Source organism: Garra rufa, chromosome 4 (assembly GCF_049309525.1).
Source record: "Garra rufa chromosome 4, GarRuf1.0, whole genome shotgun sequence".
In the NCBI taxonomy this organism is placed as follows: Eukaryota; Metazoa; Chordata; class Actinopteri; order Cypriniformes; family Cyprinidae; genus Garra; species Garra rufa.
In genome coordinates this window covers 15,376,038-15,492,396 of record NC_133364.1, presented here as the reverse complement: position 1 = coordinate 15,492,396, position 116,359 = coordinate 15,376,038, and the positions used below count along the sequence as shown (strand labels likewise).

Genomic DNA, 116,359 nt, shown 5'->3' with positions numbered 1-116,359 from the left:
TTCTTTCTACAATGCAAAGAAATAAAATAATGGAAATTTCAAAGTTGTAAATCAAATTAAATAAAATACATTTTAAAGTTGTAAATTAAATAAATTATTGGAGTACATTCTACAAGAAAGTAGAAAAATAATTCAATTAAAAATAAAATAATAAAATTATATATATTTCATTCATTCATTGATTCAATAAAAAATGTAAAATATATATATAATAAAATAATACCTAATTTACACCCCTGTTGACTGCTTCACAAATGACTTTTTGTCTCTCAACTGCATTCCACTAGCATTGACTCTCGCACAGACTAATTTCTGTCGTTACAGCCCTGTGCGAATGCTAATTAAAAATTGCAATGAAAAGCTAAATGGGAAACTATTCTCATCTCACTGAGGGACTTGTGGCTCTGCAGCACACAAAGTAACAGCTGTTATCCACACATGCATAATAATATCCCATTGCATGGGACATGAAAGCAAATGTCCCATATTTTCTCATTCATTAATCATCATTCAGCTGTACTGTAGTCGATAGATCACCTGCAGCTCACCTATATGAAGCCATCAGAGTATTTAAAATCCATGAGAAATAACAATGAATTAGTGCAAAGGACAAACTATCCATACAATAAATACTCCTACTAAACTGCAGTGTGTGAATGTCCAAATGAAATAGCATTAGTGCAGTAAATATTTTGCCAATTAGACAATGTCCTGAAGAGTTGTTTAAAAATAACTCTAAATAGCAACACCAATTGACATACAACAGCCTGTAAGCTCATAAACAGACCGCATCCCGACTTAATGTAGCATGTAGTACAGTAAATTACACCTGAGGCCCATTGAAAACACTGACCAATGCAATTGGCCTGTGGTTTCATCAGAGAAAAACATAATTGTTTGCTTTCTGTTTGTGGGTTTACAATATTTCAGTCTTCGTGCCTAATATTTTCGACACGACTACCAACAGAACATTTTTAGAGGAATTTATTCATTTTTGGAGTGTTTTTTAAAGCATGAAGTAAATATTCTCATTTAATTTTTTCAAAATCATTATTGGGCGCATGTGTCGACTCAAGCTCAACCATTTGATTCAATGCTGTGACCCATGTTATTGTAAGAAAAAATAAAAATAAATACACTACTAGTCAAAAGTTTTTGAACTGTAAGATTTTTGATGTTTTTAAAATAGTCTCTTCTGCTCACCAAGCCTGCATTTATTTGATCCAAATTACAGCAAAAACAATACAATTTTGAAATATTTTTCCTATTTATAATAACTGATTAAAATGTCATTTATTTCTGTGATTTCAAAGCTGATTTTTAAGCATTACTACTCCAGTCACATGATCCTTCAGAAATCATTCTAATATTCTGATTTGCTGCTCAACCAAACATATATTAATTATTATGTTGAAAACAGCTTAGTAGAATTATTCAATTAATCACTTTTGATCAATTTAAAGCATCCTTACTAACTAAAAGTATTAATTTCTATCATTTCTTTTAAAACAAAAACAGCTTTTGTATGGTATAGTGTATAATGTTACAAAAGCTTTTTATTTCAGATGAATACTTATCTTTGGATTTTTCAATTCATCAAAGAATCCTGAAAAAAAATTACTCAACTGTTTTAAATATTGATAATAATATTTTTTTTTCTTGAACAGCAAATCGGCATATTAGAATGATTTCTGAAGGATCGTGGATTTATTTAAATAGAAAGCAGTCTTTTTAAATAGTAAAAAATGTTTCACAATACTACTGCTTTTGCTGAATCAAATAAATGCAGGCTTGGTGAGCAGAAGAGACTTCTTAAAACAAAAACAAACAAAAAAAACATTACAAATTTTACTGTTCAAACACTTTTGACTTGTAGTGTATATATTTAATAACAAGTATTAATTTCCTATAAATATCCTAACAAGTTGATCATCCAACATATGGCTTGTGCTCTGTATAACAATTTATTTTAGGCTACATTTGCCTCTTTGTTACTGGCAAAGTTTGTTTGTTTATTCGTTTATTATAAAAAAAAATTTAGTTGTTTTTTTAAACCACTTAAAAAAACACAAAACAGGGTTTAATCTGTATTTAGACAAGTCGCAGATTTTGCTAACATGGTTGCAAAAGTTATAAACACCAAAGAAAAACAGAAAACAGAACACCTTAAATAATGGTCATTTAACAAGCTGACAATTGTCCTTTCACAATTTGTTAAATAAAAAGAAAAGCGTAAAAAAAAATAACGGCTTAACATCATTTTCCAAAAGAAACAAAAAAAGGAAAGAAAGATGATGAAATGAAAAGAGCCTGGTTCCCGTTGTCTTTTGTGGGGTAGGCTATCATATGACTGTAAACGGCTTTTCTTTTTTTCTTTTTTTTGTCTTCATGCCATGACAGCAGGTCCATTTAGTCTCAAATGAAAATGAATAAACACCCAAATCAAATATTTACATTTCAAAAATGCGCCATAATGAACAAATATTGAAGGATGATGCCTGAGAATGACGGGAACACCTGCCGGTGACCGAGCAAGATTTCAATTAAACATAGACATTCATAAACATAGATGGGCCGTTCATGAAAGCTGCATTTTAAACGGCGTTCATATTAACACGGAACTCTTGCGTGATATTTCAATGAAACGCATCCTTTGTGATCCCCATATCGCCGTGAAAATCCGCATCATCATTGGTTGCCATGGGAGAATCACGACTGGATGCTCCTCATCGACTCAAATACTGCACCTACTGCGCATTCTCGTTTTTAAACGCGTCTCCCCACAAACAAGGAGAGAATAACGCTGCGTTCAAGATAAAAACCGCAAAACTCACCGATTCCAGTGATGAATCCTCGAGCCGTCCGGTTTCATGTGACTACAGTACGTTTGGTTTGATGTGTTGTGTTGTATAGTCGGCACGCACCGCAGCTTCTCTTTCTCCTCGAGCGCTCCTGCTGCTGCTGTCAAACGCGCAGCGCCGTCACGCGCACACTCAGTGCACGCGCAGCTGCAGCGACACGAGACTAATCAGCGACTGAGGAGCTTCAGGCAGACAGAAGGAAGACACAAGCAAACAGCACTAGGTCTACTGAACTCTTAACATACAGGGAACACTTTTGGTATACTCCTAACGTCAAAAGAATTTTGGTTCAAAAGCTGTATTTGTTCAATTATGTTTGTTTTTGAAAGAAAGGAATGTTCCGACGATCAAAATTGATCATAAAGGCTTCTCAAACATAAAGGGATAGTTTTGTTTACCCTAAAATTAAGAATGTTGTCATTATTTGGTCATGTTTTTTTCCAAACACGTAAGAGTTTCTTTCTTCTGTTGAACACAAAAGAATATATTTTGAAGAATGGGTGACACTTACTGTTCATTAGCTGCACTTGAGTCACAGTTTGGTCAGTTATCAGGATCCGTGGCCATAATGGAGATACTCAGATGTAAACAACAGTATGGATTGCACAAGTAATGTACTACTGAATACGTTGTTTTGCTAATTTATGCCTAAACCATGGAAAAATGTGTAGAAGCTGCTAAATTATATAGAAAAGGACTTAGTAAGCAGGAAAGGGTGGAATATTTTGACAAACTAAAGTTAATAGGTGGTAAAGCAGTATTAATTAAGATATTAGCCTAATATTTCACCTACCTGACCGGAAATGACAAGAACAAACACAAATGTTGTCAAGATTTTTGCTCTGGAAATCCTGGTTCAGTTTGGCCAACCACAAATGCCTTTTGTTCCTCAGACAGTTTTTGCACTCTTTTTTTGTTGATTTGTTATAACGTTAGGCAGTCAATAGAACTCCAAATGTTTTTCCCAGTCCGACCGATTAGTACAGGCCAAAACATGATAATAATTTACCATTTTCACCAGAAATAATCAGCTAAATATGCAAGGTTTGTTCGGTTCAATGGCACTGTTTTTTGTTCAGTGCCGCCGATATGACCAACTGACGACAAAAATAGCAATGTGCACTAAATGGTTTAAAATCATATGGTAAGACACACCAAGCAGCAAAACAAGCTTTTTTTTACAGCTAAAAATATCTGGACGTGGATGAAACCGGAAGCCGGACCCATAAAATTTCCAAATGGCCACATCAGCTCTTACGGGAGAAATAAGGTGGATATCATTTCTATTTTTGGGTGATTTATCCCTTTAAATCCATCCATTCGTAATTTATTTTCACTAATCATTTATCAATGTTTTTAAACAGTTTTTAATATGAAAATCCTAATAAATATATAATAATTAAATTCTAAAAAGCTGCATAATTTCCATTAGGTTTAATTAGATAATACAATTTAAAATAAATATAATATATGACCATAGACCACAAAACCGGTCATAAGGGGCACATTTTTGAAACTGAGATTTATACATCATCTGAAAGCTAAGAATAAATAACTAAATAAGATTTCCATTGATGTATGGTTTGTAAGGATAGGACAATATTTGGCCAAGATACAACTATTTGAAAGAGGGTGCAAAAAAAATCGCCTTTAAAGTTGTCCAAATAAGGGTTTTATGCATATTACTAATCAAAAATTTTATTTTGATATATTTACGGCAGGACATTTACAAAGCATCTTCATGGAACATGATCTTTATTTAATATCCTAATGATTTTTGCCATAAAAGAAAAATCAATAATTTTGACCCATACAATGTATTTTTGGCTATTGCTACAAATCCGTTCTACTTACGACTGGTTTTGTGGTCCAGGGTCACATATATCAAAGAGTCATGTACCGTTCTCATTGTATATTTTGATCATTTAAATGTTTAAAAAACCTCTTAGTAAACATTTGAACGGCACACGAGAAAATGATTACAAATTTTATCATAAGCGTGTCATTAAACATACAGTCATGGAAGAAAACCAGTCCAACTCAGATCTACAATTTCCAGTCTACACAATTATCTAAATGACTTTGTCAAAGCCATATTTAGGCATGTGTTTGTGCAGATGGGTAGAGCTGCTTTGTGATATTTTTTTTCCTCTCTGCAGGACATCTGATTTATGGTGGTGGTTTTGGCAGCGCAAGTGAAAATGAGCATGTTAGTCCTCCCTCTGTATCACCGTCATGTCTGATGCCCAGCCACGCCATCTCAAAATGTGAACAGAAGCACCACTTAATCTGCATGAAACCATGATTGTTCTCTAGAGTCCTGAACGTCATGGGACATAAGGACTCCAAGACACAACAGATGAATAACAGACAAACAGTGACAATATAATAAAGGTAGGGAAGTAGTATAGAGAAGCATCTTGGAAACTGAAATCTAACCAGTTTCAAAAGTTTCAAGAGTGTTTTTAAGTAAGAAAGTCTGCACTTAAAGTGCACTCTCAATGCAATTGTAGCTCACGTCTCTCTGAGCTAACGCAGACTGGCTTTGTTTATACACCCCACTTCCTAAATTGGTTTGCAGATGGATTTGAAGACATATATCATCTAGAAATAATCCATACAGCATGTACCAGAGCCATCCGGTAGGCTAGTTGTTTGCTTATAGTATATGTTCTTTTTTTCCAGCAGGGGAATTTTTGGAGGTGTTGGTATGTAGATAAACAGCAACTGAACTAGTAAAAAATGAAGCAGGTTTCATTTTTAAATATTACTGATAATTATTCTCAAATACACAGTTGATACCCAACCCTTATATATATATATTCTCATATATAGTCATTTTGTAATTAAAAATGATGGTAATTGATGAATTAATAATAGATAATTTCCGTAACACAGCTGTAAATGTGCTATATATCATAAACCTAATAGTAGAGAAAAGAAACAAGTGCTTGAAGCCCAGCATTTACAAGTCTGGATCTTCTGAGGTGAAGAAATGGTTGCTAGGGAACTGGTCTAAATTACATAGGGTACTGACATATCACACTTTATATATGAATTCACAATGAGTGACAACAATTTAGATGCACGGATAAGAAAAAAAACAATACTGAAATTATCTTAAGTTACATTTGATGCTGAATGTGTCAGAAGGCTCTAGTCTGGTCTTTCTTTGCCTGCCTGAGGGGATTCTTGAAGGGTGGATGATGCAAGAGTCGAGTCAGACGTGGTCCTATCTGCTCTCACTCGATTGATGAAAGGATCTATCAGCCAGTGACCTTCTCAGCTGAAAACACACACGCTTTACACATCAGCATCTGTGGATGGATGAAAAAAACTGCAGTGACTGCATGATTGTAACAAAGCTGGAGCAGATACACTCCAGATTAGAAACGGCAGGTTTGTTAGAGGAATAGCCCGCCGTCTGGCATGTACATGGCATCCCCCAGTAACACAGTAATGCAGATTTGAGCATATTTCTATCAAATATAGCCTCTTCTCGCACTCACCTGAGGGATTTGACACATCGCTGAACGTTTCCATGGACGAGACACATTCCTCTCTTCAGGCTAGGCTATGTAGCTGAGAAAATAAGCAACTCGCTGACCTTTTTTGTAATGGTGGTCTACTATGTGACTGATCTGACCTCAAAATTTCATGTTTGATTCAATTTGATTCAATGTGTTCAAAATTGTTTCTACACCATTTTTTTTTCAGTGTATAAATGCTGTGTGCCTTTTATAGCTCTCATTAGGCTACAAATTTAAATTGAAATGTGTTTGACTGCATAGTCGATAGGCTGCGAAAATACTAGCTAATAACCCTTCGCAAAGAGTTGTCCCCCTTCATTACAGTTGTTATATCCGACAAGCCATGACACCTTCATGCCACACATCATGTTCTCACACACTAAAAATACATTGCGGAGCAAAGAGGAAACTGACAAAGCATCGACAGACAAGTCAGAACAGGTTAATTAAGGTATCAAAGCAAGTCTCAGCTTTAAAATGTAGTCTTTTTTTTAATAGAAATTCAAACAATTAGCATTTTGTGGCACTTGAATGTGTCTTGTCATACGGTTGCCAGGTATTCAGATTTTCTGAAGCTTATTTATTCAGCTTTAAGTTGATGTATAAATCTCAATTTCAAAAAAATTGACCCTTTTGACTAGTTTTGTTAGTTTAGTCCAGGGTCACAATTGGGCTAATTTTTAAATTGGCTGGGTTTTGCTATGAAAACCTGGCAACCCTGCTTGTCTGGTTTGTTTGTGGGACAAAAATGGCAGATTCAGCGTTAAGATTGGTCAAATCGCCTGTCAAATCAAACTTTCTGCGAAGGATCAATTGGAAAAGGCTATTAAACACTCCCAGATTAATTACAAATCAAATAAAGTGCTACTCAAAACTAGCCCCATCACATTTGTAGGGGGTTCTCTGTTAAAAAAGGCATCCTTGAGATAGAATTCATGTTTTTGGCGGGGTTCCCCTGGTTAAATTCACATTGCAGGTAATAAATATCACGTTATCTTGGTCACTTTAACCTACGGACATGAAAAACAACCCACGGCAACAGTATTAAAGTAGCCCAATTCTGTGGGAAAACAGTGGACTTGGCAACACTGGATCGTTGAAGCGTCTCAGTTCAAGCGGTACGTTAAGCAAATCTCTTCCTCTCTAATAGTTACAGCATGAAATAAACAGGAATAAACATCAGAAGGTGTTAAGTTTCAACGCGGTCGATACAGTGTCAATACACAATTTTTCAAGTTTAAGTCCACCGATAGATATCTACTACTAACACTCCTGTGCAGTGTTGCCAAGTTGGGGTACTTTAACACTGTTGCCACTGTTTTTTTTTACATTGGCGGGTTAAAGCAACCCCATTAACATGATATTTAGCCCCGTATTTTTAACAGGGGCATGATAAACAACTTGTGGCAACGGTGTTAGACCAATTCTACTGGAAAACAGTGGACTTGGCAACACTGGATCGCTTTAGCGCCTCAGTTCAAGCGGCATGTGAAGCAATCATTTCTTCCTCTTTACTAGTTATAGCATGAAATATACATGAATGAACATCAGAAGGTATCTTGTTTCAACGCGGAAAGACAAAAGGCGTCAATACACAACATTTTTCAAATCCAAATCCACTGATGTTAATCTACTACTCTTTGCACAGTGTTGCCAAGTTGGGCTACTTATACACCGTTGCCACGGGTTGTTTTTCATGTCCGCGGTTTGAAGTGACACCAATAACGTGATATTTAGCCCCCAGAATGCATACCATGGAATTTTATCAAGTGAAAATACATTGCGGAGCAAAGAGGAAAGCAATAAATAGCATTTCGTGGCACTTCAATGTGTCTCAAGACAGATTACTGCAGGGTTGCCAGGTTTGCACAACAAAACCTGCCCAACTGCTACTCAAACCTAGCCTAATCATGTTTCGGAGGGGTCCCCGGTAAAAATCACAACCCAGGGATAAAATTCACATTTTTTGGCAAGGTTCCCCTGGTTAAATTCACATTTCAGGGGCTAAATATCACATTATCAAATACACTAAGGGTTGCCAAGTCTACGGTTTTCCTGCGGAATCATTCTACTTTAACATTGTTGCAGCAAGTTGTTTTTCATCTCCGACCCCAATAACGTAATATTTAGCCCCCAGAATGTGCATTTTACCAAGGGAACCCCACTAAAAAAACTTGTATTTTACCACTTGGCATGTAATCATTAATAGGGGACCCCCAGAAACATGATTGGGCTAGTTGTGAGTAGCAATTGTAATTATTGTTGCTATTAAATACTACCAGATTAATTACAAATCAAACAAATAATAAAGTGTAGATATACAGTACAGACCAAAAGTTTGGACACACCTTCTCATTCAGGTGTGTCCAAACTTTTGGTCTGTACTGTAGATATGAATTCAACTGAAAAAACTTGTGAAAAAATATCTTTCAGGTGGTCAAATAGCAAATAGCAAATAGTGGAGCTCTGCAGCCACCTACTGGTAAAAGTTATTTGTAGTTGTTTTTTTTACTTTTAAAACTGGATTTTCCAAAAGATGGGCAAAAATCTTACGCTAAACCATGTGAAATTATCCATGTTATCCCCATGAATTAAAGTTAGAAATGTGGGTCTTTTATAAAGTGAATTTTACATAAAAAAGCAGTTTTTGTATAAAAACCCATTTAAAAAAATATTTATTTATTAATTTATATATATTTAAAATATATCACTAACCCACTGAAAACTGCACAAATGTAGAGTAAAAACTTTAATAAACAGAAAAATAAACAGTACAGACCAAAAGTTTTGACATACCTTCTCATTCATTTGAAGCAAAATTAACTAATTAATAAGATGTAAATTTAGATTTTTTTTTTTTAATTCTTTTTATCAATATTAGGAGGAAACAAAATAGCTTATTAAAGGGCCACAAAAAGTATTCTTATAGCTTCATAAAGTTACAATTAAACCACTGATGTCACATGACTGTTTTAGCGATGTTCTTACTACCTTTCTGGACACTGAATGTAGGATTTCATCAAAAATACATTAATTTGTGTTCCGAAGATGAACAAAGGTCTTATTGGAATTTTACGGAATTTTCATTTTTGGATGAACTATCCCTTTAAGACAATCTAACAGATTTATATACTTAAACAAAACTTGTGTGACAGCTTTAGAGAGAAAAGCTATTAACCATGACATAAATTGAAGTTTAAAATTATTTATTTTTCTTCATAATCATCAATCAATACAGTGTTGAGGTGTTAGGAAAATGGCATTTCAAGCTGTTAAAATTAAATCTACAACACTGTTATAATTTTACTGATTTTTTACACACTAGTTTTACGCATTCAAAGGATTAATGATATTTTACAATATTATACACTTGATTTAAACAGAATCAATAAATTATGTAAAATATTTTCCAGCCAAGTGCATGCAGAAGCAAATAAAATTGAATACTGAAAAGCGGCTGAGGCAATCCAACGTAATACACAAAATCAATGATCTTTTTCATTAGCATTTCCAAAATAATCAATGCAAGCCATCTTCAGCAATAGCACAACTGCAATTTCAAAACACTGGGTGCAAAATGTTTAAAACATCAGTACTGTTGGATCCCTTTGCGGTCTGGCATAAAATTACAAGGTTAGTAATTAGAGTTTAAATAAAAAATTAAAAAGTTTTGATTGAAAATTATTTCCACACACTTTAGTCTGTGCATTTAGCAGTTCACCTCATGCTATCTACAGTACTGTCAGTTCAGTCGACTATTACTAAAGGTTTTCTTGAGGAGAGACGTTACACAACAGCAACTTTATCCTACTGCAAATTAATGGATCAAAATGACATTAGCATATCCCAACAATTCAAAAGCAGCAACTGCAAATGGTAGCTTTCAAGCTCTTTGTTTCATTGAAGACTAGGTAAACAATAACTGTCCTTACAACCAACAAAGCCTTCAAATCAAACCTTCTTATGTGCTCGTCAATATGAGGCAATAGCCTTGATTCCCTGTTATACAGCAACATATGTAACACCTAATTCCACTGCAGTGCACAGTTTACCTTGATATATGTTAAACAGGCAATGGAGAAGGTCAGTGGTTGTGCTAGTTTGGTTTATAGTGTAAGATTCAGAGTTTGGAGCGAAAAGGAAGGCCATCGTACATGTCAGCTTTAAGTTGGGCCCATTCGGCTAGCTTCTGAACGACGCCCTTTTCTTGAGTGAGAACACTTGCCACTTTCTTTAACTTATTCTCGTTACGCTCCAGGTAGCTGCGACCCTCAGCCTGCAGGAAGTCCAGCCTCTCCTGTCTGTTCTCGTCCAATGGGATGTCTTCACTCATGTAAGGGTTAAAACGGAAATAAGTGTTTGGAGGGAGGAGGGCATCCAGCATTGTGTGAACCTCTATAATATAAGAAGAGATTAATTAATACAGGGTTTATGTAGTGATTGACAAACAATAGATTCCACCACAAGTTTATATCATGCGATTCTGAGAAAAAAAGTCAGAATTGTGAGGAAAAAAGTCTAAATTCTCACAGAAAACTTGCAATTTTGACTTTATTTCCTGTAATTGGAAGTATATATCCCACTGTTTTAAATTTAAAACTCACAATTGTGAGTTTATATATCCCCCAATTCTGAATTTATAACTTGCAACTGTGAGTTTATATCTCACAATTCTAAGAAAAATGGTCAGAATTGCAAAAAAAAAGGTCTGATTTCTTGGAAAACCTCGCAATTCTGACTATTTCCCACAATTGTGAGTTTATATCATGTGATACTGAGAAAAAAAAAGTCAGAATGGTGAGAAAAAGTCTAAGTTCTCAAAGAAAACTTGGAATTCTGACTATATTTCCTGCAACTGCAAGTTTATATACCACTGTTCTGACTTTATAACGCAATTGCAAGTTCATATCTCACAATTCTGAGAAAAAACTACTTCTAGTTCTGACTACTTCTCGCGATTGTGAGTTTATATCATGCGAAACTTAGAATAAAATTCAGAATTGTGAGAAAAGGTCAGAATTCTCTGAAGAAAATTGCAATTCTGATTTTATTTTTTGCAACTGCAAGTTTATATTCCACTGTACTGACTTTATTACTCACAATTGTGAGTTTATATCTTGCAATTCTGACTTTTTAGCTTGCAATTGTGAGTTTATATCTCACAATTCTAAGACAAAAAAATAAAATTGCAAGAAAAAAATCTAAATTGTGAGAAGTTAGAATTCTAAGAAAAAACTCGCTATTCTGTCTGTATTTCTCGCAATATTGAGTTTATATCATGGGATTCTGAAAAAAAAAAATCAGAATTGTGAGAAAAAGTCAGAATTCTCAGAAAAAAAACAAATGTGACTCTGGTCCACAAAACCAGTCATAAGGTTAAATTTTACAAAACTGAGATGTATACTTCATATGAAAGCTCAATAAATAAGCTTTCTATTGATGTATGGTTTGTGAGGATAAGACAATATTTGGCCGAGATACATCTATTTGAAAATCTGGAATCTGAGGGTGCAAAAAAATCTTTAAAATCACCTTTAAAGTTCTCCAAATTAAGTTCTTAACAATGCATATTACTAATCAAAAATTACATTTTGATATGTTTACAGTAGGAATTTTACAAAAAATCTTCATGGAACATATTCTTTACTTAATTTCCTAATGATTTTTGGCATAAAAGAAAAATCAATAATTTTGACCCATACTATGTATTTTTGGCTATTGCTACAAATATACCCCAGCGACTTAAGACTGGTTTTGTGGTCCAGGGTCACAAATAACTCGCAGTTGCAAGTTAATATCTCACAATTCTGTGACAAAAAGTCAACTGCAAGAAAAAACGTCTTGGAAGTCTCAGAAATCTTGGAAAAACTTGCAATTGTGAGTTTATATCATACGATTCTGAGATTTCTCACAATTGTGAGTTCATATGCAATTCTGAGAAAAAAAGTCAGAATTGTGAGAAAAAGTCTAAAAAAAAAAAATGCAATTTTGACTTGATTTCTCCTAATTGCAAGTTTATAACCCACTTTCTGACCTTATAACTCGCAATTGTGAGTTAATATCTCCCAATTATTCAATTGCAAGGAAAAGTCAATTCTCAGGAAAAAAAAACTCACAACTCAAATGTTTCTCACAATTGTGAGTTCATATCACGCGATTCAGAGAAAATAAGTCAATTTGCAATTTTAGATCCCACTGTTCTGACTTTATAACTCACAATTGTGAGTTTATATTTCACAATTCTGAGAAAAAAGTCAGAATTGTGATATAAAGACACAATTACCTTACTACCAGTGGAAAGATATGATCATGTGACCCCATCATCTCACCTTCAGTGTCAGTGGCGCTGCTGATGACATTGGTAATTTTGGTCTTCAAGCTAGTATAAGTGCTCGAACTGGTCTTGCCAACGGTTTCGTAGCGTCCTGTGCCCAGAGATACCACACACTGCACAGGTGTGTTGGGCCACAAACACTTGCTCTCATGGATGGCCAGAGCAGTAGGATTGTTGATCAAGAGACCACCATCCTGGATAAAAACACGAATCAATTCAATTTTAACAACATCTCAGCCAGGTAACTATATACGAGTGGGAAAGCAATTGGTTCATTTGTGCTAAAATATGCTATATATACAGTTGAAGTCAAAAGTTTACATAAACCAGAATCTGCAAAATGTTCATTATTTTACCAAAATAAGAGGGATCATATAAAATGATTTTTTTTTCAGTACTGACCTGAGTAAGATATTTCACATAAAGATGTTTACATATAGTCCACAAGAGAAAATAATAGTTGAGTTACACTTAATTCTTAATACTGTGTTGTTACCTGAATGATCCACAGCTGTGTTTTTTATTTTTGTTCAGTTTAAAATCCTTCATCCCACAATTCTTTTTCAGCATTTTTGTGTATTTGAACCCTTTCCAACAATGAGTGTATGATTTTGAGATCCATATTTTCACACTGAGGACAACTGAGGGACTCATATACAACTATTACAGAAGGTTCAAATGCTTACTGATGCCCCAGAAGGGAAAAAAAACAATGCTTTAAGAGCCGGGGGTGAAAACTTTTGCATTTTAAGATCAGGATAAATGTAACTTATTTTGTCTAGTATCTTCTGTGGCTTATGAAGGGCAATACTAAATGAAAAATAAAAGATATTTAGGCAAAATAAGAAAAATGTACACATTCTCATTCCGTTCAAAAGTTTACACCCCCCATTTCCGCCAAAATAACCGTTCTATTTTGGTTTCTTTGTGAAAATCTGGGTTATTCTTTGAAATACTAGAGGTACAACATAAAAGAGGTGAATTTGCATTTCTAGCTGATATGATTATGGGAATCATCACTGTAGACTATAATGGACGCAGGATCTCTCCTCCATAGGAGACGTGGGTAGATGTGTTCATTTCACCTGAGGCATGTGAAATCTATTTACTTGGCATCATCCTTCTCCGTTTCCCTGCCTCCCTTAAGGAGCACATCAGAGAAAACAAGATGAAATTGTCCACTAGACAGCATCCCTCATTCCTCTAATATGCCCTACATTTTAGTGACACAGATACCGATGCGTATTATTGAACTGTACATTGATTTCTGAGTCCAAAGCTAATGAATTAGATGGATATTTCACCAAGAACTAACACCTTTTTCATTATCAAGACTTTCAAACTTGTCTTCTGTGGAAGACAAAAGGAGATGTTTAGCAGAATGTCCAGGCTGCTCGTTTCCATGTAATGAAAATGAATGGTGACCATGCTTGTCAAGCTTAAGTAAAAAGTAAATTTCGACAGATTTTTGGGTGAACTATTCTTTTACTAAAGGAATCAATGAATCAATCAGTGAAGAAGAAAAACAAACAAACAGTAGAGGACTGACTCCTTGTTTGATGGTTGAGAGTCCTTGAGGAGAGTATGCGTAACAGATTAGAGCCCAGGCATGTGGAGAAGCAACTGAAGAGCTATTCAGAGCAAGAAAGAGAGAGAGAACAAGCGAAAGATAGAGAGAGGTTCTGCCATTGGTGGCATTCGGAGTCCCGGGCATCGAGTGCTCTGTTGGCAACAGGTTTTAGAGCCAAGAGCCTCTACTACATTTGCATTTTAATGAGGACACATTCATCCCACACAGTAAAAACATACATCAAAACATCGCACAGCAGCGTTGAATGTGGAACTATGAGAAGATTAACCTATTGAATGTGCATTAAGTGGGTTTGCTCGGCCCTTAGGCCAAAAAAATTGAATCAGCTACATGGACTATTAGATGAAAAATGAATAGCATCTAAAAATGGTTCATTCTCATCTTGTACGCCAATAAATTAGGCCTTCCCTGAGGACAATGTCACTCTAAATTTCCCATCTAGTGTTCTCCAAAGAACATTTGACCGCAAAATGAGGATTATATCTGATAGACGCATCAAAGCATCATGTGGGTCAATGGTGCATGGGAGTGTCCATTATAAAGAAAGGGAAGAATCTTTTTAAAGGTAGGAAAAGGAAAAGGAAAAGTTTTTCAACTATTAATAAAAAATGAACAATTATTTATTTATTTTTTGTAAATATCTACAAATAATAACAGAAGAACAGAAGAATAAGGCTTTCTTCTTCATTACCATATCCATATTATGACATTTTTCATGTTAAGGCCACTCCAAATAAAATATTAAAATAATAAAATATTTAGTTTATGCTCTCAAAAATGTATTTTAATTCAGGAATGGGCTATATTTTTTATACATTATGCATAATTTAGTATAAAAAAAGAAAAGAAAAAAATCTCGTCATTTACCTCATGTGATAGGCCTATATCTCATTTTTTTATTTTATTTCCCATAATAATATCAAAATTAATTTTAATTCAAAATGTAACTATATTTTTATGCATTTAAATCAATTTATAGATTAAAAATATTATTAAATTAACTGAAAAAAAAAAACATGCAGTCTCCAAAAAATATCAGAATGAATACTCAATTTAATTCAAGAATTGGCTGTATTTTAATGTATTATGAATAAAACTAAAAATATTATATAAAATATAAAAATCTAGGTTAAAAAGTAATAGATTAAAAGATATTTATTTAAAAAATAATTCAAGAATGGGTTGTATTTTTGATGTATTATTAATAAAATAATATGCAAATATTAAATAAAATCAAAAATATATTTATGTATTTTAATTAAATTAGAAGATTATAAATGATTTATGAATAAAAAAAAAATACATGTCATTTACTTGTGACATCTATTTTTTTTTTAGTGTATGCCTCCAAAAAACATCAAAATTATTTTTGTTAATTCAAGAACGGGACATATTATTAATGCATTATTAATAAAACAATATAAAAATGTTATATAAAATATAACATATTTTTTATGTATTTTTAATAAATGAATATATTTTTTAATAAATAACCAAAAAACATGTAATTTACTTCTAGCATCTATTAATAATAAAACAATATAAAAAAATAACAAAATATTCAGATATATTTGTAGGTATTTTTTATAAATTAATATTATTTTTTTGACATCTACTTATTGCTTTTGACATCTGTATTATTTAGTTTATGCCTAAAAAAAATATCAAAATGAGTTTTAATTTAAGAATGGGCTGTATTGTTAATTTATTATGAATAAAGATAAAAATTTGACCTAAAATATAGAAACATATTTGTATGTATTTTGAATAAATTAACAAATTAAAAAAAACATTTACTTGTGACATCTATAATTTTTTAGTTTATGCCTCCAAAAAGTATCAAAAAAGATTTTTAATTCAAAAATAGGCTGTATTTTAAATGTACTATGAATAAAAGCAAATAAAAAATTATATAAACAATCCTTAATTTTTAAATGAACGTAAAAAAATGTAACATCAGGTCTTTTTTTTATTTTATGCAATACATTTTTTTTAATAAATTGTATTTTGAATGCATTCTGAATAGATTAATATACTAATTATTTTGAAAAAATATTAATATTATTTAATCAATTAAAAAATAATTAATATAGTCATTTCAATCTATCACATGCTGTTTTCTACCACCATTCCTATACAATAACAGACCCATCTTTCTATTGACCTCGGCTCTCATCAGACTCTGAATGAATCTGGGCATTCATTTAGCTCAGTGACCAACAGCTTTATTGGCCTTTTTGGGGACAACAGGGACATTGTGAAAAGCTGTATGCGAACTTAGTGGGTGTCAATAGGCAGACGGACAGAATGACGCCTTCCTGATGGCTCAACAGGCACCGCTCAGGGCTACGATTCAACATTAACGTCTGCCGTTTGGCTGATGAAATCTCAGGCTGTGAGGGTACGTTCAGTGTGGCAGCGGTGGGACCGTGCCAGTTTGAACTGGATGAAGACAGGCAGACAGGCAAAAAGACCTGACAGCTACTCCAGGGCACTGCAGACACATATTCAGAAATATAAACTATTCCAAATAATACACTTTCCCTTACAAACCTGGTTTATGCAACCCTTCAATATTACAAATCTAGATGCATACTGCAAGTACGCAGCCACACTTCATGGCTAATATGATTCAGAAAGAGGTGAATCGGAAAATCCAATCTCTCTGACAGGAATCTCTTCAAAAGCAATCTGAGAGGCACTTTAAGACAGACGAGCTGAAGTGCCCTAAGTGACGGCACTCAAGAACAACACTAATGAGTCTGAATGTGCGGCCCTGATGAGACAGCGCAGGCAATAGCCTGAGTGCATGTATGTGCACAGTTTGCTTTTCCTCCCTCTTCGTCTCACAAGAACCTAAAAGGGTTTGTAATGATTCTCAATACTCCAAAGATGTCTGAGCGAGGATGACGTCACACGTTCAAAAGTAATAGTTAGCCTTAAAAAATGTAAGAATGAGTTGAGAGCTAATAGAAATGTAATGGAGATAATGTAGACCGGGCTTTGCGTGCTTTACCTGGTGGAGGTCATTTCCTAGTACGAATTCCTGGAAGTATCCTGGAGCAGCGGAGGATGCTCGAATGGCCTGCCACATTTTGTGCTGGCAGCCGCCCAAGTAGTGTGAGCGAACCCCTGGCAGGAAGTTATAATTCCTGAAGACATACGCCTTCAGCGGCAGGCCTCTGTTCACTATGGTGCTCACTGCTGACACCTAGAGGAAGCATTGAGTGATTTATCTTAACTGTTAAAAGATGAGAATTGCTTTTTTTAATAACAAATATATATTGAAACCCACCTTGGGGCATTTAGGGTTTTTGGACGTCTCGATCATTAGTGCAGGTCCCATTCGTTCTCTGGTGAGAATAAACAAAACATTAAAATAAAACAAAATGAAAACAGTAAATGAGCAATACACTGTTCTACAATCACTTTAAAATTGTTTAAAATTCTTTACCTGTTATTTTATTATTATGGTACTCTATTTTTTAATACGATTTAATTTTCCTTTAATTTCAGTGCGGTTGTATACATCTCTTTACCTTTTTACCATTACCATTGTACCATACCTTTACCATTTTAGCTCCAAACTGTTGCAATTTACAATGGCAATAAAGTAAATAAAACAAAATAAGTAATACAATTCTGTTTCATATGAGCTTATTCAAGTCACTTTTAAAATAACTTAAAAAAGTAATTAACTTAAATAAAAAATTAAATAAAATGCTGTATGATATGGGCTTGTTCAAGTCACTTTTACAATAAAATAAAAAATAATAAAATAAATACATAAATGTTTCATATGAGCTTGTTCAAATCACTTTTAAAATAACTTTTTTTAAATTAAATTATATAAGTAAAAAAAGTAATAATACAATTCTGCTTCATGTGGGCTTGATCAAGTCATTTTTAAAATAATTAAAAATATATTAATAAAATACAATAAAAATAAAATTAAGTTTCATATGGGCTTGTTCAAGTCACTTTTAAAATAACTAAAAAAAATATGGGCTTGTTCATGTCACTTAAAATAACTTAAAAACAATAAATAAAATTAAAAAATAAATAAAATAAAATTTAAATTCTGTTTCATATGGGCTTTGTTCAAATCACTTTTAAAATAACTTTAAACAAATTAAATTAATTTAAATTAAATTTTAAAAATAAAGAAAATAAATAATCCAATTCTGTTTCATATGGGCTTGTTCAAGTCACTTTTAAAATAACTTTAAAAATAATAATAAAATAAAATAAAATAATAAAATTCAGTTTCATATGGGCTTGTTCAAGTCACTTTTAAAATAACTTTAAAATACAATAAAATAAATAAATAAATAATACAATTCTGTTTAAGTCACTTTAAAATAATTTTAGAAACGAAATGAAATAAAATAATAAAATAAAATAGGCTTATTGACTTCATTGTCTTACTTCAAGATCTCTTCCCAGGTCTGGCTGTCATAGTACGCATGACTCCATCCCATTTTAACTGTACCCACAATTAAGTTCTGTTTAAAGACATCAGTTCCTAACTTCCGATACAGTTCCTCACACTCATCCAGAGGGAACTGGAACACACCCAGCATTAAGGCCAGGATGGCCCCTACGGAAAAAAAAAACTCAGATTTAAAGGATGTTTGTTCATTCCTATATCTAACAGATTTTTTCCAAGTAGTAATTATAATATACCTGTACTAACTCCACATATGTAGTCAAACAGTTGGTAGATGGGCTTCCCTGTCAGATTCTCCAGCCTGTGCAAAGCCTGTAATGCAACCAAACCCCTGCAAAACAAATACATCCCTTAACAGACCTGTCCTGCACACATTACATTTCACTGCACATACAGTATACATCTTATAACATAAAATGTAAGGATAAATTCTCTGAAACAAAATAATAGTTGGCATGGACAATATCATTTTTTTTTTGTTATTTGTTTTAAATTTTATTAGTGTTTTTTACTACTTTTAATTACATTTTAGCTTATTGATGCTTACTTAAATTCAAATTTAAATATACCATATGGTTTTTAATTGATAATTATATCTATAGATTTATAAATATCGACAATTGCACATTATTTATTACAGCGATTATATATATTTTACTTTAAGTATATCATATCTTAAGAATATCATATTCCACTGCTGTGATTTTATTTTATTTTTTTATTCCTGGTAAAATCATGACAAAAGTATGAAAATTGGCCTACAATGACTGACAACACCTAATGGGATTGCAAAATTGTGTCAGTTCTATTTTTGGATGACCTACTTTTAGGTAAATTTGGGCTGACCTACATTTATCCTAAAAGTACTTTCACAATCTGTTAACTTTAGGTTAATCATTTTCCCCAGCTGTCAGCTGTGTGTCACCTGGTCCCTCCTCCATCGATGGAGAGGACACGTATCCCTCTGCCTTTGACCGGGTCAGTGTACCCCACCAGGGCCAGAGCTTGTCTCACTGCAGCCTGCAGGTTGGCATCTCTTGCCTGCCTCAAACGCAGAAGACACGGGATGACCTTCTCCTACAGACAGTGAGAGAAAGGAAGCAATGAAACACAGAAAGTTATTGATGGAAATTACAATGCACAAAAATAAATCTGAACACAAACTTACAATTACTGCCACTCCTCTGGTCTCAGGAAACTCCAACAGGTGGAAGCTCAGTTCTTCCACCCTGCTGATGTTGATCTTCACATCCGTGACTCGTTGAAGACTCTTGACCAGTGCTCTGGTTCGGTTATCCACACTAACACGTGCTATAATCTATATACACACACAGAACAATTACGTTTAATTCTTAAACATTCTTATTTAATTCCACACTAAAATATCAAAGTTTAATACAACAGCATTTTAGTGCGATGTTAAAAAATAATACAAATCTAAAATTACGAGATTAAAGTCATAATATTTAGAGATTAAAGTTGAAATATTATGAGAATTAAGACAAAATTATGAGAATAAAGTCGAAATGTTTAGAGAATAAAGTCAGAAGGTTTCGAGAATAAAGTCAAAATGTTTTAAGAATAAAGCTGAAATGATTCAAGAATAAAGCGGAAATGTTGAGTATAAAGTGGAAAGTTGAGAATGTTAATGTTTCGAGAATAAAGTCGAAATGTTTCGAAATTAACATCTAAATGTTTTGAGAATAAAGAAGAAATTTCGAAAATGAAGTCTAAATGTTTTGTGAATAAAGTCGAAATGTTTCGAAAATATAGACAAAACGTTACAAGAATAAAGTCGAAATGTTTCGAGAATAAAGTCGAAATGTTTTAAGAATGAGGTCGAAATGTTTTGAGAATAAAGTCTAAATGTTTCCAGAATAAAGTTAAAATGTTTTGAGAATAAAGTCGAAATGTTTTGAGAATAAAGTCGAACTTGTTTTGAGAATAAAGTCGAAATGTTTTGAGAATAAAGTCGAACTTGTTTTGAGAATAAAGTCGAAATGTTTTGAGAATAAAGTCGAAATGTTTTGAGAATAAAGTCGAAATGTTTTGAGAATAAAGTCGAAATGTTTTGAGAATAAAGTCGAAATGTTTTAAGAATGAGGTCGAAATGTTTTGAGAATAAAGTCGAAATGTTTCGAGAATAAAGTCGAAATGTTTTAAGAATGAGGTCGAAATGTTTTGAGAATAAAGTCTAAATGTTTCCAGAATAAAGTTAAAATGTTTTGAGAATAAAGTCGAAATGTTTCCAGAATAAAGTTAAAATGTTTTGAGAATAAAGTCGAACTTGTTTTGAGAATAAAGTCGAAATGTTTTGAGAATAAAGTCGAAATGTTTTGAGAATAAAGTCGAAATGTTTTGAGAATAAAGTCGAAATGTTTCCAGAATAAAGTCGAACTTGTTTTGAGAATAAAGTCGAACTTGTTTTGAGAATAAAGTCGAAATGTTTTAAGAATGAGGTCGAAATGTTTTGAGAATAAAGTCGAAATGTTTTAAGAATGAGGTCGAAATGTTTTGAGAATAAAGTCGAAATGTTTCGAGAATAAAGTCGAAATGTTTTAAGAATGAGGTCGAAATGTTTTGAGAATAAAGTCTAAATGTTTCCAGAATAAAGTTAAAATGTTTTGAGAATAAAGTCGAAATGTTTCCAGAATAAAGTTAAAATGTTTTGAGAATAAAGTCGAACTTGTTTTGAGAATAAAGTCGAAATGTTTTGAGAATAAAGTCGAAATGTTTTGAGAATAAAGTCGAAATGTTTTGAGAATAAAGTCGAAATGTTTCCAGAATAAAGTCGAACTTGTTTTGAGAATAAAGTCGAAATGTTTTGAGAATAAAGTCGAAATGTTTTGAGAATAAAGTCGAACTTGTTTTGAGAATAAAGTCGAAATGTTTCGAGAATAAAGTCGAAATATTTTGAGAATAAAGTCGAAATGTTTCCAGAATAAAGTTAAAATGTTTTGAGAATAAAGTCTAAATGTTTCCAGAATAAAGTTAAAATGTTTTGAGAATAAAGTCGAAATGTTTCCAGAATAAAGTTAAAATGTTTTGAGAATAAAGTCGAACTTGTTTTGAGAATAAAGTCGAAATGTTTTGAGAATAAAGTCGAAATGTTTTGAGAATAAAGTCGAAATGTTTTGAGAATAAAGTCGAAATGTTTTGAGAATAAAGTCTAAATGTTTCCAGAATAAAGTTAAAATGTTTTGAGAATAAAGTCGAACTTGTTTTGAGAATAAAGTCGAAATGTTTTGAGAATAAAGTCGAAATGTTTTGAGAATAAAGTCGAAATGTTTTGAGAATAAAGTCGAAATGTTTCGAGAATAAAGTCGAAATATTTTGAGAATAAAGTCGAAATGTTTCCAGAATAAAGTTAAAATGTTTTGAGAATAAAGTCGAACTTGTTTTGAGAATAAAGATAAAATGTTTTGAGAATAAAGTCAAAATGTTTCGAGAATGAAGTCGAAATATTTTAAGAATAAAGTCGAAATGTTTTGAGAATAAAGTCGAACTTGCTTTGAGAATAAAGTCGAAATGTTTTGAGAATAAAGTCGAACTTGTTTTGAGAATAAAGTCGAAATGTTTTGAGAATAAAGTCGAAATGTTTTGAGAATAAAGTCGAAATGTTTTGAGAATAAAGTCGAAATGTTTTGAGAATAAAGTCGAAATGTTTTGAGAATAAAGTCGAAATGTTTTGAGAATAAAGTCGAAATGTTTTGAGAATAAAGTCGAAATGTTTTGAGAATAAAGTCGAAATGTTTTGAGAATAAAGTCGAACTTGTTTTGAGAATAAAGTCGAAATGTTTTGAGAATAAAGTCGAAATGTTTTGAGAATAAAGTCGAAATGTTTTGAGAATAAAGTCGAAATGTTTTGAGAATAAAGTCAAAATTACGAGAATGAAACCATAGCAAGTAAAGTTAAAATATTTTGACGGTATAGCCTGCGCATGCAAATGGCCCAAATTGCGAGCACCAGGAGAAATTGCCAGGCCACCGGAATTTATTTGGATATATGCGGGATTATTAGCAGAAATAATAATCATGTGTTATACTCGCAGGAACAGTATGCTTGGAAACCGATTGTTTCGCTAGATAACACCATTATTCCTCAAAATAATATTCTACCTTCTCCCTCTGAGACAGCAGTCTCTGTGCTTTCTCTTCTGCCTCTTTTTGCTCCTTGCTTTCTGCACTCTTTGCATCCTGGGCCGCGGCTACTTCAGATCCAGAGGTTTTGTCCTTCGCTGGTGTGGCACTCTTTGAATCCGCTCTGAACTTTGGGACTAGAGGGGCGATGTAGTTTCCTACAAAGGCCTGGACACTGGGCCGGGGGTAGGACAGGTAATGACTGATGCCCTTTCTTGGCGATATGGGGATGGTTGAAACACCCTCATCCTGAGCTGGAGCTGGAGCTGAAGGGGCTTGTGGACTTGGGACGGAGCCTTCCTTGTCAATAGCAGGGGGTGTTTCTGGTGTGGATCTATGGGACACAGGTGCTGCCATTAGGATATGATCCTTGGTACTTTTTTGGATCTGAGATGTCGTGGACGTAGTTTCTCCTTTAACCAGTTGTGATCTTTTGTCATCTCGTGGGTCGCTTCCAAAGTAGGTATTGACATGTTCAGCCAGGTGATTGTACGTTTCATCCATGTTGGTTGTGAACGCTGCGGGCTGGAAACGTTGCAGCGTTTGCTTCGCAACCGCACTGGTGGCGTTTCCCGCACTGCTCGACAGACTACTAACAGATTTTGGGGGTTCTTTATGAGGTTCTATGTCTTTTTTCACCTCTTTCTCTCTGGGTGGCTCAGGTGCCGCCATGGTCATGACAGCTCCAGCCTCTGCGTTGGGACATTCTACTTTAACCTCTTTAGTTTTGCTCTGGGTGGCATCGGGTTTGAGGCGTGTAAACTTGGCAAGGAGGTCGGTGTTCACCGTTCCGCTCACGGCTTTGGTAACGGTGTCCAGTGTGCTCCTGATGCGTGACATGCGGCGAGGTTACTCGAGGGATATTCCTTGAGAAAACACACGTGTGTGGATTGGGCATCAGAGCTGGCGATCCCTGCAGAGCTCAGTCAAAGCTTTAGCCATTTCACATCCACCTGATACGAACTACGTCATAATACACGAGGAGGAGGATTTTCTCATTTTAAAGTTGACCTGTAATGAGAAAGATTGTTATTTGTTATCATTAAATGAATAATGTTTAATATTAAGGAACCATAAGAAAAAAAAACTGCATAGCATTGTGCTAAAAGCAGTCAGAACCTTTGAGCAACTGCATAGCAACACCCTGGAATAATAATATTTAATATTCAAAGTGAATACGATGTTATAAAAAGAAGGAATTTCTTCATGAAGACAATGGGCCTCATTTATGAAACATGAGCATGAGCATTCATTATGCTTTTCCAACATTTTGTTAATTTAATTATTAAATCAAATGAAAATATATATTATTTTTTCATTTTGTATTTTATAATATTATAATTTGTATTTAATAATATTTTATTAATAACATTTGCATAAATTAAAATGACTCGGATTAGCTTACAGACAACCTATAGATAGATAAACTGGTATTTGGTATTAGTAAATGAATTATATATTACTAAGAATAATAAATAATCCAGGACATCCTACCACAATATTTTTTAATTTAACAATATTTCATTTTTAAATAAATAACCTATACAATATTTTCATTTTTAACTAAATAGTCACAAAGTAATATTTAAATAATAATAATAACAATATTTCTTAAAACACATTTTCATTCATGTAATACAGTCACAAACATTGTCCTGTCTAAAAAAAAGAAACTAAAATATTTTAAAATTACATTTTTCTAAATTAAACAATATTTCATTTTCAACTAAATATACTTTAAATATTATAAGAATATATACAAAATAATAATAATAATAATAAAAAGAAATTATATTTTGCATAAAGACAATGGGCCTTACAAATGAAGCAAGAGCAGATGCAGTGCTTAATTCTCATTATAATAATTTGTAAACATTTTTAATACAGTAACAAACATACTGTCAAAAAAAAGAAAATATATTTTAAAATTACATTTTAAAAAACAATGCCAAAATAATATTAATTTACGCATTTATATTAATGTTGTATTTTATGTATGCAATATATATATATATATATATATATATATATATATATGTGTGTGTGTGTGTGTGTGTGTGTGTGTGTATAACATACATAAAATACTAATGTGACTATTACATTAATGAAAATGTGTTTTAAGAAATATTTGTATTATTATTATTTAAATATTACTATAATATTATTTATAGTATATTTATTTAAAAATGTAATATTGTTAAATTTAAAAATATTGTGGTAGGACATCCTGGATGATTTATTATTCTTAGTAATATATAATTCATTTACTAATACCAGATACCAGTTTATCTATCTATAGGTTGTCTGTAAAATAATCCGAGTCATTTTAATTTATGCAAATGTTATTAATAAAGTATTATTAAATAAAAATGATTATACTATAAAATATAAAATGATAAAATAATATATATTTTCTTTTGATTTAATAATTAAATAGTTTAATAATTAAAATAATTATATAATTTTCCCATTTGAATTAAAAGTCATCGGAACAAATGAAAGAAGTAAGATGTCAAGTTTGTGAACGAATTGTTTTGAGTCAAATCATTTTAATAAATTATTTGATTTAGTGCATTCACAACACAGGTATGAATGATTCATTAAAGGAGTAGTTCACTTTCAGAACAAAAATTTACAGATAATGTACTCACCCCCTTGTCATCCAAGATGTTCATGTCTGTCTTTCTTCAGGCGTAAGGAAATTATGTGTTTTGAGTAAAACATTTCAGGATTTCTCTCCATATTATGGACTTCTATGGTGCCCCCGAGTTTGAACTTCCAAAATGCAGCTTCAAAGGGCTCTAAACGATCACAGCCAAGGAAAGAAGGGTCTTATCTAGCAAAACAATGGGCTATTTTCTAAAACAAAATTACAATTTATATACTTTTTAACCTCAAATGCTCGTCTTTTCTCGGCAAGACAAGCATTTGACATTAAAAAGTATATAAGTTGTAAATGTTTTTAGAAAATAACCAATCATTTCGCTAGATTAGACCCTTCTTCCTCAGCTGGGATCATTTAGAGCCCTTTGAAGCTGCATTTTGGAAGTTCAAACTCCAAAACTCCACCATAGAAGTCTATTATATGGAGAGAAATCCTGAAATGTTTTCCTCAAAAAACAAACAAACAAACAAACAAACAAAAAACATTTCTTTAAGACTAAAGAAAGAAAGACATGAACATCTTGGATGACAAGGGGGTGAGTACAATATCTGTACATTTTTGTTCTAAAAGTGAACTACTCCTTTAATGAGTCAGTTAAACTCACCAACTCCTAGTAGTTAAAGGCTTACTGAAGGCGGAAATTTTCAACTTATTGAAAATGTGTTGAATGTTGTGACTGAATTAGTTTGAAGTCTCCATTCATTCAACTAAACAAAGTAACTTCTTCGAAATTTTCTTTAAATAAAAATGTCGAATTTTTATGAATGAAACAATGAATAAAAAAGGTGAGAAAATCCAAAAACACTGAGTGGAATATAAAAATACTTCTGAAATATTATATATTATTTATTGCGTGTACGAGCTGATACAACACCCGTCCCCTGTCAGTCATCGCCATGGAAACCGATGTCAACACTTCAGAAACGCTGACAGCTATGGAAATGGACAGCACAAATATCGCACAAAGTGAGCATAAAATCAAAAACATCGACTGGATCTCTTGCAAAGACTTTACAATCGACATCGGAGAGCAACAGATCAGAAAATACATGGACACATGGGAGATCCAGCAGCCTGGATGGCTCTACAGTCTGAGGTTTCTCCAAGAGACAGAGCTGGAGTTCAAAACGCAGTACCCGTATGAAGCCAAATGGAGCATCCCGACCCCAACCGCCTCGATCCCGAGAGCCACAGCCAGCGTCTATTTCACCATAGAAATCTCCAAAATCAAACCTAACACTCTGCCTGTGGACGTTCACTTCCTCGTCGAAACCAACAGGTCCAAACATATTCCAGGACAAACGAGGTTCAGAGAAAAGTGGCTGATGGATGTCATTGAGAACAAGACTCTGCTGATGGACACTGTTGACTTTTAATACTTCGAAATATGGCAATTTACGATCACTTCCAGTGGAAATAAAGTAAAATGATTTCACCGCTGCTTCATAAATAAATACTGTAACGTTACTTTCACTATATTTACCAAAAAATGTCCTGATTTTGCTTGTGTGGATCGACTTATCTAAACGCTAAATGACTTTTACCTCAACAATACATTGTTATCTAACGTTATATATAAATTGAATTTTCTTATAGAGATCGAAGATTGTTGTTCATATGTATATTGTTGCTGCTCATTGGATCACTGGTGTTGTTTTGATCAGCCAAGACTGCATGAAACGAATCATTCTGCTCTTTTAAGTCGGAGATTGACATATTAAGCATAAAAGTAAAATGACATACCCGCTGCTTCCTTAGTATTCGCTGTCATTGTGTGAAGAAATATTTAGAATACAGAAAGGTGTATGGATTCCCAAATGGAAAAATTGACAGGAAACGTTAAGAGAAAATATGACGTGATGTGAACACAGCCAATCAGAGCGCTGCGAATCTTCTCTTCTCTTCTGTGGATTAGAAACATACAAACAAACGGGAGAGAGCTCACTGCCAACTACTGGGAGTAAGTGAAACAGCATAACAAAAAAATCAATAATCAAATAAATAATATATATACACGTACACACACGTATGTGTATATTTATTTATATATTAATTTATATATAAAAAATATATATGATATATAACTTTATAAACAAAGAATGATTAGTTACGTAAAAAAATAATTGTTACATATTAAATAGCACAGTACAGTAATAATGTTGTGAAGAGGACTTTAAACATTATCTGTTACTATTTTGAAATGTGTTGTAAGATAAAGGATAATTTCTGTGTCTAATACATGTACAATATTGAACAGATTTGCTGGTTAATAATAAAATAACAATGTAAAATTACTATTTATCATTTGTAATTTCTACACTACATATCATTTTATATGTATGTACAGTGTAGCAGGGAAATAATTTTTAACTAAAATTAAAACAACTAAACAACTAAAGATTTAAAAATATTTTAATATATACACTACAAGAATTGTAATGTTTTTTAAAGAAGTCTCTTCTGCTCACCAAGCCTGCATTTGATCCAAAGTACAGCAAAAACAGTCAAATATTTAAAATAACTGTTTTCCATTGAAATATATTTTAAAATGTAATTTATTCTTGTGATCAAACTCAATTTTCAGCATCATTACTCCAGTCTTCAGTGTCACATGATACTTCAGAAATCATTCTAATATGCTGATTTGCTGTTCAAGAAACATTTATTTATCTATTATTATCAATATTTTAAACTGTTGAGTTTTTTTTAGGATTCTTTGATGAATAGAAAGATCCAAATGGTGCTTTAAATTGATCAAAAGTGATGATAAAGACATTTATAATGTTACAAAATATTTCTATTTCAGATAAATGCTGTTCTTCTGAACTTTCTAGTCATCCAAAAAATCAGAAAAATTCTACTCAGCTGTTTTTAGCATAATATTTATAATAAATGTTTTGTTGAGCAGCAAATCAAAATATTAGAATGATTTCTGAAGGATCATGTGACTGGAGTAAAGCTAAGAATTCAGCATTAAAATAACAGGAATAAACTACATTATAAAATATATTCAAATAGATGACAGTTATTTTAAAGAGTAAAGATGTTTCAGAATTGTACTGTTTTTGCTGTACTTTGGTTCAAATAAATGCAGGCTTGGTGAGCAGAAGAGACTTCTTTAAAAAACATTAAAAATGTTACTGTTCAAAAACTTTTGACTGCTAGTGTATTTAGTATTTAAAATAAGATAAACATTTAGTGACATAAACTGTAAAAAACAAAACTAAATTATTTTATTTTAGCTAGTTTAAAAGAATAAAAATAACAAAACCAAAAAAAAAAAATTATATATATATATATATAATAAAATCTAGGAATATTTCAATGATCCTAAAATAACACTGGTGTGTAATACCAGTAATATGGTGATGTATTTATTTTACTTTACGCTGATATTCTTAGTTCTACTTAGCATGCAATGTGTGTAATAGAGACTAAAACAAAAGCTAATTTTTACATAAAATTGCTATGTGAAAAAATAAATGTATTTTCCCCCCACATTTCATATCAATATAATTTCTAAGCTTAAGATTTTATTTCTAAGCTACCAAAAAAGGTATATACACCTTATTCTTTAACGCAGAACTGCATATCTGTGAGACTTTCGGTTTAATTATCCGCTATAGGGAAATAGCAAGAACAACAACATGCTGTAATCATTAAATCTGTTTGCACTATAAACCAGTGTGTTTATAATTAAGATAATACATTAAAAGAATATGGTAAGACACAACAATTTGCAATATCAAGCAGCAAAACAAGTTGTTTTGTTCAGCTAAAAATAGCTGGACGCGGATGAGATCAGAAGCCAAACCCATAAAATATACAAATGGCCGCGCCCACTCTTACTGGAAGAAAAAGGTGGATAAAAATATAAAATGAATAATTAAAAACAAAAAATTGGAAGTCTTAAGTTCTTCAGCAACTAGTAAGAATATACTAAACTAGTAATCAACATGAAACAGGTCTGTAAAAAACTGATAGGTCTTGCTTTATTTGCTAGTATTTGGACTACACTGGTATTTTTGTTTAAAGCTTGCAGTGTTGCAATAATTGGCCACTTCCCTCACAGCGTGACAGGCGTTGTTTTTGGAGGATTTGATGGTTGTCTGAGCAAAGCTCTTGGTTTTGGCTCAGAGGAGGAAGCCTTACAGGCAGAGCCATCCGTCCATCTACAAACATCTCCAGAGACTGAACCCGCCTCTCTTGCTGCAGCCAGTATAGCATCTCAGTACGGTCCCATCGCATCTTTTCCCTGTACGGCCGACCCTGTGACAACCAAAACAACAGTGAAGAGTTTCAAATGCAAATCACCAGTGGCGTATAACCAAGCATTGATGCACTCACCTTATAGCTGATGTTGTCATTGAAGCGGGTTGTGATGTGGTCCACAGCCTTGGACAATTCTTGGTCTACGACTGAAATTTGAGAGTTGAGCTTCTCTCTTTGACTTGCCTCTTCCATTCTAGCGATGGATGAGCCATGATAACCTAAGTATTTGCAATGAATCTGTATTATTATCTTGTATTTTAATTCATTCATAAGAATTTTCAAGGTTCTTTGCATCTGATGTACCTCGCTGGAAAAATCTGTTGGGGTCAGATGCCTCTCTCTCAAAGTCCTCCAGCCCGGAGAGCAAGAGCTCCCTCTTCTGGATCAACCGAGCCGCCTGCTCCCACGCAGCAATTGCCTGAGGGCACACAATACATCCACGTGACAACATAAATCCTAGATGATCATGATGAAAAGCCAGGAGAGTTCATTATCATTATCTCTACCTCCTGCAGATGGTCCCTGTGCTCTTGGGAGCTGTATTTGATGGCCATGTCTAGTCGTTGTCCTTCTGGGACAAGCAGGGTCTTCCAGACCCTCTCTAGCCTGATCTGCAACTGTTCTCCATGCAGAAGTCCAACAGCTGGATCTTCACATTCGTCCTTTTCAGACTGAAGAACATTAATCAGTCAAACAATCTGTTTACATATATAGTACACAAGAGAAAATAATAGTTGAAGATAATGGTTGAATTTATAAAAATGACCCTGTTCAAAAGTTTACATACACTTAATTGTTAATACTACGTTGTTACCTGAATGATCCACAGCTCTATTGTTTGTTTGTTTTTTGGTGATAGTTGTTAAAGTGTCCCTTGTTTGTCTTGAACAGTTAAACTGCCTGCTGTTCTTCAGAAAAATCCTCCGGGTCCCACAAATTCTTTGGTTTTTCAGCATTTTTGTATATTTAAACCCTTTCCAACAATGACTGTATGATTTTGAGATCCATCTTTTCGCAAAGGACAATTGAGGGACTCTTATGCAACCATTACAGAAGGTTCAAACACTCACTGATGCTCCAGAAACGAAACACAATGCAGCATTTTGCAGATTCTGCAAGGTGTATGTAAGCTTTTGACTTCAACTGTACAAAAAAGTAACTATAAAGTGACTTTGTGAGCTAGACTGTTTCAAACGTCCTTCTGCTAAACAGAAGCCTGCACTAAAAATAACAGCGACATAACATGATAGACGTAGGAGCAATCGGTGGAAAACAGAAGTGCTGTGTTTTATAATGGGAAGGAAAGGAACTTGAACTCACTGCATCTCGTATTTCCTCTTCTAGATTTTTCTCTGAAACACAGATATTTCTGCATTCATTCATACACTTTTGGACACTTAATGCATTTTTATAAATGTACCAGTATTTCCTTTTTCGTTTAAGAAATATATAACATGCCATCGAGTTCTGGTTCCCTTCCCAATCCTCCCATCTCTATGGTGTTGATGTTCCAGAATCCAGGAACAAATTCTTGTTTCTGTCTCCTAAGTGAACTGATCCTTTCCTGCTGCCTTCTGGAAGAGAATGATCAAATAAAATACAATAATTAAAATGTTAATTAAAATTAATTCGTGTTCTGAAGATGAACAAAGGTCTTACGGGTTTGGAATCACATGAGGGTGAGTAATTAATGACAGAATATTCATTTTTGGGTGAACTATCTCTTTAAAGGTTGAAGGGATGTCTTATGGGTGCAAGCCATCATGCATCATTTCCAGAGTAAATGTGAAAGGATAAACAAAAAAAAACCCATCCCAGCTGTTAACATCAGACCTTCTCTTCTCATCTCTCTGCAGCTGAGCCAGCTTGTGTCTCTCTGCCTCTTCATCATCACTGTCATACAGGTGAAACAGCACTGACAGATAATCGGAGTCCTTCAAAACCAGAGCACAAATAACACAAACACAATCCATTCAAGTCCACAAATTCCAAATGTATTCAGCATTTATTACCCATAAACACACACTCTATTATTGATTCACCTGACTGGAAATGTAGTCAAGATAATCATCCATTGATAGTTGATATCTCCACCACTGAAACCAGGCTCTGTACGCTCGAGCGGTTGCATTCACAGGCCTTTTCCTGTTCGCAGCCCTCTGTGTTCGCTCTCTGCATTTATGAAAATCAATTAAAGATTATATCTAATTCTGTGGTGTGAAAGAACCACAAATACACATAAGAAATGTAAGAAAGAAAAGAGCACCTGTGGGATATGCTGTATGGATTGGGCCTCCTGAGTGACGGGTTCATTAGTTTGTCATTAATCACTGTTTTTGGGCAGAATGTGGCGTTTTTCAGGGCAGGCTCAAGTCTGGGGTCCTTCAAAAGATCAAAAGCAGCTTTACATTATGATGTTATTATACTTAAACCAAAAGAAATGCACATTTGAAAATACTACAGCTAGTCCCCAATGTCTAAATCAACTTACCTCATCCAAGTTGAAATACTTTGTTGAAATACTTTTGGATAACTCTTCAAAGACTTTACTTATTTCCATCCGTTCTTCAACCAAGTTCTGATCCATCAGAGCAAGCGATGCTGAATCAATCTAGAGTTTTAGAATTAATATATAGGTAAGTCCAATATAAGACAACTTATATGTGACCCTGGACCACAAAAACAGTCTTAAGTTGCACGGGTATATTTGTAGCAATAGCTAACAATACATTGTATGGGTCAAAAATGATAGATTTTTCTTTTATGTCAAGAATCATTAAGATATTAAGTAAAGATCATGTTCCATGAAGATATTTTGTAAATTTCCTACTGCAAATATATCAAAATTAATTTTTTGATTAGTAATATGCATTGCTTAGTACTTAATTTGGACAACTTTAAAGGCGATTTTCTCAATTTTCTCAGTTTTGATTTTTTTGCACCCTCATATTCCTGATTTTCAAATAATAGTGATTTCCAAATACTGTCCCATCCTAAAAGTGAACCTTATGACTGGTTTTGTGGTCCAGGGTCCCATATTTCAGTTTTAATTTATAAATGAGGTATATAAAAATATACAATAACAGAATATTAATAATATTAATAGTAATCATGTATAAAGAACAGTATATATAAATTTTGTTATATTTAGATTTGGATAAAGTTTAGTAAAAATAAACTGAAATAAAATATAAAAATTTAATTTAAAACTAAACAAAATAACTGAAAAAAATAAGCTGAATTACTAAAATTATTAAAACTAAAATGTTAATTTACAAAAATAGAATTAATAAAAAACTAATAAAAACAAAACAACCAAATTACTAAAACTTAAATAAAAAAACAAATACTACAAAATTAAAATGAACAAATATATATATATATATATATATATATATATATATATATAAAATTCAAAGTGTTTAAAAATACTATAATAGCTATAAATAATATTAAAATAACCCTGTTGATCTCACCTCTTTAGTGAGGTCATTGTAGACTGGTGGGTACATGCTAAGTTTGATAGTCTCTGGGAGAATCCTAGCGGACACACGGGCCACTGCTGTGCGCATGATGGTTTGAGGACAAAACGCCACACTGACCACATCTCCTTGTGGGTGTGTAGGCTTCTCCACAAGAACTTTGTGCTTCTTCATTTCCTCCTCTTCCTCCATAATTTTCTAAAAAGAAATGCCTGTTGTTACAGTGATTTGCAAATGACATAGTCACTATACACTGAGTTTAATTCTGTATGTACTGTACCTGTAGTTTTTGTTGGAGCCTTTGAAGTCTGCTGGATCTATAGCAGGTCAGAGATTCTATAAGCGAGCACAGATCTGTCTCACAGTTATCGCCATCCTCATAAACACTCTCTTGTAATAATCTATAAACACATACACACAAATGAGTTTCAGTTCCCCTTACTCTTGCACACAGACACCGTAAATAGTATGCGGTGCGAGTGCTTTGTAACAACAGCCCAACCTCTTCAGATCCTCCCTAGGACTGATGCATTTCTCTAGGCTGGAGGTAGGATGTGTGGACAGTGGGGCTAATGGGGTTGGAGGCCGATTGAGTAGCGTTATCTCCAGCTCCTCCAGCAGTGTCTCCTTCTGTAGGTCAGGCATGGAGTGACATCCCTAAGAGGACAGAAAGAGAAATCTTTAAAGGGATAGTTCACCCAAAAATGAAAGTTCTGTCATTAATTACTCATCCCTAATGTCATTCCAAACATTTAAGACCTCCGTTCATCTTAGAAACACAAATTAAGATATTGACCGTGGAAGTATCCTTGCTGTTTTCATCAAATTTCATCGAAAATATCCTAATTTGTGTTCAAAGGTGAACGAAGGTCTTACGGGTTTGGAACGACATGAGGGTGAGTAATTAATGACAGAATTTTCATTTTTAGGTGAACTATCCCTTTAAGGATTATATAAATCTACATGCAAATGTTTGAAAACTTGTGTGCAATGGAATAGATTATAAAAGTCCCTGGTCACCTTTATCCTGACCAACCGGTTTTGACGGGGACTCTGATCTTGCTCTTCTTTCAGTGTATAAGACATACTGGCTGTAGAACCTAGACACATGCATACATTCAGTGTCCAGATGTCACATCTTGTATTATAATCCATCATTTTAAAGAGACAGTTCACAAAAAATGAATATTCTGTCATCATGTTTTACGCAGCTCTGTGTAGTAGCTAATATTAGCACTTGTTTTTGGTATAACAAATGTCATAGCCTTCCGAAATCAAGGCACCCTCTTGGCTTTCACTGTAAGGTAAAAAATAAATTATGTTTTTACATCTTCTTTTTGTGTTCCATAAAAGTGGGTGAGTATATGACGACAGAATTTTCATTGAGTAAACTATCACTTGTATCTGTGTATCTTGCCGCACATTGTGTGTCTGTCTTATAGATGATTGGCTTCATATTACAGGGCTGGAGGTCATACACACATTGAAGATCCAGCTCTCCGATTTTCTCCTGAATCTGTAGACACAGAAATTAATTAATTAAATAAACTTGCATACATTACCAGTCAAAAGTTTTTGAACAGGAAGATTTTTAATGTTTTTAAAGAAGTCTCTTCTGCTTACCAAGCCTGCATTTATTTGATCCAAAGTGCAGCAAAAACTGTCAAATTTTGAAATATGTTAACTACATAAAATAATTGCTTTCTATTTGAATATTTTTTAAAATGTAATTTATTCCTGTGATTTCAAAGCTGAATTTTCAGCATAATTACTCCAGTCACATGATCCTTCAGAAATATTCTAATATTCTAAATCGCTGCTCAAAAAACATGTATTATTATTATTTTGAAAACAGCTGAGTAGATTTTTTTTCAGGTTTCTTTGATGAATAGAAAGTTCAGAAGAACAGCATTTATCTGAAATAGAAATCTTTAGCAACATTATACACTTCTTTATCATCACTATTGATCAATTAAAAGCATCCTTGCTAAATAAAAGTATTTATTTGTATAAATTATACTATCAATTATACTGACTCCAAGCTTTTGAATGGTATAGTGTGTAATGTCACAAAAGCTTTTTATTTCAGATGAATGCTTTGGATTTTTTTATTCATCAGAGAATCCTGAAAAAAGTACTCAACTGTTTTAAATATTGATAATAATAAAAAAAATGTTTCTTGAACAGCAAATCAGCATATTGGAATGATTTCTGAAGGATCATGTGACACTTAAGACTGCAGTAATGATGCTGAAAATTTAGCTTTGATCACAGGAATAAATTACATTTTAAAATATATTCAAATAGAAAACAGTTATTTTAAATAGTAAAAATATTTCAAAATTGTATTGTTTTTGCTGTACTTTGTGAACAGAAGAAACTTCTTTAAAAAAATATTAAAAATCTTACTGTTCAAAAACTTTTGACTGATAGTGTACACACAAACGCACCTCTTTGAGGTCCTCCTCCACAGCTTTTTCCTGTAATGTCGCTGTCGTGGACCTCTCACTGTTATGTAGTGTGTGTGTAACAGCACTTTGTCTGCATCTAAGTGCATCCTTGATTCCTGTGACAATCCTGCATCTTATGGAGCGAACATTTAAGCTGTAATCAGAAATAGTGACAATCTGATGTGAATACGTAACGTCATGTTACTGTATTTGTTACTATATTGTGTAATCAAAGGCTGTTCAGCTCAATGCAATATAGGTAAAAAGAGTCACATTTACAGACTGGTGCAGTCAGTAGCAAGCTGTGCTGCCACCCTGCTACGGTTGACACGGTCGCTGAAGACGCCTCGTTGCTGTAGAGTCTCCATCAGATGCAAGGATTGCAGAAACAGCTGTTCGCAAATGTGCAGAACCTCACTGAAGGTCTGGCGGTGGAGCTGAACTTTCTCTTCCTGGGTCAGTGTGGTGTCCACAGGCGGAGTTTTCAGGTCTTGCCAGATCAGACCCAGCTCAGAGGTCAACGCTGCAGTCTGAATGTCAAAAGCAAATGGTCAAAAGGGATATGTGACCCTAGACTACAAAACCTGTCATAAGCAGCACAGGTATATTTGTAGCAATAGCCAACAATACATTGTATGGGTCAAAATGATCGATATTATGCCAATAATCATTAAGATATTTAGTTCATGTTCCGTGAAGATATTTTGTAAATTTCCTACTGTAAATATATCAAAACGTAATTTTTGATTAGTAATATGCATGGCTAAGAACTTCATTTAGACAACTTGTTAATATTTAGATTTTTTAGCATCCTTAGATTCCAGATTTTCAAAAAGTCGTATCTCGGACAAATATAAGTTTTAAGTAAATGTACCCTTATGACTGGTTTTGTGGTCCAGGGCCACATATATCATGTAGACTCATTAAAAAGAGTATTTTAAGTTTGCTTTTGAATGTTTTGAACTTTTGAACATGTTTGAGACTGACCAAAGACTGTCTGTCCTCATGGTGGATGGAGTAAAGCTGTGATTTCTGGGCGATTCTCTCCTCTAGCTGTTTGCACAACTGTGCCAAAGAGGTCGGAGTGCTTTTATCCTTCTTATAAGCTAAAGACTCGGATCCCACCTCCTTAGACCTGTCTGAAGATGAATGTACAAATGAACAATAATGTAATATTGATGTCAAAACTTCAAAAGTGAACTAACTAGCTTGTAAAGAAAGCACTAACCTGTCATCCTGTCAAAATTGACATCCATGAGTTGTGAAAGAGGTCTCAGAAAACTCTGAACCTCGACTGTAGACCATCATTTGGAGGTCCTCAAGAACCCGTGTGTGCTTGTTATTTCGCCAGTCATTCTCAAAACATTAAAGCATAGAGGAATGTCCTGCAGTTTTATGTACTAAGCTATTTAATTAGTTTGACATTATACGTTTAAGCTTTAAAAGCTTACTCAAGCCAAATAATAATTAAAAATAACTTCGGGCTTTACAAAAACAAACTTTTCAGAATTCATTTAACATTTAAGGTTTTAAAAATTTAGTTGCAAGTTACGTTTGAACCTGGCGTTAACCAACATAACACGAGTGAATGAGACTGATTTATGTCACAACTATACGAGTAAACTTTAAAATTACAGTGCACAGGATTTAAAAACACAGTGCTACTCATCAGAAGATTAACAGCAAGATAGTTACAAAAAAATATTTATCAAATGTAATAAATCGACTGAATAGGTCCGACTGAACGCCGTAGTCCTAAAACAAGTCATGTTGCCCTGGAAACCCCAACAGGTCACGGTCACGCACGACGTCATTGCGCAACTTTGGAATTGACGCCGTCATTATGTAATGACTTTATTAATGACTTTTTAACTTTTGTGTTCATTTTAAATAAACAAATAAATAAAATAAAAAGGCTTTTAAGTAACACGACGTCATATAACTGCATGCACAATAATAATAATAGCAAAGCTGTTCAGTCTTGATAACAAAATAAAAAACCAAGTATACGGTGTATAAACGTGACAGAACCCACCTAGTGAATAAATAAACGTACTGCAGTTTAAAGTCTAAGTAACTCTGTGAATAGTAAATATAACCCTTAAACAATTTTATTAAATGAGCTGCCTTCTGTATTTATGTCAAATACGGTTCTGAGATTAATCTCTCTAAATCTGATTTAGACTATCAAAAATTACAATCTGAACATTAAAAACAGTCATGTGGTATAAATGCACTGATATTTTCTTCATGTGTTAAGACTACACACTAAAAACACAGAGCGTAGATGGGTCACAGTCATAGTGCATGTGTATGAAGTATGAAAAATGAAACACACACCACTTCCGTTTACATTAGCCCCTGTCATCCGGAAGGGTGGTACCTGTTCAACTTCTGCAAATAAGTTTTCTGTTGCCTCATGCTTGTTAAGAAAACAACATGGATATGAGAGAGTCCTGCTGGAGAGCTGCGATCATTCAGTCCTCGGCTATTTGATCTGCTGGAGCTAAAAGGACGCACAGACGCGGATCTAAACCTCACCTGAGCTATATGCGTCCGTCAGGTAAACGCTGAACCGAGACTATTCACCGTTTGGATACTTTTCATTGCAGGTAAGTGATTTTAAGTTCGGTAAACCATTTGCAAAAGTTACGAAACATAAAACCTTGAGGTTTTTGTCGTATTAACTTGACTTCTGAAGCTTTAGACGCGTATTATTTACGGACAGGTGAGAATTGAATGGGCGTTTTGGCTACATTGCGGCTTCTTGAGTAGCCTAATAGGCAATGTTTATTTGTATCTTTTGTGTGTTTTGGGGTGTTACTAAATTGAAAACCAAAATGTTTGTTAATATCTAACAATACATACTTGTTTTGCTTGTATTTTGAAAGTAATGTTTTTAAAAAGTTAATTTTTGGATACATTTGACCTCATTACTAACTCTACTAAACCTAAACATAAGTAAATGAAATAAAATCTAAATATTTTCTCTTTTTTTACTACGTAACAGTGGAGGAAAAAACGTAAATAATAATAAGTAAAATGCGTTGTTTTTTATTGAAGTATCTGAAGAAAAAATGGGTGATTAAACGATGTCAGAATTCTAAAAAAAAATAACAAACTGCCCACATTATGTAAGTATTTCTATTTGTTTAACTTCCCACATTATATAATAGAATTATCTGTATCTGTAATTTAAATGTTGCGTAAATACTAAAAAAGGTAGATACTAATAATGTGTAAGATAAATAAAATAACATAAAAAGTTTCAAAAAGTTGTCAAAACATAATTTATATGACTCGGCGTGGCTTTTCTAAAATCATGCCATTCCTTCATTATTAACAATATCATATCCATATGCTCAGAAAGCGATGAACTTTCCTTTTGTTACCTAAAGGTACCACAGTACAAGGTTAAAGGAACTAAATAAGGGAACACCGAACGCAATTTTTATTTAGGTACCTCGCCCACTTCTCCATCCTAAACCAAATCAGAATATCTCTTTAGCATTTAGTAGTATTCAGAACTTCCTTTATGGGAGAGCAATATCAAGATGCCATTTACAACTCATTGAAAAATTTCACGCAAAGTGTCTTGACTCACGTCAGAGCGTTTAAGCAGAAAAAGTGGCTTTGAAAGTTTCACAGCCTCTTTTTCATTTCTGCAGAAGTCACAGCCGTTGTGTAAACAACTTAAAATGTCTTTTTAGTGCAGACTGCACTAAAAAATGGTGGCGTTCGCGCTTGGCTGTCATTGTGCTCAGTCATGTTGTCGTTTATTTACAGAGGTAACATGACCTCGCTGCTACTGAGCTTTTTAAACTGAATACCCACATGCTTTCTATTTTCCCACGAGCACCTGCTTTGATACCAGCGGTTTGTGGACTTGGCAGAGGCCTGAAGGCTCACATCTTGTCACATTTGTCATTGTGCTGCTTTTGTGCTTAAGCTTTTGCCCTCAAATTGTGTGGAGTGATACTTTTATTGATTTTTTTTGTCAGCTTATCCTTCTCAACACCTCTCTTTGGGTAGATTTGGCAGATTCAGCCTATAATTAATTACTATGTTCCTCTCTGATATTTGCCAACCTCCAGACTAAATCATCTGTCAACGATGTAACTATACCGCTTTTCTTGCCCCATTAGAACAACAGCTGACCAGAAGAACAGTGTTCACCATTACTACTTCCTCCGAACCCCTCGTTTTCCAGCACCATGAGTGGTCAACCACGGAGGATCCGTCTGAAGCCATGGCTGCTGGCACAGGTGAATTGTGATTTACTATGCATATTGTAGTTTTCAAAGAACATTTGTGTAGATAAGCCAAAAAACATTGACATTCAAAAACGAAAGTCTACTTGGCCTCAGGAGGTTTCAAGTAAAAGTGAACAATGACCATTTACCGTCAAGCTCTATCAATGACCAAAAAGCACCATAAAAGTAATTTTATGATCTTGATTATGCCACAGGCATCGATTTTCACATCAGCTGAGGAATCATGACACAGCACTTCTAAAATATGTGCAGACACAAATGAGTGGAAAAGTTTCAGACTTTTCCTCAGATGACCATCAGAAAACTTGGTATATAGCATATATAGGTTGGAAAGACTACTTTTACGATGCTTTTAAGTTACCTTAAAGGGATAGTTCACCCAAAAATTCTGTCATTAATTACCCCTAATGCCGTTCCAAGCACAAATTAAAATATTTTTAATGAAATCCAAGAGCTTTCTGACCCTGCATAGACAGCAACGCAACTGGCACGTTCAAGGCCCAGAAAGGTAGAAAGGACATTGTTAAAATAGTCCATGCGCCATTAGTGGTTCAACCTTAATTTCATGAAGCTACGAGAATACTTTTTGTGTGCAAAGAAAACAAAAATGACGTCTTTGTTCAATGATTACTTCTCTTCTGTGTCAGTCTTCGACGCACGTTCACGAGAGCACCTCGGCGTATACAGTAGCTTCGTAAAATTAAGGTTGAACCACTCACTATTTGATCTCAGTTATCTCACAAATTTAAAAATTGTCATTTTTTGCTATTTTTGTCATTTTTGGAGCTTGAATAGCCTCTGGTTACTTTTGTTTTCAATGTTTTCAATGCAACAGAAGAAAGCGAGTTTGTATAAACAGTCTCGAAACTGACTATACAGTAGTTTTAATCTTATTTTCATTAGTATAACCCTGTCAAATTGATTTCTGAACTTACCAAGAACTGCATAAAAGCACACTGGAGATGTGTCAAACCCTGTTTTAAACACTTGATATGATCTTCAAACTGAAAAATATCAGTATCCAGCTGCCATCTTGCCTTCATCCATATAGCACTTCCAAATATCAGCATTTAAAATGGAAGCAAAACTAGTGGAGGAATATTATTTGTAGTCTTGGCATCCTGAACTGGTTCTACATTAGTAAAGTCAACATTTCTCACCCTGCCAGATTAACAGTGGGAAATACCCAGGACTGCATTGGCTCAATCAAGAGCGCAGACTGTTCCGGATCCCTTGGAGACATGCCACCCGCCATATGCCTACCCTGGAGGAGGAGAACACTATATTTAAGGTGAATAATGTGGTTTTTAGATGTATTTCCCCATATAAGATCTTAGAATCGTCTATTTTTCACTCCTGTATCTGTTCTGTTTTAAAGTTAGCACTAGGGGGATTTTTTGGGGGTGTTTTAGAGTTTTAAGGTACTGAAATATCTAGTAGTTTCACTTTTCTGTATTGAATTATTCAAATAACAGAAAATGATTTAAAAAGCAAACCACTGTCCTCATACATTCTTTTAAAAAGTGTTTTTGCAGAACATAGAGCCATTAAATGTCCTGTTTTCACAAGTTCTAGTGATGTTTTTAAGGATTGTCTTTTTAGTACTTTTGCAACCAACTTTGGAGAACTAAAATGGAGTTTCGATTCCACTTGACTTCACTGTGGCAAGATTTTAAGAGGAAGTCAAGAAAACCTTAGAACCGTGAGGTTTAAGACCTTTCAAAATTAGTTTTGTGACTGTTAGAACTCTTTGAAGGCATTTTTAAGCAAGTGTACATTAACAGACTTCACATTTAGCAGATGTACGCTTTCATTTTCGGAAAAACGCATCAAAAATATTGAGGACTCATGCTGCACTATGTTGATTTTGATTGTCAAATCAAATACCCAACGAATGTCATGTGTCTAGTTTTTTCGCACAGACATTCCTCAAGTCTGTTTCATTAATTTTGCTCTGCAGGCTTGGGCTCTGGAAACAGGCAAGTACCAGGAAGGAGTAGATGAGCCAGATCCAGCCAAATGGAAGGCCAATCTCCGCTGTGCCCTAAACAAAAGCCGAGAGTTCGGACTCCACTACGATGGCACAAAGGATACCCCCGTCCAGCCCTATAAGATCTACGAGGTGTGCGACCAGACAGTCAATGGAGGTAAGGACCTGGCCTACAAGCCAGTAACATGGGATACTTGCTGAAACAATGCCTAACCCTAACCCTATGCTCAGATCATTCAATATTTCCCACCACAACTTGTTGTTTAAGTGTTAAGTAGGAATTAGAATTAAGTAGGAAATGTGACGTCATCCAAGATGTTCATATCTTTCTTTCTTCAGTCGAACAGAAATGAAGGTTTTTCAGAAAAACATTCCATGATTTTTCTCTATATTGTGTGCTTCAATGGAGATCAATCCAAATTGCAGTTTCATTTCAGCTTCAAAGGGCTCTAGACGATCCCAGCCAAAGATATCTAGTGAAACGATTGGTCATTTAAAAAAATAAAATAAAATTATATACTTTTTAATCAAATGCTCGTCTACGAGTTAACGCATTACGTTATCATGTTTGAAAGGTCAGGCGTGGTTAGTTCTTAGTCTGTGTGCTACAGTTCAAATTGGTAGCATAGGCAAAAAACTCTTGACTTTAGTTGCTTTCCAACTTTGTTTTTACGTATTGCGTGAAGTTCTAGACTTATTCCTCGGCTGGGATCGTGTTATAGCCCTGTGAAGCTCCATTGAAACAATTTGCACCTTCAACCCATTGATCACCATTGAAGTCCACTATATGAAGTACAATCCTTGAATGTTTTCCTCAAAAACCTTAATTTCTTTTCAGCTAAAGAAAGAAAGACATGAACATCTAGGATGACACTGGATGAATAAATTATCAGGAAGTTTTGTAATTCTGGAGTAAACCAATCCTTTAAGGGATAAAAGATGAACAAACCAATAAATCATCAATTCTTTGTTTATTTTAGATGCTGGAGACGATGATGAAGAGGAGGTAAGTTCTGAAGAGCATGGAATGTAGAAGAATAGCTTAAATAACTGCAATTTGGAAAAAAAATTAATTTTCACCACTGTCTTTTTTTTTCTTCTTGAAATTCAGCTGCAAAACTTCGTCAAACTCTCTATTGGTAAGATTTCGAAGTGGATGTTTTTTTGGAATAAGTTACTATTGATAATATATACATAAAGTAATATATATATTTTTTTCCATGGGGCTTGACAGACCCTTCCAGCTACCCGGCATATCCTCCCCGAGTAGATGTTCCGTTCACCTCTCCTATTGCCGACGGCTATAATCCCGCCCATCATAACCCTCGAATGAACCTCTTAGGAGAAGTCGTCTCCAGCGGAGGAGCTCCTATGTCCTCTCACCTCGCCCAGTCCAGCACTGGACCTTCGGCTGGTCCTTTACCCAAATTTCCCAGTCACAGTGCTATCAAAGTCGAGCAGACACCTTATCCCGTTCATGCCGGGGGACTTCCGAACGGTCTGGGAATGGGGACTGGAGTCATACCGCCTCCTGTTCTTCAAGATGTAGTCACTCATTCTGTAGGCCCTCCAGCCATAGTGGACAGCCCAATGCAAGAGGTGCCATCTCAAGTGGAGAACCAGGTTCATCCCTGCATCTCAGAGCTGCTGAGCAGTCCGCACATGTTACCCTGTAAGCCTCTAATGCCTTGTTCTTCAGGATTATTGTTGCGGTTTATGATGAAGACATACCTAAATTGCAGAAAAAACCTAGTCCCACCCGTTCACTTTGAGTAATGCTGATGGTAAATGACTTGGCAAGAGGTGTGTATAGAGGCACAGCTTGCACACCTTGGCTGTATTATGAAATTATGAAAATTTCAGTTGTTAGTCTGGTCATCTGTTATTAAAGAAAAAGTTCATCCTAAAAGGTCTGTCATCATTCATTCTCATGTACACTATATTGCCAAAAGTATTGGGACACCCACTTCTAATGAACAGTGTCAAAAATGACTGCACCCATAGTTATAAGTCATTGGTGTTTGGTGAAGAGTTTTTGGCTCAAAGTCTGCATTTAAAGTCACTCCAGAGATGTTCAGCTGGGATTAGGACTTAGCCTTTGCAGGCCAGTCAAGTTCTTCCACACTGACTGAATCAATCTTTTTTTTAACCTTGCCTTATACACAGAGCTGTTGCTACTAAATGAGAAGAACACAATCCCCTACAATATCATTATATGCTTAAATATTTGGATGGAATTTACTACAGTAGTCAAACCTGTTCATTAGAACAGGGTGTCCCAATACTTTTGGCAATATAGTGTATTTCCATACAATGAAAGTGAAATTTACAAAAGTACCATAAAATTATATGACGAGGGTTGTCCAAATGACTTGTACACCAAATGTTCCACCAAAAGAAATAAAACCAAGAAACAACGCTGAGTAAACAAGGATAAAATGTTCATTCTTGTTTTCTCTTTTCTAGTAACTGATCTAGATGTCAAGTTCCAGTACAGGGGTCGGACGGCTGGTTCTTTGACTGTCAGTAACCCACAAGGTTGTAGACTTTACTATGGTAACCTGGCGCCCACACCAGAACAAGTAGAGCTGTTCGGTCCGGTAACGCTGCAGCAGGTGCTGTTTCCAGGAACCGCTGAGATCCAAAACGAGAAGCAGAGGTTCTACACCGATCATCTGCTGGATGTGATGGACCGAGGGCTGATTTTGGAGATCAGGGGACAAGATATCTATGCCATCAGGCTGTGCCAGTGTAAAGTGTTCTGGTCTGGGCCAGGCGTGCTCGAGCAGGGGCCACCGAATCCAATGGAAAGAGAGATGAAGATCAGGGTCTTCAGTCTGAACAACTTCCTTCATGGTAAGAGGAACCAGTCCTTTTTTTTTGAGTTTGGAAGAATAATTTATCCATGTTTATGCATTTTATATGCTGTTAATGAAGAACAGTTTTCAAACATCCTTTGCTCTTCATTCTATTGTGCTAAATCTACAGAAGCTTCCTGAATTTTGTGGGAAGTGAACAAGACAAAGTACAAAATTGCCCAACACATCCATTTTATTCTGTATTATATATAAAAAAACAAAAACGTTTTAACTCGCATGCAGGAATTTTCTCGGGGGACACCAAATTGCAAATGCATATGACTGGCTGGGATCATTTTTGAAATTTGGTATGTAATACATTTTCTCTTCAGGTCTCATTTTGTATCAGAAAGGAGAGGCGCCGACTCCTCCACCCTTTGAGATCTACTTCTGCTTCGGTGAGGACTGGCCAGACAGAAAGCCCAAGGAGAAAAAGCTCATCATTGTCCAGGTTTGGAAATTAAATCCATGTTCATTGGTTTAATTTAGAGTGCAAAGACTGTTTAGTTGTTTATGGTGTACAAGGCTGAGCTACATCGCTAAATTGAGTTGTTAGCAATGACTCTGCATTATATTCACAATATAGTACAGCTACAACTTGGTGAACTGGTGTTTGAAATGTGAGATATGTTACTATATAGTGTATTTTTAGCAAATCAGCATTCAGAACCAGAGCTATTTTACAATTTAACATTCTTCAAAACTAGCAAACTATGCTATATTGCTAAATTGCATTGTTAGCAACAATGCACAGTTAAAACGAGGCAAACAAGTGTTTCATGTCAAATGTTACTATATAGTACCCTGGAAATCCAGAGGTCTCGTGAGAGCACAATTTGAATTGCCTCTGCAAGACACTCTGGCATCGAGCAATGATGCATGTTACTGCATTACGTAAGCAGTTCTGGGAACCAATCAAATCGGTGTATCTGATGTAGGCGGGCCAGAGGCGAGCTAAACTGATGACGACAGCGCTGCGACGTCCGGAATCATCAGTAAACAGATGAACACCAGTTGTTTGAAATGGCTTTGGCAGCTACAATGAACGAGTTAGACTTGGCTTTTCATATAAAAGAGAAACAGAAAACCGCGCTCGAATCGTTCCTTTGTAAGAAGGACTTTTTTTGCTGTTTTGCCGACTGGATACGGCAAGAGTTTAATCTATCAGTTAGCTCCGCTGGTAGCTAAGCGTATGGGGCTTAGTGAAAACTTAGTGATTGGTCGTGGCGTTATCCAATTGCGTGCATTGAGAGTTTCAAATGCATGCTTGGTGCCGCCCCTCCAGTTAGACACTTTTCATTGCTCGATGCCAGACGCTTAATATTAATAGATTAGGGTCTGGATTTTTCCAGGCTAACTATATAGTGTATTTAAGCCAATCAGCATCCAGAAGCTGTTTCATAATGTTCTTCAAAGCTAGCAAAACCATGCTATATTGTTAAATTGCATTGTTAGCAACAGTGCACAGTTATAACTTGGCAAACAGGTATTTCTTGTCAAATATGTTACTAAATAGTGTATTTTAGCCAATCAGCATCCATGAACAACTGTTTTATAATGTTCAACAAAGCTAACAAAACCATGTTATATTGCTAAACTGCGTTGTTAGCACTAATGCGGTTATAACTAGGTAAAAAGGGTGTTTCATGTCAAATATATGCTATTATATAGTGTATTTTAGCCAATCAGTATCCAGAAACAGCTGTTTCATAATGCAATGCATGTCAAAGCGGAAAAAAATAGCATTGATAAAACTGATACAGTTATAACCTAGGTGAACGGGTGTTTCTAGTCAAATATATGCTATTATATAGTGTATTTTAGCCAATCAGCATCCATAAACGGTTGTTTCATAATGTAATGTTTGTCAAAGCTAACAAAACTGCTATATTGCTAAATTGTGTTGTTAGCACCGATGCACAGTTATAACCAGGTGAATGTCAAATGTTACTATATATTGTATTTAAGCCAATCAGCATCCAGAAACAGCCCTTTCATAATATGTTCATTAACGCTAACGAAACATGTTATATTGATAAATTGCATTGTTGGCTCCATTGCACAATTATAACATTTCATATCAAATACGTTACTATATAGTATATTTTAGCCATTTAGCATCCAGAAACAGAGCCATTTTATAATGTAATGTCGTCAAAGCTAACAAAATCATGCTATATTGCCAAATTGTGTTTTCGCAACAATGCCATCATAACTAGGCAAACAGGTATTTCATGTCAGATATGTTGCTATATAGTGTATTTTAGCCAATCAGCTTCCAGAAACAGAGCTGTTTCATGGTGTAATGTTAACCGCTAACAAAAACATGCTATATTGCTAAACTGCGTTGTTAGCACTGATGCAGTTATAACCAGGTGAACAAATGTCAAATATGTTACTATATATTGTATTTTAGCCAATCAGCATCAAGAAACAGAGCTGTTTCATAGTGTAATGTTCGTCAACGTTAACAAAACCATGGTTTAATGCTAAATTGTGAAATTGTGTTATAACCAGGTGTCTCATATTACTAAATCATGTATTTTAACCAATCAGCATCAAGAACCAAAGCTACATTTTATATATAGCAAACAATGTGGTTTTACTACCTTAGTTATAACTAAGTGAGCAAACTGTTTTATTTCATAACTGTGCTAAACTGTATTCACAATATAGCACAACTATAACCAGATGTTCTATTTTAACCAATCAGCATCAAGAAACAGCTAGATTTTATATATATAGCAATGACCTGCCGCATTGTATTCGCAATAAAACACAGCATTTTTCAGACTTAGCAAAGTTAACAATATAGCACAACTAGATGAACAGATTGTATTTTAGCCAATCAGCATCCAGAACCAGAGCTATATTTTATGTAAGCAAACCATGTGGTGTTAGCAATGACCTGCAGCATTGTATTCGCAATATAGCACAGCTATTAAACAGCCTTTTAAGTCAAAACTGTCGTTTGTAGCATTCTTCAGACTTAGCAAACCATGCTATAGTGCTAAACTGTGCTAGCAAGAACAAGCAGCATTGTTCACAATATAGCACAACTATAACTAGGTGAACAGATGTTTGATGTTATAGCTGATACTATATATATTGTATTATGTAGTAATATCAGCATCCAGAACCAATGTTGTTTTATAATTAGCTATTTTCTAACTTAGCAGATTGCTATAGCAAAATAAACACGTCTGCTCTTACTTTTCTTCATCCAGGTTGTTCCAGTCGTTGCAAGAATCCTTACAGAGATGTTTTCAGGCGAGCTTTCGTGGTCCACAGACAGCATTCGGTTGCAGATCTCCAACCCTGACCTGAAAGACCAGACGGTGGAGCAGTTCAAAGAGCTCCACAGACTTTTGCAGAGTCAAAACGCGCACCCGACCTGGGCACAAAACATCCACTAACTGAAAAAGGAACCATCTTGTTTATTTCCTGCTCAGAATTGGAGGTCCTTCTGAACATTGGAATATATATAGGTGCCGCCTCTGATGCCATACTGAAAACATTTCCACTGGAGACCAAACTTGACATTTCTTTTCCCACATTTATTGTTGTCTACATGTAAACTTGTCTTTTAAATTGTTATATTTCAATAAATACCATTGCAGTATTTTAAATGGTTGCTGGCATGATCAAGTTGCCACAGTATGGTTTCTTTGCAAACATGACGAGAGCAGCTGGATTATCTGCTGATCTCATCCTATAGGGTCCATGCCAGTAACCCGAACCTGCTGAACTTGAACGAAGGATACGACTACGTACTTAACTACATAACGTTCATTCAGCAAATTGGACGCGGGAGGGGTGACCTGAGGGTTTACACGTGCAATTGTGAGAGCTTTGGAAAATCTCAGACAATAGACGAGGGTTCGATTTACTCTATGACTCAGAAAACGAGACCTGAAGGACCAATGCTGGTTTCTTAAAATGAAACCTGGTCAAACAGGTTCTGAGAGCTGCGGAAAGAGAACGTAAATGGCTTCTCAAACACCACGAGCGCGTCTGAAATGATAGTCGAGACAAAGATTAGTTTGTTCCTCACAATGTTGGTTTTATTTGTTCACACAATCGGCCGAGGACGATCTCTGCATCTCGAGATGTGCCAATACGGTGAAAGAACAAAAAAAAAAAAGAAAAAAAAAAAAAGCCCCTGCCAGTCAGTCCACTCCATAATTTACAGCATAACCTGTACGGATAAAATCCCAGCCAACTTTTTAAAAAGATCAAGGGTGATGCCGACTCTCCCAAGATTCTCCCTTTGCAAATGTCCCACGGGCGCAGGCTGCTGCTGTGACAATCTTTAGTTTGGTTTTTATGGCACTGGCAGCAAAGCCATATCTTGATCTCTAAACACACGTCCATGAAAATAAATCTCCATTTTGTTTTTAAAAACGTACAAGTCTCTCTTTTTTTAACGATGCATTATGATTTGCAACCAGGCACATCCTTATTTGTCGTTGGTTTTTTGATGGACCCCTAGAAATCCGGCCGATGCAGATGTTCGTCCATGTTTTGAAATGGGTGTATGTGTTTTAGTGTCCATTCGATGGCCCCCCTCCCACAGGACGACGGTGTCCCTTTCGAAATATATCTCTCCCCCCCACCCTTCTCTCGCTGCGGCGGCTGGCATCGGTGTGCTCGTAGGGGTAAAAGGGAGGGATGGGGCTGCGGCCTTTTGACACCCACGAGGCAATTTGCTTTTCCTGAAACCCTGCCACTCCAAAGCTCCAATCCAATTGGTCGGCTTTCCCACGTTGCCAAGTCCCACAAATCCTTCATGCAAGAGTTCCCTTTAGTTTCTCAACAGTGGTCATCATGGCACCCTTTGCCACTTCCTCCAAATGTTAGCAAAACAAAAAATCTGACCCTGCAGAGGGAAAGAGAGACAATGCTTTATAATGCTGAATTTATTGAGAAATATTTATATTCCAACATGCATTTTAGACTTGATTTTGCACAGGTAGACTGGAAAACAAACACACAAAAGAACAATTTCAAAATTTCATGTAAAGTTTTTTGATATATGTGACCCTGGACCACAAAACCAGTCATAAGCAGCATGGGTATATTTGTAGCAATAGCCAAATTATTATTTTTATGCCAAAAATCATTAGGATATTAAGTAAAGATCATGTTTTATGAATATATTTTGTACATTTCCTACTGTCAATATATCAAAACTTGATATATTTTATAAATTTTATAAATATTTTATAATTTTTGATTAGTAACATGCATTGCTAGGAATTTCATTTGGATAACTTTAACAGCGATTTTTTTTTTTGTACTCTCAGATTCCAGATTTTCAAATCGTTGTATCCCAGCCAAATTTTAACTAAACTTATTTTTTCAGCTTTCAGATAATGTATAAATCTCAATTTCAAAAATTTGACCCTTATGACTGGTTTTGTGGTCTAGGGTCATACGTTTTTTCTTGTTATCAGCATTCTGTAAAAACACTAATCGTTTATAGAAATTTCACCAATATTCAAAGTTCGGGAATCAAAAAAACAATAATAATAAATAATATATTACTACAGTTATATAATATATTTCAATTTAAAATCATTTAGGAACAAAAAAAGATTTATAAATGGTTCAAAATAAGAGGAAGCAAAAAGGGGAAAAAAAAGTAATTGATTTGAATTATATTAAAAAAGTAACATTAAACTTAATTCACAGAAATTAAAAAAATATATATATAATATTGATTTTAAGATTAATGTTTTTAAAAAAGTTTAAGTTTAAAAAAAGTCTCTTCTGCTCATTAAGGCTGCATTTATATGATCAACAATACAGAAAAAAATAATATTGTAAATATTATTATTATAATTAAAAATAACAGTTTTCTATTTTAATACACTTTAAAATATAATTTCTTCCTGTGATGCAAAGCCACATTTTTTAGCATCATTACTCCAGTCTTCAATGTCACATGATCCTTCAGAAATCATTCTAATAATTAAAAATAATTTATTATCAATGTTGAAAACGGTTATACTACCGAATATTTTTTTTTGTTGGAACCAGAGATACTTTCGTTGAGGATTCTTAGATGAATTTTGATGGGGGAAAAAAAAGTATTTATTTAAAATATGAATCTTTTCTAATTATATACACACTACTGTTCAAAGGTTTGGGGTCTTTTTTTTTTTTTTTTAAGAAATATATACTTCTATTCACTTAGGATGTGTTAAATGTATAAAAAGTGATAGTGAAGAATTAAATTCATAGAAAATAAGAATTTCATTTTAACTTATTCATAAAAGAATCCTGAATGAAAAAGTATCATAAGCTCCAAAAATAAGCAGCACAACCGTTTCCAACACTGATTTCTGAAGGATCATATGACAGTGAAGACTAGAACAATGATGTTGAATTTTAAGCTTTAATCGCAGAAATAAATTATATTTAAGTATATTAAAATAGTAAACTGTTATTTTAAATTGTAATATTTCACTTTTTTTTTCTGTATCTTTGATCAAATAAATGAAGCCTTGATGGGCATACGAAATTCTTTATAAACAAACTCTTATTGATCCAGAAATCTTAAACAGCAGTCTATATGATATAAAGTTGAAAAAAACAAAAACAAGACATAAACATGAACAGTTTCATTTAAAAATCAATTAAAAGAGAAGGCAAAGAATACACTAAATAATTGATCTTATCTGAATTAAAATCATTTCATTATTAAACAAACTGCTTGTGTCACCTGGTCTTGCAGCATCAGCAGGTAAAAGCCAGCTATCGGTACAGCCTGGTAAACTCTCGTATCGCCCAACAAACCTGTTTACATTCCTCGGCACTGGAGTGACAGTTTGACAGACAGATGGAGAAAGAGAAAAAGCAATATTATAATCACTTTTTACTAAACGAATAAACAACAATCTGGTCTATTACTAATCACAGGTCAATTTCCAAACATGCCGAAAGCATGGGCGAGGAAAAAAACAACAACGCTGCATCAATCAGTCTGGCGTGGTTTGGACTTTCCATGCAAGCCTGTGACTCATTCTGCATTGTCAGAATATGTATTTGGCATTTGTGCACAACACCACGCTGGGAGGCTCCTTGTTCCTCAGGTCAAGACTTGCCGAAGTATGAGATACTTCACCCTCTCCCTCTTGGATGACTAGTTATGGGAACTTGTTTATGCATGCCGTGCTGAGCTAACCACAAGGAGAAGTGAACGTGCACTAGCTTGCAATACCTCAAAAGCCAAATGTGACACGGATAAGCACTATATGACTTTTTATTGCAGGCAAAAGCACTTTTAATTAAGGAACAGACTAATTTCTTCAGGGGTGTAATGAAATTAATTAAATTATCTGCCTTTCACGGCCTTCTTTGAAGGCTCGGATGACGGCGGGCACAAACTCACCTCGTGACCTGCTTATGGAAGTCGGTGAGCTGCTTGTGTGTGACGGTTACAGCGCCTCCTGCTGTTTCTTTCGGAAGACCCTTCAGTGCGGTTTCCAGCCAACGGCAAAACGTCTGCAGACACAGACAGCCACAACATGTGACAATTTGGACACCACAGCCTCATTAAAAAAATAAATAAAAATACTATTATACTGTCTTTAAGATTCTCTTTGTTCGGACAGAATAATATTTGACAGAGACTACTTGAAAATGTGGAATCTTAGGGTGCAAAAAAAAATTTAAATATTGAGAAAATCATCTTTAAAGTTGTCCAAATTCTTAGCAATGCATATTACTAATCAAATTACTATTTGATAAATTTACAGTAGGAAATTTTCAAAATATCTTCATGGAACATGATCTTTACTTAATATCATATTGATTTTTGGCATAAAAGGTTGTTGGCTATTGCTACAAATATACATGTGCTACTTATGAGTAATTTTGTGATCCAGAGTTACTTAACAAAATGAGAAAAAAAGATGAATTAATAAAACAAAATAAAATGCATTCAGAATTTTTGGGGGGTGTTGTAAGAAAAAAATGTGGATACATTTTAAATCAAAAGGCAATAATATAAAAAAGGTTATTTTAATAAAAAAAATATTTAAAAAACTCATGTCTGTAAAATGTGTGTATACTTCAAATCAATGCAATTCAATCAAATGCAACCCTAAAATGTGAGTAAATCACTTGTATATGTCTAAATTCAAATACTAGGTGACTAAATAATGTCTGCTGTTAGCTAATGGTTAATAAATTGATATATTTCTAGGGCCCTATGAAATCAGTTTTATTTTTTCCCCAAATTCAATTTAGCTTTTTACCAGTTTTTCTGAATTTAGTTTTACCCCCATTCTACACTCTATTTTAATGGTTAACTTAAAATATTAATCAAAAAGCATGTCTAGTTAATCGAAATCATAAAACTGACGCAATTTAACAGAAATTTATTAGAAGTTTAACAAAAAGTACATTTTTAAGGCCCTATGAAATATATATATTTTTTTCTCAAATTCACTTATTTTTTCCACATTCAGTTTTTTCCATTAATTTTCAGGATTCCATTTTAATGTTTTCATTAAATTTTGTTAATCCAAAGTATGTCTAATTAATTTTATAAAGAATTTAATTATTATTTTATTTAATTTGTTTTTTTTTTTTTCCAGAAATACTGTGTTGTGCATTTATATTTTTCTGGTAAATCAATTCTGGTAAATAACTGTTTTGGTAAATATTCCTTTAAAAAAAATAATGGTTTAATAGTAATTAGTAATAGATTTCGGCCAGATTCTTCAAGTTAAACCGAACTTTTATTTCAACGGCTTTCCGTGAAGACCTTTTCTGTTTGTATACGTGACCCTGGACCACAAAACCAGTCATAAGTGTAAATTTGTCAAAATTGAGATTCTTATAAATAAGCTTTCCATTGATATATTGTTTGTTGAGATACAACTATTTGAAAACCTGGAATCTGAGGGTGCAAAAAAATCTAAATATTGAGAAAATGCCTTAAAAGTTGTCCAAATGAAGCTCTTAGCAATGTATATTACTAATCCAAAAAATCAAGTTTTTTATATATTTATGGTAGAAAATTTACAAAATATCTTCATGGAACATGATCTTTACTTAATATGCTAATGATTTTTGGCATAAAAGAAAAATCGATAATTTTGACCCATACAATGTATTTTTGGCTATTGCTACAAATATACCCATGCTACTTAAGACTGGTTTTGAGGTCCAGGGTCACATATGACAATTGTTCTTTCTCGAAAAAAATTGTAAAATGCTCATGGAGTGACTCAAGAGCAGTTCTAGAGACTGTTTGTGTTCATGTGCTCATATAGTGAGACACTGAGGCTGAAAACACTGCGAGCGCTTCAGTATGTATGTAGTAAACGAAAACCACATGTTTGTGCCATTTATTCACACAAAGACATGCAGAACATGCAGGATTCATATTTAAATAGTATTTTTGCAGCTTAATATTCATAGACACCATTCTGTATCGCATTTTGATTGAAGTCTCCTGACCTAATTTTGATTTATTAATCCAAAAGACATTCTATGTTATACAAAAAAATAATAATAATTTTATGACCGGCTTCTGCCCTAGATTATATAGGGCCCTACGTTTCAATGGACCAGTGTTTGGGTAGGAGGCTAAGAATAAGTTTAGCACATGCTTTAATTCTAATTACTGACGTTCTATCATAAAAAAGCAATAGCAATAGCCAAAAATACACTGTATGGAGTTTTGCATATTACTAATTTGTTGTTAGTAATATGCATTGCTAAGAACTTCAATTCGATGACTTTAAAGGCAATTTTTAAACTATAAAGATTTTTTTTGCACCCTCAGATTCCAGATTTACAAATTGTTGTATCTCTGCCAAATATTGTCCTATCCTAACAAACAAATACAAAAATGGAAAGCATATTCGTGCACAAAACCAGTCATAAGTGTAAATTTGTCAAAATTGAGATTCTTATAAATAAGCTTTCCATTGATATATTGTTTGTTGAGATACAACTATTTGAAAACCTGGAATCTGAGGGTGCAAAAAAATCTAAATATTGAGAAAATGCCTTAAAAGTTGTCCAAATGAAGCTCTTAGCAATGTATATTACTAATCCAAAAAATCAAGTTTTTTATATATTTATGGTAGAAAATTTACAAAATATCTTCATGGAACATGATCTTTACTTAATATGCTAATGATTTTTGGCATAAAAGAAAAATCGATAATTTTGACCCATACAATGTATTTTTGGCTATTGCTACAAATATACCCATGCTACTTAAGACTGGTTTTGAGGTCCAGGGTCACATATGACAATTGTTCTTTCTCGAAAAAAATTGTAAAATGCTCATGGAGTGACTCAAGAGCAGTTCTAGAGACTGTTTGTGTTCATGTGCTCATATAGTGAGACACTGAGGCTGAAAACACTGCGAGCGCTTCAGTATGTATGTAGTAAACGAAAACCACATGTTTGTGCCATTTATTCACACAAAGACATGCAGAACATGCAGGATTCATATTTAAATAGTATTTTTGCAGCTTAATATTCATAGACACCATTCTGTATCGCATTTTGATTGAAGTCTCCTGACCTAATTTTGATTTATTAATCCAAAAGACATTCTATGTTATACAAAAAAAAAATAATAATTTTATGACCGGCTTCTGCCCTAGATTATATAGGGCCCTACGTTTCAATGGACCAGTGTTTGGGTAGGAGGCTAAGAATAAGTTTAGCACATGCTTTAATTCTAATTACTGACGTTCTATCATAAAAAAGCAATAGCAATAGCCAAAAATACACTGTATGGAGTTTTGCATATTACTAATTTGTTGTTAGTAATATGCATTGCTAAGAACTTCAATTCGATGACTTTAAAGGCAATTTTTAAACTATAAAGATTTTTTTTGCACCCTCAGATTCCAGATTTACAAATTGTTGTATCTCTGCCAAATATTGTCCTATCCTAACAAACAAATACAAAAATGGAAAGCATATTCAGTTTTTTAAAAAAAAAGACCCTTATGACTATGTATCTTAGTAAAAAGCTGTATGAAGAGAAAATAAATTACTAGCCAAGGGCATTTCAATTGCCAAGGTGTGCGTAGAGGGTTGAAATGTATAAATCGGTATTTAAGGGAACATTCAAAAAGTAGTGTGTGCTCAAAAAGAGTAAAAACCCACCGGCCGATCAAAGACCATGATCTCCCAGAGTACCTCGGCCACGTCTGGCAGAGTGTAAGGCGGCAGGCAGAAACAGCAGGTGTTGATTAGCTGAGTCACTAGCTGCAGCCCATGCTGCTCCATCACCTGACCAATCAGACGCTTTCGCATCTCAAAGTCATCCTCATGCTGAAAGACAAGAAAATCAGTTATACATAAAAGTATACACAAGGTCTTTCGATTGGTTTCTTTAGTTTGAACAGCTGTGCTGCTTACATCATTGGTGACCCCAGTGTGAATAAGGTCTCTGATGAACTTCATGACGCTGCAGTTGGCATCTCGATGATCCAGGGTGGTGGCAGCGATGGCACACTGGATGATGTGGACGATAATACTGCTGTTCAGCAATGTGACCGGACTGCGCTGGACAAACCTAAAAAAAAAAATGAGACAAATAGTTTAATCTAATTTTCCTGTGGCAAGTCACTTATTTTTAAGCTTGTTTTTTTTTTTTAAAGCACAGAACTGGCACCTTGTGGCAAGTCTAAAAAGATCGTCCACTGTGTCGGGGTGATTACGCAGTCCGTTAGGCTGCTCTAACAGCTGGAAGGTCGGCATACAGAGAGCCTGCAAAAGTGAAAGACACAGCTACTGATCAGTAACTCTTAGTTCATCAATCATAATCAATTAAACCTAGCACAAGATTAGAATAAAATCATGCAATGCGTATTTGTGGCAAAAAAAAAAAAAAAAGTTAAGAAAAATGCCAATTTAGCTAGATAAGACAATCATAGGCTGAGATCATGTAGAGCCCTTTGAAGCTGCATTGAAACCACAATTTGAACCCCATTAAAATCCACTACATGGAGAAAAATCCTGGAATGTTTTCCTCAAAAACCTTCATTTCTTTTCGACTGAAGACAGACATGAACATCTTGGATGACATAGGGGTGAGTAAATTATAAAGAAACTGGAATTCTGGAGTGAACCAATCTTTTATCAATGTGGTTGAAGTACCTACGTTAGACACCGGGATAGACTGAAGTATGTTGAAGTGTATTAGGTTACCTGTAGCATGTCTAACAGGCCTTGTCTGCATCCTTCCTCCATGCCATACTCGTCCACCAGAATGCTGCCCAGGTACAGGAAACAGGAGTGAGGGTACACTTGGTACACACTCACCATCTGAAACCCAAATACATCTTTTTGAGCTCTAGACTGGCTTTTCTGTTTAAAAAACAGACTCACATCAACAGACATGTATTTTTTAAGGCACAAACCTGAGTTACAAGTGGCTGTAATAGGGAAGCAGAGCCTTTGCCTACGCAACGCACTGCAAATCTCAGGCAGCGGCAGCAGCGCTCTACTATCCGGTTATCATTCTGGTGGGCATTTAACGTTTCCGACATCACGGGCCAGATCTAAAACAAAGATCAGAGATTATCAAAAAAAAAAACTATTAGAGATAAAGTATGGTGTTATTCAACACTAGGGATGTAACAATATTATCAATATCGTGATATCACGATAGCAAATCTGTTTCGATATGGTCGTGGTCACGATGATATGAAATGAAAGATCTTCCAGGCAAAACTTCTTATTCTAACATAAAACGTCTGTAAAGTTGTATTTTGGGCCATTATGCCTATTATCTGTCAAAGTAAAACCGAAAGCGCAATATGACTTAATCTCTTCATCAATTCTGTTTTTGCTGCTTTCAAAGCAAAGCGCACATTGCTGAGGCAATCAGCTCATGATCTGGCGTTTTCCACACCTCAGAACATCTCACAGTGAATCCAGTGAATTTGTTTATTGCATGTGTTGTGAGTTTAGTGTGCATTTAGGAACGTAACGGCCACCAGTTATGCTTCATTTTCATGGCAGATGATTACAGCATTTCACTAGATTTGTAGTGAGATGCTTTTTTGTAAGCCTGTTTTCACTGAAGCTGGAGTTTTCCTTCAATATAAAAGCTCTACTGCCATTTCCGTCAAAATAAAAGCTTAAAAATGCAGTATGAATTGCTGACAGCTAGCGGTTTAAATGGGTAACGTTAATGCAGTCCAAATTCAAAACATCTTTCAAGTGTAGAAATTAGGAAAGTAGTATTGTAATTCCCCTACTGTAAAGTATTTTTCTTTATTTTGCAGCCCGATTGTTTCACAATATATGGCTATTACTGTTGTTGTTATTCTATTCTGATTTATTTTCCATCCTAAAACACCAGTGGGAAAGTAATTTAGACTGAGACAGCAAATCACAAATAAAAAGAGGGTTGAGTTCCCTTTAAAGTTCAGGTAAAAGTCAATTCACTGACTTTTTCTGACTTAAGTTTGCTTAGTCAAGGACATGGGTTGGAGCTCTTAACTTTGCATTTTTTGTTTTTTCCCAACATCGCAATAAATATTGTATCGTGGGCTTCATATCGCGATATTATCGTATTGTGAGATTTTTGTATCGTTACATCCCAATTCGGCACACAGATAAACATACCTCTTGAATAACTTTCTGGCAGGGATGCGTCTGTCCATTCTCCACTATAGGGTTTGTGTGTCTAATAAAGAAAAAGAGTGTCAGTTGAAAATAATATGTTTCACAATATTGCACTTGCAGTGCAATAGTGTTGAGTTTGAAGGTCTAACCTGAAGATAACAGCAAGTCTGTCCAGCCACACAGTGGGATCTGATGACTTCCCAGTACTGGAGTCCTGAGCCAGCAACTGGACACAAAGACAAAAAATGTGTTTATTAGTGAAGTTAACCACAGACAGTTTAAAATAAAGACCACAGTCACAAGTGTCTAACCTTTCTCAGTGCCATGACTTGAACCGCACACAGATCGTTCAGACACTCCGCGATCTTCTCCAGGGGCAGGCGGGCCAACACCAACGCTGTGCCTGAGATAAACCAATCACACCACTTAAAACGAAACCAGCCATACAACAAAAGCATGACTAAGATAAACAGAAAAGAGTCGATCTTTAGAGGAGAAGTGCGGAAATCAACAAAACCAAAGATTGATAAAAGAAACCATAATTGTGAGCCAGGACAACAAAACCAGTCAAGAGGGTCAACACTGAAATCTGAAAAAAAAAAGCTTCCCATTGATGTATGGTTTGTTAGGATTGGACAATATTTGGCTGAGATACAACTATTTGAAAATCTGAAATCAGAGGGTGCAAAATATTGAGAAAATCACCTTTAAATCTGTCCAAATTAATTCTAAGCAATGCATTTTACTAAGCAAAATTTAAGTTTTTATATATATATACAGTAGGAAATCCAAAAAAAAAAAAAAAAAAAAATCTAAATGGAACATGATCTTCACTTAATATCCTAACGATTTTTGGCATTTAACAAAAATCAATAATTTTGACCCATACAATGTATTTTTATCTATTGCTACAAATATACTCGTGGTCCAAGATCAAATTTAACATAGATGTCCTCCACACCTTTCAGCAAGCCAACCGCAGCATCTGTTGACAGGGCGAATGAGTCGAGAGAGCGGGCGATGTCCAGCAGGCCCTGGAAGTGCTGCGCCATGTGATCTCGACACACCGAGCAGATGTTGTGAATGGCTTTAGCTGCCACAGAGGCCAACGGCTTCTCTCGCAAACCCTTCATCAGGAAGTTTAATACAGGATCTGCCAAACAAACACAGACATCATGATTACACAAAGAGAAAGTAAACATTATGCAAGTGAAGATGACGTAATAAAGCAGATTGTGACAGTCACCTAACATGCAAGGGTTCCGGTCGATTACTTCACTCATCTCACCAACCAGCTCAATGCTGGTGTAGCGAACAGCAAGGTGGACCGTCTCGGGAAGCAACACTATCTGTTCTAGCACCTCCGTTAGCGTGGGATTATTCTCACTAGGAACCAGCAGAGAGAGAGAGAGGGAGACATTTTAGACGTACAACCAAACAGCTATAACCAATATCGGTAAAAAAAAAAAAAACTACAGATTTTTGCAGTCTTCATTTGAACAATCCTGCAAAATAATGGCTTTTATGGCTGCAGACCTGATTCATGAGCAAATAACTTTTTAGTGAACCAAAAATATTGAGTGTATACAATAGTAGTCAAATTGAAACAAACAACGCTGTATTAGCAGAAAAAGAAACTAAAATAGACTTAACAACACCCAAAAGAATCAGAACCAAATCAAGCATCAAATTGAGAGCTTGTGAAAACTGTAAAATTAAGGTTGAACCACTGATGTCACATGGACTATTTTTACAATGTCCTTACTACCATTCTGGGCCTTGAATCTGATAGTTGTGTTGCTGTCTATGGGTCAGAAAGCACTCGGATTTAATCAAAAATATCTTAATTTGTGTTCCGAAGATGAACGAAGGAGACTACATGAGGGTGAGTAACTGACAGAATTTCATTTTTGGATGAGCTATCCCTTTAAGCCTCAAAACACAGGACAATAAGATAATGAAATGTCCATAATCTGCAAGTTTGCAATGTGCAGGTGTGAACAAGCTGCAGGTGTGAAAGCAAGAGTCTCAAACATGAAGCTGTTGAGTCATGAATTGAAAGTGATACTTACGGATCGATACTCTTAGCAATGGAAGCCATGATGAACAAAACAGCCTCAGTTACTTCCCATGGGGGGTTTCCCTCCTTCAGAGTCGAATACAGCTAATGAGAAGATAAAGCATTTATAAAAAGAACTTTCCCTTTCGTTTCTTAGTCAACCGTCCTATATTAGAAAATAATTTGGGGACTTTTCCTCATATCATTTTCACTTCATGTTTCTATCAGTAGAAATTCTACCTGTGAAAAACACTCCATGGAGCCTACTAGGAAAATGACATCTTTCACAAGATCAGACACTCTCATCCTGAACTCGCCGAAATCATCTGTGTCCTCCGGGACTCCTTCCTGTACAGGAAGCACAAAATAACAGATGAAGGCAAAACAAATGGAAATCAAGAAGCTTATTCAATTTTATTGCACAAAAGCAAAAAGCAAAAGAAAGAAGTGGCTTGTATTTGAACAATTCGAGTCTTTCCCATAAAGAAATACATGAGAAGGATGCTTACGTGATCTGGGTCGAGCTGGCAGTGGCGGGCAAGACTGTGCAGTAGTCTCTGTATGTACGGCTTAAACACTCTGTGGAGGGCTGGATCGTTCATTTTATAAAGATGTTCTCCCAGACGGTACCAGAAGTTGAACGAGATCTCAACCACCTGGAGGAGGACAAAGATTTCCAACAGTCAAGAGGATGCTTTTTAACCAACACCAGGAAAAAAAGTACAGATTTTATTATTTAACTCCAATCTTCATTCGAACGATCCTGCAACATAATAGCTTTCTATGGCTGCAGATAAAAACAGACCTGATTCATGAGCAAATGACTATTTGTCTTGAACTAAAAATATACAGTGCAAACTATTGAAACAAATGACGCTGTATTAGCAGAAAAAGAAACTAAAATGGACTTAACAACACCAAAAAGCATCAGAACCAAATCAAGTAAGTATCAAATTGAGAGCTGAAAATTGTAAAATTAAGGTTGAACCACTGATGTCACATGGACTATTTTTTTTTTTTTTTTACAATGTCCTTACTACCTTTCTGGGCCTTGAATGTGATAGTTGTGTTGCTGTCTATGGATCAGAAAGCACCTGGATTTAATCAAAAATATCTTAATTTGTGTTCCGAAGATGAACAAAGGAGACTACATGAGGGTGAGTAACTGACAGAATTTCATTTTTGGGTGAGCTATCCCTTTAAGCCTCAAAACACAGGACATGCTAAAAGTGATAGTTCACCCTAAAACGAAAATTCTGTCGTTAATTACTTACCCTCATGTTTTTTCAAACCTGTAAGATCTTCGTTCATCTTCTGAACCTGCATAGACAGCAGCGACATGGAGTATTTTAATCAATGTCCTTACTGCCTTTCTGGGCCTTGAAGGTGTCAGTTGTGTTGCCGTTTATGCAGAGTCAGAAAACTCTCAGATTTAATTAAAAATAACTTTATTTGTGTTCTGAAGAGGAATGAAGGTCTTACGGGTTTGGAACGACATTGGGTGAACTAACCCTGAATCTCAAACTTACTTTCACTTGTTATGTGTGAATATGTTTCACACTCACCTCATACTGGGGATGTCCAGCACAAATAAGCAGTAACTCTAAGGTGCGTAGATCTCCCATGCCCTGCCCAGGAGTCCTTACGGTCATCTCCAAAAATGTCTCACACAATTCCGTAAAGATCCGGCAATAATTTAGCACCCTGTGGGGGAAAAGAAAGCAAGAAAAGAGGGGTAAAAAGATGTAGTTTACAACAGGTTTCAACATGGGTCACTTGCTCTTTTCCAAAAACCTAAAAAGTTTGATAAAGAGTATGAATATGCTGCCTTCTTTTGGCTAAATTATAAAGCTTAATAATGTTTCTTTCAATATGAAACAGTCTGTTTGATTTCTAATGCTGTCTTCTGGTACCTTACTGGGTATCAGAACAATGCTATTTTGTCTGAGACTTGCATGAACTGCATATGTGACCCTGGAAACACAAAACCAGTCATAAGAGTCGGTTTTTTTTTTTTTTTTTTTTTTTGAACAAATAAGCTTACCATTGATGTAAGGTTTGTTAGAATAGGACAATATGTGACCCTGGACCACAAAACCAGTCTTAAGTCGCTGGGGTATATTTGTAGCAATAGCCAAAAATATGTGGTATGGGTCAAAATTATAGATTTTTCTTTTATGCCAAAAATCATTAGGAAATTAAGTAAAGATCATGTTCCATGAAGAGTTTTTGTAAAATTCCTACTATAAATATATCAAAATGTAATTTTTGATTAGTAATATGCATTGTTAAGAACTTAATTTGGACAACTTTAAAGGTGATTTTCTCTGTATTTGGATTTTTTTGCACCCTCAGATTCCAGATTTTCAAATAGATGTATCTCGGCCAAATAGTGTCCTTTCCTAACAAACCATATATCAATAGAAAGCTTATTTATTGAGCTTTCAATTGATGTATACATCTCAGTTTTGTAAAATTTAACCTTATGACTGGTTTTGTGGTCCAGGGTCACATATTTGACTGAGACACAACTATTTGAAAATCTGGAATCTGAGAGTGCAAAAAATCTAAATATTGGGGAAAATCACCTTTAAAGTTGTCCATTTTGATGTATTTATGGTAGGAAATTTACAAAATATTTTCATGGATTATGATCTTTACTTAATATGATTTTTTGCATAAGAAACATTGATAATTTTGACCCATACAGTGTATTTTTGGCTATTGCTACAAATATACCCGTGCTACTTAAGACTGGTTTTGTAGTCCAGGGTCACATATGTTGATCATAAACGATGCCATACGTACTTATCAAGGTCCTCTCGTGCTACAGCCATGTGGTAGGCTGTTTCTAAAGAAAGGACTCCCTGGAAGAGCTGCATGGCCAGAGGCAAGTGTATGGCTACGTTCTCTATCGCATACAGTGCTGAGCACACACAGTCTGATGCCGCCTCATGCAGGTTTGTAGACGTCTCATCCCTCTGCTTCAAAGAAGAGAAGAAAAAAAAAAGATATTTTTAGGTAAAAATAGGGAAATAGGGAGCTATGTGAATGTAAGACCGCATTTGCGGATCTCACCAGCACTTGGAAGAGAATCATCAGCAGTTGATTGCTGGCCATGAAGTTGTTGTCCAGCACTCCTAAATTAAACCAGCTCCCCAAACACCGGAACACCTTGATTAGCATCTTCTCGTCATGTCCGGACTTCTCCGCACACGTCACCTGATCACGGAAATACAACAAAAGCCAAGCTCAGAATCATAAAACTTGCATTTAAATGTTTATGCAGACTCTAAACCACTAAAATGATTTGCATGGATCGAATAATAGCACAAAACAAAGGGTGACAGAGTTAGCAAAGTAAGAGAGAAATATGGTTTTACTGAGCAAAAGTAATTTTGTGAATTATGCTGATTTTAATACGGCAAATCTAGCTGGCTAATAAAGTCCAATTTACAAAAAGCACTCACCTTAATGAATTAATTACAAATTCATTACTGCCGCTCAAAAGTTTGGGATCTTTAAGACTTTAAATGCTTTTTAAAGGAGACTTCTCTTCTCTTCGAGGCGTTAATTTGATTAAAAATACAGAACAAAAACTGTAGTATTGTGAACTGTTAATGCAACTTAAAATAGTGTTTTTCTATTTTAATATACTTTAAAATATAATTTATTTATGTGATGCCGTATTCAGTGTCACATGATCCTTTAGAAATCATTCTAATATGCTGATTTATTATTAGCGTTGCTTAATTTTCTTTTGGAACCTGTAATACTTTAAGATTCTTTGATAAAAAAAAAAAAAAAAAACCATTAAAAAGAACAGCGTTTATTTAAAAAATAGAAAACTTTTGTAACAAATACATTGTTCAAAGTTTGGGGTCAGAAATTTTTCTCTTTCTCTTTTAAAGAAATTAATACTTTTATTCACCAAGGAAGTGCTAAATTGATAAAAAGTGATAGCAATGACTTACAGTGTTAGAAAAGATTTCTATTTTGAATAAATGCTGTTCTTTTTATTCTTTTAACTTGTAGAATCCTGAAAAAAGTATCACAGGTTCCAAAAAAATATTAAGCAGGACAACTGTTTCCAACATTAATAATAAAAGTAACAAATCAGTATATTAGAATGATTTCTGAAGAATCATGTGACAGTAAAGACTGGAGTAATGGCTGATGAAAATTCAGCTTTGCATTACAGAAATAAATTATATTTTGAAATATATATATATAAAAAACTGATATTTTGAATTCCAGTATTATTTCATTTTTTTTAAATCTTACTGATCTAGAACTTTTGAGCAAATGGTAATATATAAAATGATTTCTAAAAAAATGTATTTGGAACAAAATTAATTTAAAAAAAAGGGAATATGTTCAAGCACTAAAAACACATCCAAATTGGAAAAAATAATACTATTAATTGACAATACCCTTTGAGCTCTGCATGGGTATTCATGTCTTGTGCATGCTTTAAGTGACAGGAATGTCTATGATAACCACTTAACCTTTGGACAGAAAGGCTAGGCATCTTATTTTAGATTGCAAAGTGCAAAACAAATGGCAGAAATTGTTTTGCAGGTATAAATGTGTCCACACCAGAAGAGTGACCACTGTGGTCGAGTAGTAGGCCAGATCCTCGATGATCTCCGTCCGTCGATTAGCTCCAATCCTTAAAGAGCGGCTATGCACCTCCTCTGGCAGTACGGTCAGTATCTCAATCAGGAAAGGCATGGAGGACACATCGTTACTGTATCTGGAAAAGCCAAAACAGAGCTTTGGGTAAATAAATGACATTTGAAGTGCACATTAACTTCAGGTGGTGGTATTTAAGTATTTTTACTATATGAAAAAATATCCATTTTAGAATAAACTATGCTTTCAAAATACAACTAAAGGCAAGTCTTAGAATAGATTCTTACTTTTCTATGAGGGTGTGAACACAGCCTTTCCACGAGGCCATCTGAAGAGCCAGATCTGCGATTGCCAATGCAAGCTAGAAGAGAGAACGATATTAGAACACTAATATGCTTTCCTAACAGCTCTCGATATTTAGCGCTGCTGTGCCATCGAATGGACAGTGCCTGTGAACACTTCATATCATGAACACCAGATGTTTGAGGTCATCTGCATTTTGATTCAGGGCACAAATCATGTTTAGGACGACGGGAGGTTACCTGTGTGACGATGATGGGAGACAGGTCTTTGAGGTTCTGGATGTGAGACAGGAGCGAATCTCTCAGTGAGGTGTGGGTTTCTGGGGGAAGCTCGTAGAACGACGTCTGGATCTTCACCTTCATTGTCTGGGCTGCGAAATAACACGATTCTACGTCCTGCTTCAGCTGCAGGAGCTGATCTGAAATCTCCCACGCGTACATCTGGAAAGGAAAACAATTGGAAATTCCATGAGGAGTTGCCACTAAGCTCGAATTATAACTTATATTTTCTGATATTTGTATGTCAATCTCTCCGCATAGGCATGTTTTGTATAAACAAGGAAGGACCTGTTGCATTTTGCATAAAGGAGGAAAAGCAAAAAATAAACACTTCGACATCACGCCAAGATAAATATTGCTAATGCAAATAAATAGAAGCATCAGGAACCAGGAACTCATTGTGTGTAACTCATGATACACAACCTGAAAACACAGTCTCAGTAGATCAACTTAAGCGTCTTAAGGTGAAGCCATGCGATTCATATTATTGACGTCATAAGGTTGCGCCGCATTTTGAGGGAGAAAAAGGCAATTCTTATCGAATTCACTGCATTTAGCAGCCTGTTGTCAAATCGCAGGGACATTTCAGATTCAAACAGAACTAAAATCAGACTTACATTAGACTGAGAGCGCATAAATGCGATCCAATTAATTGGTTCCCAAGTATATTTAATAAAAATCTTAAACATATCTTGGTAGATTAGCATTTGGTTTGAAACAGGACAGTTAACTTAAATTAATTCGGTCATCATTTACTCATCCTCAAGTTGCTGGCACCCATAGACTTCGATAGTATTCCTTTCTAATCTATGGAAGCCAATGGCTACCGTCAACTGTTCGCTTACCAAGACTCTTCAAAACATCTCTTTTTGTGTTCAGCGTAAGAAAACAACTTACGCAGGTTTGAAACAGGATGAGAGTAAGCAAATGGTGGCAGAATTGTCATTTTTGGATGAACTATTGCTTTAAATGTCAAATGTGAAGCCACACTATTAACGCCATAATATTGAGCCACTTAGTTCTGCAAAAAGCAACATATGCATTGCAAAATTACTCCTAGTGGTCTATAATATTAACACCTTCCTTATCACTAATCTTGCAGTTTGCTGAAACGGAACTAAATGAAGCAGTAACTTGTTAACTCAAAGAGCAAAAAGCAAACTTATGGTGTTACCAAAGCAAGCATAAATGCATTTACAATTGCAGTGTGAATATTATATTAATATTTAAAATATGTCTAAGGATGCTAAAGAAAGCTGTCTAGATAGCTAGATATAACTAGTTATTATAAGTGGTTTCTCAGCTGGTTACACATCTTAAATGAGTAAAAACAGCTATTGGTTGATCATTCCGGTGTATACGGTGGACAAGCTGGTTTTTTGAACATGGTAAACCAGCTAATGCCCAACAAGGAACTAGCTACCAAGTTAAAAACACAGTCACTAGCTTTCTAACAAACCAGTCTACATGATAAACCCGCTTTAGGTCTCCAAGCGCAAAAGCACTATTTATGCTAAACTTGCTAGTTAAATATATCCAAAACTCGATCTAAAGGCGTTAAAACACATGCAAGCTGAATGGATTTAGCAATGGATACAAATAAGCCCCCACAACAGTCCAAACACATGTGACCACCTTCACTTCTCAACACGGCTGCTGTTTATGGTTTACCAAGCTTCACTGCGGCCTTAGCGGACACTATTATAATGCAATGCGTATTATAAATGTTTATTAATGAGTGAGGGTGCTGTGGCGCAGTAGGCCCGCTAATGAACGCACCGATCTCTGCAGCTCTCCCAGCCAGACCGAGGCGCGCTCCTTGCCGGCAGGGTCCGGGTCGTGATACAGCGCCTGCACGGCCTGGTAAACCAGCGGCAGGGATGGTTTCCCGCCTTCCATGGCGTTCTTCAGTTTCTAGCGGGTGTAGATATGGGGTAAATGACACGGCTTGCGCTTCTCGGGAGGTTGTAGACGCGCAGGTTGACTGTTTATTCGGCCCTCGCGTTCTCCGATCTGGCCGCCATCTCAAGCAGACACAGGGCGCTCCTGTCAAACAAGTCCGTGTGGAAACCGCGGCACAGGAACTATAATGAGTCCGGACTCGAGCGATTTTAGAATAATAACGCGCTCTACTGCAATTCTTAGAAATATACCCACTTCTAAAGAAGAACTTCTCAGGCTGGAGTGTGTTTTAACGTTCGTGATTTGAATATATGACGAGGTATACTTATTACGAAAATAATTTCGTTGGAGACACACCCACTGCTACGCACTATTTAAGGGTCATTCTCATGAATAGGTGACGGAGCCATTTGTGTTCCATATGGGAATCGCAAGGAATCGATTCCGGTTCCAATTCCAATTCCATTCCGACACTTCTTTGCTATTCGGAATCATCAGTGCGTACTTCATCGATTCTTTTCACCTTAGAAATATTTGAGAGGAAAAGGCACTTATTGAATATACTGCATACAGCAGAATGGACTAAAAATATAATTAGAAGTTAATTTAATTAAATACAATGTTTTCAAAAGCTATCTTTACGTTTTTTAAGAGTCGGGATAAATGCAATCCTGTTAACTAGTCACATAAAACCCTCTAAACCGAAAAGTATTTATTTATTAAAAGCCTATTACAATAAAATACATAAACTGCATTTTCTTTAAACAAACATTCGGTCAAGCCTCTGATTTATGTCTGATAAGTCTTTTGCCACACATAGCACATGTAAACATGTGGCACAGAAGTAGTTCTGGCTTATTTTAAGTCAGATATGATCGAATATCTTTTACTTGTTGGAATTCAACTGAGTACCTGCCCCGATTGAAGTGGTTTGATTCACTGTTCAAAAGAGTCATTTGTCCGGGAATCAACACTGTTCGTCCTGACTGATGATTCACCAAAAAAAAAAAAAAAAAAAAAAACTGGATGATGAGTCATTCTTTCGTGTATTTCAGTAATTATCTGTGTTATACAGTAATTTACACTTTATTTATTAAATATGCTGTTTGGCAAACAATGATTTAATAGTTTAGTATGTTATTAAGCCTACAATTACAATGATTAATAGGATTCTTTTAGATTTATTTACCTTATGATCTACATATCTGTACAAGTTGCACGTAAGAATCAGTCACTGAACAAATCACTTTGGCTGATGATATCTGGGAGAAAAGTGTTGGTGATTTAGCTAATGTGTCTTAAATATAATATAAATAATATGAAAAAAATCTTTCGTTTTGCAGACAAGCTTCAACCACTTAAGTGTCTTTTTCACAGTCTCCCTCTTTCATCTCTATTTTTTTCTCTCACACTGGCATAACGGACTAAAATAAAATAAAATAATCATCCACACAGCAGAATTCCATATAGATGCTTTAATCCACATACACGTATATTTCAGTTTTTAACAACAAAAATAATTTTATTTAAACATTCAGTGATTTTAAACATATTTGTGACCCTGGACCACAAAAACAGTCATAAGAATACAAATAAAATGAATAAATACACTTTCCATTGATGTATGCTTTGTTAGGATAGGGCAATATTTGGCTGAGATACAACTATTTGAAATTGAGGAATCTGAGGGTGCAAAAAATAATGAGAAAATCACCGTAAAAAAATGGTTTAAATTAAGTTCTTAGCGATGCATATTACTATGTTTTGCTATACTTATGATATAAAATTTACTAAATATATTCAGAGAACATGATCTTTGCTGATTTTTGGCATAACATTTTTTTTATTATTATTTTGACCCATACAATGCATTTTTGGCTATTGCTACAAAGATACTGTGCTACTTAAGACTGGTTTTGTGGTCCAGAGGCACATTGCATTTAATTATCATTTTCTGATATTAAGTTGATAAAGCTGCATTTTGTAGTTCATTTCTGTAATTCCCAAGATGTCCATGACCTTCCTGTAACCCAGGTCGTATCATACCCATGCAACTCAGATTCATAGCTTGGTTACAATACAACCCCGGGTCAATGGATGGCTTCTGACTTTCATGAATTAGAATTCATGAATTAGACCATTCCACATTTATCTTTGGACAAGTCTAAAAAAAATCAAAACACACTGTACACAATTTCTGACACAAACATAAGCACATTCATATTTCAAATTTTACAAGTAGCGCATTTGAATTTATCAAGAAGTTGGAATGAAAAAATACAATATACACTGAATATAAATGAACTGTCAAATATCAGTTAGTATTACTGTTAAATTTGTGTATGAATAGAACAGAAAACATATTTCTCTAAAAGAGTTCAAATTAAATACCTGCACACAATCAGATTAATCATGAAAAACAGACTTGCAAAATTCATTTTGATCATATCTATGTCTATGCAAATAAAGAACAAAAAATAAACAAGCCGAACTTACAAAACCGAAAGAGGCATTACTTATCATTAGCAATGAATAAACAAGTTATGATTCATTTTTACATTTTATAAGTTTAAATGAATCATTAGTATCCAAATTCACACTGTAATATGTTTCTAGCCTTACCTGCCGAAACCCAAAAAAAAAAAGAAATGAGAGAGAAGGGAAGAGACGATTCTCCAAGTAGAAATGAAGCAACTGAAATGAGGTGTATAAAAAGAGGCCGGATGTATAGGATTTACAGTTTAACACTCTTTATCTCTCTCCAGATTATCAAAATTGACCCACAATCTAAGTCTTAGCTAACAAGATAAACTGCCAGTTTGCACGTAATCCCTTTGTGACATCAATATGTTTTGTGGGGATTTTTGGCGATTGGTTTAGGCAAATCTTGTTTCCAGATTACGGCTCATCCTTGTGCTTGGGGACCTTAAGAGTTTGCTTTGCCTTTCGCCTGCTTACACTGCTGCTCATGAAACGAAAGCCAAGAATTAACAAACTGGTTTGGCCCAAAAAACTAGGTTAATACTTCAAGTTAGGATACCTGTTATTTTACCTTCAATGTAATTTAGGAAAGTGTTTTTTATTCCGTGTTAGACTTTTTTCAAAACATTTCAAGCAAAGTTTCTTAAAAGTATTATCCAATTAAGAAATATACAGTACCGATATGATTTACACATTTCTTATGAGACCACAAAACTGCAGGATCACTGAAGCTAAATCCTAAAGCTAATAAATTAAAGAATTGTAAAATGCTCAGAAAAACAACTTGACAGTTTGTTGTTGAGTTGCCAGATATACTTAAATCAATCCAGGAAAATTGATTTCAGAAATCAGGATTCGACTATCCACCTTATTCTTCAACGAGGAAGTAAGCCACGGACGAGTACTCCGGTTCATTAGCCGCTATGGGGAAATCGCGAGAAGAATATCAGTGTGCAGTAAATGGTAAAACAGTTTGCACTACAAACCAATGTGTTCATAATTAAGATAACACATTAAAATAATGTGGTAAGACACACCAATGTGCAATATCAAGCAGCAAAACAAGCTGTTTTGTACAATGGCTATACAGGTCCTTCTCAAAAAATTAGCATATTGTGATAAAGTTCATTATTTTCTGTAATGTACTGATAAACATTAGACTTTCATATATTTTAGATTCATTACACACAACTGAAGTAGTTCAAGCCTTTTATTGTTTTAATATTGATGATTTTGGCATACAGCTCATGAAAACCCAAAATTCCTATCTCAAAAAATTGGCATATTTCATCCGACCAATAAAAGAAAAGTGTTTTTAATACAAAAAAAGTCAACCTTCAAATAATTATGTTCAGTTATGCACTCAATACTTGGTCGGGAATCCTTTTGCAGAAATGACTGCTTCAATGCGGCGTGGCATGGAGGCAATCAGCCTGTGGCACTGCTGAGGTGTTGTGGAGGCCCAGGATGCTTCGATAGCGGCCTTAAGATCATCCAGAGTGTTGGGTCTTGCGTCTCTCACCTTTTGTCTTCACAATATCCCACAGATTCTCTATGGGGTTCAGGTCAGGAGAGTTGGCAGGCCAATTGAGCACAGTAATACCATGGTCAGTAAACCATTTACCAGTGGTTTTGGCACTGTGAGCAGGTGCCAGGTCGTGCTGAAAAATGAAATCTTCATCTCCATAAAGCTTTTCAGCAGATGGAAGCATGAAGTGCTCCAAAATCTCCTGATAGCTAGCTGCATTGACCCTGCCCTTGATAAAACACAGTGGACCAACACCAGCAGCTGACATGGCACCCCAGACCATCACTGACTGTGGGTACTTGACACTGGACTTCAGGCATTTTGGCATTTCCCTCTCCCCAGTCTTCCTCCAGACTCTGGCACCTTGATTTCAGAATGACATGCAAAATTTGCTTTCATCCGAAAAAAGTACTTTGGACCACTGAGCAACAGTCCAGTGCTGCTTCTCTGTAGCCCAGGTCAGGCGATTCTGCCACTGTTTCTGGTTCAAAAGTGGCTTGACCTGGGGAATGCGGCTCCAGACTCAGTCCACTGCTTCCGCAGGTCCCCCAAGGTCTGGAATCGGTCCTTCTCCACAATCTTCCTCAGAGTCCGGTCACCTCTTCTCGTTGTGCAGTGTTTTCTGCCACACTTTTTCCTTCCCACAGACTTCCCACTGAGGTGCCTTGATACAGCACTCTGGGAACAGCCTATTCGTTCAGAAATTTCTTTCTGTGTCTTACCCTCTTGCTTGAGGGTGTCAATGATGGCCTTCTGGACAGCAGTCAGGTCGGCAGTCTTACCCATGATTGCGGTTTTGAGTAATGAACCAGGCTGGGAGTTTTTAAAAGCCTCAGGAATCTTTTGCAGGTGTTTAGAGTTAATTAGTTGATTCAGATGATTAGGTTAATAGCTCGTTTAGAGAACCTTTTCATGATATGCTAATTTTTTGAGATAGGAATTTTGGGTTTTCATGAGCTGTATGCCAAAATCATCAATATTAAAACAATAAAAGGCTTGAACTACTTCAGTTGTGTGTAATGAATCTAAAATATATGAAAGTCTAATGTTTATCAGTACATTACAGAAAATAATGAACTTTATCACAATATGCTAATTTTTGGAGAAGGACCTGTAGTAGACCTGGAAGCCCCATAAAATGTAAAAACAGCTGCACCCATTCTTAAAGGAAAAATAAGGATTCATAACACCAAATATGGCTAGGCTAATCTATGTGCTAAAGTTTAATAAGTGTTGTGAAATAACTCAGAACTTACCGAGCTGATTGGGAATACATTGAATTCCAAAAACATGAACTGAAGATCCAACATGGTTTAACTCCATTGATTCATTATAAACCTGAAACCTTCATCTAAATTGGAAAGGAAAATGCAGGTTAAATGTGAACCAATAAGTGGGTTGCTGAGTATGTTAAATGGTAATAACCACTGACAGCAAATACCTGAAATACAATAGTTTTGCACTTATGTCACGGTTTGGTCAGTTACCCAGATGTGTGGCCATATTGGAGATACTTGGATGTAAACAACAGCATTAATTGCACGGTTAATGTGTGGGAAGTGGGAAATAGTGCAATAGTTTAACAAACTAGAGTTAACAGGTGGTAAAAATACGTACGAGCAGTATTAATTAATGTATTATCCTTTAACTTTACCTACCTGACTGTAAATGATAAGAACAAACACGAATGTTGTCAAGATTCTTGCCCTGTAAATCCTGGTTCAGTTTGGCCAACCACAAACACCTTTTGTTCCTCAGACAGTTTTGGCTCTCTTCTTCTTGACTTGCTGCTATAACTTTTGGCAGTCTATAGGACTCCAACCAATTAGTACAGCCCAAAACATGATAGTAATCAGCTAAATTTTTGAGTTCCGTTCGGTTCAGTGGCATTGATTACCTTCAGTGCCACCAATATAGCCAAACTTGGCATCCTGAAAACAATGTATAATGCCATTATTGAACTCACATCAGTTCAAAATTTTTAATCCTGTTCAACATTGACAAGTTCATCAATTATGAAACAAATCTGACTTCTCTTCAATTCAGTTCAAGTTTAACACTGAAGTGTCTTTCTAGGTTGAATATGCTGCATCACTGTTGTTTATGCCCTAATACAACCAAAAACATATATTAACCTGCAATTGTAGAGCAACACGTGTTGCCTAATCATGTGCTTAGAGATTCCAGAGGGGTTTTGAGAATAATTTGCATGGACAGGACGGATAATCCCGACAACAAGTCCGGAAGATCACCTGGAGGATGATCTTCCTTTTCATCCTCATCTGCCCCCCACTTTTCACACCAGGCAAGACTTTGAGGATTTTATAAAAGGCCATCCAGTCCGTGTTTGGCCAGTCAGGCTGCTCGTTGACTCCACCAGGACACAGTGCAAGAACAAGTCCACCGACAGCACAACTATGGACGCGTGGGCCGTACAATTTGGGAACCTCTCCAAAGTCAGCCCTTTCGAGGGCCCACAGTACCACCTAGCCCCCAAGTGGGCTTTCTACCTGCAGGCAGCTTTCATGGGCTTTGTATTTTTTGTGGGCACACCTATGAATGCCATTGTCCTTTTTGTTACAATGAAGTACAAGAAACTCCGACAGCCTCTTAACTACATTCTGGTGAACATCTCTCTAGCAGGCTTCATTTTTGACACTTTCTCCGTTAGCCAAGTATTCGTGTCTGCTCTTAGAGGTTATTACTTTCTTGGTTATACGTTGTGTGCGATGGAAGCGGCAATGGGATCAATTGCAGGTAAAATGGAGAGTTTATGAAAAAATTTTAATTTAATTGCATGATTCTTCCACGGCTTTCCTGTGAAAAATATCTTTTTCACGCAGGTCTTGTGACGGGATGGTCTCTGGCTGTCCTGGCTTTCGAGAGATACGTGGTTATCTGCAAACCCTTCGGAAGCTTCAAGTTTGGACAAAGCCAGGCTGCTGGAGCTGTGGCGTTCACCTGGATCATAGGTGCCAGTTGTGCAACTCCTCCATTCTGGGGATGGAGCAGGTGAAACTAAATTTCTTCACGAAATATTTGCAAACATGCATTTGTAATTTTAAGGATTTTTAACTTTCTTAAGATCTGAATTTACAGATACATTCCCGAGGGTCTCGGCACCGCCTGCGGACCTGACTGGTACACAAAAAGTGAGGAGTTCAATTCAGAGAGCTACACTTACTTCCTCATCGTCACCTGCTTCATGATGCCAATGAGCATCATTATCTTTTCCTACTCACAGCTCTTGGGAGCCCTACGCGCTGTAAGTATTCCAAATATCCCAACTTTTTGCTTTCACACACCCTTGTGGACAAATGGAGATAAATGTGTAGATTTAAAAAAAAAACTCATATGCAACTATTACAAAAGTTTCAAACACTCACTGATGCTTCAGAAGAAAACCCCATTCATTAAAAGCCAGGGGTGTAAACTTTTGAACAGAATGAAGATGTGTACATTTTTCCTAAATAGTACTGCCCTTCAGACGCTACAGAAGATACTTACATGTTCCCCAGAAGACAAAATAAGTTAAATGTACCCTGATGTTCAGATTCCAAAAGTTTTCTAATGCAAAATTGAATGCATGTTTTTTTCCTTCTGGGGCATCAGTGAGCATTTGAACCTTCTGTAATAGATGCATATGAGTCTCTCAGTTGTCCTCAGTGTGAAAAGCTCTTGGATGTGCCCAAAACAAAGCGCAAACACAGAGGGGATCGCGCCTTTGCTGTAGCAGCACCTAAACTGTGGAATGCTTTACCTCTGTTTATTAGACAGGCCTCTTCATTGTCTGTTTTTAAATCATATCTTAAAACCCATTTTTTTTCATTGGCCTTTGACACCTGTTGAATTTGTTCTTATTTGTTATGTCTGTTATGTCTTAGTGAGTTTTTAGTTTGCTGTACAGCACTTTGGTTCACTTTATGTGTTGTAAAGTGCTTTACTGGGGCAGCTGTGGCCTAATGGTTAGAGATTCGGACTTGTAACCCAAAGGTTGCAGGTTCGAGTCTCAGGTCCGGCAGGGATTGTAGGTGGGGGGAGTGAATGTACAGCACTCTCTCCACCCTCAATACCACGACTGAGGTGAGTCCCTTGAGCAAGGCACCGATCCCCCAACTGCTCCCCGGGCGCCGCAGCAATGGCTGCCCACTGCTCCGGGTGTGTGTTCACGGTGTGTGTGTGTTCACTACTGTGTGTGTGCACTTGGATGGGTTAAATGCAGAGCACAAATTCCTTGTATGGGTCACCATACTTGGCCTCACTCACCCCCTTTCCTTTCCTTTCCTTTCCTTTCCTTTATAAATAAAGTTGAGTTGAGTTGAGTTGAGTGAAAAGATGGATCTTAAAATCATACAGACATTGTTGGAAAGGGTTCAAATACACAAAATGCTGAAAAACCAAAGAATTTGTGGGACTTGAAGGATTTTTCTGAGGAACAGCGGCCTTATGAACAACTATCACTAAACAAAGCAAAGCACAGCTGTGGATATTCAGGTAACAACAGTATTAATCAAGTGTATGTAAACTTTTGAAAGGGGTCATTTGTATAAATTCAGCTATTATTTTCTCTTGTGGACTGTACAAGTACATCTTTTATGTAAAATATCATATTTAGGTCAGCACAATAAATAAATAACCTTCATTTTTTTTGTACAGTCCCTTATTTTGCTAAAATAATTAACGTTTTGCAGATTCTGCAGTGTATGTAAATTTTTGATTCAACTGTATATTTCACAAGATTGAAATGTTTCAACATTTACCTGTAGGTTGCAGCCCAGCAGGCCGAGTCAGCCTCCACTCAAAAAGCAGAGAAGGAAGTGTCCAGGATGGTTATTGTGATGGTTGGCTCTTTTGTAATTTGCTATGCCCCGTATGCCGTCACTGCCATGTGGTTTGCCAATGCTGATGATTCAAACAAAGATTACCGTCTGGTGGCCATCCCTGCATTTTTCTCAAAGAGCTCCTGTGTGTACAACCCTCTAATCTATGCCTTCATGAACAAACAGGTGAGATAAACAACACACGTGCGTTGAATAATAACACTAGACATGGAGTCAAACTCTAATACTCTGGCATTTTGTGTTCTAGTTTAATGCCTGCATCATGGAGACTGTATTCGGCAAGAAGATTGATGAGGGATCAGAGGTTTCCAGCAAGACCGAAACCTCTGTGGCTGCATAAATTATTCCACAACCCATTTACAACTTGTCAGGACCTGTTTCCTGTTATCCTATTATCCTCCCTCTGATTGTTCAAATCCTGCACCTTTATACTTTGTCAAGGGCTGAGGGACTCCCTCAGCACTGAATGGCCAAACCGGAGGGTGACATCCTACTATTCTTTCTGTGCAGAACTGGTACACCTTCAGATGCTACGATTTTATTTTTTTGTAATGAAAAACATTGCTATTTCATGTTAAAGCAATGCAAAATGCATTGACAATTAAGTAGAATATTTAATTTTTAACTTGCAAAGGAAAATCTAAAAAAAATATATAATAAAAAATAAATAAAAATGAGACATCCTCTGATGTGAATGGACTTGTGCAAACTGAAAATGGAAATTCCTGATTTTCAACAAAATCACAATGAGATCTTCAGTAAACTAAGTAACCTTAAAGCCCATACCAATCAAAAGTGCTTGTTTGGACAAAAGAGCACAGCGTAACTAAGTGGTTTACTCTTGTCTTCTCTAAAGAACCTACTAAAGACCAGCTTTCTGGCTGGATTAGCCAAGATATATAAGATCACAAGGGAATTATCCAAGTCCATCCGCTTGTTTGCAGCTGAGGAACCGTTCACTGGAAGTCTGCTTGTAACAAATCACTGAGTGACAGCTGATCTTGGATCTCAAATATCTGTATCTATATTACTTCTGTACATGTTTTGTAGAGATAAAGTGTGCATGAATTTTAGAATTAATAAAGATTTATATTGTTTATTGCATATTTGCTCTACCTTTCGGCTTCTATTAATGAGCCTAAACAGCCTGTAACCCATCTGTGGGATATTGTTACATCATTAAACGGTATTTAGTATTTAGTCAGTAAATGAAAAGTTGGGTAATAAATGCTTATCATTTACTAGATTATTATCATAATTAACTTTGATACTTGAAATAAACGTTAAATGAAATAATTCAAAAATGTAATTAATTAAAATACTTTAAAAGTATATTTTTATTTCAACTTTTTGCTAACATAATTTACTCCGTATATCTAAAGCTGAAACTGAAAGGGGGCATAACACACACAGTTCACCCAATCTTATGTTAATCTTGAGTACCTATAGAGTAGTACTGCATCCTTCATATCTCCAAAAAGTATTTAGTTTTATCATATTTACAAATGAAAGATATCGCTTTACGATTCTCTTCGAAAACAGCCGAGCTCTCGGAGGCGCGCCGTGGGCGGAGCTAAAGATTGACGAGAACTCACGTGCCAACAAAACAGACATTTGATGAGTTTCACTTACCATCTGCAATTCTGAATCATGATCTGGATCTTTTATAGCTAGGACCGCTCCATCTTTCAGTATTAAACGATTTGCAAATCCAGCATCGAACTGGGTCTTGTTTGTAAAATGTTCGTCTCAAACACACTTACAAAACTCCGTTTCTGCCACAGAAAAAACAAACTGCATCCACTGTTTACGTAACGCTGGGTTCTTCAGGAAGCTGAGCAAGGTTATCTTTGCCTTAAAACCAAAACCACACTTCTTTGGAGAGACATTCTTTCCGAGTGAGTCCCGTGCAGAAGTGTAGCCAAATGAAGCGCGTTGAGGCGCGTTCTTGCTCTCTCTCTGGTCGATGTGTGCGCGGACGCGCTCTTTCTGGAGAAATGTCCATAAAATGAGTTCCACCCTTCAGGACGTCATGAAGAGCCATGATCGAAAAAAAAAAAACTTAAACTATTTACTTTATTAAAGGGGCTATATGCAATTTTCTGAAATTTAAAATTTGCGACTGACACCTGTGGCCAAAAAACGGAACTGCTCTTCCTTTCTGCTTGCTCTGCTCTCGCAGCGCGCGGTAGTACGTGCAAACTTCACAAGTCATCCGCTGCAAAGAAGTCAACATTATGTTTACAGAGGTAAGAACAGTCAAATACATATATTGTTTGAGAAACTAAATTTGTAGCGATGGTGGCAGAGTAATCTGAAACGTTTAACATGAACGCGCTTGACGTCACATCCGCAGACAGCGCGCGAAAAATCCGACCCGACAGAAAATAGGAAAAATAGGATACAGGCTTATAGGTGCACCCACTGTGAGCTGACAAGGTGTCAGTGTGCTCATCAGGAGATGTTTGAGTCATAAATGGTCAAATAAAAAGGCTATTGTTACGTTTATTTTGGGGAAAAAGTTGCATATTGCCCCTTAAACTTACAATAGGTAAGTAAAACTGTAAAAAGTTAAATAAGGTTAAAACTGTTAAACACGGCAAAAATGTGCATCTAGGATGAACAAAACCAAACAAATTGTTATTGTAAAATACATAAAAACATTTAAGTAATTTGAAACAATATTGTCTATTTCTTGTATTTTTAAAATCTCAAAAAGACAGGCAGAGTAAATGCTGAAAAAGACAACTGACAAGAAAAAAAAGGTAAAATTTAGTCATAATTTTGTTTTATTGACAATTTATTGTTTTCAAGATACAATCTTTAGGTGCCAAAACGGCACCACTTGAAGGAAGTCACCTGAAACCACTGAGTGCTAAAACATTCTATATAGAAAAAAAAAGGCATTCAAGGGACAACTAATGGACCACAAAGTGTTTGTAACATAGCAGACTTCATATAATTGACAGTGTATTTCAAATAATGAAGCTGAAAGCAACAAACTATTCAGTAACATGTTCGATTGGACCCAACAAACCAAAACGATTTGAGGTTCAGGACAAATAACCCTAACTAAAGATCCAAATAAAATAAAAAATCAGTGAAAGGCACAATGAGAGTGTGTCTATTAAAGTTCAAAATCAGGGAGTCTTTAAGAAAACAAACATCTTAATAATAATAGAAATTCTGGGATGCAGGAATGAATAATACATGTTTTTTTCTAATAAACAAAAAAAAAAATAGACATTGCCTTTAGAGGATATGACCCATCACTCTAAAAATTGATGTTTGTGCCAAGATGATTAAACACAGGAGAGAAACATGATTTTATATGTATAAAAACTATATACATATTCACATTTACATGTGTGAATATATACATGTATTTTATACCTATTTGTACTTACAGTATCCTAATGAACAGTTCTGTGAACAGCAGGGGGAGCTGATCATAGATCAGAAGCAACTGCCTTATATCTAGCTCTGAATAAACCACTTCACATTAAAAAACAAATATAAAGTTATTGAAATGATCATAATGCTGTACATGGACCACGATTTCAAAGATGGATCAAACAAACACTACTAACACACTTTAAAGTAAAAAAACTTAATATGCAGAGTCATAAATGCATTTCCATGTGCAAAAAGGGGAAAAAAATCTTAGTGAACATAATCTGAGGAATTAGTGTTGTGTTATGATGAAGCAATATAAAATAAATTATATTCTTTTACCAAAACAAGTTAAAAAGTAATTATCTATTACACTAAAAAAAACCTAAAACTCATCATGTCGAACTAAAGCTTCTCCAAAGTCAGTCGCTTGACTTCCCACAAATAAGTCGTACTTGTTGAGTATTTCCTCTTTGGTGAGTTTGCCATCCTGAAAGACAGTGTGACAGACTCAGTTCAAATTTCAATTATAACTTACGAAAAGCTGACAAAATTAGTTTTTTAAGCTTGGCTTACCTTGTTTGTGTCAGATTCGTAGACCAGATGCTTCGCTTCGGCTTCTGCGTGGTCATAGTCGGATGGCAGGATCCAGTCCATGGTTTCCTCTTTGTCCATCTTCCCATCTTTGTTCTTGTCTCTAAACTCGGAAAACTGCTCTCGCTCTGTTGCCACCCATTCTGGCTCGTTCATTTCATCCTCGTGGTTGTACATGTCACCTGATATTCAAAAACATTCAATTTGTTAAAGGGATAGTTCATCCAAAAGTGAAAATTACCCCCTGATTACCCCAACCTCAAGCCATCCTAGATGACGTTTTTCTTTCAGACGAATACGATCAGAGTTATATTAAAAAAAATCCTGGCTCTTCCAAGCTTTATAATTGCAGTGAATGGCTGTTGAGATTTTCAAGTCCAATAAAATGCATCCATCCATCATAAAAAGTACTCCATACGGCTTCCGTGTGCGTCACTGCATGATTACGGTTTATAAAGTTTTAAATATGGATATTTCTCTTACAAAAATGCATCGATTCGCTTCAGAAGGCCTTTTTTAACTTGCAGGAGCCATGTGGAGTACATTTTATGATTGATGGATGCACTTTATTGGACTTCAAAATCTCAACAGCCATTCACAGCTTTTATAAAGCTTGGAAGAGCCAGGACCTTTTTTATATAACGGCAAAAAGATGAAAGATGAAAGAAATATACACCTAGGAATTACATTTTTGGGTCAACTATCCCTTTAAGATACTGAATTTACATTGTTATGCAATGCACATTTACAAAATAAAAGTTTTTGTAAATTTAAAATATGCCTAGTACTACATTTCACTTACCAATATACTCCTCCAGATCGATTAAACCATCTCCATTCTTATCAATATCTTCCATAGTTTCCTAAAGATAAAATTAAAAGATTAATGAAAGAGGTCACAGAAATGCTGGACAAAGCCTACTAACAATATAGAAATCAAAATGATCCAGTTATTGCGCTTCATACATGTTTCTAGTCTTATTGTGCATCTCATTTTATCAGTGCACATGATAAAGGAAAAGAAAGTTTGTCATTTTACTTTAACTTTCATTTGATGTCACCAATTCCCAATGGATATGCTTCATAAAACTTTACCACCATTATTTTTTTTGCAAAGAATTGATGCTTTTTTCAGCAAGGATGCATTTATTTGATTAAAAGTGAGAGTAAAGACATTTGTATTTTTATAAAAGATTTCTGTTTCAAATAAACGCTGTTTGTTCTTAACTTTCTATTTATTAAAGTGGCCTGAAAAACTAGTACGATTTTGAAATATTACGGAACTGTTTTTAATACTGATAATAAGAAATGTTTGTTGAGCTATGTTTTTCTAAAGGGTCATGTGACACTGGAGACTTGAATAATGATACTGAAAATTCAGCTTTACCATCACAGGAATAAATTATATTATAAAATATATAGAAACAGCTATTTTAAATTGTAATAATATTTCAGAAGATTACTGTTTTACTGTGTTTTTAATCAAAAAAGTGCAGACCAGGTGAGCTAAAAAAACGTCACTTTTCAGAAGTAAAACAGGATACAGACAGGTTTCACGTCCACTTTAACCTACTATCGAACTGATATGCCAGTAATAACAGACCCACCAACACAACAATGTCCTTCATATGTTCATACTCCTCAGGATGGAGGAAGGCAGTGAACTCCTCTTTGTCAGCAATGTGGTCTCTATTTCCATCAGCCATTTTGAAGCGCCGTTCATCTCTAGCCATCATCTGCTTGTAGTTGTAGCCGTCATCAGAATCAGGATCATCTAGCAAAACACAGACAGTGCATAAGATTCAATTATAAGAACAAATGATTATTAAAACACTTGCAAATGGTGAAAAACTATTCCTTACAAAAAGAACAATCCTGTCATCATTTACTCACCCTCATATTGTTCCATATCTGTATGACTTTATTTCTTCAGTGGAACATAAAAGAAGATATTTTGAAGAATGTTTCAACTGTTTTTGTTCAGAAAATGAAAGTCAGTGGGGTCCAAAACAAACACTGGACCCATTGACTTTCATTATATGGACCACAGAAAAAACTCATACAGGTTTGGAACAACATGAGTATGTGTGAATTAACAAATGTTTTAACCTTCTTTATTAAAAAAAAATTTAAAAATCAGTTTTACCAAGGTAGGTGCCATATGTGACATTTTTGTATTCGTCCCAGGAGATCATGCCATCATTATCCATGTCGAAATCCTTCCACTGTCTTTCCACATTTTCATAGATGTACTTCTTCTGAGCCTTTTTAATCCATGCTTTCAGCTCGGACTCTGTGACAAAGCCATCCTCATCTGCATCAATCTTCTCCACAATTTTACTGAAAGGCAGCACAAAATAGAGTTTCATATTGAAACCAATATTTCAAAATAATGACTTCTGATCATCTCTTGCTTCAAATTACTACTAACACTCAACACAATCCTTACCCAAGCCTATTCTTGCTTTCCTCTGGGGTCAGGTCATCGAACGTCTTGGCTTCTTCCTCCCCAAGGAAGGCGTCGTGGTCGTAGTCAAAGTTCGTGCCGTCCTCGTGCTCCTTGCTGCTCAGTGGTGCATCATGGTGGACACGTTCCTTCTTCTCTGTGGGTTTGCTGGTGGCGTAGACCACGCACAGGGCAAAGCACATCAACAGAGGCCTAATTTCCATCTTCATCTTCAAGCTCTGGTGAAAGAGAGAGCAAATGTTAACATATATGCATTCCATGTCCCTTTCAAACTAAAATAAATACTGATCACAGGAATTTCTAATGTGGCGTTGATATAAATAATCCACTGTGCAAACCTAATATTTAATGTGTTAACAAGGTCTGTTTGAATCAGTGAATGTAAACACTGTGTTTGAGTAAGAAGTGTGACATACACTACAGTTTAACACTTAAAGGAGTCGTTCACTTTCAGAACAAAATTGTACAGATAATGTACTCACCCCCTTGTCATCCAAGATGTTCATGTCTTTCTTTCTTCAGTCTTAAAGAGATGGTGTTTTTTCAGGATTTCTCCCCATATAATGGACTTCTATGGTGCCCCCGAGTTTGAACTTCCAAAATGCAGTTTAAATGCAGCTTCGAAGGGCTCTAAATGATCCCAGCCGAGAAAGAAGGGTCTTATCAAGCAAAACGATTGGTTATTTTCTAAAAACATTTACAATTTATAGACTTTTTAAATCTCAAACGCTCGTCTTGCCGAGCTAGACAAGACGAGCATTTGAGGTTAAAAGTAAACTGTAATTTTTTTTTTGAAAATATCCCATTGTTTTGCTAAATAAGACCATTCTTTCCTTGGCTGGGATCATTTAGAGCCCTTTGAAGCTGCATTTTGGAAGTTCAAACTCGGGGCACCATAGAAGCCCATTATATGGAGAGAAATCCTGAAATGCTTTACTCAAAAAACATAATTTCCTTACGACTGAAGACAGACAGACATGAGCATCTTGGATGACAAGGGGGCGAGAACATTATCTGTAAATTTTTGTTCTGAAATAGGGTGACCACCCGTCCCGCGTAGCACGTGCGCGCACAGCATTTGAAGCCCAATTCATGCGTCCCGCAAATTGAGACCATGTCACGCGTAATCAATGCTTGCTCAAAAAAAAAAAAAGTTGGTCACTCTATATATCCTTGAGCCCCAGGCAGCCAAACGAACATTACTTGACAGTTCAGTACGCTACTGTTGCCACACCCACCCCTCACTTGAACTGCTGACTAGGTTGTTGCCAACTTTTTCGTTGTTGTCATGACAGCGCTCTTACGCGCATACCAGACACACTGGGAAGGAACTTTTAGATGCGTGCTTTTCAATTTGAAAAATGGAGAAAGAGACTTGCTGCGTCCCAATTCGCATACTATCCGTCCTAAATAGTATTCGAAAACAGAATTAATATGTCCCAAATCATAGTATGTTTAAAAAAGTATTCCAAAGTTTCGCGGATGGTCTACTACTTAACTTCAGAATTCGAAGTGCGGATCAATGCGCAGGCTAACTGCTAATATTGGCCACAACACATTGCGCGGTGAATGAGGATTCGGTTAGAACTACAAACACGCATAAAAAAGTGATAAAAAACTACAAACATGGCGGATATGCGCGACCAACAGACAGGCAGAAAAAGGGGTTTAAGTGATAAATAATCAATGTGTAACCTAATAGAAAATATGTTTTTAATGTTATCCACGGTATATTTCATGTGCAGCAACTTTTTGTGACCTTTGCAAAACGTCCTTCTCAATCGGACATGGAGGGGAATTGTGAGTTAAGACTTTTTTTTTTTTTTTTCAACTTTTCCTGTGGTGTTGAGCAACTACAATTCCTGTTAATCCTATAATTTTATATTCTAATTTATTTAAAGTGAATAAATTGTAATGAAAAATAAATAAAATTAAATAGCTAAAGTAAATCGTAAGTGGAAGTGCATCTGTCAATTCATTGATTGTTCATAATATTATGAATCTTTATTTAGAAAAAAATACACATTGGTTGGCCTATTCATGAGCATACATCAGCAATTACACATGTTTAGAGGAATAGGGCATTATTAATATACCATTTAAGGTGGTATGTGCTAGAAATGGGTAAACCACTATCAGTGAGTCTGCCCGTGGGGTGGGGGCACCGCCGCGCCAGGCAGTGTCCCACATTGTCCCTCAGAAACATACCCCTTGTCCCCCCTTGGGATTATTAGCAGGTGGTCACCCTATTCTGAAAGTGAACTACTTTTTTAATGTTGGTAAAATTATTTTTAGCAGCTATGCTGCTTAATATTCACTTTTGGATACAAAAAAAGCTGTTATGTCATATAGAAACCTTTTGCAATATTATGAAGTGTTAACTATCACTTTTGGCAAATTTAATATGTCCTTGCTGAACAAAAGTATAAATTCCATGGGAAAAAATACTTCTGAACGTCAGTGCAATGTGTGCAAAAGGGGAAAAGGAACCATTCTGACTGGCAAAATATCAGGCAGAATCTTTCACAGGAAACATAGTTGACATGAACAAAAATGTGTTTCCAGAAAAACAGGGAAAAATGACAAATAGTACAGCAAAGACAAGTGTCCCAAGACTTATAAACAGCTTCATTAGGACTTACCTACAGAATATGAAACATTTAAGATGAACAGTTTTTGCCATTCAAAGTACACAAAAGCTGGTTACTACTGCTTAACCAAAAAATAACACAGATGTGATTCGGATAATTTACGAAGCACAAACACAGGCAGAAAAGTTACCTTAGAACACATTAAAATTGTGGTGGTCACCATCCACTTTTAGTGTATAGAATAAGACGCAATGAAAGTGAATGGTGACTATGGCTGTCAGTCTTCTAACCTTGCAGTCTTGTTTTCCACAGATGAAAGCAAGTCATATACATTTATAACAACATTGGGGTGAGCAAATGATAACAGAATTGTATTATTTTGGTCAACTCTCCCTTTAACGTTCAATTCTAGCGGTCCCTTTAAGTGAGTCGGCATTACAACGTATACACGGTCAGTCAATGCAATGGTCAATCATATTACTAAAGCCAAAACATGCAAAGCGTATCAAAACGTGTATTAAAAACAAACATACCTAGATTTAATAGGAGGCCGAGAGTCGCATACACAATACAGGTCTTTGGTTTACTCTGCTCACCCCTGTGCCACACCGTTTTTCGGACTGGAGCACCGCAGCGATCCAATCACAGCGCAAACAGTGGAGTACGTCCGCTGCCATTGGGCCACTTCAGCACATCAAACCCCGGATGTGATGGAAACCGTTGTTTAAAAATGCGCGACTCATCGCACTCTCTTCTGATTGGCTACAGGGCTTCGGACAACCAATCAGCGACGAGGCTTCAAAATCGGTTGATGCATCGCTCAGCCCTGTTGTGCATTTAGTGGATTGTCTTATTGGGTACGTCTTGCCACGTCCCCAAATTTAAGAGACCCGCAAATTTTCGAGGAAAGGTGATGACATCCTTGTGCTGAGCATTATTTGTAATAGTGGTTAATGTCGTATCAGTCTTGAATTATAATGGTTGGATTACCTATGTAACTAAAACCAGGTTTAAATATTGATTTTGCTATTGTTTAGCCATTCATAACGCTACTTTTAATTTAAAGTTACTAACTAATGTTAGTCAAACTGCACATTTGAGTAAGCAGTAACGTTAGCGATGCGAATATAATTCATAATAATAATGTAATTAATTATAATGGTATAATTGTGTTTATTACGGGATGCTTTTCTAAACTGTTTACTACCATCTGCTGTTTAAACAACAATAATCAGTATCAGCTACAGGCAAACCAACAAACATACATAAATAAACAAACAAACATATTTAATAACATATAAACTGATGCAATACAGAAAAATCTTACATGAGAAACCAAAGAGCGGAGGAACATAGCTTTCTTATTAGTAGAGACTGATTTCAGTCATTCATTTAAGTCATTTATCATTTATTTATTTATTCCAAGATGACAGAAAAGTTGGGTTTACAGTGAAAATGTGCATTCATTAATGTAAAATCTATATAGGACTAAACAATTAAAATAAATAATTATCTTTTCTGGAATTTGAAGCAAAAAAACTAAAATATGTTTGTCAGAGATGAACTAAGAAAGGCAGAATGTTACATTTGACAAAAGCAACGATATCACTTAAAAGGATACTGTTTTATTTGTGATAAAAGAATGTTTGCTGTAAAGACCGATTTAACTGATCACAAATTGTTCCACAAAGAAAATCTAACCAATGAAAGCATCGTAATAAATTATTCACAAACACACACACATTGCAAAAAAAGCGTCACAACAAATCGGCTTACAGCCGTGCGCATGCGCGTATCGTGGGACGCTGCAGCCTTCACCAAGGTAACAGCAAAGCCTGTAACCGAATGTAATCTTTACTCCACCAAGCGTGTAACAAAAACACTTCTTTTGTTCGGGCACGTATATGTGCACTAGTCACCACTGACTCAGACTCAAAATGCCTGTCCGTTTTAAGGTAAGTTAATTCAATTACCATCAACTAGAAATTGTTTATAACATGACACAATTGGACCAGATTGAAGGTGCACGCGCTCGTGCGACGTCATTAGTTTGAGGAAAAGAGAGCGCGCGCTGCAGGCTGCAGAAATGCTTTCAGTTTTGAGATTTATTTTGGATGTTTACATTTAGGTAACTAAATATATATATTAATACGAATCCTTGTATGGTATAGTTTACGCTTTGCCGAAAACAAACAAACAACGACTTAATTTTACTAAGAAACGTCTTAAACGGTAAACCCCGTAACGTTATAAGTTACCGTCGATACTTCCTGTTATGTCTTCCTGTTAAATTTGTGCGCGGATTAAAAGGCATCAAGTTTATCCAATTGTCACCTAAGAGCTAGTTGTTATGCACGGATTATGCGAGTCTTTTCTGAGAAATCACAGATATCACAGATCAATTCCTAGACCTCTCATTTGAATATGCAGACTGTGTAACATACCCAATGCAAAGTGTGCTTTACTTATGCTATAAAGTGTACTTGTTTTCTGTATGTTCTGCGTCTAATAGGGAATCAGCGAGTATCGAAGTAAATACAAGGGTCGAACAACACGATCCAGAAGCGATTCTCCACATCGCAGGATGCGACTGGCAGGACTGCGCTCTGACCAGTCAAGTATGTTCTGGATGGATGGATAGGAAGATAGATAAATATTGCCAGACGATAGATAGGTAGGTAGATAGATAGATAGATAGATAGATAGATAGATAGATAGATAGATAGATAGATAGATAGATATACAGGCTGGGACATGGATATAGAATGCTAGAACAATAGATAGATAGATAGATAGATAGATAGATAGATAGATAGATAGATAGACATACAGGCTGGGACATGGATATAGAATGCTAGAACAATAGATAGATAGATAGATAGATAGATAGATAGATAGATAGATAGATAGATAGATAGATAGATAGATAGATAGATAGACGGACAGGCTGGGAGATGGATATAGAATGCTAGAACGATAGATAGATAGATAGATAGATAGATAGATAGATAGATAGATAGATAGATAGATAGATAGATAGATAGATAGATAGATAGATAGATAGATAGATAGACGGACAGGCTGGGAGATGGATATAGAATGCTAGAACAATAGATAGATAGATAGATAGATAGATAGATAGATAGATAGATAGATAGATAGATAGATAGACATACAGGCTGGGACATGGATATAGAATGCTAGAACAATAGATAGATAGATAGATAGATAGATAGATAGATAGATAGATAGATAGACGGACAGGCTGGGAGATGGATATAGAATGCTAGAACGATAGATAGATAGATAGATAGATAGATAGATAGATAGATAGATAGATAGATAGATAGATAGATAGATAGATAGATAGATAGATAGATAGATAGATAGACGGACAGGCTGGGAGATGGATATAGAATGCTAGAACAATAGATAGATAGATAGATAGATAGATAGATAGATAGATAGATAGATAGATAGACGGACAGGCTGGGAGATGGATATAGAATGCTAGAACAATAGATAGATAGATAGATAGATAGATAGATAGATAGATAGATAGATAGATAGATAGATAGATAGACGGACAGGCTGGGAGATGGATATAGAATGCTAGAACGATAGATAGATAGATAGATAGATAGATAGATAGATAGATAGATAGATAGATAGATAGATAGATAGATAGATAGATAGATAGATAGATAGATAGATAGATAGATAGATAGATAGATAGATAGATAGACAGACATACAGACTGGGAGATGGATATAGAATGCTAGAACGATAGAACGATAGAACGATAGATAGATAGATAGATAGATAGATAGATAGATAGATAGATAGATAGATAGATAGATAGATAGATAGATAGATAGATAGATAGATAGATAGATAGACAGACATACAGACTGGGAGATGGATATAGAATGCTAGAACGATAGATAGATAGATAGATAGATAGATAGATAGATAGATAGATAGATAGATAGATAGATAGATAGATAGATAGATAGATAGATAGATAGATAGATAGATAGATAGATAGATAGATAGATAGATATTGTCTGACGATTGATCAATATTTTCAGACTATAGATAGATATAAAATATCAGATGATTGATCAATTTTGTCAGACGATAAATGGATAGATACATAATAAATTGATAAATAGATAGATAGGCAGACGGATATATATATATATATATATATATATATATATATTGATTGATCTTTTTCTTCCATTCAAAGGAATTACTCAAGAACCTCAATTCATATCCAAAAGGAAAGTGCCATTTTATCCACCTCAGATATCCAGTTCTTTCCAATGGGATGGACATGATCCATCTCCACAACGTCAGGAGAAGAGCAGGCCTGTCACACCTCCAGCTGTCACACCTGTGCTCAGAGCCCCTAGTGCAGAAAGAGTAGCAACCCCTCTTGCCCCAAGAGGCCCTGTGCCACCAGAGGGCACCACTGCACTGTCCCAACAACTACAAGCAGAGGCTGAAGAAGCTCAGACATCCACCACTGCTGCAGACCAGCAGCAACAGAAACTAAATGGAGTGAGTGATTGTGTAAAATAATAATAAAAAAAATAAAACACTAAATGGCACATTTAAAAAGGCCTATTTGTAGTTCTGTTCATATGTAGTCCTTTTAATAAACAGAATCTCTGATTAGAGTATGTGAACAGGCAATTTTTTTTTACTGCTTTTGGAGTTTTTCTCAACATTTCTCTGATTCCTAATTACAAAATATAAAGCCTCTGTACCACAGTTGATTTTACATCATAAAAAAAATTCAAATCCATTTATAACGCTGTAATTAGTATATAATTGTATTAATAGGTACCAGCATTACTGCATTTAAAGGTATTCAAAGCTTGTGTTTTCTTTTAGATTAACCATGTGCTACGGAAAAGAGCGGGATTGAGATCGGAGCGACAGAGGAATGGCCGTTTGAGCTCTGAGTACCAAAGACAGTTCATGTGGAAAACGCCTGTGGCTGATTCACCCCTGCTAGCTGCACATGAGGTACTGTGTTGCATTTTAAGAGCACTGTCAACATGACAAATTGGTTCACATCCAGTCCTTTATTATATTTCCTGGACAGATTATCTGACATATTATTGGACAGAGTGCTTTTGGTCACCTGATGTCATTTCTTACATTTAGAGAAATTAATTACTGTGTAATTGAATGCCTTGAATATTTTCGAGAGCAAAATCCTTATCCAGTAGATGGCAGTGCAGAGTTAAAGAGTTTTTAATGTCAATGGATGCATGATTATTTCAGAATATACAGTCAGGAGCGCCACTCACAATTTTGGGCCCTATGACAAAATATGAGGTTGGGCCCCCCCTAATACACAAAAGCAGATCTCTGGGGGCCCCTAAATGATGTGGGCCCTTAGAATTGTCCTAACTTTCCCCCCCTTAGCGGCGCCCCTGTATACAGTTGAAGTCAAAAGTTTACATACACCTTGCAGAATCTGCAAAACGTTCATGATTTTACTCAAATAAGTGGGATCATACAAAATGCACGTTATTTTTTATTTAGTACTGACCTGGAAAAGATGTTTACATATAGTCCACAAGAGAAAATAATAGCTGAATTTATTATAATGCCCCCATTCAAAAGTTTACATACACTTGATTCTTAATACTGTGTTGTTGCCTTACTGATCCACAGCTGTTTTTTTGGTTTAGTTAAAGTTGTTTATGAGACCCTTGATTGTCCTGAACAGTTAAACTGCCTGCTGTTCTTCAGAAAAACCCTTTAGGTCCCACAAATACTTTGGTTTTTCAGCATTTTGTGTATTTCAACCCTTTCCAACAATGACTGTATGTTTTTAAGATCCATCTTTTCACACTGAGGACAACTGGGGGGCTCATATTCAACTGTTACAGAAGGCTCAAATGCTCAATGATGCTCCTGAAGGAAACACGATGACCCTAGTCGGGGGTGAAAACTTTTGAACAGAGTGAAGATGTGTACATTTATCTTATTTTGCCTTTTCATTAAGTACTGCCCTTTAGAAGCGACAGAAGATACATGTTTCCCAGAAGACAAAATAAGTTACATTTACCCTGATCAAATTTAGCTCTTAATGCTTAATTTTTCCTTCTGGATCATCAGTGAGCATTTGAACCTTCTGTAATAGTTGCAACACCGTCTTTCTCAGTACTATCTTGTTATCATAATGCCATCATCAGGTTCATCAGGTTAATTTTTTGCGTTTTCATATCTGTTTTAGATGTTGTACAGTAACAACCGAGCCATCCCACCCTTCAAATCAAACCCGGTAATTATGGAGAGTGAGTACCAGAGAAATTTTAAAGGATCACCTCCTCCCAGACCTCCACGCCTGAGGCGAGATGTTGAACAATACGAGGTCCCGCAACTCGATGCCGAGAACAAAACCCCAGAGAAGGTACAGAGAAATGTCTACAGACTTTCCAAATATCACTGCATAACTATGGAGCTGGATAAACCAGTTTCACTAACATGTTAGTTCCTCGTAATTTCTTTACACATTCTATATGCACAGTCCTCATTGTATAGTAAGGAAGTATACATTTGCGAAAATGTTTGCACCTGTGACGTGGTTTGTCATGCGCTTTTGCATAAATGCCCACTATGCCAGAGTAAGGGGAACAAGAAGAAGAAGAAGAAGAAGAAGAAGGAGAGACAACAGAGCAGGAAGTCAAGCCCTGAAGAGGAAGTCGCCCACCAACAGCAACAGGAAGTGAGGTCACCCTCTGTCCTGAAAGACCCTTCATCTAAGTTTATAAGGTGACTGTTGTATTTTCTGTACAGAAATAGAGTGCAAAAAACAGCAACACAACTCAAAAGGGCTGTTTCGGAAATTTTGCATCAGCAGCACATAATCACCACATTTTTTTTTATTTTGATATGGTTTTTTTTCACCACAAATTTCACAGAAGTATTTACCAGTGTCCTTCTTTCTCTGCCTACAGGAAGGTAAAAACTGAGTACAGATCTAACTTTCGCTCTCCACTCCAGTATAGTTACAGAGATGGAGCACGGGAGAAGATCAAAACTGAAAAGGAGGAGGTGAGCTTGTGGAAAAAGGCCACAGAAAATAGCATTTTATTCTCATATGGCATAAAAATCAATCTCTATTCTGGGAAAAAAATAAGTGAATTTCCATTCTGGGGTTAAAAAAAAATATATATATATATATATATACACACATTAATATGTTTAACTGCCTGTTTTATTTAAAGCTATTTATATCCCACACAATAGCCTTTGATGCCTTGATTATATGCCATAAAAATACACTTAAAGTAGTTTTTTTAATATTGTATCATTTATGTACACTACCAGTCAAAAGTTTTTGAACAGTAAGATATTTAATGTTTTTTAAAGAAGTCACTTCTGCTCACCAAGCCTGCATTTATTTGATTCAAAGTACAGGAAAAACAGTACAATTTTGAAATACTTTTGCTATTTAAAGTAACGGTTTTCTATTTGAATATATTTTAAAATGTAATTTATTCCTGTGATTTCAAAGCTGAATTTTAACATCATTATGAACCTTCAGAAATCAGTGTAATATTCTGATATGCTGTTCAAAAAATTTTTTTTATTGTCATTAAGTTGAAAACAGCTGAGTAGAATTTTTTCAGGTTTCTTTAATGAATTCCACATTTTTCTGAAATACAAATCCTTTGTATATTATATAATCTTTTGTAATATAACAGAAATGTCTTTATAATCACTTTTGATCGATCCTTTTTGAATAGAAGTATTAATTCTATCTATTATTTCTTTCCAGATATTTATTTCAGATAAATGCTCATCTTTGGATCTTTCTGTTCATCAGAATCCTGAAAAAAATGTACTCAACTTTTAAATATTGATAATAATAATAGAGAAATGTTTCTTGAACAGCAAATCAGCATATTTCAGTGATTTCCGAAGGATCGTGTGACACTGAAGCCTGGAGTAATGATGCTGAAAATTTAGCTGTGATCACAGGAATAAATTACATTATAAAATATATTCAAATAGAAAGCAGTTATTTTAAATAGTAAAACTATTTCACAATATTACTGATTTTGCTGTATTTTGGAACAAATAAATGCAGGCTTGGTGAGCAGAAGAAAATTCTTTAAAAACATGAAAAATCTTACTGTTGAAAACCTTTTGACTGGTAGTGTATTTAAAGACCTTCAGTTAAATAACATTTAATTAATATCCATGACTTAAAAGTCAGCAAATCATAAAAGACCAGAGATAATGAAGGCTTAATCCAAAAGCAAATCTGACACCACATTACATAAAAGCTTGAGCTGTGGTGCATTAAAGTGGAAGAGCTGTTACGAAACACACAGGTAGTCTCTCTAATTACTGGTCTGTATTATTAATCTTGCAGGAGTGTGAAGGTTTTCACGAGTGGTATCATGAGGTAACTTCCGCCTGTTGCATCCATCCCCTCACTGCCGCTGCTGTCTCAAGAGAGACCTTCCTTTGCTAATGTGTGTGTCTGTTCTGTGCTGTCACACAAAATATACTGGATGACATCATTCAGAGTTAGACGATATGGTATCATATCATGTGGACCTTGTCTTGAAAAAGTATCTGTGTGTTCAATCTGTGTATGTGTGCATGTGGTGGATCGCTGAGCAAGATGTTATCTGTCAGCATATATGGAACTTTGAAGTTGTCTGTGGTTTTGTTGGTTATTTTTTTTGCTTTCAGCTGTCTGGTAATCCTGATTTGACTTTTGTCTCACTCGCTGATTATATACAAGCATAGAAAAAAATTTATGTAGAGCTTAGAATTAAAATTTAAAACCTTAAATTTACATTTACAGTTGAAGTCAAAAGTTTACATACACCTTGCAGAATCTTCAAAATGTTAATTATTTTACCAAAATAAGAGGGATCATACAAAATGCATGATATTTTTTATTTGGTACTGACCTGAACAAGATATTTAACATTAAAGATGTTTACATATAGTCCACAAGAGAAAATAATAGTTGAATTTAAAAAAATTACCCCGTTCAAAAGTTTACATACACTTGATTTTTAATACTGTGTTGTTACCGGAATGATCCGCAACTGTGTTTTTTGTTTAGTGATGATTGTTCATGAGTCCCTTGTATGTCCTGAACAGTTAAACTGCCCGCTGTTCTTCAGAAAAGTCAGATTTTTGTGCATGTGAACTCTTTCCAAAAATGACTGTATGATTTTCTATTACAGAAGGTTTAAATGCTCACTGATGCTCCAGAAGAAAACACGATGAATTAAGAGTAAGGGCTGTAAACTTTTGAACAGAATGAAGATGTGTAGATTTTTCTTATTTTGTCTAAATATATTTTTTCTTCATTTAGTACTGCCTTTCAGAAGATACAGAAGATACTTCTGGATTTTTCCAGAAGACAAAATAAGTTACATTTACCCTAATCTTCAAATGCCAAAAGTTTTCACCCCCGGCTCTTAATGCATTGTATTTCCTTGTGTAGCATCAGTGAGCATTTGAAGCTTCTGTAATAGCTGCAAATGAGTCCCTTAGTTGTCCTCAGTGTCCAAAGATGGATCTAAAAATCATGCAGTCACTGTTGGTAAGTTAGTAAATAATTTGATCTGATTCATTTGTTTTTACATGGTCAACATCCATCATGACAATAAATTCAGTGCTTCAGTGCTTAAAATTTGTTGGCTAGACTGTAAACCTTATAGTTTGGAGCCTTCAGTGCGGTTTTTGTTACATGCTGACCTTGTAAAAACAAAGTAAGAGCTTTTCTAAGACAAAAGTACTTCATTTTAGGTTACGGTGTCAAGTGTGCTTCACTGCATCTCCAGCAAATCTTTCATGCAAACCTCACCATATGGGACAGGAGTATCTTTCTGAGTCAGCTCTTTAGGAGCAGAACATGACTGTCTTCACATTTACACTTATTCTCCACGGGTTTCGGAGCGGATGTGAGAATGTTGCATGATTTGAATTTATGCTGATTTGAGAAATTTATATTAAGCATGTTTAAGGACAATATCAGGGTTCAGCGATTGTTAAAAAATATTTATAACATATTTTGCTTATGTTTCTTTACAAAGAAAGTGAAAATGTATATTTTATATATTTTTAATGATCATTTTTATTGTAACTAAAGCATGATTTTAAACAAATTACATCAACTAGCCTAAGATTTCAGGCCTTAGTCATGCTTTTTCATTATCGTTGAGCCCTGGAAAGTGTCTGTGCTTGGAATAAATGCAAATCTTCCTGCCTAATATATTATCTGCAATCTAATCCTATTTTTTCCAGGCTTGTATTATTCACAATTCTAAACTTCTCTGCTTTGTTTTTTTTCCTCAGGTGCAAGAGCTACGTGAGAGGGCTGAGGCCTATAGGAAAAGAGCCTGGGGAACTCATTTTTCTCGGCAGCACGTGAATCAGATCATGTCAGAGCACAACTGGATGTGGGAACCTTCCAGTGGCACCTCTTCCTCATCCTCCATTGAATCTGAGGCCTGCCGAAGCACTAGTAGCAGCCCTATCATTGAGGCTCTGGACCTGGCTAGGTGAGCAGAGATTAACCATCAAAATGTGTCTATGTTTACAGCAAATCCACAATCCAAAATTGTCTTTTTAGGGCTGGCAGTGTCAGGGGAAGCTTTAGCCCTGGGCCTTCTGCTTCTGTGGCAGCCAGCAGGAGAAGTTCTCCTGGAGAGGCGTTTCTTCATGAAGACCCAACCCTCCCTGTGCAGAGGAAGTTGGCCTGGGATGAAGACGATAGACTTGGAGAGAGGAGTGAGTCGGAGATTTCACAGGAGGAGCTAACAGTCGAAAAAAAATATGAGCATGGGGACATAAAGGAGAGAAATGAAAGGTATGTGCTTTCTGTTTCTTTGAAAAGTCACCTAAGTTGCTTTTGAGATAAGAGAACCTGCCAACAGCAGAACCTACATGAAGAATTGGCTTGTTGTGTTCATGAGTTCGAAGTTGAATCGAGTCGGCTGTGCGTTGAATTGGAATTTGAATAGGAAGTCACAATTCAAAGAAATGAACAGTCGCACAAATATAAACAATTACATCATTAATTTTGACTCATTGCGTCTTTATTCCCTCATAAATTTTGGAATCAGTAAGAGTTTTAATGTTTATTAAGAAGTCTTTTCTGCTCATCAAGGCTGCATTTACTTGATCAAAAATACAGAACTACTGCAGTAATATTGTGAAATATTATTGCAGTTTGAAATAATAGTTTTCTATTTTAATATATTTTAAAATATAATTTATTTGTGTGATGCAAAGCTGAATTTTCATCAGCCATTACTTCAGTCTTTTTCAGTATTCCAAATTTGTCTCGTAAATCTGACTTTATTTCTCAGAATTGTAACTATTTCTCAGAAATGTGAGTTTATATTTCACAATTCTGACTTTATTTATCAGAATTGCGACTTTATTTCTCAGAATTCCAAATTTATCATGTAATTCTGACTTTATTTTTTCAGAATTGTAACTATTTCTAAGAAATGTGACTTTATCTCTCACAGTTTTGACTTTATAGCTCACAATTACGAGTTTATATCACGCGATTCTGACTTCATTTCAGAATTCGAGTTTATATCTCACAGCTCTGACTTTATGAATTATAGTTGTGAGTAGGGTTGCACGGTATACCGGTACTACGGTAGTATCGCGATACTAAAGCTTACAAATACCCGCGGTGCCATTGCATTTTTGAAACGGTAGTATCGTCCAAACGGTAGCACCATAAGATATGTTGTATGCACGGCAGGAACACTGTTTAAAACGTTCATGCACGCCAGCAGAAACATTACAAGTTGACTGCCAAAATGTCTTTCTGCTGTGCTTTGTGTAGTACAAGCAGTGTATAGGCTTGATATGCTATTCAGTGTTTCACCATGCTTCAGTTCAGTTTGAAATGAGAAGCTGCACGCGCACGTCCTTGTTCACGCTGCAGTTTCAGAAGAGAGGGTCTGATTCAGACGACTGTCTAATGTTATTTAAAAAATATCAGCCCAAGAATCAATTATTAAACATCAAAATATTTTACTAGACAGAATTTTCGTATTTTTATTCATTTGCCCACTTTTAGAACATGTGTAATAATTCGTTTCTGGAAGCATCTTTGCGATCACGAATGTAATTCCATTCATTAACATAGTAGTTTTGCACTTGGTTCTTATCAATCATTATATATATATGTATTTTTAACATTATAAATTAATACGTTTTAATATACAAGCTGCTAACTTGGAAATTTTAAGATATGGCAGCAAAAATGCTCGTGACAGTTCAGCAATAAGACACGAGCAAGATGTTTTAGTTTCGTTTCTGTGTTCGAATCTGAATTCGCGTTAGTTTGGGCGAATCACTGATTCACTAAGCCATTCATAAAAACGAGTCATTTGATTCACCCCTGAATGATTCAGCCGTTTTGAAAGAATCGTTTGAACAACTCAGTGATTCAATCATGAACACTGCTGCCATCTGCTGGCGGTTTTAAGTTTCCCGTCATGTTCCATTCTTTTCCAACATATTTCTATATTCAGAGTTTTGTATTTAAAACATTTATCTTATAACATTATTTATGCAATTATAAGTACAGTCTAAATGCATAAATACCACATCTAAATGTCACTCTATGAAGCTTCTGTGCAGTGCTCAGATGACTTTTGTTGACATGATTTCATGGATAACAATAGCCAGTCATTTATTCACATTAGTGAAGTATTCAGAGAAAAATCTTGCCTGTTTTCATTTACATCTTTTTATTTATGAATTTTTTTTATTCATTTTGTAGATTTGAATTTTAAATTAACAGAATACTGCATGGTATCGTGATACTACTTGGTATCGTGATACTTCAGCTGGTATAGTATCGTAAGTCATTTTTATGGTATCGTGACAACCCTAGTTGTGAGTGTCACACGATCTTTCAGAAATTATTCTAATATGCTGGTTTATTATCAATGTTGGAAACAATTGTGCTGCTTAAAATTAGTTTTGGAACCTGTGACCCTTTATTCAGAATTCTTTAATAAATAAATGTAAAAAAGAACAGCATTTATTCAAAATAGAAATGTTTAAGTCTTTGAAAATATAAGTCTTTGCTATCACTTTTTTTAGTAATTTAATATATCCTTGCTGAATCAAAGTATTACTATCTTTCAAAGATTCATCAAAGAATCCAAAAAAGTATCACAGGTTTAAAAATATCAAGCAGCACAACTGTTTCCAACATTGATAATAAATCAGCATATTAAAATGATTTCTGAAGGATCATGTGACACTGAAGACTGAAGTAATGATGCTGAAAATTCAGTTTTGCATCACAGGAATAAATTCTATTTTAAAGTATATTAAAATATAAAACCACTATTTTAAATTGCAATACTATTTCACAATATTGCATTTTTTTCTGTATTTTCAATCAAATAAACACAGCCTTGATGAGCAAAAGACCTTAAAAAACATAAAAAATCGTACTATCCCAAACTTTGGACCGGCAGTGTATATATACTTTTTTTCAAGAATATTATCGGAATTCAATTCTGGGTTGGAATCTTCAGTATTTACCGGATCCAGGCATGATATAACAAAGATGACTCGCGCAAAAATGTTTTTGCCCATGCCGTGTCATGCCGTTTTCCATCTCGACATTTCGCGCATCTTTTCTAGGTTGCAAGTGTTGGAAACTGAGTCATCATCAGTGGTGGACGGGTCTGGTGGTTCCATAGACAGGGGCAGATTGCCAACCCCCAAACTCAGGACCATGCACAAACAGACTATACAAAGGACACATCATGATCGGACCACTCCAGCCACTGGTAACAAACCTTTAAAAGTTCACGTCCCTTGTAAAAAGCATAGTATTTGTACACACAGCGTCTGTTTTTCGAATAAATTATATTTATATATGTATATATGTTAAAAAAAAGTTCAGGTTCCATTGCCCTGAACTTTGAATAGGATTTTCAGACATCTGTGGTTTTCTAGACAGATGGTACATTCGTCTGTCACCTTGAACCTATACTTTTAACATACAACAGTTTCACTATGATTGGAAGGTTTGCAAGTCTCTTGTTTGTTAAAAAAAAGCTTGCAATCAACTCTTAAATTATACAGTTAAGCCCGAAATTATTATTCATTCCCCTGGCAAATTCTGACTTAAAGTTACTTTTATTCAACCAGCAAGTTTTTTTGACCGGAAATGTCACAGGCTTCTCCCAAAAGTTAATAAGACGATGTACAAGAGGCATCATTGTGAAAAAAAAGTATTTCTCAGCTTTTATTTACATTTGAACAAAAAGCGGCATGTCCAAAATTATTCATATCCTTTGCAATCTGTCACAGTCTATGGGAAAATCCAAAGTTCTATACCATTCCAAATAGTCCAAGCTGTTGTAAAGCATCCTAATTAATCTGATTGATTGGGAACAGCTGTTTTAATCAACTTAACAGGTGAAAAACAGAAGCTCTCTGCTGTTGGTTTGTGAACAGTCGTGGCTAAGACAAAGGAGCTCACTGAGGACCTGCGGCTGCACATTGTGGCTGCTCACAAGTCAGGAAAGGGCTATAAGACAATATCTAAATGTTTTGAAGTTCCAGTGGCTACAGTGCAAAGTATTATTAAAAAATGCAAGAAAAGGGTTCTACAGACGCAGACCAAGGAGGACACCACTTCTCCAGATAAGGCACACAAAAGCCTGCTTGGCCTTTGCAAATGCTCATCTGGACAAAGAAGAAGACTTCTGGTCTTCTGTTTAATGGTCAGATGAAACAAAAATTGAATTGTTTGGCCACAATGATGTAGCCTTCATTTTATTCAACCCTAAGAACACTATCCCCACTGTTAAACATGGTGGTGGGAACCTAATGTTTTGGGGGTGTTGGACTAGGGAACCTAATCACAGTAAACGGCACAATGAAAAGGGAGCAATACATCAAATTCCTCAACAACAACATCAGGCAGTCTGCAGAGAAACTTAGCATTGGGCACCAGTGGACATTTCAGCACGACAACAACCGAAAACACACAGCAAAAGTGGTGAAGAAATGGTTCGCAGTCAAAAACATTAACGTTTTGCAGTGGCCCAGCCAGAATCCAATTGAGAATCTGTGGAGGAAGCTAAAGTTCAGGATGATGGCAAGGAGACCCTCCAAATTGAAAGAGTTGGAGCTCATCGCTAAAGATGAATGGGAAAAAATACCAATGGAGACATGCAAAAAGCTGGTCACCAATTATAGGAAGTGTTTGATTGCTGTAATGTTCTATTGACTATTGAGAACGGTATTAATAATTTTGGACATGCCACTTTTTGTTCAAATGTACTGTAAATAAAAGATGAGTGTTAATTTTTTCCACAATGATGCCATCGTCTTATTACCTTCTGAGAGACGTCTGTGTCATTTCTAATAAAAAAAGTCATTTTAATTCAGAATTTGCCAGGGGTATGAATAATTTTGGGCTTGACTATTTACTTTATGATATTTATTATATATAATTTTGTTTTTAATAGGAGGAGCTTTGCTGGTCTCTCCTCCGAAGCTCAAACATTCCTCCAAGAGTGAAAGAAGAAGTGAGCCACCTTTAGGAAAACCTCACTCTCCCTACAGAGATATCATAGATGGCTCTCCACAGCGGTCACACAGTAAGGTACATGACTTCTAGATCAAATCTGCAATATTATGTCATACATTATGTCTAACACTATTGTATTGCAAAGGCTGAGAGTGGAAGCTTGCCACGTTTCTCGCCAGCCGCTGGCCTGACCACCGTAGATCCAATTCCCATGCGAGAAGATGCCTGGTCTGAGGAGGAGGAAGTGGCAGACTCTGCCAATCCAAGGCAACCCAAAGCATTGCAAAAACAGCAAACCAGCCACCATTACAAAGATGCAGTACCTCTGCCTGCCAACAGAATCCAGGGAACAATGAGAAACCCGGAATTTCAGCATAATGGTACGGTTCCTTTCAACACCCACTGTCGTAGATCTAGTTGCAGCCATGGGAATTTTATTATGAAAGGCCAACCAGCTTTTATGAATTCACACTGAAACATTAGAAGCGAAGATTTTAGTTTGGGCTGCAAAAATATCGCTTTATTTGATTGATGATCATCAGTTCATACAAGCGAAGAATAAGCGGCATGCTATAAGCACGCAATTGAAACGTGACTGAGTCATTTACCAGCAGAAGAAATAGAGGGAGGTTAGGTTACCGCTAGCAATGGGGGGAGAATAATCTAGGTCAGTCTCCTGTCTTCTTTTTAATGTGTGTGTTGTTTTTTTTCCACTAACGTCAGTGTATTATTTTGGTACCAATGTACTGATTCAACTTCTCATGCTACCTGGTCAGATTTTCCTTTATCTTCCAGGATTCATTCATTTTGAACTTCTATCAAGTGCAGTTGATGCATACATATGCAACCAGTCAAAAGTTTTTGAACAGTAAAATTTTTGGTTGTTAAAGAAGTCTCTTCTGCTCACCAAGCCTGCATTTATTTGATTCAAAGCACAGCAAAAACAGTCAAATTTTGAAATAGTTTTACTTTTTAAAATAATGGTTTTCTGTTTTAATATATTTTAAAATGTAATTTATTTCTGTGATCAAAGCAACATTTTCAGCGTCATGACACCAGAGTCACATGATCCTTCAGAAATCATTCTACTATGCTTATTTGCTGTTCAAGAAACATTTTATTATTATTATCAATATTCAAAACATTCTTTGATGAAAAGAAAGATCTAAAGATCAGCTTTTGTAACATTATACCATTTAAAAGCTTGGATTCAGTATAATTTTTTCTGTATTTATTTGTTTTAATAGAAATTAATACTTTTATTTAGCAAGGATGCTTTAAATTGAACAAAAGTGATGATGAAGACATTTATAATGTTACAAAAGATTTATATTTCAAATAACATTCAGCTGTTTTCAACAATAATAGTAATAAATGTTTTTTTGAGCAGCAAATCACAATATTAAAAGGATTTCTGAAAGATCATGTAATGCTAAATATTCAGCTTTGAAATCACAGGAATAAATTACATTTTAAAATAGATTTAAATAGAAAACTTTTTTTTAATTTTAATTTTAAAAATATTTCAAAACTGTACGTTTTTGCTGTACTTTGGATCAAATAAATGCAGGCTTGGTGAGCAGAAGAGACTTCTTAAAAAACAAAAAATGTTACTGTTCAAAAACTTTTGACTGGTTGCGTTTGTATGCATCAACTGCACTTGATAGAAGTCAATTAATCGTTCAAAATAAATGAATCCTAGAGGATAAAGGAAAATCTGACCAGGTAGCATAACTTGAATAAGTACATTGGTAGCAAAATAATGCACTGACCTTAGTCAAAAAACAAAAACACACATTAAAAAGAAGACAGGAGACTGATTTTTTGCTGCACTTTGGATCAAATAAATGCAGGCTTGGTGAGACTTCTTTAAAAAAATCTTTGACTGGTAGTGTACTATTTCTCAAAAGTATTTTTTAAAAGGAATTCATACTTTTATTCATCAAGGATGCATTAAATTGGTCAGAAGTGATATTAAATTAATTTATAAATGTATCTATTTCAAATAAATGCTGCTATTTTAAACTTCAAACTATTCGGGGAAAAAAATGTATCATGGTTTTCATATCATTGTCGTCACAGAAATAAATTACTCTAAAATATATATGTGACCCTGGACCACAAAACCAGTCTTAAGTCGCTGGGGTATATTTGTAGCAATAGCCAAAAATACATTGTCAAAATTATTGATTTTTCTTTTATGTCAAAAATCATTAGGAAATTAAGTAAAGATCATGTTCCATGAAGATTTTTTGTAAAATTCCTAATGTAAACCTATCAAAATGTAATTTTTGATTAGTAATATGCATTGTTAAGAACTAAATTTGGACAACTTTAAAGGTGATTTTCTCAGTATTTTGCACCCTTATATTCCAGATTTTCAAATAGATGTATCTCCAAATATTGTCCTATTCTAACAAACTATACATCAATAGAAAGCTTATTTATTGAGCTTTCATATGCTGTATATATCTCAGTTTTGTAAAATTTAACCTTATGACTGGTTTTGTGGTCCAGGGTCACATATATATATATACAGTACAGACCAAAAGTTTGGACACACCTTCTCATTCGTGTGTCCAAACTTTTGGTCTGTACTGTAGTTTTCTCAAAAACACAAACATGTACATTCATGTTGCTTGCATATTATTGTAGCCCAATATGTGCTGATTACAATGTAATTAGACGTTAGCCATTAATATGTTTTTAGGATACTGAAAAAAGCACAAATGTCAGGGCATGTCAAAACTTCTTCAGGGCCCCAAAACACCCTCAGACCCCAGAGGGTTAAAGATGGGTCGTGGCTGGGTCTTCCAACATTGCAATGACCCAAAGCACACAGCCAGGAAAACCAAGGAGTGGCTCCGTAAGAAGCATATCAAGGTTCTGGAGTGGCCTAGCCAGCCACTACCTCTGTAATTGTTAACAAAGGCTTCTGCCAAATATAAAAAAAATTTGACTCCAGTGATCAAATACTTATTTGACACAGTAATTCACAAATAAATTGTTAAAAAATCATACAATGTGATTTCCGGATTTGTATTTTTAGATTCTGTCTCTCACAGTGGAAATGCACCTATGCTGAAAATTGTACACCCCTCCATGATTTCTAAGTAAGAGAACTTGCAAAATAACAGGGTGATCAAATACTTATTGACCTCACTGTATATATATATATATATATATATATATATATATATATATATATATACACAGTACAGACCAAAAGTTTGGACACACGAATGAGAAGGTGTGTCCAAACTTTTGGTCTGTACTGTATATATGTATGAAAATAGAAAAAAAATTAAATAGAAACTGAAAGCAAGTGTTGTAAATTGTAATAATATTTTACAATATGGATGTTTTATTGCATTTTTAATCAAATTAATGACCTTGGAGAACATAAGAGGGCTTATTTCCTTGCTAGGATTTTAGTATTATTCAGTAATATGTATACAGCATCAAAGGTAACCTGTTTACAGTATAAACATTGTAAAAAGTGAAAATGCAGTTATTTGAATTACATAACACGATCTGTAGCAAGTGCTAACTTATATAACCGGTTAATTAAAATACTACGTGGCAAAACATGTGCACTGTATAAAGTGGAGAGTGTGTGATTAAGTTTCACAGCATATGGTGTTACGTCCAATTATGTAATTCACTCATACACGATCACATTATCCTCTTTGCAGGTAACCTGGGAATTTTTCGGCCCGAGCTGTTTGTATTTCCTGAAGCTGAAACTTCCTGTGTATCAGATGGTAAAATCACTTTCTTAATATTAGCAGATATTAGCAGGCATAAGCAGTCAGTGACAGTTACTTCACACTTTTATGTCTGTCTAGCAGTTTTGGTAGGAACAGGAATTAGATCAACGTTTCCTTTGATGTGGTGAACGTATCAAGAACAGCTAATGCGTTTTAAACCACCGGTTTCACTGATTATGATTCACTGTTCGTGCATACAGTACATGTTGTAACAGCAGTATTTTAAAATATCTTACATAACATATTTTAGAACATATTTTATGAAATATTATGATTTTTTTTTTCTTATTTAACATATTTGAATCTCTTTCATATTAAATCCAGATGATAGGATGTCTCAGATCTCATCTAGATCTGCAGCCTCGTGCTCCATGGCCTCTGAAATCTTGGGTCGCGCTCAAAGAAGAAAGCAGGAATTCTGGGGGAAGAGCTAATGTGCCTAAGCCGATTAATTGGCTGTGCATAAACTAAAAAAAAAAACTTCTCAGGATGTAAACATGTACATTTCCTTATTTTTTAATCTTTCACTGAATTGTTTTTGTGTGATTTTTACTTTTCTTTTGGATAGTCTGGTATTTAAAATGAACCGAGATTTGTAATTTATTTTATTTACTGGAATTTTAATATGATTAGATCAAGTATTGTCTGTTTACTACAGATGATTTTTGCTAGTGAACACTATAAATCAGTCTGTTATAGGTTAATAAAAATACGTTTGTACAATGATAGAAACAAAGATGTCTACTTTTTACTCTAGGTGAGCAACTGAACACAATAAATCCGCAATAGCACTACATTCAGGCTACTACATCAGCGATCGCACAAAGTTAGAAAAAGGAAAAAATACGTTCTCAAATCATTAATCACTTTCATTGCTAGCCATGACCTGTATTTACATAATTCTGACATAACATACCATAAATGTCTCATAACAGTAGTTCCAACAAAAACATGACCTGTTTAGTCCGATTCACGAATAAATGACTCTTGAAATGAATCGTTCCGAAACTTTTTCACTGACTTGAATCAGTCTAGCAATTGAGCCCAAATTTTACCTTTAAATAAAATGTACAGAATTAGACTGTGTTAGAAAAATAATGATTTTAAGGTAGAATCAAGCCAATCAATGAGACTTCTGGTGCATTATGCACAATGACGAGAAGAATAACAAGTTAAACTGTTTGCACTACAAACAAGTGTTTTCAAACAATGAATTCAAATAATATGGTAACACCAATTTGCAATATAAAGCCGAAAATGAGCTGTTTTGTACAGATAAAAATAACTGGACGTCTATGAGACTGGAAGCCACAACCATAAAATTAAAAAATGTTTACAAAAAGAGAAAGAGAGAGAAATTATAAACGATCCCTGCTGAAAAAAACAATAGAAAGCATCAAGAAGATCTAATGGTTTCCACTATAAATGCCATTAACAAACCATCAATAAATAATTCCGTTTTGAAACATATTCCATTAGGATTTAGTGGTTTTAACAAGCCTCCAATAGAAAAATCAATCCAGGTCTGTATCCACCTTATTTTTTTAATATGAAAGTAAGCTGTTTGTTTGACTTCCGGTTCATAAGCGTAAGGAAATAAGGAGAAGAATAGCAAAGTGCAGTAAACTGTTTGCACTACAAAACATTAAGACAATACATTAAAATAATATGATAAGACACCAATTTGCAATATTTTCCCCAAGAATTTTAACCATTCAATCATTTTTTTGTTTCGCTTAAATATGTTTTTGCAAAAGGTAGCCATTGACCTTCAATGTTCAAAGATTTATATATATATATATATATATATATATATATATATATATATATATATATATATATATACACGGTATGTATAAAAACAACTGTGGCATTGAACCCCAAAAGCAGTCTTAAATAGCACAGGTGTATTTGTTACAATAGGCAAAAAAAAAAAAAAAAAAAACACAAACACTGTATTGGTCAAAATTATACATTTTTAATGCCAAAAAATCATTAGGATATTAAGTAAAGATCATGTTTAATGAAGATATTTAGTACATTTCCTACCATAAATATATCTGAACTTAATTGCTAATTAGTATGCATTGCTAAGAACTTCATTTGCACAACTTTAAAGGCGATTTTCTCAATATTTAGATTTTTGCAATATTTCTGATTCCTGATTTACTAATAGTTGCATCAGTGGAAAGCTTATTTATGCCCTTATAACTGGTTTTGTGGTCCAGAGCCACAATTTAGCAACAATACGATAATTGGGGTATGTATTTGACGTCAGTAAACTATACAGCTTCAATAAATTCATAAATATACGGATGTTTATGTCAATTCCGTCTAGTTTGACGTAACAAATACAATCAAAAGCGTTTAGTGAGCCTTCCTTATTGTGTTCGTCAGAAGCTTCCTCAAACATATCCTGAAAGAGAGTTTTTAACAGCACTATTTGGTTTATGATGTAATATTTTTCCTGTCGGCTACTTATGAACATGCTGATCAGGAAAAGGGCAATTGCGAGGTCTCCTAGCAGCGTTAAATGGAAAGAACGACATAATAAAGGCGTTATTTTTGTCGCGCTTCTAATTAATAATATTCACCGGTGCGGGAAATTCGCAGGAAGTAGCTACTCTGTCCACTTCAGACAACTTCACCCGTCCTGTGTCCTTATTGCAGTAATTATTGGCAGCTTTATTTCTCTCAGACAATATGCGGTGCGAATTTCCGATGCAATCATAACAGTCAGCGAATATGAAGCATGCAGTTACTCAGAGATCCGCTTGACCTGATAAACTCAGGTGCAGAGGTTGGGGGATTACGCCAAAGGTAAAGAGACGATACCACAGTGACGTAGTGGTAATAACTGGGACAAAGCAGGAGAATATAAAAGCTCTAGTGTCACAACATGCACTCCAAATCTCGTCTGCGAGGAACAACAGTCGAAACAAGACGAAGCATCACTGAATCCACACGATGAAGTTCCTAACTCTGCTTGCTGTCATGTGCTGCTGCTGCTTTCTGCACGGCCAGGCGATGCACCTCAAACGCCCGCGTCCCAAACCTTTAGACAGCTCCGTCACCTGGAACGACCTCTTCTTGATGACTAAACATGTACGTTTCAATGATTCAGCTGCAAGTTTATTCTATACACATGGAAGGTCAACGATTTTACAAATGTTTAAAAAATACAATGTATAACTTTTATGTCTATTTGAACCCTTACAGGCAGAGATGGAAGATACAGACCACGAAACAAGACTGCTTCCAGTGATCTCCGAGGTTATGCTAAAAGTATGTTGTTTAAATCATAACCTAGCTGGTCATACTCAGGAATAAAACTTTAAAGGCTAAACCCTAAATGTTATACAATACATATATCTTCTGTTGTGACTGGTACTATCTGTTTGATTCTTTTCAAGTCAACTTTCGGAATATGTATTTGTTCATTTAGTCATTACTATTACATATACTACATTTATTCACTAGAAAGATTTGACACCAATACATAATTATTAGAACTGAAAGGAACCACATAGTCTTCAATATATTTTGACTAATCGCATTTAATATATGTAAAAATAACTAATCAAATAGTCACATTTGAGGTTTCAAATCGATTACTTGCCAACACTATTTTCAGAAAGGCTGAAATAGTAGTAGTAAGTATGCTATTAAACTAATGTTGAATATTCTGATCATCTCTATTCCAGGAGGAGAACACTTGTTGTGTCAACGCCATGATCCTGAATTACTATCTAAAGCACATCTTGCACGCAGACGAGCATGTTGATAAAAAATACCCGCACATTCGTTTCGTGAGGTCTGACCTTCAGAGGATCGCACACATTTTGAAGCCACACTGCGTAAGTGTTTGAAAACCATTTGATAATTTCACCCAGTTGACCATCTCTTGTCTGCTTACTTAAACGTACTGTTTTCACAGGAAAGCACTGACTTTGCAGACCATGTGCGTGTTAAAGAATTCGAGAAGAACTATAAAACCGCCAGTGCAAAGGAACTAGAGGTAAGTTTTCGCTTCAGCCCTAAATCGATATTAAACGCCTTCGTCTCCATGCATCTAATACCCATTGTTTTTGTTCTCCAGAAAACTCGTAACAAAGCAGTCGGAGAGACGATTATTCTCTTCCACTACCTCTTTGAATCCTGCAGTGCAAAAATGTAACTCTGAAGCTCTCCCAACGCAGTATTGCTATCTATTTTTTTTTATATTCAAAGCATTATTTATTATGGACTCTTATTTATTTTAGATATTTATTGTATGCTATAGAGATTTGTACAAATGGCATGAAAACTGTGCTTTCATGCTATGTGTTGTAAGGTCACACTTGTGGCTGATGTTGTGACTGACTTGGGCTTAACATCCCAAGGAAGACCACTGCAAAGTAAATGCATTGTAAAAGCATTTTTAATAAATCTATGAATGTATTTTGCAATATAGTAATTTATCTTTCCCCATACAAGAGATATGTATGTTTATTTTAAAATAAAAACAAGATTTTATTTCTCTTAAGCTTGTTTCTGATTATTTCACAATGTTTGTTTTAACATCATAAAGCGTTCGTCAGAACAACACAGTCGCATAGAGTCATAGTTTAACTAAGTAGTGATTTTATCATACTTCCTTATAGGTGCTTTAAAGGGTTTTTTGAAAACCCCCCTATTGAGCATGACTGGATAACAATTCTTTGACATTTTATGCGTCACATAGGTGGCTATTAGCACCTTCTTCATCCTCAAGATGCACTTCTTTCTATTGCCGAACAGAACTGAACAGAACAGAACCAAAATAAGACAGTTTGAAGAATGTAACCAAACAGTTGATGGTCCCCAGTAAATTTCCCATACGGACGTCAATGGGGTCTATTAATTGTTTGGTTACCCTGTTTGGAACGAACTGTTCTGGACAACTAGTTGTGAGTCACGTCATACAGCGTGAGTTAGTCCTCATGTGGGTTTTCATTTGTGGTTTCGATAACCTAGATCAGTGGTATTGCATGTCTTTCTTATTAAACACCTGATTCAGATCATCGTTAGAAGAGTGCATGGTCCATACACAGCGTTTATTGCTCCTTATTGCCTGAGCACAGAAATCCATTGAAGTTTACTTCACTCTGAAACATTTATTTATGGATTTGCGTTATGCCACGGCTTGCAGTATCTTCACATACAAACAAAGTGTGACAGTATTCCTCTGGAAATAAATGCACACTCCAGCCAAAGCTGGTGCAATTTCTTAAAGTAGGCGGAGAAACCATTGAGACTGAAGATCTGCTAAAATAAATCTGAAATGTCATCAGCATAACAGTGGAAGTTAAACCCATAATGTTTGATTACATGTCCAATTGGTAATATAAATAGTGAAGAGAAGAGGGCGTAAGACAGAACCTTGAGGTACACCACAACTAATGAATTTGGTGGATGATTTGTTTCTGGTATATAACAAATTGGTGCCTCTCTGTCAAATATGAGGGAGTTGATGAAAGCCAGAGAGGAGTATCTTATGCCAAACAATGTCAAATGCTGAGCTGATGTCTAAAAGAAAGAGAGCGAGAGAGAAGATCATTAAGAACATTAACCAGGGCAGTTTCAGTACTGTGTAATGGACGAAAGCCAGACTGGAAGGGCTCATTCTGAGGTTGGGTGCTGGGAGGCAACAACTTTGAAAATCAATGTTAAGATCAATGTTTTAAATATATATGATTTTCAAAATAGAAATAAGATGGAAAAATAAAGCTATATTTTTACATATGACTAAAACAGCCAGTAGTTGGTAGCAAATCACTCGAGTAAGTCACAAAATCATTAATTCCACTGATTTACTATTGTAATAGGCGATTGCTTAATTATATGTTTTAATATAAAAACAATATCTCATACTAGTACTTTTTAGCAATCATGTAATTTTTTAGACAATTCCCTATTGAATTCTGACCTGGTGCAACAGCATCAAAACTAAAGTTGCCAATGCTCTGTTGATTGCTGAAGAGTTCCAGACTTTCACTGGTATTAATATTATCACAAAAACATTTTGGCAGGATCTTTATGGAATGGTTTTCCATGGCCGAGCAGCTGCATGCAACCCTCACATCACCAAGTATAATGCCAAGTGTAACCCAAGTGTCACTGTCTTGCAAGGCTGGCGCGCTAACAAGTATGCTAAAGACTACAGCCACTAGCATCAGTCGCTAATGCAACACTTGAGATCAGGGAAGTGAGGTTTACTTGCACAGCACTTACCAGCCGGCGGCCATTACACTCACTACCTAAACCTCACTCCCATCCAGGTTAAGGCATTAAAGTAACCCCTCTGGTTAGGGATGCTCATATTGACCGTTTAACCGTTAACCAACAGTAAAAATTTTAACCGATTAATAATATCAGTCAAACGGTTTAAAAGCTATATGTAAGTTATCTGTTTACTCACGGGCGCGTGTCGACACGTACAAAGTGGCTGTACAGACACATTTCGCTGAGCAAGCACCTGCTTCACCTTCACTTAGTTAACTGATGTAGTATATGCAACACAATTGCAAGTGGTGATATTGGGTATCACTGAGTGAATCTATGAGTGAATGTGTTCAAATTATGAATGGATTATAATCTAGAAAGTGCGCAATAGGCTTACAATCACTGGAAAGCTGTCACTCATCTTACTGTAACTCATCTTGATCTCATAAAGTTAATAAAAAGTAATAAAAGAACCTTTACACTGCACAATTAATCTCTTATTTACATAATGTCTACACTTTCTTTGTTTTAATGAGAGAATTGACAAATGTGTAGAAATCAGCAGAACTGAACTCCAGCACTTTGATTTGTAATTTAGCTGCCTCCGATTGACCACCAGGATTCAGTGTGTTTTAGTTTTGTCATCTTAATTAGTTAATTATTTAATATATATATATATATATATATATATATATATACATACACACACACACACACACACATATATATATATATATATATATATAAAATATTTTGTAGGCCACAGCATCATTGGAACTGTGGTCTGAGTGGGACTCAAACTCGAAACTCGAAAAACCGGTATGGGAGGCTCTAGCGTCAGTCGCTTGTGTATCTTTTGAGATCAGGTGACTGAGGTTTACCTGCCCAGTTTTTACCACCTGGCCTCTGTTACATTCACTCCCCCCCCAAACCTCACTCCCATCCGGGTCACGGCACCAGTGTAATCCCTCCGGTCCTAACCGTCCCACTCTGAGTGTGACTCGAAACCCTGGACACTAGCATGGGAGGCAGGTATGCTAACAAGTACATTAAAGATGCAGCCTCTATTATCAGTCGCTTGTGCATCTCTTAAAAATCAGGGGAGTAAGGTTTACCTGCAGTTTTTACCACCTGGCCTCCGTTACATTCACTCCCCTAAACATCACTCCCATCCGGGTCACGACACCAGTGTAACCCCTCCAGTCCTAACTGGTCGACTCTGAGGGGAGACTCAAACCGGGTCGCCGGGATAGGAGGCAGGCGCATTAACAAGGTTGTTAAAGACAGCAGCCTCTAGTGGCAGTGGCTAATGCGAATCTTGAGATCAAGGAAGTGAGGTTTACTTACACAGCGCTTACCAGCTGGCCTCCATTGCCCTCACCTCCCTAAACCTCACTCCCATCCGAGTCATGGTACCAAACTAACCCCTCCGGTGTTAACCACCCCACTCTAAGGGGGCCTTGAACCCCGGTCGCTGACATGGAAGCTAACAAGGATGCTAAAGACAGCAGCCTCTAGTGCCAGGGAGGTGAGCTTTACTTGTGCAGCTCTTACCAGCTGGCCTCCGTTATACTCACACCCTAAACCTCACTCCCACCCGGGTCACGGCACCAATGTAACTTCTCCAGTCCTGACTGTCTCACTCTGCTCGGGACTCAAACCCTGGTCGCCGGCATGGGAGGCGAGCATGCCAACAAGGGGGTAAGTCGCTAGTACGACTCTAGAGATCAGGGAAGTGAGGTTTACTTACCAGCTGGCCTCTGTTACACTCAACCCCCTAAACCTCACGGAACCAATTTAACCCCTCCGGTCCTAACCACCCCACTCTGAGCGGGACTCGAACCCGAGTGGTCGATGGGGGAGACGTGCCAACAAGGACACTATAGACAGCAGTCTCTAGCGTCAGTTGCTAATGCACCTCTTAAGAGTGAGGTTTACTTACACAAGCATCGGATGGAGTGGTGTAAAACACGCCACTACTGGACTCTACTACTGGTGTGGTGGAAACCTGTTCTGTGGAGTGTAGAATCACACTTCCATGTTTGACTTTCTGATGGGTGAGTCTTTGTTTGGCGGATGATAGGAAAACATTATCTGCATGACTGCACTGGGCCAACTCTAAAGTTGGTGGAGGAGGGATAATGGTATGGGGCTGTTTTTCAGGGGTTAGACATTTTAGAAAATGCAGTCATTTCAACTTTGTGGGAAGAGGTCTTTGGGAAAGACCCTTTTCTTTTCTAGCAAGGTCTATAAAGACATGGTTGGAGGACTTTGGTGTGAAAGAACTTGACTGGCCCGCAAAAAGCTCTGACTTTAACCACATCAAACACGAAGAACTAGAACGGAGATTGCGAGCCTGGCCTTCTTGTCAAACATCTGTACCTGACCTCACAAATACTCTACTAGACTCGAAACACACCAAAATCTCATATAAAGCCTTCCCAGAAGAGTGGAACCTGTTAAAGCTCCAAAGGAGGGACCAAGTACATATTAAGGATAGCTCACCCCAAAAATGAAAGTTCTGTCATTAATTACTCACCCGCATGTCGTTCCAAACCAATAAGACCTTCGTTCATCTTTGGAAAACAAATTAAGATATTTAAGATGAAATCCAAGAGCTTTCTGACCCTTCATAGACAGCAGGGTCCCACCACCGTCAAGGTGGTAAAAATGGTTTTGCAGAGGAGAAGAATTGTTGAATAAAGTCAATATTTTTGTTTTCTTTGCACACAAAAAGTATTCTTGTAGCTTTATTACATTAAGGTTGAACCACTGATCACACATGGACCATTTTAACAATCCTGACTGCATTTCTGTTCCTTGACCATGGTAGGACCCTTGCTCTCTATGGAGGGTCAGAAAGCTCTTGGATATCATCTAAAATATTTTCATTTGTGTTCCGACGATGAACGAAGGTCTAACAGGTTTGAAATAGCATGAGGGTGAGTAACTAATGACAGAATTTTCATTTTTGGGTGAATTATCCCTTTAAAGTTAAAGTATCTCTTGAGAATGTGATGTTGGTGCAATGGTCAGGTGTCCCAAAACTTTTGTCCGTATTGTGTATATAACATTTTTAAGGTGAACAAAGGTGAACATACCACAGGAGGAACAAGTTTGATTACAAACAAGATTACATGGTCAAAAAGTTTTTTTTTTTGTTTTTTTTTGTAAATAAAATAAAATACAAAAAATTAAGGTACATTTGTGCATTTAAATAAAAAAAAAAAATGCAAGAAATGTGATGAGCAATTAACATACATTCAGTCAGCTTTTGGCACCAGCCGCTAGTATCATACTAACAATGAAGTAGCAATTTAGAATTGGCCATTTCCTTGTAATGTTTCTAGTGTTATACAAACAGGCATTTGAGCAATTCCTGCTTTGCATACACACAATGTATATAACTGCATCACCACATGCCAAAAATGTTCCCACACCTATGTACTATCCTCCATTCTGCACATCTGAGGTGCTGTAAAATTCCCAGGAAGTGCCCCACTGTTGGACACTCCATCACAGTCAGCAATGCCTCCTTAGAGAGGACAATTGTGAATTGTCACGGAGGTAAACGCACGAAAAATGGTGGAATGCACAGGATAATGAAAGGCTTGGGAATTTTCAGGTTCATGTTTCCTTGTGTGCATTGTGTAACATGTTTAACACACACACACGCTCAGACAAAAGCGAAAGTTTCCAAAAATAACAGTATATACAGTATAATGTGTGAAGTGTGAATGGTTCAACCAGACAGGGTATTTTTAGCTTTCACCTCTGATACTATCAGATCTTGTGGTTGAAAACGCCGTCCCAGTATTGCCACAAGTGATATTGGGAAGCTTTTTTGTGCCTTTTAGTCAGCATGAGTCAAGTTAAATTTGGTCTAGTGGACTTGATCAAACTAGTGGTCGTCCAATTAAACGCATATTTTTGACATTGAACTTCCTCTGGCACATTCTGACTCAAACGTTCATTGTAGCGGTTCATCTTTGATAGGTATTTTTATACCATGGCAGCTCTTGAGAACGCTTTTCTGGGTCAGGTTAAGTTCTTTGCTGAGTGTTGTAGGTGCTGACCTGGTTTGAGGTGGTTAAGTCCTTTGGAAGAGGGGGTTATACTTTGTCATGGTAAAACGTGTTTCGGTAAATGTCAACGATCACGTAAGATATTAGTAACCTCTGTGCTAAATTTGCAGGGGGACTTGAGAAACAATTTTTTACATATATTTAACTTTGTTTGGGATTTGAGATGAATGCATATCTAGCGTCATTTAAAATCATTTAGTTTTTAAAACGACAAATAATGGGATATTTTGTGCCCTTCAAATAGTCAAAATTGAAATTATATGTACCAGATAATGTTGTGTACTTAATCTGTAATATTTAGAACTTCTAAACCAAAAAACTAAAAATATTCAATAATTTTATAACACTGACATCATCATTTTAATGTTCTACGTGGTTTAAAAAAATTCTCACAGTATTTTTCCAGTAGCTAAACAGTTTCAAGACACAGTTCAGTATTCACATCAAAGGAAATGCTGTAGGTTTGAATGCATCGCAATTTTTTTTTACGCTTTCGCAACCTAGATTTCATCGTCCAGTAATCGATATGCACAAGGCTTTCGTCTCTAGAATACAAAACCACATAGGCCAACAGGTGACTGAACCCACAAGGAAAAATGAAGGCCAAGCCAGCATGCAATCCTCAGCATATGAGGTTAAAAAGAAACTCCGTCACAAGTGTGGGAATTTTTTTTTTTGACAAAGGATGGAGCTATAAAAGCTATGATTGTCAGTGGTTGTTTAAAACACACTCAGCTACTGTACAGACTGTACAACACTTGTCAACCCTCTCTGAAACCGAACCAGGATGCGGATTGTAACCTTGCTCGCCCTCTGCACTGTCCTGTGCTGCTCTCAAGGCCACAAGCAGGAAGAGTGCTTGAACCAGCATATCCCTCCAACTATGATCAAAGACATGATGGAGACTTCAGAAATCATCCAGAAATCTCTACCTGTAAGTATACTAATTCATACATGGACTCCAATGCAATATGTATGTTTAATAAGGTGACATGCATAACAAATGTTCTTGTGTTTTTGCAGAGGGACAGTGCACCCTTCCACCGAATTTTAGGAAAACTGAAAAAGTGCTCCAAGGTA

General features: G+C 35.5%; 9 protein-coding genes across 11 annotated transcripts; 5 read left to right on the top strand and 4 right to left on the bottom strand.

Moving 5' to 3' along the window:
* Positions 1 to 9,580: 9,580 nt before the first annotated feature.
* On the bottom strand, positions 9,581 to 27,458 carry pnpla8 (patatin-like phospholipase domain containing 8). Its single transcript, XM_073838138.1, has 10 exons — positions 27,315 to 27,458; positions 22,886 to 23,917; positions 19,935 to 20,084; positions 19,692 to 19,843; positions 19,003 to 19,097; positions 18,745 to 18,916; positions 17,612 to 17,669; positions 17,333 to 17,527; positions 12,721 to 12,919; positions 9,581 to 10,786 (listed from the first exon to the last, which is right to left on the bottom strand). The coding sequence occupies exons 2-10, from the start codon at positions 23,744 to 23,746 to the stop codon at positions 10,512 to 10,514; spliced, it is 2,157 nt and encodes a 718-aa protein (XP_073694239.1). The 5' UTR covers positions 23,747 to 23,917; positions 27,315 to 27,458; the 3' UTR covers positions 9,581 to 10,511.
* akap14 (A-kinase anchoring protein 14) lies at positions 26,468 to 26,947 on the top strand. The gene has a single exon (XM_073837752.1). The coding sequence runs from the start codon at positions 26,468 to 26,470 to the stop codon at positions 26,945 to 26,947; it is 480 nt and encodes a 159-aa protein (XP_073693853.1).
* A 1,691-nt stretch (positions 27,459 to 29,149) lies between the features above and the next one.
* Positions 29,150 to 37,010, bottom strand: ccdc87 (coiled-coil domain containing 87). The gene is made up of 19 exons (XM_073837751.1): positions 37,004 to 37,010; positions 36,763 to 36,914; positions 36,055 to 36,305; positions 35,776 to 35,929; positions 34,748 to 34,841; positions 34,346 to 34,425; positions 33,828 to 33,982; positions 33,606 to 33,726; positions 33,320 to 33,523; positions 32,335 to 32,454; positions 32,110 to 32,225; positions 31,886 to 32,015; positions 31,677 to 31,777; positions 31,302 to 31,417; positions 31,164 to 31,195; positions 30,350 to 30,514; positions 30,147 to 30,261; positions 29,919 to 30,061; positions 29,150 to 29,840 (listed from the first exon to the last, which is right to left on the bottom strand). The coding sequence occupies exons 1-19, from the start codon at positions 37,008 to 37,010 to the stop codon at positions 29,601 to 29,603; spliced, it is 2,496 nt and encodes an 831-aa protein (XP_073693852.1). The 3' UTR covers positions 29,150 to 29,600.
* Positions 37,011 to 38,164: 1,154 nt separating this feature from the next.
* Positions 38,165 to 48,541, top strand: irf5 (interferon regulatory factor 5). Its single transcript, XM_073838729.1, has 10 exons — positions 38,165 to 38,387; positions 39,921 to 40,040; positions 41,218 to 41,340; positions 42,010 to 42,196; positions 43,020 to 43,045; positions 43,151 to 43,178; positions 43,274 to 43,711; positions 44,506 to 44,895; positions 45,230 to 45,348; positions 48,125 to 48,541. Exons 2-10 carry the CDS (start codon positions 39,990 to 39,992, stop codon positions 48,311 to 48,313), a joined length of 1,551 nt encoding a protein of 516 aa, XP_073694830.1. The 5' UTR covers positions 38,165 to 38,387; positions 39,921 to 39,989; the 3' UTR covers positions 48,314 to 48,541.
* A 120-nt stretch (positions 48,542 to 48,661) lies between these two features.
* Positions 48,662 to 67,859, bottom strand: tnpo3 (transportin 3). Its single transcript, XM_073838728.1, has 23 exons — positions 67,572 to 67,859; positions 65,754 to 65,954; positions 65,499 to 65,572; positions 65,176 to 65,332; positions 63,655 to 63,798; positions 63,385 to 63,560; positions 62,142 to 62,280; positions 61,086 to 61,232; positions 60,817 to 60,924; positions 60,590 to 60,681; positions 59,764 to 59,903; positions 59,479 to 59,670; positions 58,829 to 58,920; positions 58,667 to 58,743; positions 58,518 to 58,578; positions 57,305 to 57,445; positions 57,093 to 57,209; positions 56,557 to 56,651; positions 56,301 to 56,457; positions 56,046 to 56,213; positions 52,294 to 52,406; positions 51,625 to 51,717; positions 48,662 to 49,776 (listed from the first exon to the last, which is right to left on the bottom strand). The coding sequence occupies exons 1-22, from the start codon at positions 67,689 to 67,691 to the stop codon at positions 51,657 to 51,659; spliced, it is 2,772 nt and encodes a 923-aa protein (XP_073694829.1). The 5' UTR covers positions 67,692 to 67,859; the 3' UTR covers positions 48,662 to 49,776; positions 51,625 to 51,656.
* Positions 67,860 to 74,062: 6,203 nt separating this feature from the next.
* opn1sw1 (opsin 1 (cone pigments), short-wave-sensitive 1) lies at positions 74,063 to 77,648 on the top strand. Its single transcript, XM_073838726.1, has 5 exons — positions 74,063 to 74,460; positions 74,547 to 74,715; positions 74,803 to 74,968; positions 76,470 to 76,709; positions 76,792 to 77,648. The coding sequence occupies exons 1-5, from the start codon at positions 74,121 to 74,123 to the stop codon at positions 76,882 to 76,884; spliced, it is 1,008 nt and encodes a 335-aa protein (XP_073694827.1). The 5' UTR covers positions 74,063 to 74,120; the 3' UTR covers positions 76,885 to 77,648.
* A 1,662-nt stretch (positions 77,649 to 79,310) lies between these two features.
* On the bottom strand, positions 79,311 to 86,261 carry calua (calumenin a). Its single transcript, XM_073838727.1, has 7 exons — positions 86,123 to 86,261; positions 82,981 to 83,216; positions 82,678 to 82,871; positions 82,139 to 82,305; positions 81,334 to 81,394; positions 80,514 to 80,713; positions 79,311 to 80,427 (listed from the first exon to the last, which is right to left on the bottom strand). The coding sequence occupies exons 2-7, from the start codon at positions 83,205 to 83,207 to the stop codon at positions 80,323 to 80,325; spliced, it is 954 nt and encodes a 317-aa protein (XP_073694828.1). The 5' UTR covers positions 83,208 to 83,216; positions 86,123 to 86,261; the 3' UTR covers positions 79,311 to 80,322.
* Positions 86,262 to 87,411: 1,150 nt separating this feature from the next.
* mdm1 (Mdm1 nuclear protein) lies at positions 87,412 to 105,920 on the top strand. 3 transcript variants are annotated; one of them, XM_073838382.1, is made up of 15 exons: positions 87,412 to 87,544; positions 88,102 to 88,207; positions 89,842 to 90,155; positions 90,492 to 90,626; positions 91,849 to 92,025; positions 92,239 to 92,387; positions 92,573 to 92,669; positions 93,997 to 94,029; positions 95,946 to 96,151; positions 96,223 to 96,459; positions 99,279 to 99,427; positions 101,120 to 101,256; positions 101,327 to 101,561; positions 104,877 to 104,945; positions 105,276 to 105,920. In XM_073838382.1, the coding sequence occupies exons 1-15, from the start codon at positions 87,527 to 87,529 to the stop codon at positions 105,383 to 105,385; spliced, it is 2,172 nt and encodes a 723-aa protein (XP_073694483.1). In that variant the 5' UTR covers positions 87,412 to 87,526; the 3' UTR covers positions 105,386 to 105,920. The 3 variants fall into 3 exon arrangements, with proteins under 3 accessions (XP_073694483.1, XP_073694484.1, XP_073694485.1); XM_073838384.1 differs by lacking the exon at positions 87,412 to 87,544 and adding an exon at positions 87,645 to 87,717; XM_073838383.1 differs by lacking the exon at positions 93,997 to 94,029.
* A 1,212-nt stretch (positions 105,921 to 107,132) lies between these two features.
* il22 (interleukin 22) lies at positions 107,133 to 109,413 on the top strand. Its single transcript, XM_073839270.1, has 5 exons — positions 107,133 to 108,056; positions 108,171 to 108,236; positions 108,656 to 108,808; positions 108,889 to 108,969; positions 109,051 to 109,413. The coding sequence occupies exons 1-5, from the start codon at positions 107,919 to 107,921 to the stop codon at positions 109,126 to 109,128; spliced, it is 516 nt and encodes a 171-aa protein (XP_073695371.1). The 5' UTR covers positions 107,133 to 107,918; the 3' UTR covers positions 109,129 to 109,413.
* Positions 109,414 to 116,359: the final 6,946 nt, after the last annotated feature.

Bases quoted from the DNA above. Each gene is read 5' to 3' on its own strand.
- tnpo3 (XM_073838728.1), bottom strand. From the start codon at position 67,691: ATGGAAGGCGGGAAACCATCCCTGCCGCTGGTTTACCAGGCCGTGCAG. The intron at 60,925-61,085 runs GTAAGCATCCTT...CTTCCTGTACAG, and splicing joins GCCAGCTCGACCCAGATCAC to GAAGGAGTCCCGGAGGACAC. The intron at 60,682-60,816 runs GTAGAATTTCTA...TCTTCTCATTAG, and splicing joins CCATGGAGTGTTTTTCACAG to CTGTATTCGACTCTGAAGGA.
- ccdc87 (XM_073837751.1), bottom strand. The intron at 33,983-34,345 runs GTGACCAGGGAC...CTGTCCTCTTAG, and splicing joins ACCGGTTGGTCAGGATAAAG to GGATGTCACTCCATGCCTGA. The intron at 32,016-32,109 runs GTGCTCTTTTCT...TCATAAATGCAG, and splicing joins CCATACAGCATATCCCACAG to AGAGCGAACACAGAGGGCTG.
- calua (XM_073838727.1), bottom strand. From the start codon at position 83,207: ATGAAGATGGAAATTAGGCCTCTGTTGATGTGCTTTGCCCTGTGCGTG. The intron at 82,306-82,677 runs GTAAAACTGATT...GTGTTTTGCTAG, and splicing joins CACATATGGCACCTACCTTG to ATGATCCTGATTCTGATGAC. The intron at 80,714-81,333 runs GTAAGTGAAATG...TTTGAATATCAG, and splicing joins CGATCTGGAGGAGTATATTG to GTGACATGTACAACCACGAG.
- opn1sw1 (XM_073838726.1), top strand. From the start codon at position 74,121: ATGGACGCGTGGGCCGTACAATTTGGGAACCTCTCCAAAGTCAGCCCT. The intron at 74,461-74,546 runs GTAAAATGGAGA...TTTTTCACGCAG, and splicing joins GGCAATGGGATCAATTGCAG to GTCTTGTGACGGGATGGTCT. The intron at 74,716-74,802 runs GTGAAACTAAAT...CTGAATTTACAG, and splicing joins CCATTCTGGGGATGGAGCAG to ATACATTCCCGAGGGTCTCG.
- irf5 (XM_073838729.1), top strand. From the start codon at position 39,990: ATGAGTGGTCAACCACGGAGGATCCGTCTGAAGCCATGGCTGCTGGCA. The intron at 41,341-42,009 runs GTGAATAATGTG...TTTGCTCTGCAG, and splicing joins AGGAGAACACTATATTTAAG to GCTTGGGCTCTGGAAACAGG. The intron at 43,179-43,273 runs GTAAGATTTCGA...GGGGCTTGACAG, and splicing joins CTTCGTCAAACTCTCTATTG to ACCCTTCCAGCTACCCGGCA.
- akap14 (XM_073837752.1), top strand. From the start codon at position 26,468: ATGGAAACCGATGTCAACACTTCAGAAACGCTGACAGCTATGGAAATG.
- mdm1 (XM_073838382.1), top strand. The intron at 90,156-90,491 runs GTGAGTGATTGT...GTTTTCTTTTAG, and splicing joins AGCAACAGAAACTAAATGGA to ATTAACCATGTGCTACGGAA. The intron at 96,460-99,278 runs GTATGTGCTTTC...CATCTTTTCTAG, and splicing joins ATAAAGGAGAGAAATGAAAG to GTTGCAAGTGTTGGAAACTG.
- pnpla8 (XM_073838138.1), bottom strand. From the start codon at position 23,746: ATGTCACGCATCAGGAGCACACTGGACACCGTTACCAAAGCCGTGAGC. The intron at 20,085-22,885 runs GTAGAATATTAT...GTGTGTATATAG, and splicing joins TGCTGTCTCAGAGGGAGAAG to ATTATAGCACGTGTTAGTGT. The intron at 18,917-19,002 runs GTATATTATAAT...TTTTTTCCGTAG, and splicing joins CATATGTGGAGTTAGTACAG to GGGCCATCCTGGCCTTAATG.
- il22 (XM_073839270.1), top strand. From the start codon at position 107,919: ATGAAGTTCCTAACTCTGCTTGCTGTCATGTGCTGCTGCTGCTTTCTG. The intron at 108,057-108,170 runs GTACGTTTCAAT...GAACCCTTACAG, and splicing joins TCTTCTTGATGACTAAACAT to GCAGAGATGGAAGATACAGA. The intron at 108,809-108,888 runs GTAAGTGTTTGA...CTGTTTTCACAG, and splicing joins ACATTTTGAAGCCACACTGC to GAAAGCACTGACTTTGCAGA.